Here is a 121,167-nt window from a genome sequence, read left to right on the forward strand (position 1 = left end):
CCACAAATACATAGCTCATATTGCTCCTTTATCCACAAGTTCATTTCTTATTTTTAGTGTGTAATTTGGTATTTCAATATCTAATTAAAGACTATTCTAATATGAGACCATCTTAAATGATAATAACAACTTCGACCTTCAAGTCAAATTGATAGAGAAAACTAAAGTAACAATCTATCGATCCATAGACCATAATGGTATTAGATGTCATCACGACAATGAAGTGAGTGACAATTGTTCATGGGCGTGCTACCAGCCATGCTCAACCCACTCGTCTACAAAAACGAGCAGTTTGAACAATATTTATAAAAAATTTAAATTTTGGATTGTGTACTCGTCCTCTAAGATATACAGGCAGGTAACGATACAAAAATAATATCTGATGGTAAATCCGACCATATGGTTATATTTTAAATATTCAATTTGATATTTTCAATTTAAAAAAATATGAGAAAATATAATACTTCAAGAGCATACTGCTTAGCCTCTAAATTAATAGTCTGGATACTTTAAAAGTCCAACAGTGTGGACAAATTTTTAAGGTTTTATTTTAAACTATTAAACACCAAAATTAAAGTCTAAAAAACACTAGACATTACTTAATAATCGTATTTCACATTTACTGTGAATTCCACCTGCTAAGAAAAAAAAGCGACAAAAAATATAGATCTAAAATGACAAACGGCATTCATCAAATTTGAGTCCATAAATAAATTTTTATAAACATTATCTAAATTTGCGCATGAAACACCTATATACAATGAACCTGCAACAGATAAGCGCGTCAAATTTGCGTGCTTACTTAGCTTGTACTACAATCCCTTCATCAACATTTATCCACCCACTTTGTTCGCACACACCTGCAATATCCCAATATGATGGTGAAGTATATTTAAAAAAAAATTATAATCCACCTCGTTGCTATAATCGACCCCCAAATTTTTAGGAGATAGAATTTGATCACAATCGTCATCATCAACTCAATTTTCATGGATAACACCATCAACAACAGATGGGTTTCAACGGCATCAAGTATATGGATTCAATCAACAACTGGTATGTCCTACGCCTTTAGCATTTACTCTACCGTTCTCAAATCCTCTCAATCCTACGATCAATCTACTCTTGATACTATCTCCGTCTTCAAAGACATCGGCGCCAACGCGGGCGTACTCTCCGGCTTACTCTACGCCGCCGTTTTAAACCGCCGAAGCCTGTGCTGTTACGGAGGTCCATGGGTTGTCCTAGCATTTGGGGCTGCCCAATGTTTTTTGGGGTATTTCTTTATGTGGCTTGCTGTTGTTGGGTATATTGCGCGGCCTCCTGTGGTGGTTATGTGTGGGTTTATGTTTGTTGCAGCACATGCCCAGACTTTCTTTAATACTGCTAATGTTGTCACCGGTGTTGAGAATTTTCGGGATTTTAAAGGAACGATTGTTGGTATTATGAAGGTATTTCTTTTATGGGGTTATTTGTTTTGATTATAAATGCGATTATGGTTGTCGATTTTGGTTAGATTGGAACAATAATTTAAAGATATTGATTCATAAATTTCTAGTGCTTTCATTGTTAATGTGTCTTGTTATCATTTGCAAATGAGTACATATAGTAATCAATTTGATTGATAAAGAATTGAAATTTTGAGGGTTGTAAATTTGTTGGTTGCTCCTTTCATTGTTTTAGTCCCTACTCTTTGATAAGTGCATATGCACCGCTTAATGAGTTATTATCTGTTTTTGCATTATCATTCAAAATTGACAAGATTGTTATGCTATAATCATAGAAGTATAAAATGACTAGTTGAGAAGTTGTGCTTTTGAGTGATTGATTATAGAGAATATGAAAAGTTAGCTGTGTTGGTGAAATGGCAACAATCAAGGACTAGAGGAAGTAGATTGTAAGAGGTTGTTTTTGAGTGACCCTTACTGGACTATGGACTATGGAGTTTCTCAATCTGTGGCTATCAACAACATTTTATTTCCGCAATGTCATAAAATGGCTTCTATGATCTGGGGTTTTTGCAGGTCAAATGTAGTGATAACAAAGAGGTTGTTTTTGAGTCACCCTTAATAGCAAACATCATATGTGACTTCACATAAGAAGTGTACATGATTAATGAGTCATTTCTCAATCTGTCATTATACCAAGGCATATTAGTGTATGGCCTCTCACTACTCTGTAGATTAGATATGAGTAATATGACTTCTGTTTATAAAAGCATGTTGGGAATCAAAGGACTCCTAGCTCTCCACGTCAGCTATCCATGTGCTCACATAAGCAATCCATGTACAATCCCAAGGAACACAAAAGTTAGTTAGACTCTTGTAACCAACTTCTACTTTGTATAACAGAAAGTTGTTAGCTGTATATCCTTAGTTCTTAGTCCTTTCTTGCTCATTACTTACTCTTGTATATATATCCTCATTGTTGTACTTGTATTCTTCACCAATTCTATCAATGAAAGATTGCATGATTAAAGATTGAATTGAGTCTTGATATTGAATCTTGCTGAGTTTCAACAAAGCATGTATATGTTGTTTGATTAGCCATGTATGTAATGTGTTTATATTGTCCCCTTTTTCTATCAGGGTTTTCTTGGACTAAGTGGAGCAGTCTTAATTCAAATTTATCAAGCATTTTTCCGGGAAAGTCCAAGCACCTTCATCCTAATGCTTGCATTTTTGCCAAGTGTAGTCTGTTTTTCACTTATGTTTTTGGTTAGAGTTTCCCCAGGAAGCAGAGTTGATGACAAAAAATACTTGAATAATTTCTCTGTAGTCGCCCTTGTTCTGGCTGCATACTTAATGATGATCATTATCTTGGAGAACATTTTCGTGTTCCCACAATGGGCACACCTAGGTACTCTTGCTGGCCTCTTGATATTGCTTCTTTGGCCTCTTAAGATTTCTGTAGAGGCTGTTGGTAAGGACAAAACTTTTGCACTACCCACAGAAAGGGATCCATTACTCTATGCTATAGATCCTAATGAGCACGAAAAAATCAGAGGGAATGATGAGTTACCTGGTAATTCCAGTGATGTTCCACCCGTCACACCAAACATGAATCTGTCAGAGGCAGTAAAGAGCTTGAATTTCTGGTTGTTGTTTATGGCTATGTCATGTGGCATGGGATCAGGGCTTGCCACAATAAATAATATGAGCCAAATAGGGCAATCACTTGGCTATGATACAGTGAAAACCAATACATTGGTTTCATTATGGTCCATATGGAATTTCCTGGGCCGTTTTGGGGGAGGATATGTATCTGACATCTTATTACTGCGAAACGGATGGCCTAGACCGTCACTGATGGCAATAACTCTAGCAATTATGGCGGTTGGACATGTCGTAATTGGTTCCGGGTTTATGGGCAATTTATACGTGGGGACTATCGTGGTCGGGATTTGTTATGGAGCACAGTGGAGCTTGATGCCTACCATCACTTCAGAGATATTTGGCATTCTGCATATGGGTACCATTTTCAATACCATTTCGATCGCTAGTCCTCTAGGAACTTATTTCCTCTCTGTTTGGGTAATTGGACATATTTATGACAAAGAAGCTGGGAAAGATCATTCTTGCTACGGTGTTCACTGCTTTGTGGTATCCTTCTTTACGTTGGCATTCGTTAGCCTTCTTGGGTTTCTCATTGCTCTTGCACTGTTTTTCCGAACAAGGGTGTTTTATAGATCTATTGTGCTAAAAAGTTTAAGTCATTCTCTGAGAAGCTAAAGCACAATTTCGTTGGATCGTGTTCTCTTTTCCCCGAAAGAAATGCTAAGGGCTGCTCTTGCAAGCATTTCTGTTTACAAGGGGAAGTTTATTGTGCTGACAAGTTCAGCCTACCATTGTTTTGTTAAGGAAGAAAAGCTTCCTGCTGTTTATAGCTGTATATTATGAAGATTGCCTTAATATCTGCAACAAATGAAAGATGCAAAAAACGAGAGGTCGTGTTCGAAATTTCAGACATTAATCCCACTTTGGCTTTTGTCCTTTTTTTTATTGGCCGATTCTGCTAATAAATTTCGTCAAAAATGTACACAACAGTTTCGTATTACCCATTTTCAGAATCAGGTTTGCTACACTTTGGTGTTCGCTCGATCACAAGCTAATGACATTCATCATCTGACTGCTCGTGGTTGTGCTTTTGTGAATTGCTTCGTGAGCATGTATGTATATTTTGTTGATGTTGTGTTTAGTTTCCTAGAAAGAATTCTTGTGCTATTTGGGCACTGTTTGATTTGTGTTGATACAAAGAAGACTGTTTTCTGGATGTTATGCGGAAAATCACATTTAATTGATTTTACTATTAAAAACAGCATTTCAAGTTAACAGTTGAAGTTTTGAGATGGAATAAATTGAGACTGCTGGATTTTATATAACAATTTTAAGCTAAGCCGACCAATTCCCTACAAAAACTCGGTTCGATTTGAATTGCCAATCAATTCCTTACTAAAGCTCGGTCCGAGTTGAATTGTTGTACGTGCTTATATATATGCATGTGCTATAAGTGTATCCAACAAGAGCGCATCCAGTTCTTGATATTAGAGGATAGAAAAGATGAAAGGGCATAACCATTGACGTCTGTGGTTGTGTGCAAGAGGCAGATGAAATCATGGAAGAGGCGGAAGGAAGACCTATCAATAAGGTTTATGTTCATTTATTAGTTTAGGGCTTGGGCTATAGGTTTTATTTTTCATATTTGTTGGGCCTATCCATTGTACTAGCTATTAGTTTTCACTAATTCTTTATTGAGCTCGTCTTACTGTGAAGCGATTTTAATTGGATCAGCCGATTAGCCCAAATTATTTTAAAAAATTATTTTCTGTACAAGTGTGAATTCAGATTTTATTGTTTTTTTTACTAATGGGCTGCTTATATGAGCTTATCTCACAGTAAGACAATCTCATACAAGACTTGCTGATTAATTTTTTATTTATTAGGCCTCTTACGATGGAAACATCGGTTCGACCCGTGATTAGGGTAGATAGCTTGGTGATTTTGAAGGGTGTTAGATCTTGAGTTATCTTTGTGAAAGACCTTCACACGGTGAGATTAAGACAAAAAGTCTATAAGCTAAAAGTTTTATTATTGGGTTGGGCTATTTAATCCCATGTATATGGGGTACATCTCATGTTGAGACGTCTTATAAAAATTTGTGGTTACGTTTTTTGTTTCTTCCGAAGTATCTCCTTATGCTTTATATGTATTTTTTTATCCAATATAACTTAAATTTACAAAAAGTAATATTTTAATTGATGGAAAATAGATAAATTAATCATTAGAAAATAATTTTCTCTAAAAATATTATAGAACATATTATTTCAGTATTTCCTAATAAAGAAAAAGTCGCAATTATTTTGAAATGGAGAGTATTTTTTTAGTTTATTGACATTAGTTACTTTTGTTTCTCTAGATCTGGCCCAGTTATGCAGTAACGTATGTATGCTCAAGCTAACACAGCCCATTGCATAGAAAATTGGTGAAACTCCCACTTAGCTATCACTTGATGAGTTGATTCTTGAATCATGAATCTCTGAAATCAAATGAATCATGTAGAAGTAAACCATATAAGTAGTATGTTAAAGATTCTATACTCTTTGCACAGTAACGAACAGGATTACAGCAGCATGCATTGAGCGTGAAATATATTCCATGGTTTTTAAAGTACGTCTTTTACCAAATCGAATATTACTGATTCACTGCCGACACTCGCGCCTATTTTTGGTGCAGCTACTGTATTATTTTTAATTTTTTTATTACAGATAAGTTAAGGAAAGAAGAGGTTTTCTTCAAATCAAACTCATAACTTTACATGAGAAAAACAATGCTTACTCCTACCCAAATATTGTCTAATTGAGTAATTGTACAAACAAAATGTAATAAAAGTGTGATAGTGTAGGTTATATATGTTATATCTTTATGTACTCGCTTAGTAAATGTTTGGAGGCTCTCAAATTTGGTACATTATGGGATTTCCTATGTGTTCGATTGTTTCTAATCTGGTGGTTGAGCCCTCAAAATATGTTTTATATTTTAATATGTCCTCTCAAACGAGAGTACTTTGGGCTAGAAATGTGATGCAATACTTGCTCTTCTCATACATAACTCTAAATATTTCACTTAAATAAAGGGTGGTTGATATTCAAACACGTGATGTATTGTCACGCTGGCTCTGATACCATATCAAGAAACCAACTTAACCAAAAAATTATTACAAATTCTTCATTAAAACCGTCTTATTGTGACACGGCTTAATATAGGCTAACCCAATTTCAATTTATTAAAAATTAAAAAATAAAAAATTTAGATGTAGTTTAAAAAAATTTTAATATAAATAATTTGAATTGCTTGTATGGGTCTCTCTCACGATAAGACGGTCTCACTTGCTAAAAAATTATTAAGACCTCAAAATATGTGTGTCATATACTCCTACATTTATAAACTCTTTCTTAATTATGTACTATTTTCTACGCACATATTAATAAATATGTTCTATGTGTGGAGGGTAGCAACAAGTATATAAGTTTAATTATTTTATTAACAGTCCCCCACTAACGTAGTGTAGGAAACAAAGAGTAAACCGCCCCAAATGATGTTGAAAGGTTGAAAATTAATTTTAGTAATAAATGGGATTTTAACAGTGAGCATGGCTGAGAACGTGTATGAATGAGCAATGCTCGTGGCTACCACCTGCACAACACACTTTCCCATCAACAATAAAGTATTCATATACATACCAGAATCAACATTATATTTTAGGAATGAAATGAATGAAGATTTTAACGAATCAAAACTCATGTACGGTATTCTAATACTCCCTTCCTTATTTTTTAATTTTCCACTTTGGGTTTTTCCACAAATGTTAAGGAAGATATAATTTTTAGGTTGTAGTGAGTATTATTTTAATTAAATAGTAGTGTGAAGTAATGATTGTATTGGAAGTATGAGGTTGGTATTATTTTAATTAAATAGTATTGTGAAGTAATGATTGTATTGAAAGTATGAGAGAGAAAATAATTATAAATAAAAGAAAAGGGATACATGAAAAGAAAAGGGGGGGTTTTAAGGGGTAAAAGTGGGATAAAAACTTTCTAAAAATAGAAAGTATTCTAAAGTGGAAGAACTTTTGAAACTACCCGTTATAGTAATGTGGAAGATCAAAAAAGAACGGAGGGAGTATCATTTATATTCGTACTTACGTTCTGTCTTTGAAATTTGCTATAATTTTTAGAAAAAAAAAATAATTTTAAAGGTTTTATTTTTATTTGAATTCTTACCTTTAAATTATTACTTTAAAGTTTCATATTTAATTAAATTTGCTTTTGAAAAATAAAATTGATTAATTAAAAAATATGAATATTCTACATGGTAGGCATGAACTTTTAACAAAAAGCCAATGGTAGCAATTCAAAAAAAAATCCACTAAATAGCATTGTACTTTTAGAATTTTACAACTTAAAGTATAATTTAACGTTTTTTGGACATTAACGTTACGACAGCTTAAATTCCAAAAGTAGAATGCTATTTTGTGGAATTTTAAGGAAAAAAGGTTACTGTATTTTAATGAAAAAGACAAGGGTAAAAATGAAATTTCACAACTTGACGTATAATCTAACACTTTTTGATTGTTAATGTTACGACAACTTAAATTACAAAAGTACAAGGCTATTTTGTGGATTTTTTTTTAAGAACTGTCTTTTACAAAAGTTCGTTTTTACCATGTAAAAACATAAAAAAATAATTGTTCTCCTTCACTAAACCCAACTCCAAATAGTGATATTTGAAACATGTCATTTTTAAGTCTAGAATCTCAATTTTCAAGTGAAGAACCGAATAGTTCGTTTAGGTTTCTAGTTGAATACAAAATTGGCTAGTCAAACCATAATGTAAAATAAATAATTCCAACCATTTATTTAATAGGAATCAACTTCCTAAATATCTATATTACAACAAGTTTTTTTTAAGACAAATTCTAATAAGTTTTCTCTTGTACAAATAGTTTTAGTTTAGTTTAATTCAGTTAAAAATAACTTATTTTTAATTGAAAATCATTACTATTTAAAATGTTGGGACATTATGAGTAAAGTAACAAATAGTTTGTGTGGGTGAAAAAGAGTGCATAGAAGAGCAAATATGATGACTAATTGAATAAAATATTTATAATCAGCCAAGTAATTGGAGACATTTTCTTCATTTTTGTGACAAAGTTAGATTTTCCCTACCTTCATTTTCTATTTATTTATAGTTCTACAAAGAACTCAATTATTTAATGCTTGTTGGGGTCTTAGCATAAATTAAACATTACATTTTATTTATTTTAAAATTTTCAAAATCCAACAAAGATTAAAAAAACCTTCAACAAATAAATATCATGATTATTTATTTCTATTTAAAATCAATTTCATCTTTTTACGAAATTCTTGTAATAATTTTTGTGTTCAAAATATATTAAAAAAGAAAAGTCATTTCTTAAACTTTCTTAACCCTTGGAAAACCCAACAAGAGAATTTTAGGGTTTTATTTGTTCCCTCTAACGGCCGGCCATATTCTCATAATCTCATTGTCATTGGCATCATGAGATGGTTCGTGACATGGGGTGTTTGTACATGACTTTTGACTTAGCTTTTTGGTTGATTATAAAGAAGCTGCTCCAGTTAATTTTTGATTTGTTAGTTCACTTTTTCTCTAATAAATTATCAACAGTCAATACTCGAATTTACTAAACATCTCCATAAACAGCTGATTTTCTCAGCTAGCTTAAAAGCCAACATTAACAGCTAACATTTTCAGCTGGTCAAACAAGCCAACTAAAAAAGCCAACCGCCAGCAGCCAACAGCCGATTGCCATACACCCCCTAATCTGTAGCAAGAACCTCTCATAGTTGGGACTATTAATGATTAAAAATTTTGGATTATCAAAGAGAAATTAGTAAAAGATTGAATTTTTTCCTATATACATTTATATATTTTATCACATTCTTTATAATATTAGAGTTTTTTTGGACTAAACAGTACTCTTTTATTTTCTTCATTTGTACATTTTAAATTTTTTTACTTTAGAAGAGAAATTTAAATTACATTTTAAAAGTATATATTGAAGATAGAATATATTTAGTGGAATTTTGTTAAATTCGTCTAGATGCAAAGTATATATATATATATATATATATATATATATATATATATATATATATATATATATATATATATATATATATATATATATATATATATATATATATATATATATATATACATATATATATATATATATATATACATATATATATATATATATATATATATATATATAAAGTTTTTACAATTTTTTATGATGTATACTTATAAATATGGAGGCTTAAACTATACTTTGAAATACATACAAAAAATAAAATGGACAAATAAAAACGAACAGTGGAATAGATGCAATGTTATATTAGGAGATTGAACAGTGGACAAATAAAAATAAAATGCATATCCCATCAAAACATAATGTTAAGTATTCCCTTTGATTAAAGAAGGGGTATATGAATTTTGAATTTGTGACCCCTTTATCATGCATACATGGGCTTGTGATATTATATTAGGAGATTGAACTTCAATTATTACAAGCTTAATTGATCGTTAAAGCACTTGTTTTTCGTTAAAGCACTTATTTAGAATTAATTGTTATGAGACGATCTCTTTAAGAGACTTTATAATTAGATTGGTCCAAAAAAAGAAAACTAGAGTAAGTTTTTCGGTAGACACTAAAAATATTGTAAGTAGGCATTAAGAATATTATAAATAGGCATTTAGAATATTGTAAGTACATAAGTATTTACTCGGTGGACATTAAGTATATTGTAAGTAGGCATTAAGGATATGATAAGTAGGCTAGTAGGCTATGTTTCGATAGGTATTAAAGTTATTGTAAGTAGACATTTTAAGTACTTTTTCGGTGGGCATTAAGTATATTGTAAATAGACATTAAAGATAATGTAAGTAGGCATTACAGATACAGTAAGTGTACATTAAAATTTAACGAACTGGATTTAAGAGATGTCTCTCAAAGAAACGTGACTATTAGCTAGTTAGTTTTTTTAGAAATTTATTTATAATTTTAGCCAAAGAGCATGCGAGTTGATTATAATCAATCGTCAAAATAATTGGAGTTTGTTGTTCTGTTTCGTATAGGGTGTGCGTCAAAGGTTGTTTTCCATTTTATTATTTAATCTAAAGTTGTTGGATTTAAATAAATAGTAAATTCACCTCAACTGGTTTAATTTCTGATTAACAAAATAGAAAGTCCATGACTACTATGGATTTACTAACAGAGAAAATAGTTAAAATTTGATAGTTTTATGTATTTGGTAGAGCAATGCATCTTGTCTATAGTCTATACCTATACTTTTCTATTAAACTAATTGTCCACTTAATAGTCGATAATAAATAATGAAAGACAATAGAAAAATAGCATAATTTTAGTAGGAATCAGTGATTATGGTAAGAAAAGTTAAATTGTCATGTTTGTTCTCCTTCACTCATATTATTTTCTTTTCAAAATTATTTTCAATGCATTATTATCATTTAAAAATGTGATGTTAGAAATAAAGAAAATTACAAAGAAAAAAGTTCGTTATGATCAAAGTTTCATTACTATGGGAATCATCAAATACTTTTCGTATAAATTTATACAAATTATTCTCATTACCACCGTTTAGTTCCAACAATCACCTGGACTGCCAACGTACTATCTGCTATGTACAAATAAAGAAGTGTTTTTAAGTGAAAGGTAAACTTATAGTATTAAATTAATAAAGTGATAGATATTTTTGTAAATTAAATTTTATAAGTATATGGTTTCATATATTTAGAATTAATAATCAATGGTCAATGTTATTAAATTATTTTTAATTAAATTAGATGAAAAATATAGATATTTAATTTTAATTTAGAGTCAAACAATTAAAAGTAACAAAGTAATAATTACTAATTGATTTGCATTTAACAAACTATTTTCCCTTAAGTAAAGAGAATCTTATCATTAATTAAAAAATGACTAACAATTTAATCTGATATTGACTAGATCGATAGTAATTAGTAACTCGTAGCTGAATTTTACTTGAAAAATTACCCGAATCCAATCTGTACCCAGTAAAACCGAAGCAGTTTTTAGCCGACGGCAACCCGAGATTGATTGACACTCGACTCGAACCTCAATCGACACCGAACCGATACTAATAACCCGATAACTTGAATAATTGATCTTCAACCGAATACTGACTAACCGACCCTGAGTGTGACCTGTCGTAGCACGTATCCGAAAAATAAACGACCCTAAATACAACCGAACCGAATATCACATGTCTGAAATCAACCTGATCACCGGAATGAACACCTCTGGTATTAATGATGATTTAAATCAACAAGAATTACGATATTATAAATTGAAAGAAGGCCTTCATCATGTCACACCTCACCACAAGCAAATGCAGCCCCCATTTAGGTAAGCGTTTGAGTATTAATTCTATAAGCTAAGCTAAAGATGATAAACTAAGCTAAAGATCATAACAATTAACAACTAATTAACATTAGGGCCTTGGTATTGTTGTATCCTCTTTTATGGATACGGTTTATCGTTTTCAATCGTTTTCTAAATTCTGATTATAATTTATATGAGCGAAATACACTAGATTTGATGATAATATATTCAGATATATAGAAATATAATTGATATTGATAATCTTTTTGTAACTCTTTTTCCCACCTAGATGCTTAGATGATTATCAAGCGACTTAACAAGCAATAACCCTTTTCTTCTTATCTTGTGCTAATATATAGTTCATGTATGTTGTGCAGTTGTGCTTGTTGAATTTCAGAGGTTTGCTATTAGTAGTTATGTTGAAACATTTATGTTAGATTTTAATCCTGACTATGTCAATAGTGTTTTTTTTCTCAAGAATGAACATTTTTGTCTAGATATGACATTGAATGAATCGGTAAAAAAAGTTGATGAATAAAAAAATAAAAGAAAAGTTAACTAAGCACCAAACCACAATAATTACTAAAAATAATACAATTACGCTTTGACAAATTATTATAAAATAAAGGTTTATTTTGAAATAATTGTTGGCTGAAGTTGTTGATAAATTTAATCAGCTAAAAATATTAGATAATAAGTTAATGTTTATGGAGGTGTTTGATAAAAAATAATTATCAACTGTTGACTGTTTATTAATGAAACAACGAATAAAAATCAAAAGCCAATAACTTTTCACCTGATTTAAAAATCATTTACAAAACATTATTTTTACTATTTAACCAAACAAAAAATTTAAAAAAAAAATAAATTTGCTAAACACACTTTCATTCTTTGCTACTTCATTAAAGCAAAATAAGCAATGACAAAGTAAATTATGCCAGCAAGCATATATCATAATTACAAGGTGGATTAACCTTTTTGATGATTTGAGATATCACCTAATCTGATGTGAGTGACGGTTTCTTTGAGAGATCATTTCTAATTGGATCAACTCGTTATATATTTTTTAAAATATTGTAAGTAGGCATTAAGAATGATGTAAGTAGACATTTAAGATATTGAAAGTAGACATTAAAGATACAATAAGTAAGCATTAAGAATAATATAAGTAGACATTACAAACACAGTAAATAGACATTAACCTTTAATGGACTGAGCCTAAACTTCATCTTTCAAAAAAACAGTCTCTCAAAAGGCTAACTATCTAGTTTTGGTGTGATCTCTCCTTTTTGTTTCTATAAATCTTTTAACTTACGTTGGTGACTTTGGGTCTTTAAAAAATTTATAATGACGGGTTCGATTGTAGTTGAATTTGTCATATTTTTCATGAAATATTTTCATATGTGAAAATAAAATGTTCGTCTCAATTTCTTTTTACTCACAAGCTACAATATTTGGATAAATTTTATTTGTTGTTCCTATAAAGAATCTTCTAATTTTTATCCTATGATTTTGGTATATTTAACCTTTATTTTAACATATGGACAAAATAAATTGTCTTTATTTTTTTATAAATTCTCAATAATTTATTCTTGTGGTTCCTACATATTTCTTACTTACAATTAAAATGAACATAGAATATTTAATCCATAAAGAATCATATACTCCATATTCATTTTATTTCTTTTTATGTAGTACCTACATGTTCAATTCTTACAATTAAAATCAAAATAAAATACTTTTACTATCTACTTTATTATTACTTCAATTACAAAATTTCATATTTATAATTTTCATAAAATATTTTATGTGAGAAGAACATCTAAAAATAGAGAGAATATAATATAAATATATATAATATATACCATAATTTACAAAATTTAACCCGTCTAGATCCCCATTATTCCTCAGTGACTAGGTGTCCGTTCCCAAAAGTCAGAAGACTCACAACCAACTCCAATAGACAAATGAAAATTAGGTACTCCCGTAGTCCCGTTACTTGAATAAACAAGCGCCAACTCAACCAAGCACATTCACTTAACCATAATTAGTCAACTTTGATCTTATGGGCAGCGGGCAGTCATAAAAAGCCAACGTCTTAATCATTCACCATCACCATAATATTTGTTCTATTTCTAAGGGTTAATATAATAAGAAATGACACATATATTAATAACTAAAATTGTACAAATATAATTAAAAGGAAGAAAAATAAAAATAAAATACATGTTAAAATTAAAAAAATGGTAAAACCATTATTTAAAATAAAAAAAACAAATAAAAATAAAAATATTGACTAGTCAAAATGATACTTCCTCCGTTGTAAATTAGTTGCAACATTAGAAAAATGACACTATTTATTCTATCACTTTTTATTTGTGATTAATTTTTAATTTATAGGTTAAGATATAGTTAATTGAAATTTTGTTTGATTTGTCTCATTGTAAAGATTATTAACAAATTTTAATAATTTTTTATTATAGTAATTAAAAATATTAAAAATTTAATGAGTATATTAAACTGTGTGAAAAAATAAATGTTATAAGTAAATTGAAATCGAAAAACTATAAAAAGAGAGAGTACACATCAATGTCTTATTCTCATCTTTAAATACTCCAAACTCAACCCCCTAAAATAATTATTAAATCAACTTCAAAAATTCGAAACAAAAACAAAATAATCGAAAAATAATCAAAAAATTTCTTTATTCTACTCTACTCTATTCCACACCCTTGGATTATTATTAGATGATGATTTTTCTCTCTCTCTCTTTCTTCAGAGCTACTACTATATGATCTTCTTCCTTCCATTTCCATGCCTTTCTCTCTCTTCTTCTTCCTTCATTGCGCATGGGAGGCGAACTTACCTCCTCTCTCGAACGTTCTGGAAATGCTTCTCCGTCGCCGGAACCTTCTTCTTCCGGCGACCGATGCTGCGATGGCGGACCTCCCATTCGCGTGCTTGTGTTTTTTCATAAAGCTTTTAGAGGCGAGCTTGATGTGCTTCGACGTCTCGCTTCAGACGCCGCCGCCGCCGATGAGACTGATGATAATCGACGAAAAGTTGCGGCGGTTGAGCTTCGAAGGAGGCTTGAGTTCTTCAGGAGTGTGTTTAGATACCATTGCGCTGCTGAAGATGAGGTAATTTTACTGAAGTGTCATCTTTTTTTTTTTGTATAAATTATGCTATTTTTGGAAAAGAGTTTGAGGTTGTTAATTTTATTTTGGCAATGCAATTTGTTTAGTTGTTGAAATTTATGAAGATTCGAGGGCAATTTGGGAATTAAATTTGAATCAATTGAGTTTTAAGGGAGAATAAGTGCTTATAAATTGAATTCAAAGTTTTTGGATGCTAGATGAGGAGTATAAAGTGTTGAATTTGATGATAGGATTACAATTTTGAATTTACCTCCTACTCTTCCTCTAGACTCAGCATAAGTTTGAATTTAGATGGATTCGCTATATTTTATCTTATTTTGTGACTGTAAAAGTTACGCTTGAGAAAGTAATTATCCATTTCCTTGATTCAAACGACAATGATCTCACACAAAGTATTTTGCATTTTTGTATAATTATTAGTTTTCCGTTTGTAAGGAACCACAAACGACAATAAGGCTCGGTCTTGCTCACTGAATTTGAGTTTTTACTCTTGATGCAGCCTTTAAGATTTGTTGGGCTTTGTTCAAGGATGTTAAAATGGAGAAATTATACTTTAAAGCGAAAGGAATTTTCTTAATGACATTATAAAATCGAAATCATTGGTGCTATGAAAATTGAATGTGTATAATCAAGATATTGCTCATATTGTAGGCTGTGAATAGCTAATACTTAAAAATAAGATTGTTTACCCTTAAACTCCCTCTATTCCTTAATTAAATTCTCACAACAAATGTTCACGGGAATTAAGAAAAACAGATGCTTTTAGATAGTGAATATATATTTTATTGAATAATTAATTTAATGAAGAAAAATGAGGACCATAAATATTTAAAAAAGTATTAAAATAAAGTTAGTGGAAAAAATATGGGTACCACTATAAAGTTAATGAAAAATATGTGAGAATAATAAAAATATTAAAATATTAAAATAAAGTTAGTGGAAGATATAAGGAGACTATAAGCATTATTAAAATATTGAAATGAGGATGAACGAGGTCATTTTTGTCTAAAAATTTGTAATATAAATAGAAAGATTCTTTATAAAATAACAAAACATCTAAAATGGCTAATGGAAACTTAACACAGGAAGTATATAATTGATAATATATTTCAATTTTTAAAAATAGATTTATGTTCATGAGTCATGGACCTTTAATTTGATTCAAATTTATAAGGTTTTTACTTGACATAGGGGCGAAGTAAAGATTTTGGAGTTTCTATTTATTTTTGTGATATTTTTAAAAATGGGGCCCTTCATTAATTGAAAGATAAAATATTTCACTTCAAGAAAAATAGATCAAAGATAATATATTATAACATTATATTCTAAAATTACTTAAAATATATATAAAAAATTCACAAACAAATCACTTAAAAAAATAATGCTTCTTTTCACATGTCTTGAAGCAAAATCATCTATAACAGATTCAACTTCAACTTCCTCCGAAATATCACTCTCGATTGCCATTAACGCACGATCCTTTTTTGTTTATTACGTTTTTTTATCTTGATTCGTACTTACGAAACATAATATAATAGCACAATCAAATAAAAAAGCATATATATAAAGAGACCAAGAGTGAAAGGATAGCAGTATGATATCACCGGATGTGCTGTGTTCGGATTGATTTCTGCAACTAAATAACTGATTCGTACTAAAAAAATCCTGTTTTTCCCAATTGATTTCTCCGTTTAAACAATTAACCAAATTAAGAGAGAAAGTATATATTCAGAAAATTGATTTGTACAACATAGAAATTAAACCTAAATTATATAAATAAAAAATATTCGAACAGTCAGGATTAATTAACCAATTGATTTCTGCTTCAGCATTTAACCAATTAACCCAATTGATTCATGCAGTCCAGATTAATAAACAAAAATAAAAAATATTCATAAAATTAAATCTTATAATCAATTATCAACAACAAATTAAAAACAAAATTAAAAAAATAAAATACCTTTAATTGAAAATCTAAAGTGATTTTCTCTTTGCTAATTCATCTTTGGGGTTTTAGAAATTGTAGATCTTAACAAATAATTCAAATGGTTTAGAAAATGATTTCATAAATAAATCAATTATCAAGTTGGAGACATAAAATAAGATTCTCCTTCATCTTAAATGAAAGTTGATTTACCAAAAAAAAATTACTTTGAAGTGGAAAGGTTAAAAGAGGTGAAGAAGAATGTGAAGCATGATTTATTAGTGTGGTCCCCTCCTTGATTTATTTTCCAAAAACAAAATTCTTTGTCTTTGGTAAGACTTGAACCCGGGCCTCATATCCAAATATATTTTATTTTATTAATAGCACTATTTAATATTTGAGGCCCCTTATTTTTGGAGGCTTTAGGCGGTCGGCTACCCGGAATGGGCTTAGAACCGGGCATGCTGAGTTTGACATTAATAGAAATCATTTACAATTGTACGTTGAATCAAAATTTTAACAATTGTGGTTTTATGCTATATGATTGATCCATCATTTCATCTTTATTAGCTTTGACATGCTGTAACTGTGAATTAAACTTAGGAACCTTTATGTGAACTTATGGCCCTTCTAAACCGTTTCAAACCTTATTGGTTCCGAGAATAGGCCATAAGAACAACACTTTCTTACATTGTTAACCCTTTTGGCTTACTAAACACATTAAATATCGTTGTTCTCTAGCTGCCCCCATTTTTTAGTATTAGTGTTTAGCATTGTTCCTTGTTTCTTTTCTGTTGCACCCTTTTCCCAAAGATGTGAGAACATTTTAGTAGAAATCTGCAACTTTTAAGAATGGGCATTGTAGGTTTTTGAGTAACTTAAAACTTGAAAATTCTGTGCTTGGATCTTTATGTACTCTACTACCTTGAGAGTTTTTGTTTATACTCTCTTGGAACTTTGTATTTCTCATTCTGTGAACACTATGCTGTTGAAAACATCTCTAGCCATTCCAAAATAAATGCTATACTTTCATGAAATCTTTGCGCTTTTGATTTCCTTCAAACACTTAACCTGAGTAACTTTTATTTATTTTCCAACAGGTTATATTTTTTGCGCTAGACGCACGTGTAAAAAACATTGCCTGTACATATTTTTTAGAGCACCAAATAATTGATTCTGTATTTGAATCAATCTTTTCCTGTATAAATGGCATATTAGAGGACCATGTGAATGCATGTCAAGAATTCCAAGAACTTAACTCTCACATTAGCACTCTCGAAGGGTCAATCAGTCAGCATATGGTGAAAGAAGAACAACAGGTACGAAATCTGGTGGCCTCTCCTTTTAGGAGGCATGCATTATGGCTTCATGATATCATCAATGTTCTTTCTTATTTATGTATCCAGAATAGTTTATTGTCAACTCCAAAAAATGTGTCAAAATAGATTTTGGCGCGCTTAGTGTTATATTGTTATGCACTTGTATAATTATTAGCATTGAGTTATTGACTACATTTCAGTGTGCAAGATATATGGGCTTGTATAGTTGTAAAACATCATTTATTTTTGTGCAAATTTCGTCTTCATTTTTTCTTTTGGAATATTGATGACTTTCTATTCATAAATTAACTTCCTTTACTTGAGTCCTTTTCTGGATTATGTAGTCATATTAGTAATTACTAAATTCAATGCTGGCCTTAAAGTTGAGCGGTTACCAATTTGTGAATCTTTACCCATGGAAAGAGAGGATAAGATCTTTTAGTCAACCATTTAGTATTAGACGCATGAGCCAGCGTACATTCATGGTGAAGATTTGCAGCCTTGCAAAATAGAGCAGACATATATATTGAACGAGTACCACTCAAGAGACGCTGCAACCCTTGTTTTTAATTATTTCGATATGTACCCGTGAATCACGGTTCTGAAGCCATAGTACTTTCAAGTTCATCTCTAATCACTAAACCAAGAACATGAAGCACATCCATCGTGTTAGCTTAGCTATACTAACTTTCTTACTATTTATGATAGCTCACTAGGTTCTGCAGATATTTAATGCTATCTTGAATATTTAATTCTGGATCATCGATTCTGATTTCTGATGCTTAAATTGCTAAAGGTGGTATTTTTTTCTTTCAAACTTGAAGAGAGGGGAGAATTTTTGGAAAATAAATGGTTGGCCGGAAGATTGTTTTTGGGATGGGGCAACTAATGGATGAAAAGAGAGTATAATTTCTTCCTTGTGTATGATTTCGCCTATAAAAATTCACAGGGAAAGTAGTTTGTACTTGGACATGTAGACAGTGGACCCCCCACACCTGAAGTTTAATTGTCCATCCAATCCTTAGAGAGCCTAAATATCTATATAGGACATGAAAATTTCTCGTACAATTGTATGATTACTTCCACTGTTCTTGCCTTATATCTCACCTCATTGATGGCAGGTGTTTCCTCTTCTAATGAGCCAGTTCTCTGTTGAAGAGCAAGGTTACCTCCTTTGGCAATTTGTGTGTAGTGTCCCAATGTTGCTTATGGAGGAACTTTGTCCATGGTTATCTTGTTTTCTTTCTCCAGAAGAGCAATTGGACTTCAAACTTATCATGAAAAAAATTGTGCCCCAAGATATATTGCTAGAAGAGGTATATCTCTCAGTGCATATTCATCCGTTTAAAAAACATCTTTTTGATTCTAATGATTGAAATTATTTTCTGAAGGTGGTGATTTCTTGGATTGATAAGACTGCTCAAACATGCTCAGGAGGTGGTGAAAATTGTGAACCCCCTTGTGATTGTCCTGATGGAGTGGAAAATTTAAAAGACATCTCCAGCCTTGGCTTGCTCAAGACCTCATTTGATAAACATTGTCATTTACAGTCTACTGTTGAGGATCAGCCTTTCGTTGGCCTTATGCTTTGGCATGCTGCGATCAGGTCTGACTTCAAAGAAATCTTAGACAAGCTCTATAAAATAGAATTGAAGGAATTGGGATCACTTCTTGTTCGAATCAACTTCCTCACTGACGTACTGATATTTTATAGGTAACTTCCTTCATATGAAGAGTTTTTTATGCTTGTGATCACTGTTTGTATTTCTTGTTACGCTTCTTATGCAAGTTTCTCCCCTTTGTTTAGTGATGCGTTGGAAAGAGTTTTTTATCCTTGGCTAGATAATGTCTCTGGACTTCCAACATTGCGTCAATACAAAGAGTTTCCTTGCAAAAATGAAATTGAAGGATTTCAGAAGATTATATTCGAAGCTGCTCTGAATAACGTTCCCAATCCAAGATTTTTGGAGATGCTGCGTTGTAAGGTGGAGGATCTAGTGTTTGTGACTAGTAAGCATTTGTCTTTTCAAGAAACAGAGGTATGTAGTTTGCTTATTTTTGTAGTTTGTATTTTAGAAGTGGGATGTAGATTGTTTCCTCTTTTGATTATTTTCAGAAATTTATGAATTTTGAAGCGACTCTTACAATTGCAAATGAGCGTTGATTAGTGATCTTTTCCAGATTACCTCAAACCTCAACAGCTTTATTTTCTTTAACTCTGTTAATTAATTTGAACTTGATGTTTATCTTCACCTTACTGCTGTCAGTTTTTACTCAGGTTTTCCCTCTCCTCTCCAAGAACTTTGACTGTGAAATCCAACAAAAATTGCTACTCAAGAGCCTTTTCATGTTGCCTCTTGGTTTGTTGAAGTGTGTGGCAACATGGTTTTCACTTCACTTGCCCAAGGAAAAGTTGAAGTGCATCTTACATTTTATTGAGAAATCTGACTTCCTTGCAAAACCTTTTACGTCTCTTCTACACAAATGGATCCGCATAGGATACTCTGGAAAATTTACAATACAAGATTTGCAGGAGATGTTCAATAGTAGAATATCTTACATGTTTCAGAGATTTAAGGACAGTAATGAACCTGACAGCAAATCTGTGAATGCCATGACTGAACATGTTTCTCCTGACACGTTTTCCAGTTTCCTAACCAAAGAGAAGCACGGGACATCATATTCTAGTGGAATAAGTATGCTCGTGTTTTCTTCTCGGGCTCCAAATCAGGTGCATACCTTTCTTGGATATCCCCTTGAAGCAGTTTCTTCTAATCAGCGAGAACCAAGGCCAATGGATCACATCTATTATTTCCACAAAGCTATAAGGAAAGACCTTGAGTCTCTTGTTCTTGAGACAACTAAGCTTCCCAGAAACTTGAAACTTTTCTTGGGGTTCAATCAACACTTCCAACTAGTGCGGTCTTTGTATGAACTCCATAGTGAGACTGAGGATCTGGTGGCATTTCCAGCTCTAGAGGCAAAGCAAAAGGTCCGAAACCTTACACAGTCTTATTCAATTGACCACAATCTGGAAAATGGATGCTTTAATAGAGTTTCTGGCATTCTAGATGAAATGTCTAAATTGTATGACACACTATTGAATTGTCCTGTTGATCAAGTAGATCCAGCATTACTAAAATATCGTCAGTTGTGTTTAAAGCTTCATGATAGCTGCAAATTGCTAGAGAAAATATTGAATGATCACATACTTCGGGAAGAAATTGAACTTTGGCCTTTATTTAGAGAGTATTTCTCCATTGAAGAACAAGAAAAGATAGTAGGATACATGCTTGGAAGAACAAGGGCGGAAATTTTGCAAAAAATGATAGTGTGGCTAATGGCCTCTTTAACATCAGATGAGCAGCAAGCTATGATGAACTACTGGCGCAAGGTTACAATATATACAAAGTTCAATGAGTGGCTAGCAGAATGGTGGGAAGGAATTGAGAGCTATGCATGTTCTGAGGTAGAAAAGGCAGATATTTCTTGTTCATCAGCAATGGGTTCTCTTGATGTTGTTTCAAAGTGTTCGTCTATGGGTGTTTCTCATGATCAAGGTAAAAACTTCAAGGTTGTACATGAGAAATTACCTCATGATGAGGCTAAGACTATCAATATGGTTATAACCATGGAAAGTCTTGATAAGCAGAACAAGAAGCATAAATCTTTTGAATATAATGTCTTTGGTGAGAAGGAGAAACATGGGAGTGAAGTAGATCTGAGTGATTCCACAAGTGAACTGGAGGCTTCCATACGAAAGGTGTCACAGGACCCCTCTTTGGATCTTCAAGCAAAAACACGAAAAATGCAAGACCTAATGACAAGGTTAGTTTCTTTTGTTTCTCTCTTTCCCTTTGTTCCTGCTTATTTCATCAGACAAGTGCATAGAGTTGTCTTCCCTCTATGGGTTACACCTGTTTCCCTGGTCTACTAGCTTTTTTTCTTTACACTAGGCTAAGTTGGCATAAAAGAAAATGAACTTTTGCCTCATATATCTTTGATACTCGGAGTAACCTCTTTAATTCTGTGTGATTTTACAAATTTGTTCTTTTGTTCGGAGAATTAACGCTTTACCATTGTTCTTTTGTTTGGAGAATTCATTTCCTATATTCTTTTGTGTTTTTATTGCCGTCTTGCTTCAGTAATGATCATTCTCTTGTATTCTAATGCATGCTTGTGCTGCACCATTCCTTAGCCATTGGACTGCACAACCACTGCCTGATTCAGATAGTGCGATTAGAAACGAGTCTGGAAAGCTTCCTGGTCAGTTTCCCTCATATAGGGACACGGAAGGCTCTGTATTTGGTTGCAAACACTACAAACAGAACTGCAAGCTTGTTGCAGCTTGTTGCAACCAGATTTTCACATGCAGACGCTGCCATGATGAGGTTTCTGATCATCAGATGGATAGGTAAATTATGAAAAAAGGTTGTCTTTTACTGGTTTATAAAGATGTCCATTCTCAATTGGATGAACATCGGTGCAGGAAGTTCACGACCAAAATGATGTGCATGAAGTGCTTGGAAATTCAACCAATTGGACGCACTTGCCTAACTCCTTCTTGCAACAAGTTTTCTATGGCGAGATACTATTGTACCATTTGTCGATTATTCGATGACAACAGGTTAATTTACCTTGGACCACTATTTCTTTAGTTATATAATTAGCTGTCTCTGAAGTCTGAAGTTTCTCTAAGACTAGTATACATTAGACAGGGAGATCTATCATTGTCCCTTTTGTAACTTATGCCGACTTGGAAAAGGATTGGGGATTGACTACTTCCATTGTATGAAATGCAATGCCTGCATGTCTCGGACTCTTTCGTCGACACACGTATGTAGAGAGAAATGCATTGAGGATAAGTGTCCTATATGCCATGAGGATATGTTTACCTCCAGCAATCCAATAAAGGCCCTTGCTTGTGGTCATTTGATGCACTCATCATGCTTTGAGGTATGTAAAAACCTCTCCTTCTCCCTTTTAGTTTCACACAGACCCTTGGATAATTCACACATTTGACACCAGCCTATGGTGTAATTTAGTGACAAGACAACTTTGGTGGAATTGTGATAAACATCCTACATTTTGTCAAATTTTCTATATCGTGAAAAAAAACTACCACATAGTACATAGGTGACATTGAAAATTAGAGACACTTGACTCATTTGTATTTCCTAAATGATCGAAAAAAGTAGTTGCACGAAAGTTAACCTCACCCTCATATATAAAAATCTTGTTATGGAATTAGTTGAACATGCTACAAGTACTTAACATGTTGACTTGGAACCTTTTATATAAAATACATACTGTATACCCTATAGTTAAGTTACAATTTTACTTAAAAATCTAGTTTTTCATTTACTCACTAAATTCCTTTGATATTTTCTCCACTATAACTCTCAAAGGGAATGAAAAATTTTGTTTTACATTTGAATCAAAGGGATGGAAAAGCATGCTTTACACTTGAATCATGATTGAATGACTGAAACCTAGAAATTCATTCAAACATTGAAGGAATCGCTTTTTATCATGTTTTTTCATAATATTTGTATACTATAGTATAAACTATAGAGATAGTCTTTTCCTTTTGCTTACATATGGGTAGACTTGATCCTAATATAGAAAATAAGGTATCCTGAAGTAGTTCACAAAATGCTGTGGAGATGTCATTCGAAGAAAGTATCATCTGATTGGTTTTTTTGAAGTTCCTCGAATAATCATTTACATTAGTCATATCATCTAAACAAAAGGCCTCATATTTTCTATGTGCACTCTTTTACAAGTACAAATGAGAAGTTATTCACTCTAAACTATTCCACATGGTGATCAGGACTACACTTGCACACGCTATATCTGTCCAGTCTGCAGCAAATCCCTTGGTGATATGCAGGTTAGTACTAATGACTATATTGCTCTATTTAATTAATTAAATGCTCCGGCTGTTTCAAGCCTCGCTCATTTTTTATATTTTGGGATTTTCATCTACATTGCTAAATAGTGGTTAGTTAAGCTGCTAATAGAACTCTAGAAATGTGCATGATGAGTAACCATTATCCTCCTAGGATTTGTACTCCTAGAAAAATGGTAATTTTTAGGAAAAAAACCTCTTCAACTTAAACAGGAAATTTGGACACTTCGCGGTCCAAGATCTTGAAAACTTGCAACTGAAACAAGCATCACATTCTTTTAATCTGTATCTGTCTTGTTCTGGTCCAGATTACACTCAATATATCATTTGTAATTAAAAGCTATTGCACACCTTGTGGAACTCATAGAATACTGGCGTATAAGACTTCATAGAATGATGGTCAAGACAACTGCATGCATTGTTTATACCAATAATACTAGCATACTGGCTTTGCGGTATGCCATGGCCCCTGTATATGTATTTATGATAAGGAACTCGAATTCATTGTTCGGATAGTGATGTCATCTTGTTATACCTATGGCTACTACATTCTAATCTTTGTTCTTTTGCATGTGATTTATTCATGATTTGAAAGTGAACTTTTTATAAACTCATCATGAATGGTCTACTGATAAGCTGTTTTCACTCATGAAGGCGTAAAACTCTCTCAAAAATGAATGTATTCTTGACTTCGTAAATCTGTACTAAGCAAGGATGGTTTCAATAATGAATGGAAGTTACATATATACGTTCCTAAAATTGGACAATATTCTGCAGGTGTTATTTGGAATGTTGGATGCACTATTGGCTGAGGAAAGAATACCAGAAGAGTACATTGGGCGGACTCAGGTTCGTACGATTGTTATGAAACATATAAGGTGTTGTTTGGTACCGTTTTGGTTTCCTTATTTTGTTTTTAAAAACAGAAACTAAACCAAAAGTCGTATGGTAAAACAGATTTTGAAAACTTTTGTTCAGTTTTCGCAAAAACACAGCAGAAAAATGAAAAATACAATTTTTTTAAATTTTGGTTTTAGAAAATTATTCCTTCAACTATTTGGACTTGTCCCAAACGTGATCTTTAAACGTCACATTTATGTGAAAGTCTTATTCCTTATGTTCCTCTGAATTTGCACCATAAGCAAAAAGCTCTCACATCTTTGAGTGAGGATTGAATCTTTGTCCAAAAAAAAAAGATTTTGTAAAAATTATTGTGAATGATACACATATTTGTTAATTTTCTAACAATAATACCAACTTATGATTTACTGTAGATCATACCAACTTAATTAGAGGGTTGTTTTCCTAGAATAAAACGAATTTTTGTTTGTTAACTAATTTACTATTATTTTGTCAAATAACCTCCGATAGTTTGGGTTTTATCATGTTAGAATACTCTAGGGAAAGACCATAGAAAATATTATTCATGATGAACAAAGTTAGTATTATTGTAGGAAAATTAACAAAAAATTGTATTATTCATGATATTTTTTCTTTAATACTATACACTAAACTTGCCTTTTGAACTAGATTTAACTCATACTTAATTCCTCTCAAAAAGAAAAAACTCATACTTAATTTATAGATTCGAACTCTATATTAATCCAACCTGATCTGTACCATGGGCCATTTTAGATTCATAAGGTCTAGATTTTATTTTTTGAGTCCCAATGGTTTAGGGTATGTTCTTGGTCCCTTAAAAAATAATTGGTGTAGGTCTACGGTATTGAAATCATACTCGACCGTTTGTTCATTTCCAATCGTAATTCAATCCTTTTACTTTGACCCAATTACCCAACTCGGCTCATGACTAATTTTCACCATCCTTGTACCTAAACCCAACCAATAGACTCGGGTGCCCCACCTAAGACCATCTAGAGTCTTAACCCATGACCCACGAGTATGTGACCCATTTAAAACCTTTTGCACCCATATTTGACTCTAATTTAGAGGCTTTGTTCTTATTTTTTAATACCCAATGAATTTGGATCAAGGGTCTCAACCTAATGAAAATTAATTCGTTATGGGTCTAATCTTTCCAAACTAAATGCGATACATAGACCTCAGACTACCGTAGACTTGTACTCTAATATTATACCAAATTGATATTTAATCTTACCCATGACCTATTCACTCTCATTTTGGACTCTAATATTGTAAAAATAGTAAAGGAAAAGACAAACTTTTGACCCTTGACCCATCATATATAGTAAAAATAATTCCAAATTTATAACATTCAAATCCTATGAATATAGGTTTGGGTTAGATATTCAAAATGAATAATTTTGTCTAAATTCTAAATCTATCTCAAAGCTATTTTTAATGGTACAAGATTGATATATTCCAAAAATATAGAGTATGTAAAGTAACTTGTTTTGAGAAAAATGGTAACCGAAAATAGAAATTGGTTTTTTGTTTTAAGAAAACAGAAAACAGAAAACAGAAAAACAGAAACAATATAAAAGGGCGCCTATTTAGGGATTTTTTTTTTTTTTTTTTTTTTTTTTTTTTTTTTAATGGAAATTGTAGTCATTTTTGCATTGTTGTTTCAGGGCATACTATGCAATGACTGTGAGAAGAAAGGAACAGCTCCCTTCCATTGGCTTTATCACAAGTGTCCATTCTGTGGGTCTTACAATACTCGACTTCTATGACTTTTCTAAGTACAAAGTGGAGAAAACTAATATTGTAAATAGGATGTTATTTGTGATTCACCCAATTTTGACAAATTTGATAAGCTATAATTAGAGTACATGCCTAGATTTGAGAAGCTGAATAGGCGATTGTTAGTGGTTTTGAATAATGATAGATCAGAGTAGCAAACTTTCATTGTAGTATTAAGTCACATAACTCGAACTCTCAAAAGCACTATTCTATAAGCTCATATTACTGTGAAAGATGTTTGGGAACATCACTTATTATATAAGGATGATCCTTTTGACCAAAACGAATCATGATTAATGAATGATTCCTTATGTATGATTGGAATTTGGAAATATTGTAAATCAGGGTTTTTAGAGTTTTTTTTTCAAATAGGGAGTATCTATCTTTCCTACTTGCATATTTGCAATGTTTACTATACTTATACGACATGGTGATTGACAAATTTTTATTGTACTTGCAACTTCAAATTGTCATTACACTCATACGCCTTTGTTTATATTATTGGCTTATTGCTGTGATAGCAAACATAATGAAATATTTTGTCATAGGTAAAAAAGAATTATCTATAAATTATGACCGTGAATTTAGGTCGTTTGTAAGCGACAACAAAGTTTTTTATTTAAGAGTTTTAGTCATTATAAATTAAAAAGTGCATGCATTATAATTATCTCACCGAATTTTGGTGAACATTATCTGTTGGAATTTAAAATAATATTTAACTACTTAAAATTATCTTTGACTTGATTAATTTCTAACAATGTTGAGAAAAAAAATGAAAATGTGAAGGTAATGAAAAAGTTTCTAAGTTGGGTTTGAGAAACCCTAATCTCAAATTTAAAGAACTAGTGATTAAGTGATTATGTTATATCTAGCTTTTAAAAATGATTATTCATAATTGACTTAGTAACTTTTTCAATTGCATTTAATGATTATGTAAAAAAGAAATGGACAAATATTATGAGTAAGGATCTCATATAAGAAAAATGAACTTTTTGAAATGCATGAATATAGTACTTCCATAACTAAAAAAAAGCTATAAAAGTGAAAAATTGAAAAAAATAGCTTATTATAAAAAAAAAAAATAAGTTCGGAAAATTTTAATTTTCAAAATAAGCGTCTTTATATTAAGCTGAGGTCAGGTATGTTCGCTGTTCCTAACAACGAACAAAAAAAGTCAAAATTCTTTATTTGTTGTTATTAACAGCGAGCAAAAAGAAAACAATGTTATAGCTTTAAAAGGGTCAAAACAAGTAAAACATATTAGTAACAGCGAACAAAAAATATAACTTTTCTTATCAGTTTTTTTATTCGCTGTCAGTAAACGTACTTGCCTTAGTCTCGAATACGAAGGCACTTATTTGAGGAATTAAAATTTTCCCAACATTTATTTGGAAATTTTTTTAATATTAAGCTTATTTCTTTCAATCTTTTTATAAAAGTTTCGCAAATTGAAACCTATCTCGTCTTAAGTGCCATTCTCTCTATTCTTAAAGCCATATTAGAAAAAGATTTTTGTGCTCAATAAAACTAATTTCAGAAAAAGAAAAGTACAAACAGTGGAATACGAAGGTCATGGATGGTAACATCCTCTTCTTTTACTTCAAAAATTAATACAAAACCAGAATCAGATTTTATTTCAGTTGGACAAAATACTACCTTTTCTGTTAAGATTCTGGGTTTGATTTTCATCTAACCTTCTCCTTACCTCAACCAATCCAGTGATCAAAAAATATTCTATTAGAAATCTGATTACTTTGAGCAATGCACACAACAAAAAGACCAAATTACTTGTAGAAGTCCACTGATTTTTTTATCAGTAACATCCTCATACCGTTCAACACTTCTCCAGTCTGGCACAAGTTCAACACTTCTATACAAAAACTTATGCCCACATTCACGTCTACAATGTTCTATTTTCCTGAAGGAAGCAAGATTCTCGTTTTTCGGTGGTGAGGATGAAGGAACGGGGCAAATCAATGGATTAATCTTTTTAAGATTTATACATCGTAGAGTTTAGCTAGTAAAAATATTCCAATCAGTCAACTAGTCCTATTGTGGTAACCCATTGTGACTATTGCACTCAGGTGTTTCCTCCAACTTCCCTGTAAACGGCTCTATATACTACGTAAAGATGGTTGATGTCAACCATCTGCAAACCAGTATGAAACTGTCTCAGGAACAATGGCCTTGATTAAAGAATTTTCCAGTATGACTTCAAAAGGCTCTGTTCCAAGAACCGATGCTGTATTAGATGTCTTCAGCGAGTAAAACTTCTCTCTAATCATCTTTCCAGCAAAAAAAATTAGGATAGTATTTCAATCGTCAAACATTCTTCGACTTTCTGAAAGATCACAGGCTTACTGATTACTGAACCAGACGATCAGAAATATGCAGCAATGCATTATTTACGTGTAGCAATTATGTTGTTCGTTTTCCATTCTGAAACTATGAAAATTAGGCCTGTCCTTTACATTGCAGCTTCATAAAAGAGAACCTGAGGTTGTAAATGCCCTTTTTCGCAGATAGAAATGACATCCTCCCAAGTGCCAATTATCTGACGATGAAAAGCAAAATCTGTTGTTAATGGGTGACTCAAATCGAGTCTTGTCATTATGTGAAGAAGATGAAGTATCAAGAGGTTGGGTCAAAGGTGTGTCGACTGAAATGCAAAGGGGGTCGTTTTCCAGCAAGTGGCGATGAGTCGTCGCTGGGACTTGTATGGAAAGCGACGAGTCGTCGCTGGGACTTGTATGGAAAGCAACGAGTCGTCGCTGGGTTCTGTTTTGGAAGATTGGAAGTCGGAGACTGGCGACTAGTTGCTTGTGACCGTTTTGCGAATTGTCAGTTTTTTGCACGTGTTTTTGACGGTTATTTTCGTTTAATTCACCAATAACTACTTTTCTTTGGGGTTCATATAAATACCCCATATTAGGGTTAGGGATAATTATTTTCAGAATTAGAGAGATCACAAGAGAGCCATGTAATTTGTGAGTGAGTTATCTTGTAAATTCTTTGCGATCACATTGATAGTGAATACACGTTAAATCTCTGGTTTTTATTCTTATTGTTTGATTTGAATTTCTTTATTTTTTCATTATTGTTTTATCGACCTTGCCTCCGCTGTCGCACAACAAAATCCATCCCACGTTAAGGGGTAAAAAGAAGCAATGAGCTGCAAGTATCAAAAGAATAGGATTTACCTCGACTGTATTGTCATCATACATTATCCATCTCTCACAGGCAAGACTATAAGCAAAGCAATGGTAATGTTGACCGTAATAACAAACCTACAAATCCATGGACAATCCAAGATAAGAAAATATTTCAAAAAGGTGATACATAACCAAGGGCTAGAGCTAAAAGAAGTAAAGAAGAAAATAACTCCAATGATCCAATCACAGATTATGACAAAGACAAACATTGTGGAAATACCCATAGGCAGAACCCAAAAATTAAACAAAGACAAAGTTCCACAAAAATGCAGGCACCCACTGATTTAAGGAAATGCCCATGATTTAAAAAAGAAATGCCCATGATTTAAAGAGCTAACTATAGTCCATCGTAATCTGAAATCAGAGCATTATAAATCTTTGACTCCAATGAGAATGAGCACAAAGATGTTATTCCTCTAATTTATATTACTGTCTTCTACTTGATTAAAATAAATAAAGAGTTGTGTTGCGTTGTTTCCCAGACACAATAAAGTTTGCTACCAACTGTGTCCATCAAAGTTCACATAGATCCGAGTACAGGTAACAATTCAAATTTACCATCTCAGGTACATAATAGAGAGGACATAAACCCTGGAATCTAGATCTATTAATTCTAATTCATAACCATTCAATAGTAATAGAGATTTTACTCACTAAGGCTAGACGCAATGAATGCTAGACAGGTGTTCTGATGATCTTTCCCAAAACGGCAGTGTTTTTTTCTTTTTCTTTTTCCGTTGCTTTTCTCTTTCATTTCACTCCGACAATTGAGTATCAAGAAGATTCTTTTCCTCTGTTTCTCTCCCCTTTTTATCTCTTGTGATTGTTTTGGTAAATTACCTACAACAGTAGGCTATCCAAGTTAACTCTTGGCAAATACCTTAAGATTATTCATGAGTAATCAATAGGTGGAATTATTGTAGGAAAATCATAAAAATGTTAGACTATACTAGGTTTTTCCTTCAATATTTTATTTATATGATATTAAAATTGTATGGTGATTTTCAATGGTTGTTGGAGGGCCTCTTTTCCACAAAATAATTTATATGTAAACAGGGTCATCGCCCTTTTTGCTCCGCTCCTAATTGAATTCATACTAGAATTTAGGTGATTTCCCATATGATAGACTCTTTCTCATTGCTTTAAGCAAAGATTTTTTTGTCTTAGTTAATTTTAGTAATATATTTAATTAGTTTAGACCTATAATTTTAATAATGTTAAACGGCAAATCATTCATATATTTTTGTTCTGCATTGTGCGAATATTAGAATTAGGCAAATTAATTAAAATAGCTTCCCTAAGATCTTCCCGTTAGCTACTCGTACACCGTACGCTTGCAGTAAAATAAAATTCACATGATATCGCAAGGCCAAATAAACAGATTCTAACATAAATCCACACTCAAAACCTAGAAGCAACTCCATTCCTTTTTTTTCTCTGACATCAGATTAGCATAATCATATTGCATAAACTGCTAAGATATATAAAATTCATCAAGACAAAAATACATACCACAGACACCAGTCGATGCACATTCTTGGGATCAACACCATGGTAAAGTACATTGATGTCTATCTCAGTAGCCAAAGCTGCCACTGTTGCTTTAATGTCATCTATGCTCTCGTATGTATTTTGCCAGCCAAGAACTACAAAACAAGAAAAAATAATCACTGACCTGTTTTCAAACAGCTAACACAATGTCAATATGCTAAAGTTAAGTCTTTGTTTTCTCGATCAACAGAAAATCGAAAGCATACCTGTTGTAAATATGTGAGGAGAATTTGAAAGGATGTGATGAATATGGTTAGATTCACCACATCCACCATTTTCAAGGTCACAAGCTAACCGATGATTCATTTCAACTAAATTTACCAGCTCATCAAATGATTTTTCTGCACACGTTACCTGAACAAAATATAAAATTTACTGAAGTGGTTTTGAAGGATAGCCTAATTATTTACATAATGAAAACAGAACCAAAAACTACAGGACAAAAAGATATTGATAGTAGACAATGATGCCAACACAAGACGTGCCTTCATTGTTCGCAGAGCACTGGCATTGATATTATGAAAAAATGAAGTGTACTTCATATTCCGGGACTCCAGACCACAATTATAGCAATTCATTCGTTCAAAGATGTCCATTCCGAAAAGAGTATGTGCTATACAAGAAGGGCTGTAACAATCCCAAGACCCCAAGCAAGTGTTTTCAACTGACAAGTTAGAAACACCTGAACTAGAGGTAAATGACTGATGCAGGCATTCAAATATTACTGCAAGAACTTCAGAAGCATCATTCCTTTGGCCCTGTAAATTGCAGTGTTTCGGATCAAGGTATACATGCGTCAATAGTTTATTGGTCAGCAAAATTAAAATGTCAAGTCCAAAAAGAGTTCAGTATCCATTTACCTCCTGGAAAAAATTACTTTCTGGATATAAATTGCTTAAAGCAATCCTTAAATTGGTAGGAGACACCGGTTCATATTTTGCATCTCCAGATTCCACACATAATGCTGTTAAGATCTCAAATAACTCACAAACAACACAAGGATCTCCTACATGAACATGCTCGGACGGTGATATCCTCAAAAACTCTTCCCGAAATTGCCGTAGATGCCACAAGGACTATCAAAATTCAATAGAAAAATCAAGCAAAAATTGCTGACTGCAGTATCAAGTGAAGAACAATGAGCACTGACCTGGATGATAACAGTTAAGAAACAATTGTATTCACCAATTGCATTCTGCAGTCCCGCACCAAATACATTTGATTCTTTAACATTTATGCTGATCACGCCACCAGCTTCAGCTTCCTGAGTATCTGCATTTTGCAAGCTTGATTGTGTCATCCTTGAATTTGGAACCAAAGGCATCCTCTCACGGAAAAGATAACATTAGTCTTGAACTGAGGTTTTTATCATGTTGAAGCTAAGAAGAAAAACAGTAAGAACAAAATATTTAAGATCATGTGAAATTATAAATTTCAGGAATAAAAAAAAGTTGAGCAACTTGCACCATATTTATTCAGACCAATTATTTTATTCTCTACTGATAAATATCTTACGCAGCCACAGCATACCATGGCATAATTTGGTGTTTCCACATCTTAAAATGTCCTTGCCATATACAAAAGACTGGTAATGCTGCCAATAAGCTACTTTTATTTTTAGTTCATTCCCTTTTCAATTAAAAAGGGGTATTGAGCTTATCATGATCTCTGATATTGATGTATATAACTTGATAATTGATGTCATTCACAGCTAAGATATATGTTTACCACCAAAAGCACCCTCAAGTAGAAACAGTAATACTATTTTTTCAAATGAAACGAACAAAAATTAGATGCTCAAATTTTCATTGCACAATCACGAAGAAGCAAAGAAAAAATATCACGAAGTAGAAACAGTAATACTTCACCAACACTTGATTCCTCTAAGACAAGTAAATAAAAAAAAAAAAAGATTTATTGCACTGCAACATGCTTAAAAGCGAAAACAGAATAAATTTCATCCATTTATGCTGGAGAGGTGCAATAGATTTATTGTTGTTGTCTCTGTTTGGGACTTTATTATTAATAAACTTTCCTAATTTTCAAAAAAACAGATAAAAAAATTTCATCCATTTGGCCCATTAAAAACAGGAAAGGGTTTCCAATCCCAAGAGCTATTTTCGAACGGATACAACAAAAAAGGATAATTGACTAGGTTGGGAAATCAATCATCCTACGACTTATAAACTAATGCATCTGATATTTTCAGCAACAAAAACAAAAATACTTTCTGAAACTGAAACATTTTGATTGGGTGATTTGTGCCTTTACTGAATAAGTTACAAAACCACCTTTGAGGTAAGCTCAATGCTTAAGCTCCAAATTCCAAAAGCACTTGTATTTAAGAACACACAATGTGCTAAATTAAATGAGATATATGCATATGTAGCATGGTTAATCAGGAATAACTATAAAATCCTGATTAAATACTTTCTTAAAGAGATGCCAAATTATGCACAAAAAGGGAACAAAATAATATCAACACGAACCTTTCAAATTAAATAAAGAGATCATGATAAGCTCACATGCATTGCATGGTTAATCAGTAACTTTCTGCGTTTAGACCTTATGCATTGCATGGTTCACATGCATAATGTACAAATGTTAAATACTTCCCCATATACACCAAGAATGAAGGGTATGATACATGCATAATGTTCAAATGTTTAAGCATATCAATAGGACTAACAGGGTTCACATGTAGCTATCTATCTTTTACATTTGTATAAATACCAGCTCTCATGTCATTTTAGAAGAATTCAATAAGATGTAAATCTAAAATTTAAAATGCTAATTAGTTTCATATGTAATTCCCTAATTTCCTGATGTAATCCCTAGCTGACAAAAAATCACTAAACTTGCAAGGAGAAACAAGTGATAATAAATATTTGAGTTTTTTTTTAAATTCTATCCTCTTCATGTTGCTTCAACATTCAAAGCCTTCTTCTGTTGCTAAATAATCCCCTCTTTCCCGTCTTGTAAACCTTTAAATTTCTCTTCTTTCCATGTTGCTTCAACCTTCACACCCCTTTCATGTCACTAAGCAATCCCCTCCCTTTCCTCTACTTCCATAGACCCTACTCTCTTCTCTGAATAGCAATCATCTTCCCCATCCCCTACCACTGCCCTCCTTTTCAAGATATCTTTCTCCATTACCCACTTCCTTGTTGACACTAGTTTTCCCTTTGCTAACTTTAGCTTCATTTAGAATATACTATCTAACTACCTTATACTAAAACACCCAATTTACGCTACATCCGATATATGACACAATAACAGTGCACCTTGGTGACAATGACGGTGAAAGTAGTCACCCTGATGAGTGGCGGTCTCAAGTAGCAATGAGCCAATGATGAAATGAGGTTGCATTAAAAAAAAATCATTGGCTTTTTTTAATTTTTTGGCAACTAAACATAGAAAAAAGAAGTATACTCAAGTCATTGCTTGAACAAAACAAAGACATCATAGCATAACACTTCCTCAATTCCCAACTCCTTACTTCCCTCTTATTACTTCCTCCACCAATAAGTTAAACAAACAACCCTTACTAGCTGCAAAACAACTGAACAATAAAAACATAGGAATCAGAGATGGATAACGACTAATAATATTTGATAACGACTAATAATAACAATCCTTCTTCTATTTGTAAGTTGTAGGTTTCTCTCTCTTTGAAGACCTTTCTCGAGCCGAGGGACTCTTTGACCGCACTCTCCTCTATGGGTATGAGCTGCCGTTTTTCTTCCCTCCCCAAACCCTGACCATAGTTTTCTATGAGCGGGATACACTGGGTATGATGATGGTGATAATGATTAATAATATTTGGCAAATAATGAAAATTAGAAGTGCATGGGTAGATGAAAAAACAGGAAAATGGGAAGGTGAGAAATATTTGATAAAACCAACTTCCATAGTTTCACAAAGGAGAAAAGCTCTCATAAAAAAGGGAGGTGGGATAAACTCACCTGGACAGCAGAGTTAGGGTTACCATCTGAAATCCTAAATGCTACAATTCCAAAGAAGAGTATTGTCCTCCATGAGCCAAAGGTATTTAATTCATAGTTATTAGTTCATCTAAAACTTTAGAAGACTTCCACAATGTTGTTGACAAATCCTCATCCCATCACTCCCTACGGACAGGTAATGCCCCCCTTTTCCCAGCATCACATGACACATAGTGTGTTAGTGACCTTTAAAAATAGGGAGAAAAAAAAAGCACCAGAATGCTCCACCGTCATAATTCAACCAAAACATAAATTCTGACAAGAAACTAGAAAGTATGCCCTCATAGAAGAAAATCCACCTTATATAAGTATGACAACATCCACAATCCACAGAATTGGAGAAGCTAATACTCATTCAATTGAAACAGCAGTACAGTCAAAGGAATCCTAAACATCATATGCACCATTAATAGAGCACTAGGTGAAAAAATACACAAAGTACAGGGGTTATCGTTTGCAATCAGACATGAAGTTAGCCTCTAGGCAGCAGCTGACTCAGCCTTCTTCCTCTTTTACATGACAAGATCAGCATCAGTCATCGGCCTTTCTTCCTCTCTCTACACTTGGCAATATACTAAGAATTCCTATGGTCCTTAGGATATCTAATTTCTTCTTTCCTAAGGTTACTGCAGATTCCCTATAAGTTGTCACAAGATAGTACAACCAGGTGCTGAATTTCATTCCATTCATGCAGGGGAATGACAGCTGTCTTAGCATAGTCCTTCACTTGTCCTGTTCTTCTGTAAGAGCTAATAAGCAGCCTAGTAGTGTATAGTAGCTGGGCTTGACATGCTATATATACCTCTCCTTGTAATATGAGGCTCATGAAGTTTTTGCAATTTATTTCTCCTTAAAAAATTATTCTGATTTCTTCTTTTGTTTCAATCGAGATTATTCAAGTGCCCTTTTGCTTTCTTTTTTTCATACAATGTAAAGATAATGTGTGTATATTAAGTTCTTCAATTAGTCATGCAGAATGAAAATACAAGGAGTAAGACATTTTAATCAAAAAAAAAAGCAAAATCGTACTACCGCTGTGATGAAAACAGCCATCTTGATTCCAGACTTGGTCATTTTCCTTTACTTTAGAAGATGAATTTACGAATTTTACATTTTCCTTCACATTAGAAACAGCTTGATACCTTCCCTCTGATAGTTTTGTGGAACCACCCTGCTTCCCTTTCCTTTTTGTACGTCGTTTTGACCGGAAAACTCTATTTGAAATTTCTCCATCAGATGATCCTACACAAGTGTCGGGCATCATCATTTTTAATATCCAAAAAACTTCTAAATGACTTGTCTCTTTTATTTCTTTCTCTAGTCCAAATAGACATGTCTCCAAGAAATCACTAGCAAAGAGATCTATCTCAAATAGAAAAATAAATCAAATTCACCTAGTTTAAGATAGTTGCTCGCAGTTCTATCGCCCCTGTCATTCGAGTTACCAACACTGTTATTGCCCTCCCTCAGGTTGCTATCCTGACCATCAACATCTTCCGCACAAACATTCTTTGATACCGAAAGCTCCAAGTTGACATGACAGTTAGAGCCATTAATTAATTTATTTAGTTCTTCCAGCCGGGAAACATGAGAGAAAAAAGAAAGCACCACACAAACATTGTTTTTGAAAATTACACAACAGGAAAAAATAAAGCAAAAAGAAAAATGTCATACTTGCTTACAGTTTACAGCTACGGAGATGCTAGGCTCGAAAGAAACAGCACTGAAGCACTTCTCAACATCTTGAAAACTTGCAATAGCATTTCTTCTATGCTGCTCATCAAGAAACTTCTGTTTTGCCTCATTCTCCAACCGTATCTGATGTTCTAAGCGTTCATCAAGCTGCCGCCCCACTGCCTCATACTCAATCTTTCTTTGATAGTCCTCAAGTTCTTTGAGGTTGTCACCAATTTCAGAAGCCACCAAGTCAGAATCCACACGATCAATATCAGTGGCAGCTGCAGGAAAACTGCAGCAGAAGATATACACATTACATAATAACCAAAACCAAGACAAAAGTAGCAGTTTGCGAGGCGATATATATATATATATATATATATATATATATATATATATATATATATATATATATATATATATATATATATGGATTACAGAGCGACTAATGGATCATTATGTGATCGTGGAGTGCTATTAAAGTGAAAGGGCAAGTTTTATTGTACGGCCATTAGACCAGCACTACTATACGTGTTATATATATATATATATATATATATATGAAGTTCAAGTGAGAACCATCCTTATATGAGAACCGTGAGAATCAATCTACCTAACAAAAAAGTGTTACTTTTTACTACATGGTGTTACTTTTAGGCAAATAAGTGTTACTTTAAGAAAAAATTTCTGAAAAAACTCACAAAAAGGTGTTACTTTTTATATAAAAAGGTGTTACTTTTCCAAAAAAAGCGTGTTACTTTGTATTTATATTTTTTCTGAAAGTAACACTTTTTTTGCTAAAAAGTACCAGATTTTTATAAAAACAAAAATAACATTTTTTTGTGCAAAAGTAACACTTTTTCTGTGAAAAAGTAACATATCAAAAATTTTGATTCTCACGGTTCTCATATAAGCTTGGTTCTTACTGGAACTTGACTATATATATATATATATATATATATATATATATATATATGAGGGATCTAATAAGAAGAGTGTTCAAAATAAGAAGAATAAGAAGCATTCTACACTCTTGATTTTAATAAGATAAAAATATCTAGGGTCACGATCGAGTCAAAAACATTAAATTGTGAAAGTCACTATGTATACAGAAAAGATACTATGCCATAAATTTGAATAATGTTCTTAATTTCTAACATAGTATCCTTTTCTATATATATAATGACTAAAAAAATCCTTTTTATCCTTATTATTATATTTAGTGCTACATCTATATATATATATGGATTAAAGAGTGACTACTGGATTATTATGTGATCGAGGCGTGCCATTAAAGTGAAGGGCAAGTTTTATTCTACGGACATTAGACCAACACTACTATATGGCTTAAAATGTTGGGCTTATAGAAATGATCATAGCAGAAAGATGGGAGTAGCGAAAATATGAATGCTTAGTCGGATGAGTAGGCATTTTTTGAAGAATAAAATTCGAAACAACGATATAAGAAAGGGTTAGAAGTAGCAAACATCGAGGAAAAGATTAAAGAGAATTATCTAAGATAGTTTTGGCATGTGAAAAGATAGGGAGATGTAAAAAGAGGGTGAGGAAGACCGAAGATGACTTGGAGAACAAAAGTGGAAAAAGATATGAAGTTTATAGACTAACAAATTGAGATAGCAGAAAATCAAAATGAATGAAGAAGAAGAATCCATGTGAACAACCATCGGAACTGATATATTGGTTCATGTAGCATGCCCTAGTCTTTCATTAAGGCTCTAGCATTGGTGTTGTTGTTATTAAATAACCAAAATCACTAAGGTTACTAATACGATTCTTATAAAAAGAACATTTCAAAGGAGTAAGACATAAAGTTCTTTGATAAAGGTTATAATCCATAGACATACAATTGTTCAGAAGGCTCAAGTGGCACTTTAAGGCTACCAATCTGCACACACAAGAAACAAAAACAATTAAATAGAAACCCCGAAACATTTTTACAGCATGATATATTAAGCATTATAAGCATCATACTTTTATGTAATTGTGTCTCTTAAGATCTTTACTTTTTTTCTTGTCTTTCATTTTATCCTTCATTTGTTTGAAGCTATCATTTCCACTTCCAGCGCCTTTCTTAGAATCAAGATCAAGCTCTGCCAAAAATGCTTCTCTTGCTGCATCAGATTTCTCGATAGCATCTTTTTCCACTAGATCTTCTATGTGTGCCTTTAGAAATTTTGACATAGTTATGAGATTAAAAATAGGGATAAAGCATATAAAACAGAGAAAAGTTCACAACGTACCCGCATGAATGACTTTACAAGCGGCAATATTATAAGATGATAATTAAGAGCAGCAGCGTGTTCAAGCTTGAGCTTCAGATGCTTCATATTGGCAAGATTTCGCAAAATTCTTGCATCAATTTTGCACAACTGCAAGACTAAAAAAGTAAGACAAATTCACAAAAACAAATTCCAGAATTTGACTTGACAATAATATATAATAACAAGCTTCAACCTCTGTAGACATCTGTTCCTTTTGTCCTCGAATAGCAAGCTTAATGTATGTGTCCACCTGATGTAAATAACCCTTCGATCTCCGATCCTCTTCACCAGCATCCAAGTCATTTGTATCCAAAGCATGGGTATCCTGATATCCAAAATGATTAGCATAGAGTTTTTCAGCTTCCTTCAAGACACTCGAGATGGCATCATGCTCCAACCTATTGCTGACAAACAATCTTTCGTTTGTACCTTCAACAAGCTCATCTCTGCGTTTCCTGAGCAGTGTTACATAGGGGTGATAAGAATGTTCAGTGATGTGCTCCTTTTTCTTGCTTTCTTCTATACAAAGCTCCTCCAATCCCTGCAAAGCTTCTTCATATTCCATATGCCCGTATTTCCTTTCACATAGGCTCTGAAGATGGCCGAATTCCTTCTCAAGCATCTGCAGTAATTCCCTTCCTTCCTGTGGTTTTACTTCTCTGAGCCTACACCAGGTCGCTACTTCTGCACTAAAACAGCAACCATATATCCATGACAAAAAAGAATCAAAACCAGATAGAGCATCCTTCACAAAGACGCCGGCAGGATATCCTGAACCCCCTCCAGTTCTCGTGTCTTCAGAATCCAATAATCTTTCATCTAATAATAGAGACGATGCATCTTCACTAAGCGAGATTACTTCTTCACAACCAGAAATTTCAGACTGATTATTTGCCTCATCCGGAGTCATCTTTTCAGGATCTCTACCTTCATCACAAGAATGAGACACCTCCTGCAGAAACTTGACTATCTTCTCAAGCTGGGAAGCTTCCAAAAAGCAAATGCATAGAGGAGTCTCATCCACACCAGAGCTCAGAATCGGTGATCCAGGAATAACATCTTGTAACTTCTCCATGGTAAAATTTATCACCTTCTGCAAAAGACTCATCGCAAGACATTTGTGCCTAAGCAGCATTTGAAACAAAGAGCTGACTTTCTCAAGTAGCTTCACCCGCTCAATATCATCCGATAAAGGCCAGTACACTTTGGTACCTTCATTTTTATCGCGTGTTCTAAATTGGATGTTATGATCTCCGTCATCCCCTTTACTCTCACAGAAACCAACCTTGCAACCATCAGACAAGCTCTTCTTCTCTGGGGACGACTCCCAGACTTCCTTGGAGCCAAAACTTTCAGTCCAACAATCATTATTTTGCTCATTATTATTTCTGCCATAAAATTCAGAGTCCTCAAGGTTTTTTTGATCTTCAAGCATTCTGACAGAAGCAATTATATCGAAGGGTTTCCACGGACAAGTAACAAGCATTTCCGCATACTCACTATCAACAGTCTGAGGCACAGCAGACTGCAATTTCGGCAATAGGTTCCCTAGATGCTCTTGAAGCACATGTTGCATATGAGTATCTGGCAGGGAAAATTTCTCCCCACAACGACAACACACCCAAAACTTCCATGAGTTAGTCATTTTCACAAACTGTAAAGCCTCTGAAAAAATCTCGCACGCTTGCCCCCCATCTTTACTAGAAAAGCCATTAAAATGCCCCTTAAGGTCACTAACCCTAACATTCAGCAAACTCCTCTTCATTTCATTACTCATTGAGTTTAAAAATGACCTCACCTGTAACATATTCATTACCAACAATTTAATTTCATAAGCAAAGAACAATACACGGCGTTCTCCCACATTATATCACAAAAATGGTGTACTCCTCCAAACCAAAATACTACAATAAATGAAGTCAAACACATTGTCACATACAACACTGCATTACCACAAAAAAAAAAAAAAAAAAAAAAAAGTCTTAACAAAAAACGATATAATATCATAGGCCCTTTACAACATCAAACACTACTGTACTCCTCTTTTAAATGTTGGAGTATGCGTTGTGTCTTCACAAGGTGGTGCAATTTGGGGTAAGCTTTGTCGCCATTGACTTAGAACGTGTATGGAGAATAGAAGTTGTCATTTTAATGCAAGTTATGGGAAGTTAGTATCGCACCAAAAGAAAAGCAAGAATCCTTTGATTTTTCAACCGAGCTACTGGGCTCGATCAAGCCACAAGCATGCAAGACTCCACAACCTGCTGCCACTCATCGCTAGGGATTCGCTCAAACGTCCTCCTTGAACCTACTTTGTTTTGTTTACGGATTTTGTAAATTATGCTTTAGGCTTTTGAATCATTTTATCCCCTATATATAAAGGGAGCATGTTAAGCCTTAGTTAAGCCCATTCTAATTTCTAACCCTAAGACCAAACTCATTAGCCACCAAATTTCTCTCTCTAAGCATAATCTTTCAAGAGTTCATAGTTTGAACTCCAAGTATTCTCTCTGTAATCAGTTAAAGCAACTCACCATCAATGAGAACTCAACCCACATTGAGTGAACCTCGTAAAATCTTTTGTCTTGTTTACTTGTTTGATTTCTCAATTGTTAGTTGCTAGTTTCTATTTTCATCAAGAAGCATCCTACCATTGTTCTTGGGTTGTTCTTGCATCCTAAGTTGTTCTTGTTGTAGACAACTAAGTTCATTTCATATAATAACTTTGCCCTATTCACTACACTAATTTTCATTGAATTCTTATGATGAAACTCCCAAAGAAAACAAGGAAATACGTCAAAAAAAAAAAAACTCAACACATTTACCTGATCTTTCCGCTCAGGAGAGCTGGAATTCCTCTTATTACTCCCATGTCTTCTTCTTTCACCAACCTTACCAAATACACTTCCGGAAACCAAACTCAACACATTTTTACATTCCTCAGAGCTCTTCCCCTGCTCAGACTTCTCCTGCAACAACCTAGCAGCAGCAACTCTAACCTCAATCTCTTTTCTCCTCTCCTCTGGTGTTTTAGTAGCCTTCTTAATCACATTCAGCCTACAAGAGTTCGAATTACTAGTATCAAAATACGTAGAATCCAAAGAATCCTTTAACATTCTCCTCAAAGGAATAAATCTAAACTTCTCCTCCTCTGGCGAACCTCCCAGATTCTTCATCCATGTCGAAATCAATGCTACATTCGACCTCTGAATAAGTCCTCGAATCTCTACTCGCACCTGTTTAATCCTCTCATCTGGGGTAGAATCTCCAGGCGATTTTTCGTCAGATTGCTGATTATTAATATTATCTTTCAAAGGATCAATCGGATTCTCAATGGCTAACAGTCTCTCACACTCCGAAACCACTTCGCTGTAACTCTTACCATCATTTGCATTTTCATACAACAAATTGGCATAAAAATTAGCAAACTCAATCGAATCAGGAGACAACTCAGTAGCCTTTCTCGCGGATTCAAAAGCATTTACAATATGACGTTGTTTTGTATTAGGATCATCAATAATATCAGCTACTCTCGCATAAATCATGCCATTAACTCGATGAAATAGAGCAGAATTCTCATATTTATGACTCATATCCTTCAGTAACCGAAGTGCTTTATTATGATTACCTCTTTTAATAGCATTTAGGGCTTTTTCACACTCCTGCTTGATCGTCTTCGACAACGAGTCAGGAAACTCAGTCATGGAAGAATCCAACGACTTCTTTACCGATTGTGGTTGCAAGCAAGTTAATGAGGGTTTCTTGGAATTGTTATTTCCCTTCTTAGAATGCCCCATTTTAATGGCGGTGAGAGGTAAAGAAGGCGATGAATGTGGGTTAGTTGTTTAGTGTATGCATGAGAAAAAAACGAGACAAGAAAGAAAAAGAAGTGAAAAGGAAGTAAAGATTTCGCCACTGAACTTCAATATGGTGGAGACTGATTATTGATAGAGAAAAAAAAAGGCAAGAACTGACGGGAACGAAGACATTTGATGTTTATATAGGTACCGCTTGCCAGTCCCACGGGTATTAGTATTTTCTTTATTACTTTTCTCGATTACTCATTTTAAGATTTTGATATCTATTTTAAAATAAAAAATAAAATCTCAAAAATTCTCATATTTTTCTCTATCAAACAATTATAACTATTAGATTTAAGTAATAGACCCTTAATTACATTTTAAATAATGGAGAAAATCCTAACTCATTTTGTAATTTCTGTCTCTTAGCCTGAAATTATTTTACGCAATTCAATAATATTATTTTAACTATTTATAAATTTAACTACGCACATTTAAAAATTATAAAAAGTTAATATTATGAAAATATGCGATTAGATGATTTAAACAAGATCTCACTTGACTATATTTTCCCCTACACATCAGCCGCAATATATAAAAGAAGCTTAAACGATGAATAGTGTCAATAAATATAATGTAACAAGTAATTTACGTAGGAAGTATTAGCTGTGTTTGGTTTTTTTTCTTTCATGTAATTTAATGTATTATTTTATTATTTTTATACAAATTATGTATAATTAAAAATATATTAAAAATTTATAATATTAAAGTATATAATTAGATGATTTAAACTAAATTAAACTTGAGTATGTATTTTTTACACATTAACCGTAATATAAAAGTATAAAATAAGTTTAATAATGAATATGTTAGTAATCATTATTGTATAATTACTATCTACTTTTCAGAAGGGATGAACTATGGGGTAGTTACTATTAAGTATTTCCTCGTATTTTGTACTATATATTTATTATTCTTAATCTATGATTAGTTTTTTATTTGTAGGTTAAAATACAATTAAGTGGAATTTTGTTTAATTCAAAGATTGTAAATATCAAATTATTATTTGGCATTGGCATAATCATGTGAAATCTTGTTTTATTTGTCTCAATACAAAAACAATACAAGAACTACTAATATCAATTTTTAAAAAAAATTTACTATGTGTAATTATAAATATTAACGGTAATAGTGCATTAAATAATATAGAAAAAGTATAATATAGTAAAATCTTAAAATGTATTATACTATAATATCCTTTATAAGGATTTGGCATGGTGTTTTCTCGTGTAGTTACGTCTCTTTATCTTTCTCGAGTTGGGGGATTCCTTTAGCCGCGCTCTCCTTTATGGGTATGAGTTGCCGACATCCTTCCCTTCCCAGACCTAATCCATAGTTTTTCTGTGAGCGAAATACATTGAATAGAATGATGATGATGATGATGATGATTTGGTATGGTAGTTCAAAAATACAATTTATATTTGCTAATTATTAACACAAAATTCCTACTTGAACTTGTTTGTTTGATAATAATAAATAATAAAAAATAGTAATTATTGAAATGAATTTTAGTGCTAATTTTTATAACAGTGCTACTAATTCTCAATTATCAACGTATAGACAAAGCTTAATTATTACTTTCTCTGATCATTTTCTAATGTTCTTTCCGTTTAGAATATTATATTTTGAAGAGCGAAATTTAATTAAGATTTTTAAGACATATATAGATGATAAAATATATCCATGTTAGATCTCGTTAGATTCGTCTTAATGTATACTTTTTATATATATTTTTTATAATTTTTTATGATGCGTATGTAGAGATATTAAGACTTAAAATTTATTTTAAAAACCGTGTAAAAAGTAAATAAAAAAAAATTTAAAAATGAAAGGAATATTACTAAGAATTTAACCCAATAAATCAACTTGTCCCATTAGCCACCTCTATTCACCAGTCACTAATCAACCTTTTGGACTACATTTGAGCATGATACATAAGATAATAATAGTGCTTCCCGTGTTTAAATTTGATCCAAATATGTTTGTTTATGGGTTAGGCCTGGTTGATGAGTATATCATATCCTTTCTTTGTTTGCTTTTTATTAATAATATAGACTTTATTCGGCTTTGAATCAATATGATAATATGTACTCCCTCCGTTCCTTTTTATTTTTCCACATTACTAAAATGGGTAGTTTCATAAGTTTTTCCACTTTAGAATACTTTCCATTTTTGGAAAGTTTTTTTCCCATTTATACCCCTCAAATACCCTCTTTTACCCTAAATAATTATTTTCTCTCTCATACTTTCAATACAATCATTACTTCACACTACTATTTAATTAAAATAATACCCACTACAACCTCATACTTCCAATACAATCATTACTTCCCACTATTATATAATTAAAATAATACCCACTACCACCAAAGATTCTATTTTTCTTAATTCCCGTGAAATACCCAAAGTGGAAAAACAAATAGGAACGGAGGGAGTAACATAAATTTTTAGCATCGTCAAATATAAATAGGGCAAAATATGCACAAAATAAGTTTTAATGTTAATTGTGATCCCATTTATATATATCCTATTAGTCTATAGTCACCCCTTGATGGCATCTATATTCTATCGTTGAGTTAGTCGTGAGGCTTGTGACTTGTGAAACAAACATACTAATAAATTTGCCGTTAATACTTGTATAATTAAGGCATTATCATATTCTATATATAGATTTTTTTTCAAATATAATAATTTTGTAGAAATTTATACTTCTAAACTCATCATAAAAAACAAAAATAAAAACAAAAAAAAATCATTATCAACAAAGCTTATTACATCAAATATTGACAAAATCTTTAAGGTAATCAAAGTATCAAACTTCCAATATTTTGTTTTATCAAATTGAAGAAATATTAAGGTTAAAGTGACAAATAACCAGCAAAGTGACAATAACAATACTAACGTCACTTTATAAGTAACAATGTAATCAATTAATCAACACTTACATTCTCTAATTAATAAAGTCTCCTTTGACTTCTAATCCTCATAATTTGGGATACTCAACTTGCTACACTCATACAATGGAGGATCTAATAGTTGTTTCACAAATTAAGAAGGTTTCTATATAATATTAAAGTAATTAATTAATTATAATTTTAAAGTGATTATTTAATGTAAAATAATTATTTCTTTTGTTGTTTTTTATTCTTTTTGTTTACTTTTTGCACAATTTTCAAAGCAAATTTTAAATCTCAATATCTCTAAATACACATAATAAAAAATTGTAAAAAATACATAATAAAAAAGTATACATTAAGACAAATTTAACGAGATTTCAAATGGATATATTTTATCTTTTAAATATGTGTCAAAAATATTAATCAAATTTCTCTCTTCTTAAAGTGGAATATTTCAAATGAAAAGAACATTAGAAAACAAAAAAAAAAATTTTTATAATCTTAAAATAATCACTTATAAATATTATAGCTAATGGGGTAAAATTGAACCTTACTATTTAAAATATAAAGACCAAAAAAGTGAATAGACCGTAAAGCGCAATAAAAGCAACATAAGTTGCATTATGTCACAAAGTTAGCAACAATATTATCTTTGAGAATCGTGTTTTGAGTTTATTATCTCAGTTAAAAAATAAATATTATTATTTTAAAAAAAATCTCAGGTTTAATTTTTATATAGTCTCTTCTCTTATCCGGAGCTAATTAAAAAAATTTAGAAATAATCACATGGTTATGTTCATGAACCATAATTATGTACTCATGTTTCTTGCAACTTTTTCATTCCCTACATTTTGGATGTGATGATTAGGACTATCAAGACAATTGGCAATTATCATCCTCAATCAAATTGAATATTACCTCCCTCCATCGAGTTGAAATAAAGTTGAGATAAAATATAAACTCCATTTTTAATTGAAATTAACTGTAACTTAAAGTGAAATTAATATACTCTTATGTTAAATGTAAATAACTAATTCTCTATTATATTTAATTTATCTTATTTTAAATTTTATTATATTTCGATATATTTGCTAATTTCTATTTTTAAGTATATATATGATCCACTATTTTTACTATCAATGTTTACACATTTATTTCTAAATATCTCACTATACTAAATATATTATATTCAATTCTTTAATTTTTGTGCCAAACTTAATTAATAAATGAAGCAAAATGGTTGAAAGGGAGGGTTATAATTGATTTTATGTTAGGTTATTATCCATTTCACAATTTCAACTTTATTTTGCCCTAAATTTATATAATATAATCTACATTTACTAGCCCCATCATACACTCGAAATTTCAACCACTGCAATAAAAAGATTAGTTGTTGAGTTTAGGTCTTCCCAAATTCAATAATGAGTCGGTAAGAAACTCCAAAAAAGGACACTAATTACAAATTGTGTCAATTTTCTTTTTCCAAGGTTATCAAGTAAAAAGTTTTTAAAATAATTATCTGTAACATACATTTTAAAGAAAATCTGTAACAAAAAATTAAAGAATATATAAATGTGCATTCTATTAATTGCAACAATTTAAATTTTACGTTTATTTTTTATCATACATATAAGTAAAAATTATAATAATGATATTATGAAAATATCGATTGAACCGAAACAAATAAAATTTTACCTATTATTTTTTTCTCATACATAAAGAACAATATATAAGATAGAGTAAATATTATTCGATGAACGGTGACTTAACTTGGTGACTCTTATGAAAGTGCAACAACTATTAAAAGATCGGTGATGATGTGAAACACGAGTTAGCCTAATAGTTGATGAGTTTTTCCTTTTATCTTTCTACTAGAGGTTTTAATTTTCAACACCTACAAGAAAAATAATTTTTTTCATCCTATTTATTAAGCTTAATTTTTCACCCTACTTATTAACGACAATTTTAAATAAATTGACAAATTATATGATGTAATAGCAAAGTTTTCGATTACACGAAGTTAGCTTACTTTGACTTTATCTTTTTGAACTCACTAAATACCTCAGAAGCACGGACAAGCCCCTGAACCTGCGTGTCGCGTGTCGGACATGTGAAAATTCGTGTCCGACACGCCAAATGAAATGTCCAATATTTTAATATTTTTTCGGACACGTGGACACGGCAAGGACACGACAAGGACACGAAAGGGACACGGCAAGGACACGTGTTTTCTTTTTTTTAAAAAAAAAAAAATCGAAAACAGAGGAACACTCGAATTCCCTCTCATCAATTCCCTCTCTTGCTTTCACTCCTCTCAGCTCTCTTTCACTCTAACCCTAAAAACTCTACACAACTCTTCCTCCACCTCCACTGTCGCTGCCACCACGCCACCGCCGTCTGCTCCTCCATCACAAACAAACACTCGAACTCGGTGCTGCACTGCTGCTGCCCTATGGGTTGTTCGAACCGAACACAGTCGAACGACGAACACTCGAACTCGAAGAATCCCTAAAAATCGAAATTTTTGATTTTGTTTAAGGTATTTTCACTTTTTATACTAAATCCTAATATTAATCTTGTTCTAATCTTTAATCTTAGTGTTAATCTTAAATTCTTAATCTTGTTGACTTGTTGTTTTAACATTTATTTTTAAATCTTGATTTTTGAATTTTGTTAGAATGTTGTTTCTTGATTTTTTTTTTTGTTTATTTTGTTTGAGTAATTGAAAATTTGTTAATGTTAAATTGTTAATGTGTTTGTAATTTGAATTTTGAAAAGTTGAAATGTTGTTCTTGATTTTTTTGTATATCCTCTTTGAATATTTATTAATTGTTATTTGTTAATGTTAAATTGTTAATGTGTTTGTAATTTGAATTTTGAAAAGTTGAAATGTTGTTCTTGATTTTTTTGTATATCCTCTTTGAATATTTGTTAATTGTTATTTGTTAATGTTAAACTGTTAATGTGTTTGTAATTTGAATTTTGAAAAGTTGAAATGTTGTTCTTGATTTTTTTGTATATCCTCTTTGAATATTTGTTAATTGTTATTTGTTAATGTTAAATTGTTAATGTGTTATTTGTTAATCTTGATTTTTAAATCTTTAATTGTGGTTGTTTGAATTTGAAGAGTTCAATCATGTCTAGTAGTGGGGCTAGTGGATCTAATTCATGCAATGTTAGTGGTGAAGCTACAAATGAAGAGGGTGATTTCAGTTCTTATCCTTTGTGGAAATATGCTGTTAAAGGGGACAAAATGAGTGGGGGGTGAGGGTAATTATACTTGGCAATGCAACTTTTGCAAACAAATAAAGAGTCGTTCATATACTAGAGTTAAAGCACATTTGATGGGTGTTGCAAAAGGTGGAATTAGTCCATGTCCTAATGTAACAAATGAGGATAGAATGCAAATGAGAAACTTAGAAAGACAAGTTGAGCAATATAAAGAATCTAGACAACCTAAAAGACCACCACTTCCTAGTCAATCTTTGTCTTCTGAAACATCTCTTTCACCAACTTCCTATGCCAAGAAAAGAAAATCTGACAACCCAATCACCAAAGCTTTTGATATACAAGCTCGAAACAACTTGGATGCTGAGATATCAAGGATGTTTTTTACTGGAGGATTGCCTTTCAATGATTTCAAAGGTGACATGATAAGAGCATGTGACACCGACAAAGCATCACTTCATCTAGTATATGAAAAATGGGATTTAATGATTTCAAAGGTGAAGGAGATTATGTATAAGTATATAACCATGAGCATGAGCAAAGGCATGAGTATTCTTCTTTCTTTAGTGTGGTCGAAACGATACTTCTTAGCCATTGGAAGAAAAGCAACACTCCACTTCATTGTTTGGCACATTCTTTGAATCCAAGGTATTATGTATTTTTGTATGTTTAAATGTTTAAAGCATTAGATTATGCATTAACTAAAATTTCTTCTTTTTTATGTATTTAATAGGTATTATAGTGACACGTGGCTTAAAGAGGTCCCCGGTAGAGTTGCTCCACATGTTGACAATGAAATTTTCACACAAAGATTCAATTGCTTTAGAAGATTGTTTCAAGACTTGGAAGATAGAAGAAAGGTTAATATGGAGTATGCTATTTTCTCGGCAAGAGATGGTGGCGTATTTACCAAACTGGAATGCTTGAATGATATGTACTTGATGGCTCCAAAGCATTGGTGGGCAACTTATGGCTCACAAGTTCCGATGCTTCAAGCATTAGCATTCAAGTTGTTAGGACAACCATCATCTTCCTCTTGTTGTGAGAGGAATTGGAGCACATATAAATTCATTCATTCATGTACTAGAAATAAACTTGCACCAAAATGTGCTCAAGATTTGGTGTACATTCATAACAATCTTCGTTTGCTTTCAAGGAGAAGTGAGGCTTATAACAAGGGAAGAACAAGGTTGTGGGATGTTGAAGGAGATGACTTTGGAAATCTAGAAGATTCTATTTGTCTTGGCATGGCGGATCTTTCTCTTGATGAGCCCGAGTTGAAAACTACTTTTGTAGCGGAGGATGATGATGGATGTCATATGGATGATGTGTGATGATCAAACTTAAATCTACCTATTTATTTGGTTTTCTTTGATTTGGTTTGTATGACTATTTTTAAATACTCATGTTGTTTATTTGGTACTTATTTGCATTTTATGTGAGTTTTATATTTTTAAAGTGTTTATTTACATATATCAAATGAAAGATTGTAAAATTATCTTTAATTTGATATATTTATTATATTACCATTTTCGTGTCCCTGTGTCCGCCATTTTTAAGTTGGCGTTTTCCCGTACCCGTGTCGTGTCCGTGTCCGTGTCCGTTTTAGCGCAACCTAGCTAAACACTCCAATAAAATTTGTATCCACAACTACTTTCATATATTTAAGTCAAAATAATACAAACTCAAACGATTAAAGAAAATAATAATTATAAAGAATTAAATAAATTTTCATGGGCCTGGTCGTCGTCGGTCGAACAATGGTGCGGTCTATGCCGGGAAATTGTATAGGTAAACAACTTCAACGAACTTTTCTTGGTCTGTTTATGTAAGTTTCTGGAAGATGTTTGACTTTTGACAAATACGAAACTTCCATGCAAAGAAATTCAAGGTTATGCTGAGGTATTTGGACAATTTTACAAGTACTCTTTGACTCCGATCCTACGGAACCTTCTTTTATTTGCACTTGTAATTATATACTTAATACTTCTATATTATATATAATTATTATACTTTCTTAAATTGATCTAGTCAATGTATTTTACCAATCTCCTTTTATTAAAAAAAATTATGTCAACAAATTAAGAATATAAAAATGTTTATTAAAATTTGAAATTCTAGGAAACACTCAAGAAAATATTATAGTCCACTCCTTTTATTTGGGGATGAGTGATTTAAATAGAGGGAGTTGGTATAATAGGGTATAAAACCATTGACCTTGTATGAGATGTCAAAAGGTTGCTAACATATAAAATTAAAGGTAATTAATTTTTTTTTATTAATATTCGACTTTTGCCTAATTAATTTGATCAAATAACTGAAATATTTTAGATAATGAAAATTTTTATTTGCATGATTGAATCTTAAAAGTTAGTTGATTTGTCAAAAATCAATATTGGAATAAATTCAAAATTTGATGTTCTTAAATGTTATTTAAGAAGCAAAATGCAATCTAGATGAGGCTCTATTATTTGGTAATTAACAATTAGCTTATTACTGGTAGTAATTTTTGGATTTTGCTTATTTCATTAATTTATAAATTTTAACTTATTAAAATTATTATTATAATAACCATTTTACTTAATTATATCATAGAATATATATAAAATGGTAAAAGAGGGACATGAAAATTTTGAAGTTCATATAATATGAATTAATAAAGCATTGTCGAAAACATAATGTCACCTAACAAAATTAAAGTATGTTGTGAAAGGAGAAACCATTTCACACCAATATTGATGCTTTTCCATTTATTACTCGTTTATCAGCGCTGGGATTAAAATATTAAAAGTACTAATATTATTTCTAAATGTGGAGCATATAATTTACATTTTTTCAAAAAATTTTAGACACAAAAAAGTAATTAAATAAAATAATATAAACTATTTATATAAGGCTTTTTTTAAGTTAAATTCATCAATAAAAAAGTAATACGACATTTACATAAAAATTAGCAAGCAATTTTATATAATTTAGATTCAAATGACAATCTAAATTAAAATAAAAGGTATGTAAAACAGTCACATATAAAATCTCTTATTTTAGAATAAATTAATAAGAAATAGATATGAAATTAAGATAAAATAATGACATATATTATATTCCCTTCTATTCAGCTTATGTGTTCCATTTCCTTTTATGGTCAAGTCACCTTAATTGTCCTATTTCTATTTTTGGTATGGGTTTTTGACTTTTATGCCCTTAATAACTTTATCCTATTTTCAATTATACCCTCCATTACCCATACTAATTTTTCTTCCTTATATTAAAAACTCATAATACCACTTTCTTTTCTACCCTTAGGGTCCCACTTTTGACTCTACTTAAAATCTGTAAAAAGTCAAATGGAACTCCTAAGATGAATAGGAGGGAGTATGTTTCTAGACTTAGTTCTAGTAGTAACTTTAGTGTTGGGTACAACATTTTCTTGATTGTGAGACAATAATTTAGTTTGGTAGGTAGGAGTATGAATATATTAATATTTGTTAGGGTGTTATTGTATTAATAATAGCATGATCCATTTGCCCAAATCATAAAAAGCCAGCAATATTATTTGTGAGTTTATGACTTTGATTTTGTGTTAGGAAAATTGAGATGCCCCCACTTTGTTGACCAATTTCAGCAACTCCATTTATTTATACTAGCTATTCCTTCAACCTAATTATATTCTACCAACCTTTTTACAAAAAATTAAATTTATTTTTTTAAGTTTGGAAAAAGGTTGAAAACTCTTATATAAGGAGTTGTTTAATAAACGATAATAAGCTCGTAGTTGATTGTTGATTTGATTAATTAATCTTATTAACAAAATTGACCACCAATTTTAACATAAATAATGTTTAAATATTAATATTAGATGATTTGACCATCTAACTTTATCTATTTAACATAAATAACTTTATCTATGATTTGACCAATTTTAACATAAAATATTTTTTCAAGCACCGAAAAAGAAAAAAAAAGGAGATTTAATCTCTCTATCCTACTTATTGATTGATATACCATTTAATTAATTAAACATTCCAAAGTTATCTAAGTGTGAATCACAAAAAATAGTTTTACAAAGTACTTCATACATTTTTTAGTTTATCTACTTTATTAAGTAAACTAACTTATTCATAAGTACAATATATGTTTTAGAAAAAATACAAACTTTGATTAAGCTATTACAAAAATATTTGCTAAAAATGAATCACAAAAGATTACACTTACATAAATCAGAAAAGATATATTATAGGAGTACTAATTAGGATATTGATGTCTATTATATTAAAATAAATAAATCCAGTTAAGTAAATAGATATAAATTCATCTTTAATTGCTAGAACAAAAAAAATTATGTTTTTTTGTTTTATTCTTAATATTATTTAATTGATTAAAAATAATTACAATAGCAACAGTTCTATTTTTTTTTACCAAATATATCAATTAATTTTTAGTTTTTCATGTTTCTGTTTTTCTTATGAATAAAATATATTTTTATTTTTTAAAATTATTCTAACTACCGACCATAAATCGATTTTGATGAACACATATTGAATTCATTTTGGTTAGAACTTTTTCATTCAAAAGTATGGTAGTATAAATTTAATCAAAACCCATCTTAATTTAATTTAATGAGAAAAAATTTAATTATTTTTGAATTACAAGATAGGCTAACGATAGAAAATAATTTGATGAGAATTGAACACACGATTTTCAATTAATAAAATAATAGGAGTAATACTTGCTTCAATCGAGACAACGCTTCTTTATTTAATCATGAAAGTATAAAAATAATGGGAAATTTCACATGGTAGCATCAAATTTTTATGAAATGCCAATGATAGCACTTTGTAAGATTTTTCCACATGATAGCATCAATTTATGCCTTATCTAACTGCTATATCATTTTTCGTTAAATTCTTGTCAATTTTCGATTAATTCACTGTTTTGACGTTTCTATCATTATTAAGTGTTGGTTCTTGTCTTTATAATTTGCCCTAAACCATGTTTATGCTCTCAGATGTTTAATTCATCATTTTGACGTTAAATTCACCATTTAATTTATTAACGTTTGCAAGTGCTTGGGGCAAATTATAAAGATAAGAACCAACACATAATAAAAGGTAGAAATATCAAAATGGTAAATCAAATAAAAACTGATAAAAATTTAACGAAAAATGCTACGGCAGTTGGATAAGGCATAAACTGAATGCTACAACATAGAATAATCTTATAAAAATACTACTACTGGTATTTCGTGAAAGTTCTATGCTACCGTATAAAATTTCCAAAATTCATTCACAATTTTTTATTTAAAAAAACAATAAAGGCTTAAAGCAAAGAAAAGTTGAAGTATATTATTTATTTATAAGTATCGAACACCCTAATTTGGACTTTAATAGAGTAATTGAAAACGCCTACCAATCTAACATTTATTATTAAAAACCAAAAAAAACTATATAAAAAAAAAATTCACCAACTTTTTGTTGTTTTTGAATAACCCCCATTTTCATTCCTCCCTTCCTTAATTTTCTCCCCACTTCTTCTCTATCCCAGCTTCAACTGATTATTTTCCATGGGTAACTGTAACGCTTGTATCAGACCCGAAGAAGGCCCTAAAAAAAACCCACAACCCAAAAAGAAAAAAACCCGACCCAACCCATTCGCAACTAACCAAGCTCAACCCGCCCCGGTTCGAGTCCTTAAAGACATAATCCCCGCCGTCGGACCCCGTATAAGCGATACATACGTAATCGGTCGTGAATTAGGGCGGGGTGAATTTGGTGTCACTTATTTATGTACAGACCGGGAAACAAAAGATCGGCTCGCTGTAAAATCAATTTCAAAAAGAAAACTAAGAACTGCAATAGATATAGAAGATGTAAGAAGAGAAGTAGCGATTATGTCTACACTTCCGGTTCATCCAAATATAGTCCGGCTTAAAGCGGTTTATGAAGATAATGAGGCGGTTCATTTGGTTATGGAGTTATGTGAAGGTGGCGAGTTGTTTGATAGGATTGTTGCTCGTGGACATTATTCGGAAAGAGCTGCGGCTACGGTTGCGAAAACGGTTGCTGAAGTTGTTAAGTTGTGTCATGATAATGGTGTTATGCATAGAGATTTGAAACCTGAGAATTTCTTGTTTGCTAATAAGAAGGAAAATTCTCCTCTTAAAGCTATTGATTTCGGTCTCTCTGTTTTCTTCCGTCCTGGTCAGTTTTCTTCTTTTTTTTTTTTTTTTTTTTTTTTGATATTTGTTTCTTTGTGATGAATATACTCCCTCTATTTTTACTTGATATTCGTATAGAATGTTGATTTAGATTAGGAAAAATTACATCTAAATGATGAATATATTATTATATTAAATAAAAATTAATATAATGAAAATTATATTTTTTAAATAATACGAGTAATAAATATTAAAATTAGGATGATTAAAATTAATTATACTCTATTAAAAAAAATATGATATAAGTAGATTAATTTTCTAAGAGAATAAATAAAACTACTTAAAATAAAAAATGTTAATATTAACTATATTTGAGTCAAGTCAAAAAATTAGGTGCGGGTAAAAAGGTTTTCATACTAGTCCTCTAAAAAGATTTGGGTGGGAGGGTGGGAAGTATTTTGGAATTTGGATTTTTGAACAACTTTGTGAGTGTTGTCACTCAATTATAAGTATAAAATTAACATAATTTGTAGTTTATTTATGTCGTAGATACTAATATTGATGGGTTTTAGCCGTCTTAATAGTTTTTGGATTTGTATTTAGATACAAGCTAGATAATACTTTAATTGATAATAACATACTAACATGTTTAAAATGAAATCAGGAATAATTACGAGTATAGTAAAATGGAGAAAGTATATACAATAGTGAGTAAATTTATAATAATTATTAAAGATTACAAGATATAATTATCTAGATAATTTATTGATTCACTATTCTATATGAATGTAATGTGATTTCGGAATTGGTTTCAAAATGATTTTAAGAATTTATTTAATCAACATAAAAGATGTTTTTGGAAATAGGTATTAATTGAAAATAAGCGGGTATTTTCATTTTGATATTTTTAAAATATTGTAAATCAATGTAAAAATGTGAAGACTTGTCCTAACTTTGAAGTTTTAATGTTCCTATAAGATATTCTGATGTTTCTCTAAAATAACACCGTTTAATTTAAATATGTGAGTTTTTTTGAATTAAATCGTACTACTTTAGAAGGACAGATGGAATAATGATCTATTGATTAAAATAATTATAAGATGTTTTAGTATTTGTTTTATTAATTTTTAATATTATTATTGAGTAAGCGATAATTAAGGAAGTTTTAACATTCTTGCAATCCTAATAAAATTAATTGTCCAATGAATTTGGTTTACTTATTTTTTTTCAACCAATTAAAAAACTTTCTAAAAAACAAATATTTCAAATGTAACTAACAAAAAAAATACCTAATACGAAATATGTAACCAATATTGTGAAATAGTGGGATTATTACTTATCAAGATTAGATTAGGTGACAATCTTTTATTTAGTCTCTTAAGGTGTATGATTGATAAGGCATCATTCAATACACTGTGATAATGAGGTTATATTATATAATAATAATAGTAATAATAATAATAATAATAATAATATTTGATTTGGTAAGCTTAAATATAATCTTGAATTGATATCTTAATTGGTAGCTACTAAAACCAATTCAGTCAGCCAAATATTAGTTTAATCCCAGCTAAATTTGTATTTGACTTGAATAATTTCTTTGACTTAGGAATAATTATAAATTAATGAAATGAAATTTCATCTAATTTTGGACTGGTTAATGAATGAAACAGGGGAAAGGTTCACAGAAATAGTAGGGAGCCCATACTACATGGCCCCAGAAGTGCTAAGGAGGAATTATGGGCCAGAAGTGGATGTGTGGAGTGCTGGAGTTATTTTGTACATTCTTCTTTGCGGGGTTCCCCCTTTTTGGGCAGGTATATTGCTTGCCACCTATTTAATCAAGTATTAACCACATGACCAACTTTTCCTGGGAACTTTTTGAATTAAAGATAGATGAATGCAATGGGATGCCAGAATTAGATGAGAATTGAAAAAAAATATAATGTTTGCTTTAAATAGATAAGTTATGGGAAATATGCTCTATTTTACTTTTTAGACTATTCTATCAAATTAATTTCATTTTTATTTTTTGTCATGACCTACATTTTTTCTTTAATTTTTAATTATATATTTCACTTACCTTTTATTTTATCCACTTATTTCTTTCAGTACTCTATAATATTTACTTTCATTTCATTTTTCTCGAACTTCTCAACAAAATAATTCATCTTTTTTGAGTTAAAAATTGGAATAATGAAAGGATAGTTCGAAATTGAATGATTCCCATCTACTAGGTGGTTAGCTAGATATTTGAACATAATTAAGAATTTATAGGTATGTTTTAATGATGATGTCCAATAGAGATGAGCATTATTACTCCATCTGTCCCATATGCTACAAATTTTGGTGTTTTGATTTGCTATATTTTTATTTTTGGCCATTTATAGTCTTTTTTAGCTTTAATTCATATATTTAATTTTTTTTTTATCCCATCTGCGCATTTCTCTAAAATTTTCATAAGTCAAACCTTTTTTTTTTACCCATTTTTCTCCCTTTCCTTGTTTGCTCAAGATTTATACTTTAAGCCTAATTCATGGAATGGGGGAGTATAAAATATATGGAGTAGATTATACATTATAGTGTAATTCTAATAACTATACTAATAAGTAATAATAAATCACAAATGCAACAATAAATACTTTGGAAATTTTGTCGGCATTGGACTGATTCTCTTATTACTAATTGGTTTTATCCTAAAACCTCATCATTGTATGTATAAATCAAAATCTTCTATTGTATGACTCTTGTTGTATATAAGCCTATAAACAAACTTATCGGTGCCAATATTATTTTTTGTGCACCATTCCTTGATGGCCTCTTTGCTAACCTATATTATTTACTTTTCACTCGACTAATTTACACTTCCTAATCCATACTCCTTATAGTCCTTAAGTCTAAGGTTGATGTACATTATTTAAATGTGAACTAAGTTTATGCAAGACCAACTCTCTCGTATAAGATAGAGTAAGTATATAACATATATTGAGACCTCTAACATTAGTTTGAACTTTTAGTTGAATTGGTTTGCTTGCAAAGACCCGAAGTATATTAGACATAATGCTAATATCTTTGGTTCCATAAGTGGAGTATTATTAAAAAGACGATGCATTTTCGTTATAAAATTATCTCCCCTCTTTGTTTGTATAACTAATTTGAATCATAGAGTTGGTTCCTTGACCATATGTGCAGTTATAATAGTTGTATTTGTGTTGGGTTGCAGAGACTGAGCAGGGTGTGGCATTGGCGATATTGCGTGGGGTTCTTGATTTCAAAAGGGAACCATGGCCTCAAATATCTGAGACTGCCAAGAGTTTAGTCAAACAGATGTTGGATCCAGACCCTAAGAAACGATTGACTGCTCAACAAGTTCTTGGTGAGTATTATGTTCTTGTATGATACTCCAACTGTTTGATGTCATTTTCCCGTTGGTTCCTCTGGGGTCGAATACAGAATATAGTGAAATAAGATCTCTACATGCGTACAAAACCAATTTGGTATTATTTTCATGTGATATATTTTACACAATTCGATAATAATAGGATTTTTATCAAATAACCCGGATCATGCCCTAGGCAAACTTGTACCTAGATTCACCCTCGGTCCTTTCTTTTCGTATGTCTTCGTGGGCATTTGATCTTAACTGAGACAAATCTTCATTTGTTATGTATTTGTAGAACACCCTTGGATACAAAACGCGAAGAAAGCTCCAAATGTCCCATTGGGAGATATTGTTAGGACAAGACTCAAGCAGTTTGCTGGGATGAATAGATTCAAAAAGAGAGCTCTAAGGGTAAAGCTATTCTTAGTCCATTAAAAGCATTTGAGTTTGACAGCATCATTTTGAATAAAACATTTGAAATGAATGAACTTGTCAAAATTATGTTGTGTAGGTCATAGCTGAACATTTATCAGTCGAAGAGGTTGAAATTATAAAAGATATGTTCATGTTGATGGATACTGACCGAGATGGAAGAATAACTTTTGAGGAATTGAGGGCTGGCCTCCGAAAGGTTGGTTCCCAACTTGCTGAACCTGAGATAAAGCTACTTATGGAAGTGGTGAGTTTCTTGCAAACATACTCTTTTGTGGACCAACTGTTTACATATGTTTTCTAGCCTTTACAAAGTTATTCATATTACATTATGAATTATGTTTACTGTACCATGCTCCCTAACTAAAAGTTTTACCGATACTTAGAGGTCCAATATGTGGATGTTTAGATGTTGATTTTTACATTGATTTTGGTTGGCTTTTGGTTGATCAAACAGCTAAAAAAAGAGTTTGCAAAATGACTTTTAAGCCAAAATAAGAAAGCTACTCCAGTTAGCTTTTTTTGTTGCTTTTGGTTTGTTGACCCACTTTTTATCTAAATAAATAGCCAACAACAAATATCTAAATTACCAAACATCTCCATAAACAGCTGGCTTTTTCAGCTAGCTCTAAAGCCAACAAAATCAACCAACATTTCCAGCTGGTTAAACAAGCAAACTAAAAAAAGCCAACAATCAACAACTAATTGCCAAACACCCCCTATATGTTATAAACTCTACCATGCCTCCTTGCACGAAAGCCTTTTGGGCTATAATTGTGAATGATGTAGTATAAGTCTCCATCATGGTTAATAATTCCATTTGAAAGGAAAGGTAAATGAGACTCGAACACATAAATCTCGGATACCATGTATAAAGCAAGAGATAACGAACACTTCCACGGAGCAAGAAATAACACCTTTGTACAAAACTCTGTTCAGGCTGATGTTGATGGGAACGGTTACTTGGACTATGGAGAGTTCGTAGCAGTAACAATTCACTTGCAGAAAATGGAAAACGATGAACACTTCCACCGAGCATTCATGTACTTCGACAAAGATGGAAGTGGCTACATTGAGCTGGATGAGCTTCGAGATGCCTTGGCTGACGAATCAGCTCAAACAGATTCCGATGTTGTTACTCAGATCATGCAAGAAGTTGATACCAACAAGGTTCGTTTTATGCTTAATGTGTATTTATATCGGAGGTTTTAAGTTTACTTACTCCCTGTGTCTCAAAGATATGTTCCACCTTTTTATTCATATGAGTATTATTTTTAATAGGATGGTCGGATAAGTTACGAAGAGTTTGTAGCAATGATGAAAACTGGGACTGATTGGAGGAAGGCTTCAAGACAGTACTCAAGAGAACGATTTAAGAGCTTAAGTCTTAACTTAATGAAAGATGGTTCATTACAACTTCATGATGGGATGACTGGCCAAGCTGTTGTGGTGTAAATTAAGCATATAGTTGGCTTTGGAGTTCTCTTATGGAATGTCTCAACATAAAGGGGTTTGTATTGTACTTATATTTTACTTTTTGACACAAATGTACTTAATTTTTTTATCTTTTCATCTTGTATATTTCTTTTCTCAATTGATAATCCATACTATTTTATGTATAGAGAGATTCAAGTAGTTTTTGCTTCGGCTTGTATCATATATCAATTGTGTATTAAAGTAGTGTATTTTCTGCGATTCAATATTGAGGAAAATTTAGGTTTTTTTGTACTTTTGATTGTTTTAACGTGTATTGAAGAAATACGTTCTAATTATTTCATTTTACAAAAAAGTCTGAATATCGATCAAACTTCAACTATAACTCTTTTATAGGACCCGAATTCAAAAAAGGGTCATGTGTCTGGTGGGTCATTCCATGGCGAGCCAAGTTCAAATTCAAATTTTGTCGGTATGTGTTAGCCATCTTCAAATAATGACCCGAGCATGACAAGAGCATTTGGGTCGTATTGGTTGTGCCATGTTCATACAACCACAACAATGTTTTTTTCTTTTTTTTTTTTTACTTATTTAGCTTTTCTCTAAAATTAGCTATTAGACAGCGAACTTGGTAAGACGTGTCAAGTAAACCACAATATTGTGTCAATGTACTACCATGCTCTAGAAAATCCTATATGATAACAGTTATTTGCAAATAACCATAAAAAGACAAAATACATACTATTCAAATCAATAAAATAAGAAAAAAAATAAAATAAACTCTCAAAACCCCTCTAATGATATTAGGACACATAAGCGTAATTTACTACTTTCTTAAATAACCGTTGTTACCTATACATTCTCAACACACTGGGGGTGTTTGGTTCTTAGCTTTTAGCTAAACTCTTTAGTTGACTTTTGACTTGTGACTTGTTGGTTGACCAAACAGACATAAAAAGTGTTTGGTAAATGGCTTTTAAAGCAGCTCCAACTAGCTTTTTTGGTTGACTTTTAGCTTGTTGGTTTACTTTTTCACTAATAAACAGCCAATAAGAAATACTCAAATTTATCAAACATCTCCACTAACAACTAGCTTTTTCAACTAACTTAAAAGACAACAAAAATAACCGATATTTTCAATTGGTCAAACAAGCTAATTAACTTAAAAAATTTGCCAAACCCCGGTCTGATGGTTGGCCTTACGGCTGGCTATGCCGTGTTGCATGCACTCGTGTCCAAGTCCAAGTTTAAGTTTTCAATGAATATGTAACCATTCAACGGCCGTATCTCCTTGGGGGATCCACTATGTCTTATTTTCTATCTTGTCTTGTGTCTGTGAAATCAAATCACCATTAACAAAACAAAACCTAACAAACCTCCACGTCTTCTCCACTCATCTCAGCGGTGACCCAAAATTAATTTCTCCCGGAAGAATCCCCAATTCGTCAATGCGTTTCTCATAAAAGCAATTAACACCGATTAAATCCAAACCCTAACCACAGAAAAATGGGGATAGATTACTACAACATTCTCAAAGTCAATAGAAATGCAACCGATGATGATCTCCGGAAAGCATACCGTCGATTAGCAATGATTTGGCATCCTGATAAAAACCCTAACGACAAAATTCAAGCGGAAGCAAAATTCAAACAACTTTCCGAAGCTTACGATGTCCTAAGCGATCCTCAGAAGCGTCAAATCTACGATGCTTATGGTGAAGAAGCTCTTAAATCCGGTCAATTTCCACCTCATTCATCTGCTTCTCATGGAGGCGCTTCAGCCTCTCACCAGCGTCCTCGAAATAACGGGAACCCTAATGTCAGCTCTAAATTTTCGTCTTTTAGGTTTAATCCGAGGGATGCAGAAGATATTTATGCGGAAATGTTTGGGGATGGTGGGTCGAGCTCTAATGGTAGAGCAAAGAGTACAGGAAGATGGTATAATAGAGATGGTTACTTTCGAACATCGAATGGTGCTGGTGAAAGAAATCGTGAACATCAGAAAAAGGGTCCTCCCGTTGAGAAAAACTTGTCTTGTAGTCTCGAGGATCTGTATAAAGGTGCTAAGAAGAAAATGAAGATTTCTAGAACTATTACTGAAGCTTCTGGGTATGTTTTGCTTCTCAACTTTTTGTTCTAGTCTTAATTAATTAGGAGAATATTCTTGCATCAATTCCCATTGCCCCTATGATTTAAATGATCTATTAAGGCTTTCCTAGGTCTAATTGGAATTAAATTTAGGGTTTTAGATTTGCTTGAATCAACGAATTGAGTTCAGGTTTGTTTTATGTATTGTGTTGCTGATTATGTTATATAATTACGTTTTTTTAGATTGTAATGAATTGAATTGAGAGTCTTCCAATTTCCTAATGGATGTTCATGTGGAGATGATTTAATTTTGGTGAAACAAAAGATCAGAGAATAGACATGGATAATTACAAGTATTGAAATCTTGATTCGTGTAGCTGATCTATCTGTGCTTTGTTAACTAAGATGAGTTATGTGTTGTGTTAGCATATCGTTGCCATAAAGTTATGTGGATGGTTTTGGAAATGTGGTGGAAGGAGGAATCAACTGAAGTTGAAATAGACAATAGAATAGATTATTGATTTTGGAGTTCAGAATTTGCTGTGTCGCACTACATGAGGTTGGATTTGGAGATTATGTCTATTTTGTTTATGGCGGATTTCCCCTATGATTTGAGATGTTTGACCATTTGATTATATTGGTGATAGATTATTTGAAATTGACCTAAGAAAGAGTACCATCTGTAATTATGTAGGTGGATCAGTGTGGAATGATTTGTTATAATAGATCTATGCACACTTTTGTTTTAGCTCAGTCACTGGTTTGAGTTCCGTTTTCCTTGATCATAATTTTGGTTTTTCATCAATGGAAACTTATGAAGTAGATATCTAAGTGGACTTTCAACTTTTTTTGGTGAGTGTGGTGGCATTATGGTCTACATATGTAGTTGAAAGATGGTGAAAAATTTTTCTTGTGATGATTTTGTTTTGGATTTTTAGGATTTGCCTTTTGTGAAACGAAATCAAAAACATGGTATAGGCTCCAGCTATAGCATTGTTTCTTGAATTTTGAGATATTAAGTTCGATCTTGGTGAATAAGTCCTTTAATTCATCTTGGTTTTGTGGTATTTGACACTATATGACATCATTTGAATTGAGTTATTTAGCTTTTTGCAAACACAATACGATTCTAAATGTGTTCCACAAAGGTTGTTTCGAGATTGACTCTGTCGACTTAATCCTCTTCTAAGAGTCCTAAGGAAAAATTGCAAAAAAAAAAAAAAACATATTATACTATATTTAAGCCTCCTCTCCTTTTAGAGCTCAAATTGATCCTTCAATTGGTACTAGAATTAGATCTCACTCCTGACTTAATAACTTTGTGATAATGAATGCTTACAATGAAGGAGTTGCTTAAGGGCGTTCAACCAACCATCCACCAATGTTCAATGGAGATGATATTTTCTATTGGCATTGCTTGATTAAGATGTTCAACATTGACCAAGACCTTGAACTGTAGTACATTATAAAACACGGTCCAAACTTTTTGATGAAGAAGACTCTATAAATTAAAAATGGCAATTGTCAAATACTTAACAATTAATTATAATTAAAGATGGTAAGAAAATAAATTTTTAAATTAGTTTATAATCATCAAGTAAAAATTCCTTTGTTGGAAATTATGCACAACTTGGAATCTTGGAACTATCTTTGAGTTGGTTGATTGATGTGAAATTTTTGGATGAAATACAAACATGACTTGAGACATGCTCAATATAACTAAAAATCACTTTTGCACTTATGATAATAAAAGACTATGAAAATGTCTTTGGATAATGATGAATATTCAACTTGCATTTTATCATCATCTATTAATAAGTGTGAAGGGGTCGTAAACATTATTCCCTTAATCACTTGAGTTGCACGGTTGCACCATAAGACCCAAATATGTGAGAGCTTTTTAAGTAGTATGGTGCAAACTCAAAGGGACATAGGGAGTATAACCTATTTCCCTCACCAAACAATATATAATTTCATCCATTTATGTATATACAAAGGAAATTGCAAGTTTTGAGCTTAATTGAGAGGCCTTATCGAAAGATAAATGTGTTTGTTCTTTCACTAAATAAACTGCGCATAGTCTATAACTTATGGTTGTTTATACCACCTGTCTTGTCTATTGGAGAAAGCAAAAAATCATGTAAATATAACATACTTCTATATTGGATCTTACTTGTTCTTACACAAGCTTAAACAAATTAACATTCTAACATAATATTGACATGATGATCATTAGAACCATTTTTAAAACCCTCAAGTCATCTAGCTTGATTTCTTCACTTAACTTATTGACTTAACTGGAAAAATTGTACCATTGCATATATGAAACTAAATCACAAATTCAAATTATCACATGCTTATACACTATTAACACGTTATTTTACATACATTCACATTCAATAAGTTCATATTAAGTGCACGTTTTTCACAAAATATAACTTAGAATGAATATATGCTGTTAATGTGTTTTTGCAAATTCATATTTTGGAGTTTCATTTTATAAATCCGAAATGAAAGAAAGTAGAGAAACTGTTGCTGTTTATTATACAAAGTTTTTCTTGTTGTCTGTTGCAGTAGGGTTCGTACTGTGGAGGAGATATTGACTATTGATTTAAAACCGGGTTGGAAGAAGGGCACAAAGATCACTTTCCCTGAGAAAGGTAACCAGGGGCCTGGTTTTATACCATCAGACCTTGTTTTTGTGGTGGATGAGAAACCACATCCAGTTTACAAAAGAGATGGTAATGATTTAATAGTTAATCATGAGGTGACTCTTCTGGAATCTCTCACTGGAAAGAACCTTGAACTGACAACCCTTGATGGGAGGATTCTTTTAATCCCTCTGAATGATATTGTAAAACCTGGTGAAGAGGTGGTTGTTCAGAATCAGGGGATGCCAATCTCTAAAGAACCCAATAAGCGAGGCAATCTGATAGTTAAGCTTGACGTAAAGTACCCAGCAAGGTTAACCGATGAACAAAAGGTTGATCTACGGAGAGTTTTAGGCGGAAGCTCATGACAATATTTCTGCGTCACCAAGCATTCCCACTGATCTTGTGTTCGTGTGTAAACAGAACAGATGCAATTTGTGAATACTAATCCGAAAGTGATTGAAGATTGTGAGTTCCACCATCAAAGGACCGGGGTGGAGTATGCACAATAATTTTTTAGTTCTTGTTTATTCTTTTCTTGATGCTCTTTTATTTAGGGCGCCCTCACTTTGCACATGCTTAGAACCGGCCCTGCCGATGAGATCAAATTACTATTATCACTAAAAAGGCAGAAACTCTGTATTTATGTGGGTAGCATTTCTCCTGGGAAAGGATGGCAAGAGATAATAGTCTAACCTGAATATAACATACTTTTGATTACGGATTTCGTGTATTGCTGCTCGCGATATTATTTTTACTTATTTTTCAGGACACATCAATACCCGAAAAGAAAATTCTATTCAAGGTTTTATGTTAACAGGACCCAAAACTTGTAAGGGTGCTTTACCAAAATTTGTGGTATACTTGTTCTACTCATGCTTCATCGTTGATTGTCATGCACTCATGCTGTATCATTTCAAACTTCATCTATGAAGTTGGAAATGCTTTGATAGTTATTGTATTGTTATTTAAGTTTGTGTCCTTTACCTGTCCTAAGTATAATATTCATCAACAATTATGCACAGGTTTATTGACTGAAGACTTTTCTTTTTACCTGTCCTTTCCTTTCTCTTTAAACTAAAGGAAAGTTGGTTGTTAAATAAGAAAGATCAACTATGTTTGCCTCAAATGTGTCCTTTACAACCGCCAGAAAAGACTTTCCAGTAGTTGCAGGGTTTTCTCTCTTTGAAGACCTTTTTGAATCAAGGGGCTCTTTGACCGCACTCACCTCTGTGGGTATGAGTTGTCTTCTTTCTTTCGCTTCTCAGACCCCGATCATAGTTTTCAATAATTGAATACATTAAATATGATGATAATGAACTATGTTTGTCTCAAAGGTGGGGTTATGGACCATCATCTCTAACTTAAATTAAATATCTTATCGTAGCTTTTTGCTTATTTGACATATAACAATAATATCGAAGTCTAAATCCAAAAAAATTGAAGTTGGCTACATGCACCAATTGATCAGTTTCGGACTTTTAGTGATCGTCCACATAGATTCTTCTTTTCCATTAATTTGATTTTTTACCATCTCAACCTATAAATGTAATATGCATTTCCACTTTCGCCCTTTTCTCCCTCTTTTGAAATCCTCCAAATTTCAACATTCATCTTCATTCGTGGTTCACTAACACTCTGTCTTAGCATATTCCGAAACCATCACAAAACATATGCTTATATTACCATGCTTGCATCTTTAGGAAATACAATAGTCAATAGATCATACCAATAGATTCATGTAAGTACTTCACTTATGCTTAAACTCATTAACCAAAAACAATATCTTTCCATATATATTAAACCAGAAAGTTGAGCTTCCTGATATTCAGATGCTAAAAATTACACAATTCCCTTGTCAGGCTCAGCAAGTTCCAGACACCCTACAGGATCTATGTCTATTTTCTTAGCATTGTCACTACTACCTTTATACTTGTACCATTTAGCACAACAAAGGAAATATACAAAATTAATGCTACATAACACAGCTATCAAGTAGTAGAAATTATCCAATCTACCTTTGTTAAGATCCTCGGCTAACCAATCGCCTGATGTTGCTTTCTTTGTCGTCTTATGAACTATAGAGATCAAAAAGCTGCTCACATAGCTCGACATTCCGATGCCTAAAAAGAAAATAGATCCAGCAATGCTCCTCATGTTCTCGGGAAACTGCTTGTAGTAAAACTCGACTTGACCTATCGCCATAAATGCCTCACCGAGTCCTGCTAAACCTAGAGGAAATACGAGCCAGAAACTCGACATAGAAGAGATTTCTCCTCTTCTTGCCAAAATCCCTAGTGTTGGTTTTGTAAGTGCTAGATCTCTCCTACGACTTTCTACTAACCCTGCAGCCAACATGGTCAGTATCGAGAATACTAACCCGATTCCCATCCTTTGGAGTAATGTGATCCCGCCTTCTTTTCCTCTAAGTTTCTCGAGGAACGGGACTAATATCCGATCATAGATTGGAATCCAAAGGGTTAGGCTAATCATCATGAAAACAATGTAGGATGCAGCTGGAATTTCAAATTTCGATTTCCCAAGGTGTCTATTAGATTGAAGTGCTTGGAAAATGACATATGTGTGCATTTGTACTACAGGAACATGATATATTATGCCTGATACCCATATTGGTAAAACTCTTAGTATGCACTTAACTTCTTCTACCTGCTGTATAGAGCAGAGTTTCCAGGGATTTACTGCTGATCCATCTGGTTTGATTTGGTCATCAGCAGCTATAATTGCAGCTTTATCCAGACATCTGAAAAGATTTCAGTACACATTCTATGGTTAGTTATGTATTTGATTCACCCAAATAGTAACTATTTATCAATTCAGGAAAAATTTCTTTTTCTTTGATGATTGAAGACTTAAAAGATGTGTTATATACTCTATGACGCCTCTTCAGAGCCATTTGTGTTAGAATTGTGACAATATCACATATCCTTATTATACCTGACGTTACATATTGTACTTGAAATGAAAGACAAATGAGAATCGAATTTATGTTGGCTCTTTGACATGATATCAAAGCCAACAACAAGAGGTCATGGGTTCGAATCTCAACCACTTCTCATTCAAAGTGGAATATTTAGCGTCAGGTATACGAGGAGGGCATGTGCTGCATCCACACTTCTAGCCCTAAAGACTTTCATGGAGGGGGTGTCTTAGAATATTTAGCATATCGTAGGGCCTTAACCATCAGCTTAAACTTTTAGTTAATTAAGTTGGTTCATTGATTCAAAAGTTAGAGGGCATGTACCTGAACTGATTAGTGTGAGGCAATTTTGAATTGGCAGAATTAGGAGGTAAATAAGTGAGCAAAGAACCCAACTGAGAATCTGGTTGCTTCAGTTTACATTTTCTAAGTGCAGCAACTATCACCTGAACCAAACTCAATAAGGGGCCACCTTGGGGCTTAACCCTCACATAAATCTTAGTACCCATGAAAAACAGTACACAAGAAAGCATCATAAGAGCAGCCGGAATCGCTAACCCGATGCTCCAACTCACATTGGATTGCACATAAACTATGAGTGTCAGAGACACAATTTGTGCAAAAGTGTAAGTGAAGAAGTACCAATTAAAGAAACTGTTGATCCCTCTTTTTCCTGATTCTGTATTTGGGTTAAACTGATCAGCCCCGAAGGCCAAGTTACACGGTCGTATACCCGCTGCACCGACTATCATTAGTCCTAACCCCAATAGCAGGAAACTCATCTGTCCTGTTGAAGGTCCATTGCAGCCTCTTTCTTCATCCCCACAAGGGAGAGGGTGAAGTTTCTTTATTACTGATGTTAGGTCTATCATTAGCAATCCCTGAATCATACAAAAAGAAAGATATTGTTTAGAGTCAGCGGAGAATCTGGGCCCGAGTCTTCCTCTAGGCCATGATGAATGTTAAGTTATGTAGCATATAACATAGAACAATTATTGTCGAACGGGTTGCATACGAGTATTCGGCCAACCCTATGGCTCATACTAGTATTGCAATGTTTATAGTATTCTTTAGACATCTTTTTATAAGTGTGAATTTTGCATTGCAATGTCAATATGCACAATTTTACAGGCATTTTAAATGTGTTAAAAGTACGGAACACCAAAAAAATTTCTATGGCACATTAATTAAAGCCTTCAAGAATTTTAAGCCTTGTTTGAAATCGTCTTTCTATAAGATGGAGCCATACAATCAACCTATATATATAATACAGTCAGTCTCTTGAGAGACCGTCTTCTTGAGACACACCTCTCAGGCCCAGACCATTAGAGTTTAATGCCTACTCTTATTCTATATTTTACATTATGGGCCGATCCAATCAGAGATGGTCTCTCATAAGAATTTGTGTATAAGATTGTAAGTGGTCAACTTAAGGTTTATTAAGTGATCACTTTCCAACTATAAAAATTAATCACGTTAAGGTTGTGATTGATCACTTTAAGATCGTAAGTCACCACTTTAAAATTGCAAGTGATCATTTTAAGATTATAAGCAATCACTTTATGATCATAAAAAATAATTAATTATATAATTGGTCAATTTAACATTATAAACGATCACTTTAATGTTATAAGTACTCACTTTAAAATTATAACCGTATATTGGACCAATCTAATAAAACCGTCTCATTTGAAAATTTGTGTTGAATAAAAAAATGAGCTTTGAATTCAAAATTGATATTTAAATAAGTACAAAATCACATCCATAATAATTTAGTACCAAATACAAATAATGTGATGGGCAGATTGGTAATTTTGGTGTGTGTTTTTTTATTTTTTTTTTTTCAATTATAGATCTAACGACCGGTGTATCACCAACAATAGTGTGCAAGCAATGCCAAATCCTTCCATCCAATATATTAGAGTCGGTATCAAAGATCATGTATAATTATTTTTTATTTGGCCCAATCTATTAAAGTATTTAACTAGAATTAAGAAAATTAACTTTAATGATTGTTCATATATATATATATATATATATAATTATTAATATTTATCTATTGACATAAGTTATTGCAAATTCGATTTTTCATAAATTTTGATATTTTTATTATCTAGATGATCATTTCAATCTATTTTTTTTCTGAATTTGTTAAAGCTTCAACTTTACTTTTTAAGTCACGGATTAATAATTAAATCTTTATTCAACAGATTAACCAAATTAAAACAAAACAAAAGAAAATCGGGCTAAATGGAAAAGCCTAGACCAAACTAAAATTCTCTATGTACCCTATTATTGCATAGGAGTATACTACCATGCATTTATTATTTATAAAGCAACAAAGTTCAAATTCATTTAATGAACATGGGCACATGTAGTAAAAAGACAAGCATATATTGTCACAACTCAAAAGCAACAAGAACCACAAGATATGATATACCAACCATAGATTGAAGATAGAGTATGGAATTGGAAGGTAAGGTTTAGAAAGTACCAAAAAGGAGGCAATAGAGGCAAATCCCAAGGTAGTATAACGGCCAAAGTAAGTGTCGGACATAAAAGCTCCTAAAAGAGTAGCAAAATTTGTTGTTCCATTAAACACTGTGATCAATGTTGTTGCTGTTATTGTCTTCATGTTAAACACCGTTGTTAAGTACACTAACAGATTTGATAATGTTCCAATTGCTCCTAGCTTCTCAAATGTTTCATTTCCTGTTATTTCATCAACATATTAACATCAGGCGTCATAGAGTATATAAGATGTTATGGGATTTCAGCCATTAACCATCAACTATCAGTTTAAGCTTAATTGTATAAGTATATAACATATTCTGATACCTCAACCATTAACTTAAATTTTTAGTTGAATTAGTTCCTTAACATGGTATCAGTGCCAGCGTCACAAAAGGTCACAAGTTTCAATCTCAACCTTCTCTTATTTAAAGTGGAATATTCAGCGCTAGATATAAGAAGCGTCTATATTGCATCCACACTTTTATCCTAAAGGGCTCTCGCGTAAAGAATGTATTAGAGTATATAACATGTCTTGTAACTTCAACCATCAGCTTAAGCTTTTGATTGAGTTGGTCGACAATTAAACAAACGAGGAAGTTAAGAAGAAGAAGATACTAAAAATAGAAGTTCTTACCTATGATAAAAGGCATGGCTTTGATGCCTCTATAGTTGATTTTTGGCTTCTCATCGTCTACAACTTTCTTGGTAGTATCTGCCATAGTTTCTATGAAGAATGATTGTAGTTAAGGGTAAGGGTTTCTATCAAGGATCTCGCAATTATGTTGCTATTGATACTATTGCTTCCACTATTTATAGTAGTTTGGATGAACTATTCAATGTTTCAAATATAGTGCCTTGTTTAATCATTGAAGAATTGCCTTGACAATATACGTTTACCCACCTTGACTTCCTTGCTTGCATCCAGGAATATATTATTATTTGAAAAAAGATAAATACTCTTTCAACTTAAAATATATTCTTATTTGATTAAAATAATAGACTCATAAATAAATTATAAAAGGAAATATAGTCTTTTAGAAGGTGCTTGTAGTATAATCTATACTATATACTCTTGTGTTTTTTTCGCTAGGCTACGGTGCAATAGTTATTCTTTATTGAGACCTCTAACGATAAAGCCGTTTTAAATGAAAATTTATAGTGCTAATTAGATTTTTTTTAGTTGTATAAATTTGTAGCTGTTGTTGATAATGATCTCAATTTTTTTCTAATTTTATATACAATTTATTTTATCTCTTTATTTCGCATGTACGCTTTTTTACCAAATAATTTTTGAAAAAATTGTCAAAAATAATCCAATATTTCACTCATTCGTCGTGAGTAAAACCACCTTTAGATTATTTTTTGATAATCCTACCTTTTGTATGTTTTTTCTCCTAGCATACACAATGTCTTATAACCATCATAACCCCAGCCCTTGAATCCCCACAACCCCACCCCTCCTCTCACCCACATAGTATGCGGGGAGCAAATAAACATTAAAGATAAAATTATTAGAAAATAATCAATAGTTGGAATTATTCACAGCGGTTAAGTAAACGGTTGAATTATTTTTGACAATTTTTCTATAATTTTTTATCTTATCTTTTTACTGATACTTAAGTAATTTTATTTTATTATATAGAAAAATCATTGGAACTCAAATTATTTCATAGAAATAGTACAAATATATTCCTTTGTCTCACACATTTCTACAATAACTTTTTTATATGAGAGCTTTTATTTCTCGTCAATTATAACGATTTTAACAAGACAGATGGAGTAAGCCTATAGAATAACGTTGGTAATTGATGCATTTGACGAAGAAATTGTTATAATTTATAATATATCTTAGGACTTCTGACCAACTTAATATATCCTTGACATAGTATCAAAAGTCAACATAACAAGAGGTCATAAATTCGAATCTCTCACCCATATCATTTAAGTGGAGTATATTGTGCCAGATATGGGAGAACTCGTGTTGCATCCACAATACTTCTGTCCCAATGGGCTACTCTAATGGGAGACCTAAAAATAAAGAATCCATATTCATAATTTGTATTTAAAATAAGCTATTTACCCATTTATAAAACTTGTCTCAACTCAAAAGCCTCACCATTATCTTATGTCATAATAATTTAAATAAATTTAAACAACTGCATGTTCATTAAGCCAAAAATTGAGAAAAAAATTAGGCACCTAGTGACATTTTGTCATCTCTCCGGCATTAAATTGGGTAGTATGTGCTCACATTCGTTCACACAAAAAATTTATGGGTGAAAATGATAGTAGGAGTGTAGAACTAAAGTGGTCACCCTGCCGACCGCTCAGCAGCAGCTGTTTATCTGCTGTATATCACCCCCCCAAACATACTCCCTCTATCTCATATAATATGAATCAAATATAAATTTAAAAAAAAAAAATAGATAATGGTAATAAATAGAAAGAAAGAATGAATTGTATGGACAAAAATAAAAGAGATTTAAAATGTATAGATGAGATTAAAAAGAAATGGTGGGCCTATTAGTCTAAAAATAAAAATGATAGAAATTAACTGGGACAAATTAAAATGGAAAATACTGCAAACTATTTGGGACAAAGGAGTAAATATCTATAAATAACTAGCTTTAATTAATGAAAAATCAAACTATTTTAATTAATAAAAAATAGAGTTAATCACTTTGTAATACTAAGACTTTGACATGATCATATGTCCCTTCTTCTTCGCACAACACGCCGGTATTGTCTTTCTTAGTATGCTCCATGCATGGCTCCTTAATTCTAAGGATTAATTAAATATGTTACTGCTAATTTTTAATTAATTAATTAATTATGTTTAACGAATGAAACATGCAACTCCTCCTGCATGGATAAGAATTTTGAAGAATAATACAAATATATAATAATTACTCCTAAATGGATATGAAGTATATTTTACTGCCAAGTCTAAACCTAATTAAATATTACTCCTAAAGTCTCCTATCAACCTATGTCGTACAACGGTAAATTATTCCAACTAGTATTAAATGCATAATATTTCCAATGATATATAGTATGATTTTTTAGTTTAGATACAGAAGTTTAAACTTAATTTAACATAGATGACTTTGTTTTTATGTTTATATTAATATAGTTAAAAATCTTATTTTTTTTTACAGATAGATTAATAAACATTAAAAATAAATTTTTTTTAACAATTATAAATAATCAAATTGCTTTTAACAATTATAACAATTATAATTTTTTTTTTAACAATGATTGATGGAAGGAACTAAAATATTTAAAGTATAAATTAAGTTATAAATGAAGGTTGCAAAAAGAGGCTAACTCAATCTTAATTTCTAATTATATGATAGGAGTACATGGTATAAGATGGTGTGTACTTATTTACCATTCTTATATTATCAGCTAAATCTTAAAAAGTTAGATCTTGAGTCTTAGTTGGTATGATGATTTTGACTCGTCCATGAATTTAGAATTCTATAGAATCTCTAAATTCCACCCTAATAATTTAAATAAGAATTTTTTAAAAAATCTAATGATTTTTGATTAGAATTGAGTCTAATAATCAAATTGGTCTGAATTTTAAATTTAATACCAAATCATATACATATTTTAAATTTAGTTACATTTTAATTTTGTAAAAATTTTGAAAAAAAAAGTAAGATCGCCTTAAAACTCTTATTAGATTCAATAGATATGATTCATAGTTTAAATTGTTTAGATCCATGAAACTAATTATTATGTGTCCAAATCTACTAAAACTAAATGATTTTGGATATGAATGAGTTTGATTAGGACCGACATAAAAGTAGAAGGGATTATGAAAATCTCTACAACTTAGACACCACATATGCTAGGGCCTAAGACCTTAGGAGCTAGATTCTACCTAGTTTGCATCCTCCTACAAACTAAATGGTGAAACAATTTAGTGGGCCCTCTTTATTGCTTTTTTATTACACAACACAAACATCACATATGATAGATATGCATTGCATTGAGGTTTTCATATGTGTGATCGAGTTCAGAACATGTGTTTTGGATCATTTTAAAATTTATATTTTGTATTTATATTAGATTTATATAATTAGTATTAATTTTAAAGTCAAATTAAATATTTAATTATAACATATAAATATTAGATCGTTAAATCTGTCTTAAATTTCTTCACAATTGAATATTTTTTTTATAATATAGTTTGGTATATATTTTTTGATTACAAAAGTTGAAAAGATATGGTCCCTCAATTTGTGTTAGCCTTTGAATGTGCAAACGCATTTAAGTTAACATTATCATCTTTATATTTGCCATTTAGTAGTATCAATGATGATCTATCTATCTCTTTAGGTCCCCACGTTATGTGTGGATATAGTAAAATTATTAGTGCACTTCTTTCCATATTCCTTGGTACTAAAATGGAACACTAAGAATTTAATAAGCCAGTCTAATAAAAGTAATATAAACTTCGTCTCATCGTGTTCATTGGTAGTAAATAGTGTTTATTGATAGTAAATAATGATCGTGTTTATTGGTAGTAAATAGTGATAATGATAATAGTTTTTTGTGTAAATTTTAATTAAATGTATAGTGTCAATCTCATGGTGATGAAATCAAACTTAGATCATAAAAATTCTTTTGTTTACAATTTTTCATTATCATATAATACTATATCTTCAAATATTAACGCGTTAAAATAAATTCTGTGAACATAATGTAACAATATACTCCCTCCTATTCATCTTAGGTGTCTCATTTACTTTTGAGACACTATTCATCTATCACTCTTACATTGCATTTTATTATTAATCTATAAGTTAAAACATAGTCATGTGGGATCTTGTTTGATTCATTTTGATGTAAAGATTATTAATATCAACTTTTTATAATTTTTAATTATACATAACTCGATATATTAAGGATTGAATAAGTGCATTGGATAGAATACATAAAGTAAATATGACACTTAAGATGAATAGGAAGGAATATTAAAGTAAAACAAACATGAGAATCAAATTTATCAAAAAATTTCCTAATAAAATTATACTAATTTTCCATTATAATCATTAATTATTGTGGCAACTTAATAGTGACAACCAAAATTAGATGTAAAAGTCATTGATCAAAAGGATTTGTAGTAAACTAGTGATCTAGTATTTCAATTAATAATTTATTTATCAAGCACTAAGAACCTTAAAGTTGAATATGTTTGATATTTCATATGCTACAATAATTTGATTGTTGATTTTAGTCCACCTTTGAAATGGATAAGAACAACTAGAATTCCATCCATATTAATTTTGGAGGACATTTGGCAATCTCTAATTTTCATAATCAAGTTATTTGAGTGACTATAGTAATTATGTCCCAAACTTTTAATTGTTATCTTGCCTCTTTCTGCCTATGTAATTTCACAAAAATTTGAACGAGATCGTCTCATTATAATATTTTAATTTTTTTAACATTTATCAATTTGACCTTAAATGTATTAATTTTGAAAATTGATACCTTTAAGGTCAAAATTAATACCTTTAAGATTAAAATTAAAAAAATACCCAGAAAATAAAAAAAATGCTCAGTTTATTGCACGCGAATTGGACTGGCCCAAATTAACAATTTCATTATGAGGCCGTATAATCCAAGACCAGCTGATGTTATTTTGCTTTTATATTTAACTTTTTTTTTAACGGTTCAATTCTAGTCCACCTTATTTTATATGTTGCAGGTAACTTCTCTTATGTTATCTTGGTGTTATCCTTTTTTCATTTTGTAGGGCTTTAACTATCTGGAAATTTTATTTACACATTTCTCATGTCTTCTCCCTCAAGAAAGTACAAATATAATCAGTCCGTTACCTCTTCTCTGACCCAGACTTTAAATGGAACATTAGGCACATTATCATGACATAACCAATTTTTATATTCATTATGCAAACTTTCAGAGTATATGGAATATGAACTTTTTTTATGGATATTGTTAATTGGTTATAACAAGAACTACTGGACCCAAAAATGCATCGACACAAAGTTAACTTGATTCAAAAAATAACTAGATTAAAAATAGTTCAATTCAACCCGAAGCTCAACCTATTAACAGTTTTACATGTCGATCCCGGAGCAATAGTCTAATTAAAAGGAACAAAGGAATACTGTACTCTAAAACAAATATAAAACTTAAATATAAATAGAAAGTTATGAATGTTAAATTTAGTACAATTTTGATATAATGGTGTTTCGTTATAGGCTGTTAGCTTTTTTTAGTTGGCTTATTTGACCAGTTGAAATATTGGTTGTTTTTATTGGTTTTTAAATTAGTTGAAAAAACTAGCTGTTTATGGAGATAATTGGTAAATTTAAGTAATGGTTGTTTGTTGTTTATTAGAGAAAAATAGACTAATAAGCCAAAAGTTAACCAAAAAAGATAGCTGGAGCGAACTTTTTCATTTTGGCTTAAAAATCAGCTTTTCAGCTACTTTAAAAGTCATTACCAATGACTTTTTTGACTATTTGATAACCAACAAATCAAAAACCAAAAGCCAATAAAAAAAATTACCCAGAAAACTAAGAAGCAAGCACCCCATACTTATTTCACATGTAAAAGAGCCTACTGTTTTTTCTATAGTCTATTACTGATGGGGTGAATAATGATATTAGACCAATTTAAGTTATGAATGTTAACATAATGGCATTTTTTTTCATTTAATATGATCACCCCCTAATCCCAATTCCCAAGTCCTGAATCTATACATAATTGAGAACTAAACTTTTTGTATATTCCTTTTCTTTTGAATGTTTACAAGCTATAAATATGATCATCAAACTAGAGCTATATCAGATTTCTTCTCTTGATCACTTCCTTCTGAAGAAACCCTAACAGTTTCTCTATACCTATACCACTTTGCACACACCACAAAATACAAAAAATTAACCAATTGCACAGCACCAATCAGATAATAAAAGTAGTCAAGTCTTCCCTTATTCAAATCATCTTTCAACCAACTTCCTTTCCTTGATCCTGTACTCATCTTCCCAACAATTGTCTGTAGGAAGCTGCTCAAATAACTTGACAATGCAAGCCCACAAAACAAGAACGCGCCCCCAATGCTTCGCATATTCTCAGGGAATTGCTTATAGTAAAACTCGACCAAACCGATCATAGCAAAAGCTTCCGATAACCCTGATACCGACAAAGGCAGAACCAACCACATCGCGGACAGTGAAGAGATGACTCCCCTTTTGGGATCAATCCCTAAATTAGGCTTACTTAATGCCTGAACTCTTCTTCTGTTTTCAACAAACCCAGATAGTATAAGTGAGATCACAATGAGAACCAAGCCTATACCTATTTTTTGTAGGACAGTAATCCCATTTTCTGTTCCTGTTATTTTCCTGAGTTTTGGGACTATGATTCTGTCATAGATAGGAATCCAAATTGTCATGGCTAACATTGGGAATATGGCATAGGATGCGGCTGGGACTTGGAAATGGTTTACTCCTAGGCTTCGGTTGGATTGTAAGGCTTGGAAAACAGTGTAGTTGTTTATGTTAACTATGGAAACATAGTATATGATGCCTGAAACCCAGATAGGTAATACTCTGATCACACATTTTACTTGTTCTACTTGTTGAATGGAGCATAGTTTCCATGGGTTTGTTGATGATCCATCTGGGTTGGTTTTGTCTTCACTGGTTATGATTGCTGCTTTGTCAAGACATCTGAAACAAGAAATAATCGGTTTAAAGATGTGTCATATGATTAACTAATTCCCATGCGAGTTACAAATTGAAAAAAGCGAGTATGGTCGGTTTTGGATTATTTTTTTGGTCATTTTAAGCAAATTGTAAATTTGAAAAGTTATATGTAACACTGGTTCGTTTAAAACATAGTTTTTATAGTTGACTAATATAAGGACTAATTCTAACGTCAGGGACTATGTTATAAGGACTAATTAAATACCACAAAATCAAGTAAATTTGACTGTTTCAAATATAAAAAATTAAAATTTGAGATCTACAGTTCAATTCATGATGTTGTAATATTTTTTTACTATTTATTTAACATAATTTTTTACCGTCCATACACTTCCTCAACACTTATCCACATCTTTACATCCTCCCAAACACTACAAACGTCTCATTGTTTAAAAACAAAAACTTAAACTTTCAATTGTTTTTATATAACTATTTTGCTGTAACATCCGTCATTTGACTATATTTTTTGTTGGGTATCAGTTATTTGATTATAATGTTTTAGTAGTGTAGCGACTATTTGCCTCCCAAATTAAAATTTCTAGCTTCGCGGCTAATCAAATACATGATTAAAGTAACAAGTCAAGATCTAATAGTACCTGAATTGATGAGTATGAGAAAGCATAGAGTTGATAGACCCATCAGGAACATAATCAAACAAGGAAACTGAAGGCTTTTCCGGAAACTCTAACCGCCTTTTCTTAACAGCAGTGACTAAAACCTGCAACACACTAGCTAAGGGACTACCTTGGGGCTTAACAATAACATAAATCTTAGTCCCTGAGAAGAACAAAACACTTGATAGAAACATGAAAAATGCAGGTATTGCAAGGCCTATTCCCCAACTCACATCAGTCTGTATGTATACAACTACAGTCACTGATATCATCACTGCGAATGTAAATGTGAAGTAATACCAATTGAAGAAGCTGTTGATCCCTCGTTTACCCGATTTGGTTTCTGGGTCAAATTGATCTGCTCCAAATGCTAAATTACATGGCCTAATACCCCCTGCTCCTATGATTAGAAATACTAATCCTCCCAGTAGAAATGTAAGTTGCCCTGTTGTGGGTCCTATGCAATTTTCTGCAGTGTTTCCTGCAGCTTCACAGTTTGGTGGGTGCAATCCTGGTATTACTGCTGTCAGTGTGAGGATTAACAATCCCTGCAATCAAAAAAATCAAAAAGAATTAAAAAAAAAAAAAAAAAACTAAGGGAAAGTGCCAACATGTGAAAAATGATGTTGTAGAAAAACTTTTTAAAGTATGTGTCAAAATGTGTCATGGGCTTAAAATAAGGAGGAGAAGAGCTAATCTGAATACAAGTCTACAACTACAAGCTCAAAGGAGATTCATCATTAAAACAAATTGTAATAATATGATTATACATTTTAAGGCCCGTTTGGTAGGGTAATAAACGGTGGTAATGGAAATGAAAAACAAGTGTAATTTTGGTTGAAAATCTCCTGGCTACTTTAATGGTTATGCTTCTTCAACTTCAATCATCTCATTTTCTTCATAAAATGCATTCCATTGCATTGTCATCGGGAGGGATGGTGTTAGGTGGTAATGGAAATTTGTAAACAAAAAAACTTTTTTGTGATCTAAGTTTCATCACCATGAAAATAATATAAAACTTTTAGTGAAATTTTACACTATAAAATATTTCCATTATCATTATTAATACCACTAATCAAACTGACTGTTAAATTTATAAAATGATATATTCTGTGCTAGTAATAAACACTTCAAGAATTAACTTCACATTTCTATCAGGAGAAAATTCGTAGTTAAATAAAATGGTAATTTTATATTTATGGAATTGTGGTTAAGAAAAATTCCATATAGCGAAGAGGGATAGTGGGAATTAAACTTATGTACGGTGAGAATTAAATTTTTATTATATAGGTCAAAAGAAAAATCTTTAACTACAAATTCAACTCATGATTTTTCTAAATAAAATGTTTATTAATCATATCGCTAAAAACTTGTTTGATAAATAGTTTTTAATCCAACTGAAAAGTTAGCTTAAGCTAAAATAGAAATCCTATTTTGAGTAACAACTTTTATCGGCTTCTTGTTCCAATTTTCCTCTAATACTTCTAAACAACAACAGTCAATAACAAGTTTTATAAGTATTTCCAATGATAATTTCCTTATGTAGCCAATAACAATACTATAAAAACGACCAATACTATCATCTAATGAAACAAGACAATAAACCAATTGATAGATAATTGCCAATCGCACCTTCAACTTTTCTTCAACTCTTTTGTAAGGATGAACGGCAGTAATATTTTATGACATGATTTTAAAATAGCGACGTTCTAGCTATAATGAAAATACCCCTTGCTAAAAAAACTAAACTCATTCATCTCTTAAAAATTGATCATCAAAGAAACATTTTGTTGATACATCAAAAATTTGAATAAGAATGAGAATTGGGACTTGTCGTGATTGAAACATTCACCGCTTCCTTTAAATAAGATCATAATAAGTTTGATTTTCGATCTTGTCTATCCTGGTTCTATTATGTACTTGAGAAAATTGAATAAGAGTAGAGTAAATGAATAGCTTACCACAAAAGAGGCAACACTAGCAAAGCCCAAGGTTTTGTAACGTCCAAAATAAGTGTCACATAGAAAAGCACCAAGAAGGGTTGCTAAATTGGCTGATCCATTAAAGATGTTAACAACATTTGTAGCTGTCATGCTTTTCATGTTGAACACTGTCGTTAGATAAACCAATAGATTCTGTTGTGTTCCTATTGTTCCTAGCTTTTCAAATGTCTCATTTCCTGCACATTTAATATCAATAATTAAGGTAACCTATATGCGTATTACATCTACTTTTTCTACTTCCTTTAAAAACAATTAATTTTCTTAATTTTATTTTTTATAGATGTTATTGTTAATTCATTACAATTAACATTAAATATAATCCAATAAATTAGAAAATAAAGTCGTCTGAAATAAGTATCCAACAACACATAATTACGTTTCTTTTAAATTTGTTTTCTTTTATTTTTGAAGACTTGTTTTTAATCATTATGTTTCTAAGAATTTTGACTAATTATTTATTTATTATATATATCATATAACTTTGAAAATCAATTAACCAAATAACAAAAAAACTATAGTATAGCGAACATACACTAATTTTTTTCGTAACAGCCCTATCCTAGTCCATCTTAATTTGTGTGTTTTGCAAGTTAATTTTCCTGCGATATCTTGGTGCTACTCATAACTCGTTTCGCAGGGCTCCTACTACTTGGGTTTTTTTTTGTGCACATCTCTCCTGCCCTTGCTCTCGAGGGAGGTACGCGTATAATCTGTCCCTATCTCTCTCACTCCAGACCTTGACTTTGTATGCACAGATGACCATGACTATGACCTACAGCTAATAAGAATTGCATATTGGTTTCATTTGAAGAGCTACGAGCATTAGTTGTATACAAACAACTTAAGGTTTTTTATCCTATGATTTTCGAAATTATGAGGGAAACGGTTTTGATTGTCTATCCACAATAACTAACATTTTCTTAAAGAAAAAGCTTATGAATATTAGTTCATTAATAAAAAATGACAAAATTAAAGTTGAAACAGATAAAGTATATATATATATATATATATATATATATATATATATATATATATATATATATATATATATATATATATATATATATAATAGAAGCAAATAATAAAGGATACCTATAATAAAAGGCATGGCCTTCACACCCCTATACTCTATCTTCTCTTTTTTAGTTTCCATTCCTGAATTCTTGTGAATCTCCATGTCCTTTACAAGATTAGAAAATGTTTATAATTGAGTTTTGGTATTTAGAGTATGAGATAACGTTTAGGAAATCATTGAGTAGTAGTAGTCGGTTTAAATAGGTGCTAAAACTTGTCTTTTTGCATCAGGTCGTCGTGGAGTGTATGTTATGATTTGAGTAGTAGTAGTCGCCAACTGGGACTTGTTTCATGTACTGGTCCACCATGGAAATCATTGATTACATTAGCATAACCAATAATATCTGCTTTTTATACAAACCTAATAATTCATTGGAAAAAACATGATACAATATGATTAGGCTATAGATGTACTTCTAATACTCTCTTTGTTTCTTTTCAAACGTCTCGTTTACTTTATGCACGTTTGTCAAGACACTAATTTAATATTTAATACCTCTAATTGTACATAATTAAAAATTATAAAAATAAATGTTAATACATTGTTGGTGTGTAAATTTTAAATTAACCGCAAGTGCACGGTGTATATGTAGCTATACGGATCGAACTCAGGAAAGTGAGTTAACAAATTCGTTCAGTTTATAACTACGAGATACGAACAAACAATATAATCGATTTGAAAATCTAACACTACTATGAACAAAAATCAAAATGATGCAAATGAAACTAATAAATAAAGCTAAGATAATACTATGATATCAGAAATCATTTAATTCTAAAATGGGAGTCAATTACTCTCATAATTGTATGAAATTGAGTCTTTGGCATAATTAAACGTGATCTAATTAATCTCATGATCAATATCGGTTTAAGACCTTACTAGTATTAATCCTCAAACTTCCGTTTTATTGGTTAAACTAATAGGAATTTAACTTAAATATACCTCAATCCTAAACTAATCCTAATCTCAAACTTCCGTTTTATTGAAAAGGTTAATAAACATGTTTAAACTAAGACTCATTAAGCATAGGTTTAATCATAGACCCAAATTTCACACAATTAATCGATCAAATATCATTCTATGCTTCGAATTAGGGTCAATCCCTTAATCCTAGAAGGAAAATCTACTCACTAAACATAATAACTAACATGAAATTAACAATAAGCAAAACCCTGATTAAGATGATGAACATGATGAAAATAATGAATAAAAGACAATTTAATGAATAATTAAAGGACAAGATAGAGAAACTTACAAATTGGAACATAAACAAACTATAGATTGCATAAATAATTGAAAGTTGCAATGCAAAAACAAAAAACTAAGCTTAATAAACTAAAAACTGAAAACTAGAGCTTTAGGGCTTCTAGGGCACTAAAAGCACAAAAAAAATAAAGTTAACTAATGCATATTTATATTCTAAGGTTACGTGGGGAACAATCTCCCCAAAAATAACTAATTTCTAATAATAAAATAAAGCTAAAATAAATAAAACCACTAAAATAGTGAAAGAAAACCGTTAGTGCGTGCATATCAACAATTGGAGACGAGTCGTGGCTTCAGACGATGACTCGTTGCTTTGCTTCTGACTGGCGAACTTTAAATAGCTGTCGTTTCTCGTTCGATTGTCGGAATTAGACACATAATGTACCGTTGGAAAGCTTTTGAAGTCTATTTTCCAATGCCGCAAACTTTGTATTAATGCGATCTTTTTATCAAAAGTTATAGCCAAAAAAGTGAGCATGTATCAAATTTCACCTCAAAACTTTTGTATTTTAAGCACTTTTCAACTCTTTTGCCCATCTTCATTATAAAACATCTTCGAATGAGCAATAATATCCTTAGTAAACTCCATCATCATTAAAACCATAAGAATTATGCTTAAAACGATCAAAATCGCTCAAAATTAGCATGAATAACCAAAATGGGTAAAGTAGTATAAATCTTCAAAATAAGCACGAAATTACTAACAACGACCATCATTAAGGAGTATAAAATGATATAAATAAGTGCAAATAATTGCACTTATCAATTGTATGTTGTGATGAATCTAACAAGATCCCATTTGACTATGTTTAAATTTATAGATTAAGAATACATTACAAATTAAGAATGGTTAATAAATAGTACTCAAAAAGCAAATAAGACGTTTGAAAAGAAGCAGAGGAATTATATAATTTATACTCTCTTTGTCTCGATCAATTATGAGTAAAGAGAACCATTGTGATTTTAAGAAAAAAGAGTCACTACAACAAATTTAACTTTTTGCAACATTGAATTTAGTGGCATTAGAAAAATATCATTGATTTATATTAGTGTAATAATTGATGGTTTTTATTTTAAATTTCACTATAATGTCCTTTATGAGAAATGTTTCTAGATCTTATATCGCGAAAAACCTTAATATGATTTTTTATTATGCTACTAAAGGGTCTAATAAATGTCACTAAATCCACTATAGTATACTATTAAAAATTTGAAGTAGTGACATTTAAATTAAATATCGCTAAATATATTCGACTAAAAGCAAATTATGTTGTAGTGAGTTAAAATGTATGAATGAGATTCGGATTAAAAGAAAGTGGTGGATCATTGTTCAAAAAATAATGCAAAATGAGTGGAACGAAACAAAATTACAATTAATACAAAATAAATACGACGAACAGATATAAATATTTGAATTAGAAGAATGAATACCATACATTTGATTTTCCATACTTTTATATAGAGCAGGGTCAAGAGAACTCACTATGCATGAGATCAATCTCGTAATAAAAAATTGACAATTTAACAAAAAAAAAATCGCATTTGGTCATATTCATGTTTCAAAATGTTTGATAATTTATAAAACTCGTGATCCGAGCATTTTGATTAATCGGTATTTTTTAGTATACAACTTGTATTATCTGATTTGTATGATTTAATTTGGATGTGAAGTGCGAGTGAAGTGATGGAATGGTTTACCATTCTATTTATTATTGTTTTTTTTTACTTATATACAGTAGAATAAGGGAAGAGAATAATCCAATAATAATTGAATTTCAAACCATTTTCAAAACGTGGTATGTTTAACTGAGACAAGATCGTACTTTCGAACGGGTTACCATGGATTACCAATAATAATCCAATAACGAGTAGTAATAAGATGAACAGACACGGCTTGGTTTTGGTTGGACAAAGTTAGAAGCCAGCACACCAAAAACATCCCATCCCATCATAATTTATTGTAAAACCCAAACACAAATTTTTACCGCCTTGAGAAAAGAATTAGACGAAAGACGGTAATTACAGAAAACCAATTTGGATTTATGAAGGGAAGATCAACTATCAAGGTAATTCATCTTTTGAGGAGACTGGTGGAAAAGTATAGGGAGCAAAAGAAGGATTTGCATCTGGTGTTCATTGACCTGGAGAAAGCGTACGATAACATACCACGAAGCATCGTTTGGGATAGCCTCAAGAATAGAGTTATTTCACGAAGGTACATTGAGTTAATACAAGACATGTATGACAGAGTATCGACTAACATACATACACCGGTGGATATGACAGAGTCCTTCCCAATTAAAGTGGGACTACATCAGGGATCAGCACTAAGTCCTTTCATTTTTACGGTCATGATGGAGGAAATCTCTAAATTCATCTGGGAGACTATACCATGGTGCATGCTTTTCGCCAATGATATGGTTTTGGTCGCAGAAATAAAGGAGGCTAATAGTAAATTGGAAGAGTAGAGGGAAGCTTTAGAGGGTAAGGGGTTGCGCATAAGCCTTACGAAGACAGAATACTTGCGATGCAATTTCAGTGGGACAAAATCGATAGGGGAGCCAGAGGTGACCATAGGGGGAGAAGTTGTTGCATGTACGTCCAAGTTCAAATATTTGGCATCGGTAATTTAGAGTAATGGGAAGATTGATGGAGACGTTACTAATCGTATACAAGTGGGTTGGCTTAAGTGGCGAACGGCAACCGGGGTGCTTTGTGACAAAAAGTTCCTGAGGAGATTAAAAGGTAAATTTTACCACGTTGCAATTAGGCCAACATTGTCGTATGGGACAGAATGTTGGCTCGTAAAGAAGGTTTTCGAACAGAAGATGGAAGTAACAGAAATGCGTATGCTGAGGTGGATGTGTGGTAATACTATGATGGATAGGATAAGAAAGCAGGAGTTCAGGGAGAAGTTAGGGGTTGCACCTCTTTCCGCAAAAATGCGGGAGAACAGGTTGAGATGGTGAAGGCATGCGCAGAGAAAGACACATGACGCCCCAGTAAGAAGAATCGAATGCATCATAGTGGAGGGCAAGAGAAGTCGAAGAAGACCTAGGAGAACGTGGGAGGAACAGATTAAAAGTGACATGCATGCACTTCACCTCCCCAAGGACCTGGCCAGAGATAGGGGCAGTTGGCGGCGCTTTATCCACGTCTTAGATTACTAAACCCGTCCCTTTTACCTATCGTTTGTTTTTTACCATTGCCTTTAATTATCGCTCTCTATCTCCTTCTTTACTTTTATCTTTATTTTTAGTTATTTGACATATACAACTTATTCTATTTGTAAGTTGTAGGTGTATATCTCTTTGAAGACCTTTCTCGAGCCGAGGGACTCTTTGACCGCACTTTCCTCTATGGGTATGAGTTGTCGTCTCTCTTCCCTCCCCAGACCCCGACCATAGTTTTCTATGAGCGGGAGACATTGGATAATGATGATGATGATGAAACATAAATTTTTGTATATATGAGGCGATCTCACCGTGAGACACACCTCATACATAATTAAATAGCCTTTATACAAATTATTAGTATATATTTTAAGGTAGTCTCACTGAGAAATAGTCTCTCACAAGAGTAGCTCAACCTAATTAAAAAAGTTGGAAAAATTAGCCGCGTTGATTATACAGTTTTAATACTTACTTACATGTTTGTTTATCCAATTCACTACTGGATTTTAGTATAATTATGTAAAATAATAAAGTTATTATAATGAAAATATAAGTATGTATTAAGCAAATAAAATAAAATTATACTTAATTATATTTTTCATTATACATGAAAAACAAGATCTTAAGACAATATTACTTGATGAATAGTAGATAAAATAAATTTATATAATATACTAATGAAAAAGCAATCTGTGACACGTGTACACACTACAACAAAAAAATGACTTTTTCTAATCTTATTAGGTTCTGTTTATAATAAAGATCTTTTGAATATTTGTTAGCCTATAATAAAAGATTTTTCTATGTACAATTAATATTATTGGTATTCAAATAATAATACCGTATATACTTAATTTTTTACCTTAAACTAATTAAGATACATATTAAATTTTAATTATTATTAGATAACACATTAATCATATCGATGAAAAAATTAATCTCATTGACGTATCGTTCATAAGTTATCAAAAAATATATTATCTTAATAAATTAAGACAATAAAATATTATCAAGACAATATTTGGTAATAAACTATTCATAGATAATCCATTCGGATTATTTTCTATTATTTTAATGAATATTTTAATTTAAATTATCAATTGAATGATCATTTGATGGATGATCATTTTTTAAACTTATTTTTAATATTATCATCATCAATTAATATTGTTTCAATATTAAATCGCACTTACTCTAAATATTGAGTTTTTATTAATATGTGATTATCCTATTGTTGACAAAATATAAAAAAACAAAACAAGCATATAAAATGGTAATATGTTTTAATAATCTAACTATAATTAATTTGAATCTTACTAAATTTTTTAATTGTTTTCAAATTAAATTAATTTATCGTTTATTACAATTTATAAATTTTATGATAATTTAAGTATATATAATATTAATAAGATTTTTTTGAAAAATATTTATAAATCGTGTCTGACACGAGAATCTATCCAGTTATAGAAATTAAAAAACAACAAATTAGTAGATGAATAAGCTTTTAAGCTTTTCCTTTTTTTCTTTATTATTGCTACTATATAGCTAATATAAAACCAATGTATTCTATTTGTAATAAAGATTTGATTTTCATCATTTATAAGATTTTTAGTTTTCCCTTTTATTTTGCCCATAAAAATTAATTATTATCCCTTTGAATAAAGAAAAATCTACAAAAGAAACTACTTTTTAATTATTTGTTATTGAAATTTATCAAAAACTATTTATTTATTTTTGATATACTATATTTTCTTATCAATGGGTCAAAGATTTAAAAATTATGTCATTATTCCAAAATAAGGAAAAAAATACTTGAATGCATAAATAGATAATTTACAACATAGATAAAATTGTGTAATGTTACAATTTAAAAATGTAAGTTTTAAATTTAAAAGCTATTTACTTTTACATAAAACTATTTATTGCGCAGTACCTAATTTAAATAAAAAAGATAATACCACCCACTAATTTTGGAACTAGTAGTAGACAAAGACTACGACCCACCTTTAAAATCAATAGAAAGTAAATTATCTAAATTGTTTTTTCCTCATAATATTAACTCAATGTTTAAGTCACAGTACTCGCTAATATCATTGCTCAATTTAATTAAACTGCTTATATACTCTTGAATCTTTAACTATTTTCCACCCATTTACCTAAAAACCTATCTTTAATGTTGATATGTTTAGTGTTAGCCCTGTTATATGAAAATACTATAAAATTAGAAAAACAAGATGAAATGTGGGCCGATTTGTTTAATGTATATAAGACTCTGTGATGTGTTAGGAACACTGTCTTAGAAGCAAAATTCGCCCCGACTATGGTGCAATCGGAATTGGCGTTGCCCCCCAAGATTTAACACAGCGATCTCTCTTAATGTGCACTCAAAAAGAGAGATTAGGAACTCACAATATGCTCAGAACAATTTTTAGGAAAACAGAAGATTATAGAAAGGAAGAAGAAGAAAGGGTTTTTCTGTGTGTTTGAAAAGCCACGAAAACCAGCAATTTAAAGAAAAAGAATTTGTAACTGCTGAAGAAAATCAAGCCACGAATTAAAGTCATGGAGGAAATCAAGCAGCAGTTACAAGACGAAGTCAAAAAAAGACGTTGTAGGCTTCGTAACTGATCGATCTCATAAAACTGGAACATCAGTTACAACTCGGCCCAAAAAGTGACCACACTGTGCACGTGTCACGATTCGAGCCGGCCGACCGGACGGCAGCGGCGCGCGGGGAAGCCCCTTTCTAGCCCACAACAAAGAGGAAAACATTTCAAATATCAAAGTATAAACACACACTTATAAATTAAGCAAAACTTACTTCTCCCACCAATGTGGGACAAAATCCCTTTCTTCCAATATATAAAACAAGTAAAGCATTCCCACCAATGTGGGACAAAGAGTTTTCCTTCACAAGAACTCCTTAGCATTATTTCCAACAAGCCCTTCTTTATCTAAACTCTAAAGTTCTCTAAAAACCTATCTACTTATGTACTGTGCTACTAAATGAAAACTACTTAGTACAAAAAGGCTAAAGACATATATATATATATATATATATATATATATATATATATATATATATATATATATATATATATATATATATATATATATATATATATATATATATATATATATAAAGACATATTACCACATAAGCATTCTTATGTATTGAGGCACATTTAAATTAAGATAGATTTTTAGACACATGATCTTAATTATTTTCTAGATTGTTCTTATCTCATATATAAATAAAGGCTTTGCCAAAGGAAATAACACATTCTTCTTTTCTCTTCTTCATCAAAACTTTACATGGTATCAGAGCTAATCTCTCATTTTTATCTCTCTCATTTTTATCTCTCTCATTCTCATTCTTCAGGCTAAACTTTACAGTTCTCTTTCTCTTTCTCTTTCACTCAACCGCAAAGGAGTTCTGCAAAGCATAAAACTTTTTGACATAAAATACATATTCCATCAATGAGAAAACAAAAAACTTTTTTCACCACTTCTTAAATACGATTATATGTAGAATTAGAAAAAAATAAAAAATTTAAAGCATATTAAAATATAACAAAATGAGTTTCTAATTATAGAGCATAAAATTTTATGACCAATAGTATATTTATATATATTTTTTTAATATATGTATAAATAAAAAAAATCCTATTTAAAAAATAAAAAAAAGTTATTTGGACATGTGTCAAGTTCTTATATATTGGGTGAACAAAGACGTTTTCTAAAAATTTCCCATTCAAGTAAATTTTTTTTTTTTTTTTTTTGAAATATTTGGGAGATTTTTTGTGGGTTTTGGAATACACTTTTGACCAAAAAAAAAAAAACTTTTCACTCAAAACAAAAAATTCCCGTCATTGAAATAGCTCTTATATTTCCCAAAATTCCAAATTTCTATGTTCATCTTCATCTAGCCATTTCATCTATTCTTTCTTGTAGCTCTTGAATTGTGGAGTATGATTTTTTAGAGTGGCCGACTAAGCTAGCAGGATATGGCCAAAGAACACTGTATGTGCTTGCAAGATTTAATTTCTAACGTGAATTCAGCTCAGAATATCACGTGAAATCATTTGGACATTGACATACCAAATGGAGACAAACGCCAAAACGCGTGGCTTTGACTTGTTTCGCTATGTAGTGACTAATCTACACTCTACAGTTAGGCATGGCCACGGTCCGGGTTGGTCCGGTTCCGTTCCGGTTCCATCCGGTTCCGGTTCCACCCGGTTCCGGTTCCATTTGGAACCTGTCGCGAACGGTTCCGATTCCGGTTCCGGTTCCGGGCGGTTCCAAACGGTTCCTTGGCGGTTCATGAGGCGGTTCCGGCGGTTCCAACTCACGGGACGGGCGGGTCGGACCATCGGTTCCATTTTAATTTTTTCTTTAAATTTTTGTATAATAAAAAAATACTATAATATCGCGGACGTACCTTTGATGATTACTTGATTATTAGCGAAATTCATTGCATGTCAAGTTGTCATCGTTATTGAAATATTTACTAAAAAGAATGGAAAAAAATAAATTAATAAGAAACGAATCAATGATAATGTCGATAAAGATGATCAATAAAAAAAGAGGGAGAAAATGGACTTGAACCTAGTACCCAAATGAATACTAAGCTGCCTACGTATCCCGAAGGAATCAAAGCCCACGTAGTTCTTTGTCATACCTTTTATTTATAGTTGTTGAGTGTTGATTCATCGTTGTCGCTTGTCGGATTGATCCTATTCGTCTTCGTCATCATCATGTGGTTGATTAGATGCTTCCGCTGACTCTCCTCCTGACGATGATGAAGTTGTATCCATCATCATCCATGGATCATCATCGTCGTCTTGATCATCATCGTTCCTTAGTCCTTGTGTTCGAATCTCAGCTTGATCCCAATCTTTCTTGCAAACACATATTTGAATACTATGTGGAGCAAGACGAGATCGCTTTTCATCCAAAACTCTTCTACCTGCACTAAAAGCAGACTCCGACGCAATAGTTGACGCGGGAATTGCAAGGACATCCTTTGCAATTCTCGATAAAATGGGAAATTTAACAGATTTTTCTTTCCACCACTCCAAAATATTATAGACACTTGGGTCTATTTCAAAGTGGTGTTTAAGATAACTATCTAGTTCTAAATATGTGGTCGAGGAAGAAGAAGATCCTACAAAACTATCATCTTGAGTCATTATGTTAGCTATTACTGAATTATAGAAAGTGGGACGAGCCGAAACGCTAGCACGCCTAGACATATCGCGTTTCGGGTTATATACACTAGCGTAAAAATCATACAGTTCAGCTAAATATTTTTTACATGTTCCTACATAATATTGTACATCAGAAGACGGGCGATCTAACGATTGATAATAAAATCCTATTACTTTAGTTAGGACCTCAGTTTTAAAACGTGGGTCCAAAATGGTTGCGATTCCATAAATATAAGGAAAATCGGTAAAATATGATTTCCATTTTTCCATCATATCTGCAAGAATCGGCCTTAATTGTGGGTTAGTATCTTCATGTGTATGTTTAAGTAGATGATAAAAAATAGTAATACATTCACTTATTACTAAGTGAACGTTCGGTTCATAAACATAAGAAAAAATCTTAGTCGCGTGGTCATACGCTTCTAATATGTTATGTACACCTATTGCTAATTCCCAAGTTGCATCAGCTATGAAACTATCTGTATACTCACTATATATTTGTGTTATTACTGGGCGATAAGCAATCGCCTTTCTTAATAAATCGTTGGTTGAGCCCCAACGTGTAGGAGTATCTAATGACCAATACACTTTTTTAAGTTGGTATTGGTCACATAATTGTTTATATCTTCTTTTTATCTTTCCGGTCCTAAGCCATTTCACTATATCCCTAATTGGTTCTAATAATTCACTTAATTGTTTTATGCCTACTTGACAAGATAAGTTAACTATATGCGCACAACAACGTATGTGTAATAAGCTACCCCCAAGGATTAAACTAAAGGCAGGTTCGTTAAACAAAAGTTCTATACATTTAATGTTTGCGGTTGCATTATCAGTTGAACAACAAAATATTTTATCTAATAAGTTCCATTCTCTACATATCTCTACTAATCTATATTTTATGTTTTCACCGGTATGTCTTTCTGGCATTGTCTCAAAAGCAATTATTCTTTTTTGAATAATCCAATTTCGATCTATCCAGTGTGCTGTTACACACATATAAGGTTCTAAATGTGGGGGAGCAGACCAAATGTCAGTTGTTATGCTAACCCTACCATTAAACGATTTAAACATTTCAACTAATTCATAGCGCATTGATTCGTATAATTTAATTGTGCGTCTTTTAAGAGTGCTCCTAGGGATTGCTCTATATTGTGGTTGCAATTGTTGTCTAGTGAGACGCTCGTATGCCCTACTTTCACCGTGGTTAAAAGGCAATTCATCACAAATTACATACCTAGAAAATTCATCAATCATGTCATTACGATTATATCTAAAAGGCATACCTGTGTTGGGAATGTCCCATTGTGTCTGTCGGCTTCCACTTGTGGTCCCGCTGCCGCTTGCTGCATGAGTTTCTTTTGTGATTCCATGCTTCTTTGCCAAATGTTTGTTAAAAGATCCCGTTCCACCACCTAACACGTATTCACAAAACACAGTAAATAAATGTTTATAAAATATGAATATATAATGTATGAATGTATTATGTATGTATAAAAAACTTAAAAAGTATTTACCTCTGGTGAAACTGTATGAAACTAAGGGCTTTACTCCTTGACTTTCACAAATTTGACAAGTGCATAAGAAAATATCTGGATTCTCGGTTGGTTCTTTTGTGAAATACGACCACACATGTGAAACAGCTCTACCACTAGGAGGTGGCATTGCCGGAAAAGGTTGTCTTACTGGTTCATCTTCATCTAAATAAATAATTTAAAATTATAAAACTAAAATTAAATAAATAAATAATTTAAAGTTTAATTAATTTGAAGAATAAAATTATAAAACTAACCGATAGTTTGAAAATTGACTCGTTTACCACGAGCTTGTCTTTGTTGTTGTTGTTCTCCTTGTTCTTCATGTGATCTTGTTGATGACTGTCGAGATATATTTATCCCAATTGGGGTCGTTGGTTCCTCTTCTTGTTCTTCTTCTTCATCAATTAGTATTTCTCTTTCCATTTCTTCTGCATAATTATGTAGCTCCGGGTCGTACCCTTCCGGATAATTATGTTCATAATTATAATTACTAATGGAGGGTGTTGTTGATACCGACGGAGTAGAAGTGGCCTTTCTTTTGGACGAACTGGAACCTCCCAATGATTTTGCCACTTTAGTAACTTTTTTGTGGCTTTTTTCAAAAATGAAGACATGATTGATAATATTGAAGTAATAATAGAAATATAGAATTAAGAAATAAATAAATAATTAATTATGTAACTAACTAAATTAAGATATAATTAAAAGACTAATTATTTAATTAAGAGAATAATTGCGTAATTAAAGAATTAAGTAGAGAGAGTAGGAGAAGAGATGAGTTGTGAATGAAAATGATTGAAAGTGATGAGTATATATAGAGTATATCCCAACGGCTATAAACGGTAACAAACGGCTAGTTTTTTGGCGAACCGGTTCCATGGAACCGGTGGGCCGGTTCAACCGGACCGGTCCCGGTTCCGGTTCCACGGAACCGTTGAGCCGGTTCAACCGGACCGGTTCCGGTTCCAGAACCGGTTCCATGGAACCGTTGGACCGGTTCTCCCGGACCGGTTCCGGTTCCAAACCGCGGGTTTTTTTTACCCGGTTCACGACGGTTTTTTCCGGCGGTTTCACGGTTTCGCGGTTCGGGGCGGTTCGGAACCTGTCGCAAACGGTTCCGGTTCCAAGCGGTTCGGGACCGGTTCGGTTCCGGGTAATCCGCCCCGTGGCCATGCCTATCTACAGTCTACACTACAGTATTCTCCGGTCTTCCTATTCTATGAATAAGTTTAATATGGACTTATTAATTTTAAATTGTCTTTTTACTAGCCTTTTCCTTCGTATAATCTTATTCTACTCCACTAACATACGGCATGTTTCTATTGATCAAGTCTACTTAAATATTTAAAGGAAATAAAAATTAAATTATATAAGTAAAGGTGAAGTGAAAAAGGGATAAAGGATAAAAGATATAATAATAGAAGAAAAAAAAAAATAAGAGACCTTATTTTGGGGGGAATAAGAGGAATATTTTTCCTCTATTCCACTAGGATAAATATTTACTCCAAAATGAAAAAACTAATACTTTTGATTCTTCTTCAACATTAATTTACAACCATTTCTTATTTTTGACAACAATAATATTTTCTTAGTTTTCTACTCGAACAACTTTGATTTATTAATTGACTTTTATTTTCCCTATAAATATTTAAACTCCATACAAACATGACCTAAAAGTAACTTATACATAAATATAACTCTCTCTGGTCCACTCAATTTGTATCGATTTTTATTTTGTTTTTCACTCATTTTGCATTATTTTTATATTTGAAAATGAACTCCATCATCTTTTTTAATCTCAATTATTCTTTTAAACTATCTGTTAATATTATCTGCACAACTTATTTTTCCATCATTTAAAAAAAAAAAAATTTCTCTGATTCAATCTCATTGGATGAGGGACTACTATTGGAGATCCTTAATTGATTTTGTCTTCCAAAAACATGATAGTAATGCCTTAAATTTTTTATGTGGTATAGTAATTAAGTGATATTACAATTATTGTGGATGTCAATTTATATTGTTTTAGATAGATAGAAACGGGTCCAAAGCTCCAACTTTTCTATCAAACTTGTATCAAAACCCAAACTAGTGGGAAGTGATTGAAGATCACAGCTTATTTTAGAAACGTTCAATACTAAATTCAATTAAATAAAATTGAATAAATATCAAAAGTGAAATATGAGGTCAAAAATAATTAACGTGCTGGTGCGAATCATATTGAATTGAATCTCTTAAAAAGTTCATAAGGTCATCCCTTAGGAAACTAAAACATATATTTCATTCTTTAAAAGTCCTTTGTGTTTAGAAATATATCTCTACAAAAGTCTAGTTATTTATTTATTTATTTTTAAATGGTCTACAAAGGGTTATATCTTATTAGTGTTTCTTCATATTTAAAATGTTTTTAAATTCTTTTTCTGTATTCTTATAAGGGCTATTTTCATTTATTTATATTTACTAAACTCACTTGAATTTAGGGTCATATGAGATAAGGTCAAATTAGAGTGCGTCTTAAGCCTTAACTTATTTTTTCATATGGAGAAAAATAAGTTTTAATAGATTGATGTAGATGCTATTCCCATGGATTTGTGTCTAAAAATGCTAATAAAAAATATTTTTAGCAGATAATAAGCTACTTATAGCTTATTTGAAAATTGATACTACATATAATGTGAAAAACATCAAACCTATATTGCCGTTTAAAAACCCTAGCCTCCCAGGCTCCCACTCTTCTCTCTCCCTATTTTTTCTCTCATAAAACCCAAGCCTATCGATTGTTAACTTTGGGGCTACTATCAATCTTATGGTTGATGGTAAACCTCTAATTTCATTATTTTTGCCGATCTCATTTTTAGTAATAAATAAATTATTCTATTTATTTATTGGATTTCATTTACATATATATTGGGTTTTAAAGTTCCTCATTGTGAGAGTTTGAATCTTGTTATCAATTCGATGGTAAAAAAATATATGGTGCTATTACGAGTGTCAGTTCTGCTAATATATTCAATAGTATTAAACTTATCTCTATTTCAAAGTCATACCAAATCTAAAGGAAAGACTTTAATATATGTTAGATCTATTTTATAATGATCATGACTTTTTCTACGTAGAAATTTATTTGATTAAAATTGTTTTATATTTAATCAATTGTTATTCTGTTGTAGATGACGTATGATATTTTATTAATAAATTATTAGGATTCTTTAAAAAATATTATAATGGGAATTATTTTTATATATCAGTCTCATCCATTACCACCTTTTCAATACTCTAATAATTTATTTTCTTTATAAAATTCATTCTCAATTATTTTTATTTGAGAAAGTGATATTATGTGGTCATGGAAAATTGTGAAGATAAAACATACTTCCTCCGTTACAAAATACTTGTAACATTTGTTTTTTTACGCAGTCCAATGCATTAATTCAATCTTTAATATCTATAATTATGTATGATAAAAAATTATAAAAATTTGATATCAGTAATATTTGCATCGAGACAAATTGAATAAGACCCCACTTGATTATGTTTCAACTTATAAATTACAAAATAATCACAAATTAAGAAAAATAAGTGAATAATATAAATATTTTCAATGTTGCAAATAAATTTTAACCGAACAAGTATTTACAAATTACAATCACATATTATTACAATGGGGATGAGTCTGCACATTCCATCAAAAGTTCAAAACTGACAAGGAAAACTCACTCATTACCAATATTTAAAAAATAAAAAAAAAACTAAATAGGGACTATAGAATTTAGTCAGCAATTATTAATCCTTTGAAATTAAAACGGATAATGTAGTGGTTTATATGGAGGACATTTCATCAAAGAGGAATTCTAAGGTAGAATTGTGATTACTTCTATTTGTTGGATCGTAGTCAATATCTTGACCTGTTTTGCTATACGGGATCGAATGTTGGCCCGTAAAGAAGATTTTCGAACATAAAATGAAAGTTACTGAAATGAGTATGCTGAGGTGGATGTGTGGGCACACTTTGATGGATAGAATTAGGAACCAAGAATTTAGGGACAAACTAGGGGTAGCCCCTATACTGAAAAAATGCGAGAGAATAGATTGAGGTGGTTTGGTCATGTGTAGAGGAACACTTTCGACGCCTCTGTGGGGGTAGAAAGCATTATAGTAGATGGTAAGAGTAGTCGAGGTAGACCAAAGAGAACTTGGAACGAGCAAATAAGAGTAGACTTGCAGGAATTAAACCTCTTTGCGGACTTGACTAGGGATAGGAGCAGTTGGAGACGTCATATCCACGTCTTAGATTACTGATGTCCGGCCTTTGACCTCTTAGTGTCCTCAACCCCTTGCCCTTACTGTTTCCTTTCTATTTAGTTCTTTGTTTTCTTTTGTAGTGGTCCTTCTATCTATAGCCTTTTAAGTTGTCTTGCTTGTATTTTTCATGTCTCTTTATCTTCTCGAGTCGGGGGACTCTTTTAGCTGCGCTCTCCTTTATGGGTTTGAGTTGCCGCCGTCCTTCCCTCCCCAAACCCTGGCCTTAGCTTTCTAAGAGCGGAATATACTGGATAGGATAATGATAATGACTCTTCTAATTTCTCTTCAAATTTTTCAAGGTGTTATAAAATAAAAAAATAAAAAAAAAGTGCGAAAGTTAGGAGGTAGGGTCAAAAATGGAGGAATATTGCAGTTTTAAGGTATACTATTAGTGAACATAACAATTTAGCAAATAATGAGAATAAATATAAAAGAAATAAATGGCAAACAATAAAACCAAATTTAATGCGGTTTACAAACTTGGCTACACATCTTCCTTGGCTAGTGTTTTCTATTCTTGCATTCCACGGATGAAGGAGCTAAGCTCAAACAATTATCAATGACAGAATTACATAATTAGATATAATGTGAGTTCGAGAATTGAAGACTAATGATAGTATGAAGCTCAAGCCTTGAGTTTGGCTTAAAATACAACACACACACTAAGACTAGTATTTATAGGCAAAACAAACATGAGGGGACAACAATTTCAAAATAGAGTGCATGGCTTTTAGTCTATATGCAGCTCGTTCGAGCACTAAGTCACTCCTTCAAGTAGCTTGAGGCAACACCTTTATCAAAGCTTTACCACAACAAAATTCTTAGGCACTCAATTCATGCTTGATTAACTTTCAATATTTTATTGGCAAAAGCGTTTGTGGCTCAGTGGATAAAGCATCTGCATGTTGAGTAGAAGGTTTGGGGTTCGATCCCTACTATACGCAAGTATCAGCTTAGGGCATCCTCTTTACTGAGGGAACATGTATGGTTTGTCCGCATCTTTCAGGAAAACAACCCTCTCCGGACCTTGCATTGTGCCGGATATTGGAAGTATCCTTTACCTTTATCGGCAAAATAGTCATACACAATGCCATCGACAAAAAAATATACATTTATATAGTCAAAGAATTGTTTAACAATAATGGTTTGTTTAAAACATAGTTTTATCCACAATCTTATCATAAGAACATCTCATGTTTAAAATTTTGAATAAAAAAGTCCAAAATAAAATTTAACTAAAACCACATTTCAGCTTAAAAAAATGAATTCAAACATATTGTTTCCAAACAATTCACCACACACAACTTGCAAAGTGATCAAATAGTGTGGTAAAAGTATTTATGTTGTTGAGTTGATGCACCTCTTATCTAATCTAAATCTAAAAGTAGTAAATATATACAAACCAGTGATGACTAAATTGAATATTACCTCAATCATAAATGGACTCCAACTATTAATTTCGTTCCTCAACCATATAAATCTGCTTGCATGCAATTACCATTAAATGCAAATCTGCAATGAATATCAATGTTGAAGTATATATGCATACAATATTGATACATGAAAATATGATAATGCTAGTACACTATGAATATGGGATGGCCAACTACTGAATCTGATTTTGTTTCAGTTGGATTAAATATCACTTTTAAACTAAAGATCCAGATTTAATTTTTCAATAAACGTTGTAAATTTGTAATAGTGTAAAATCTTAATCGAACCTGATTAAGTTTGGCGCGCGTAATATTATTAATAGACTAGCGTCTTCCATTTTCCACAAAAGTAGCATATAAAATATTAATTCATAGAAACCATTGCATTATTTAATTTATGGATGAATTATGTTTGATTGCAAGCATACATAATTCAGTTTACTTAGTATTCAATTTCTATCCAATATTGTTAGTAAAGATACAATTAAAGAACCTTGAAAAGCATTAAAAAAAAATAACAAAAAAAGAAATTAATGAAAAATCATACATCAAATTTGAAATTAAATGATACATAAAAGCAATTGTAAAGTGTACCCGCTAGCATTCTACAATGCAAAAGCTGAAGTTGCATTAAATTGTGATTACAAAGGGTAATGGCTTAGAAAGTTTCATTCTCATTATGTCTATTGCCTTTGGCATGAAAAGGTTACCAATACCAACAATAAATATATCAAACGCAATCCAATAGTCCAATTCGAAGAATACCAAGTGAAGCATTCCATGATAGGAGTACAAAACAACATTACCATCACTATTAATCACTTAAACAAGAATTGTTCACTCCAAAATAGTAGGTAATTTCTTTCTCCCATCAAATTTACCTTATAATTATTTGGTTGGAAAAACAAAAAAAGTGCGTACATTGATATTTTAGTGGGAGACTTAGGCGGATATAGAAAAAAAAAAAAAGTGATGTAATTTGCACTTTAATACTTCTACTCTCTTATTTTTTTTTCAAATTTAAGTGATATCAGTTGACTACCGTAACACACCTTTCCCTCTGCCACTGGTGAGACAAATGTTGGAATGAGAAGAAAATAGTAAGTAAATATATAAATATATTAAAGTATGAGTCATGACTAAAAATTAAAATAATTTAAATTAAAAAAAGAGTCAAATTTCATGAGACGGATTATACTATAGTTAGACTCGATCCTCAACTGATCAAACGGTACGTATGATTAATTGATTCTTCAACATAAGTATAGTTAAAACTATTAATTTGTAAGTGGATAACAAAGCTATGATTTCATTAACACATATTTTTAACTTGTAACTTCTTTACTAATATGAGTCATGGCTTCTTCCCTGCCAAAAGGATTTTAGCAAATAAAGATTGGTTTAGTTGACATTAAATTTTAATTATCATAAAAGCTTCTTTTTCCTAAGAAATCATTTTCTTCTTATAATTACTACGGGCTAAGAAGTCGATAGTGTTTACTTAGCATACGAGAAATTACAATGGACGTAAGACTTTATAATAACATGTGGGAATTTATTTTCTTTGTAATTTGAAATTCCTATGTTTTCGTCAATCAAACACAAACTAATTTGACCATTTTGTAGGAATTTACAATTTCAAGGGCAATAACGAATTAACGATATATACTAGTGCTAGGATACTCCTCTTCTTCAAATTTGGATCTTTTCTAAAAATTCAACACTATTGATAATTTAATTTTGTTTTAATTATAATAAGTACTATTTTTCTCAACCTATCCTATAATCTAAAAAAAGTCAACAATATTATAAAAGATACCCAATACTTTCATTCAGACAAGAAATCCATAAACAAAGTTAGATTGAGCTCTATTATAAAATATTCAAAACAAAATCACTTTCACAAAAAAAAAAAAAGTGTAGGATTTTAATAACCCCATAAATAGTTGAATCACACATAGAAAACCCCAAATTAATTAGAAGAATTCATCGATGGCCATCACAAATAATTGATGATACAAAATAAAAAATAAAAATTTATTGAGAATAGTAACTCTCTTGAGAGACCGTCTCTGAAATTATTAGAATCAATATAAAGCAAAAATAATAATAAAAAAAACGGCAGCCTCTAGCAGCAAACATTCCCCAAGGTAACCTTATATATTCCAAGGCGATGATTACAAAACTCATTGGAAACTGAGATAATGTAATAATTATCAAAAATTTTCTGATTTCTCATACATTAAAACTAAAAATATCAAATTCAAATGGGTATTCTCCCTCCATTTTATTTTTCTTCGTCTTCAACAACATGGATGAGTTCATGCAAGAATTCGAAGATTTAATGACCCAAACTCAACGGGATTCGTTTTTAAGAGACAGTATAAGTAAGTTTGATTCTATTTTCCTTCAAGAATTCAATAAATTATAATCAACACAAAAAATCTAATGTTTCTCAATGCTGTTTTTGGTAGTTCCATTAAATGATGAGCATACTCAGTTCTATTATGACAAGCAACTATAAGTCATCAACCATGACGGAGATGACGATATTACAACGAACATTGATTATGCTAACCCACTTCAAGTAAGACGACAGCAAAGTGACCTTACAAATATGGATATATACGAGACACTTGAAGGGGTCACTGCTGAAATATTAGAAGATCTTGAACAACTGTACGTATCACATGCAATAGTCACTGGGTTTAGCTTGAAAAGTGGACACAAAAATAAAGTAATAATAATATAATTACATAGAGGTATTTAGTTTGCTCATGTGAGGGAAAACACACCATGCACTTGTTGCTCCGAAGGAAGGTAATACCATTTCTAAGAAAACCAAGCTAATTCCAATTATAAGGAGTGACTGTAAAGCCAGAGTCAGACTAAAATTAGACAGAGAGAGCGGCTTATACTACATGAAGCAACATATTATTCTACACACACATGAATTGACAAGGATAGAATGACAACATCTCCTTAGATCGGAGAAGCATAACTCCATTCTAGACAATATAAAAACAATCAAAGCGTTTGAGGATGCAAACATCAAATCTACCACAACATATCGATATTAGTCAAAGGACGCTGGAGGTGACGAATTTGTGGGCCACACCCTACATGATAACATCAATTGTGTCAAACAGGTATGTGAATTGGCTTTAGAATTTGGCATTAGTATAAAATAAATAGGGACTGTGTGTTATGCAAGTTGGCTTTAGATCAGATTCAAGTTTAGATTATATTGATGTAAATTGGCTTTATGATGTAAGTTGGTATTAGGAATATGTAAAATGGATTTATGATTACATTAAGTGGGCATTACACTTAAATAATTTAGCATTATTTTTAATGTGCATTTTTTTCTCCGTGATAACATGATACAGATGAAAGCGATAGAGGGTGGAGATGCTCAAAGTGTAATCGATCAATTAATATGCGAGGGAGAGAAGGATCCCCAATTTTTTTATCGGGTGAGGTTAAATGAAAAAGGACAACTATTGACACTTTTTTGGTGTGATGGAATGATGAGAGAGGATTATAAAATATATGGTGATGTCGTCATTTTTGACACAACATACCGGACTAATCGATATAATTTGATATGTGGCCTTATCATCGGGATAAAAAATTATTGGAACACTGTCATGTTCGGACAGTTCGGTTGTGCTTTTATAGCGGATGAGAAGGCTGAATCATTCGAATGGATCTTGTTTAATTTCATAAAAGTAATGAACGACAAATCACCGACATCAATATTCACAGATCAGGATAATGCAATGACAAAGGCAATTGAAAATGTATGTTAGCACATTCATTTCTACATTTAAATGCCAGTATATTGTATACTAAATACCAACCTACTATATTTTAATGCCTAATTTAAAAAAAAACAAACCGATGGCTATACTTTTAATGTCAACTTACTATATTTTAATACCAGTATATTATATACTAAATACCAACTTACTCTATTTTAATGTCAATTTATAATATTACCTATACAAACTAATATGAGTTGAAATGAATAGGTATTTCCAAGTTCAAAGCATAGACTGTGTTTGTGGCACCTCCTTAAAAATGTTGTGGCACGATTTGGTACTTTAACTTCAAATGCCGACTTCAAGCATGCTTTCCACAAGTGCTTAATGGGTTGTAATAGTGAGGTTGAGTTCGAAGATTGCTTGAAAAACATGGTCAGCACTGGTTTGATCGATTGTACAACATAAGACACAAATGGTGTACTGGGTTGAGTTGGGACTTTTTCTCAGCTGGAATCTTATCTTCCGAATGTAGTGAATCGACAAACCACGCACTGGGATTTAATGCAACGAAAACAACCAGTCTAATGCAATTTTACAAGATATTTAACGAAACGGTGGAAAGATGAAGGAAACGGGAGATCGAAGCTGAGTTTTACTGTTCTTGCACAAGACAAACCTCTAACTTATGGCTAACTGGTTTGTTAAAGCATACGTTCGAAATATACACTGCAAGCTTGTAACACCCCAGAATTTCCGACCCCCTTAACGAAACCAAAACCGTAAAGGACAGGAGGAAATTCGGGTGTTACAAAGCTTGTTTAGAGATTTCAAAGAGGAGTTTGAAATAGCAAGCATGCTCGATATGTGAGGTCAATCAGATTAAGGGGACACAAAACTGTAGGTAATGCTTTTGATTATATACTAAATACCAATTTCTTACATTTTAATGTAAACTTATATCATACGTAAGGCCAATTTATGGTACACTAAAAGCCAACATAATGTGAAATTGTAGAGTTTGGGTAGATGAAGATTCATCTTGTGTTGAAACGGTTGCTTATCTTGATTTGCAAGGGGATATTAGTGTAAGTTGCAGTTGCAAGAACTTTGAGGCAAGTGATTGGATATGTTGTCATTGCTTAAGGGTACTACATAATCATTCTGTATCTAAGATTCTTGAAAGTATGTACTAACTCGCTGGACGAAACATGCTAAAAAGGAAGTGTGGGAGAGCATGTTTAGCAACACTACAAGAACATTTGATGAAGAGGACAGTGCACGGAAGCTAAAGGTGATAACCTTATGGTGAAGCTATCAAAAACCTTACAATGAAAGAAAACCCAGCGCAACAATGTCGGTCATAGACAAATGTTGTTATGGAACATTATGCTGTGCTTAACCCTAAAAAATCAGTGACAAAGGGGAGGAGAAAACAAATTAAAGGACACTTTGAAAAAAGAAAACATTAAACGTCTAAAAGGGAGTTTGGTTCAATAACACCAAATAAGCACATAATATAATGTATCGTAGTAGGATCGTGATTTTATGTGTATGTCTAATTTAGACTTTATTAAACACCAATTTGCACAAATATAATTTCAATTTATCATGTTATAATCCAGTTTTAAACAATATTTCAATATATTTAATTCCAATTTAAAATATTTAATCCCAGCTTATATATATTATAATGTATAATATTAATACCAACTTATTATGATATAATCCCAATTTAAACAATTTTAAAACCCAATTTATTTAATGCCAATTTTAATATATGTAATCCCAACTTATATATATATATATATATATATATATATATATATATATATATATATATATATATATATATATATATATATATATATATATATGTGTGTGTGTGTGTGTGTGTGTGTGTGTATATATATAGATATATATATAAATATATATATATATATATATATATATATATATATATATATATATATATATATATATATAGATATAGACCACAATCAAGGCTATATCAACATTTCCCTGATACTGCTCCATAAAGCACGCAAGATATAGACCACAATCAAGGCTATCATCGGATACAGTCTACCACAACTTAACATCTCTGGTCTTGTAATTTAAATTGCATCAACCTCTGGATGCTCTACACACTCAAAAAAATCTGAAAAAATATCGCGCTACAAGAAAAACAAAACAAAAGGTTACAATATTTACCAAATTTGTCAATGGGATTAAAAAATAAGAAACACATAAATAGTAATTCGTCCACTAGGTATGACATATCAATGTCGTTGTCACTTATATCAATGTCGTTGTCACTTGAATTGGTTGCTCACTGTCAGGTCGATGAACATTATTGAAATAGCAAACCTCTTGTTTTAACCCCTCCATCAGGGAACCTCGTAAACAGGTGAGGAGAATGTTTCGCCCTCACTGCGTCTGGATTAGGAAACCCTAGAGTTTTAACCCATGCATCATACCTGTTTTCATGGGTGCAGGCTTTTATTTTGATTTGATTTGTTGGATTTAGCGACAAACCAAATATATCAAATACATCATCAGCTTTTATGATGTATCCTCTATTGTTGGGTATATTCTGGATCCGGTTAACATGGTCAAAGTGAGCAACAAGGAATGGTTCAATGTCGGATGCATTTTACGGCACTTGACCTTCAGCAATCTGATAGTGCAAATTTTAATAACCGCAAGCGCACGGTTGACGTGTAGCTGCAGATCGAACACAAGGAGGCGAGTTAATCAACTTGGTTGTTTAATGACTACAAAACACAGATCAAACAATAGATATGGGTTGAGAACTAATACTATAATGCAAATAAAGTAGTGCAAAAACAGAAACGATATGGACATAACAATGATATGATAAGCTCTAGGGCGTCGGGCGTCACCTAATTCCAACATGGGAGTCAATCACTCTCATGATTGTATGAAATTGAGTCATCGACATAATTAAACGTGATCTAATTAATCTCAAGCTTCCGCTCTATTGATTAATATCGATTTAAGACCAAACTAGTGTTAATCCTCAAACTTCCGTTCTATTGGTTAAACTAGAAGGAATTTAACTTAAATATATTTCAATCTTAAATTAATCCTAATCTCAAACTTCCGTTTTATTGAAAAGGTTAATAAAGATGTTTAAATCGAGATTCATTAAGCATAGGTTCAATTATTGACTCGATCCACACACAATCCATCGATAAAATATTATCCCATGCTTTGAATTAGGGATTATGCCCTAACCCTAGATAAGAAATCTACTCACTATGCATAATGATGAAGAACATGTAGTAAATGATAGACAACATTAAATAACAAAACAATAAACAAGAAAACTTACAAATCTTGAGAAGAACGTAATTGCAAATTGCAAGGAATTAAAGAGTAACAATGGTGTTCCGCAACGAATCTTTAATAAAAACTAACTAAAAACTAGAGAGAACTTCTCAAATTAACTAAGAAAAACTATAACTAAAACTGAATGAATTGATTAGAGTAACCGCCACTTTAAATAGTGGTTCCAAAAATTAGGGAAAATCGCCAGACAGGGTGCACAGCCGAGTCGGCTGTGGTGAATGCTCAGCAGAAAGTCGAGTCAGCTTTTGATGAAATAAAAACACTGATTTTCCATAACCTACAGCTGAATCGGTGGTGACTTTGCCTTCCACAAAAGCCGAATCGTCTTTTGTCACTGCCTAACTTACTGCTTTCCAGAACATTAAGATGACTCGGCTGGGGCTTGATCCTTTTGTGAAGCCGAGTCGGCTTTATCCACTGCCTATGATCTTTGTTCCAAAGGCTAGCGATGAGTAGGCTTTAACCTTGGGTGCTCCTCAAAGCCGAATAGGCTTTGCTTTGATGCTTAGAAACTCGCACTTAGGGTCGTTTTGCGGTTTCTATTGTTCACACTTTAGCTCACGAGCATCGATCTCCATGCCCTGCAATTGTAAAACCACAATTCTTGCACAAATATATCCTAAAATTATCAAAATCGGCCCAATTACTCTCGAAGGGTCAAAATATTACAAATCGGAGTAAATGGACTAAAAACAGCCCTAAACCACCACTAAACTTCATCAAAGGAGCATAAAAATAAACGTGATAAGTGCAAATAATCACACTTATCACAATCCAAAAAATCCGATGGCACTCACATCACGAATTTGAGCTAGAGTAAGAGTAAATTCTTCTTTACCATTACTAAGGAAAAGATGTGGTTTGCAGTTTGTGTAAATAGCTCTGTCAACACTGCATACAAAATGGCAAACAATAAAAACTTGTATCGTACTAAATCTCAATTTACATTAAACTAATGCCAATTTATAAGTTATATATTGGCAATTTACACTGATTAATGCCAACTTTTATCAGGCTAAACATGCATTTACAATATATTTGTAACAATATATATCATCCAATTTATAATATAATAAATATTAACTTACATCAACTATTGCCAAATAATACATATTAAATGCCAACTTACACAGATTAAAACATCACTTAGAATAACATGATCTACTGCCAACTTACAATTACCTAATCCCAACTTATAATAACTTAATCCCAACTTACAATAACCTAATCCCAACTTATTATAACTTAATCCCAACTTACAATAACCTAATCCCAACTTACAATAACTTAATCCCAACTTACAATAACCTAATCCCAACTTACAATAATGCAACAAAAACCTAATTCCAATAATTTAACGTCATTTACACTGATAACCTAATCTCAACTTATAATAACCAATCCCAACTTATAATAACTTAATCCCAACTTACAATAATCTAGTGCCATTTACACTGACAACCTAATCCCAACTTACAATAAGCTAATCCCAATTTATTATAACCTAATCCCAATTTACACAGATTAAAACATCAATTAGAATAATATGATCGAAAAAAACTATAATTTAATCATACCTGGTTGTAGTAGAAAGAACTAGAAGAATGTCTTTGTTTGAAAAAAATGGCGAATGGCGAGGAAGATGTTTGATTGAAACTGAAAGGAAACGAGAGGAAGAAAAGGAAGGGAATATGGCGACTCAAGTGCTTGATTGAAACTAAAATGGGAGGTTTTGAATATGAAAGGTTTTTTTTTTTAAATGATGATTATAGTTTTGGGGGAGGAAAATGACGTGTATTTTAAGGGGACAAAATTAATAATGGGTTGCAGTTTCCAATTTACATCCTAACATGACATAATTACACCTAAACTACCTTAATTACTAAAATTCATTTTATTTCTTTTTTTTTTAAATTAGACCGGCCCATAAAGGCAATCTCTCAAATAGACTATTTTTTATAAGAATTTATGTATTGAGAATGGGTAATGGGTAATGCAAGAGAATAAAGAAAGAAACATAATCAATTAGAACAAAGTAGCGTTATCCTTAATCTAAACCCAAGATTTGTTTTTTTAAAACACATTTGCCATACCAGTTTGTTTTCACTTTTAGAATACTACTTCTATCTTTATTTTAGGAGTATAATATTTGTATTAGTTAGACAATATATTTCTTCATTACCCTATACTTTTTACATTTAATATTTTACGTAATCTAATGTTTTATTTTGTTTATTTATATATTAAATTGTAAACATCTAAAAATTATAAAATGTTAATATTATGAATATATGTAATTAGACGATTCAAATAAGATCTCACTACATATATATTAGCAACACTATATAAAAAAAATAGAAGATGAATAGTGCTCATAACCAAAATGTAGCAAACATTTCAGAATGAAGGAAATACATAATATCATTGTTATTCTTAACATATACTATTTATCTCCATTCCTTAATGAAATTTTCATAGAAAATATTAATGAGAATTAAGAAAAATAAAATATTAAATAATAAATATATTATTTTATTGAATAATAAATTTAATGAAGGAAACATAGAGACCATAAACATTATAAAAATATTAAAAAAAGTTAGTTAAAAATATTAAAACCATAATTAATAAAAAATAATTTTATAAAATTAGTGAAAAATAAGTGAAGATAAAACATTAAATTAAAATTAATAGAAGTTATGTAATAATTATAAGTATTTTTTTAATATTATAATGAAAATAAACAAAGTTGAAAGATGGAACAAAATATAAAACATATAAAAATGACATATAATAAGGGAGGAGAGAGTCCAATCTGCAAACTGGGCGTACGACATTTTAATCTTTTACAATCTTATTTGCTTTGCTGTTTCATCTACTCAAATCTCACTGTCTATCTTTTTTACACTCAAATTAAATTCTCAAATCTCAGATCTCAAATCTTAATTCTGTATTATTCTTTTTTTCTTCTAACACCTCTCGAAATTTTCTCTTTACTTTACATTGCAATTAACCATGGAAACCGAATCAGAAATGAACCCTAATTCCACAATTTGTTTGAACGAACAAGAATCGGTTCATACTTTGAAGTTGATGTCTGAGAAAAAGGGTCCTAAACCGTCCGAAAAACCACCGGAAATTGACGGAAAACTGCTGGAAATAGACGGAAAACTGCCGGGAAAAACTGCCCATTCTCAAGGGGAGAAGGATGGAGAATCATTGCCTGTGAAGAAGAAACGTGGTCGTCCGAAACTGGTGAGAAACGAGGTAAAAGAGGTAGAAGCTGGAGAAATGCTACCTGAAAATACTTCCCATCTTCAAGGGGAGAAGGATGGGAAATTGATGCCTGTGAAGAAGAAACGTGGTCGGCCGAAATTGGTGAGGAATGAGGCAAAAGAGGCAGAAACTGTTGAAACGGTGCCGGAAAAAGCTGTCCATCGTCAAGGGGAGAATGATGGGAGTTTGATGTCTGTGAAAAAGAAACGTGGAAGGCCGAAACTTGTGAGAAACGACGAGAAACCTGCAAAGAAGCGCGGTCGAAAGCCTAAGATAGCTAGCAATGGAGGACAGAATGTGACTAATATTGAAAAACAAAATGTAGGTTTTGATGACAGAGTTAAAACTGAAGACGGGTTGTTGAGTAATGTATCAGGGGATGTTGATATTGGTGAAAAAATGGAATGCCCGGAAGGTGTGTGTGAAAATGCTTCAGAGAATATTAGTAATGGTAGAGCAACTAGGGGAATGGGTAGTTCAGTTAGGCGTAAGAAGGTTTCGAATGAAGATGGAATTGAAAATCCTGGGAATAATTGTCATCAATGTAAAAGGAATGATAAAGGAAGAACTGTTCCCTGCAATACATGCAAAAGGAAAAGATTTTGCATACCTTGCATTACTAATTGGTATCCGAATAAGACAGAGGAGTATTTTGCTGAATCTTGTCCTGTTTGTCGTGGGAATTGTAACTGTAAAGCTTGTCTTAGGTTAGAAGGGTTGATTAGAGTAATGTTAGGGAATCAGAAGTTACATTTTAGAGAAGATGATGAGAAAAAACACTCTTTGTATTTGTTGCAAGCAGTTTTTCCTTACTTGAAGCAGTTTAATGAAGAGCAGATGACGGAGAAAGAGGAGGAAGCTCGAATTCGAGGAGTTCCGTCATGTGAGGTAAATGTTGAACCTATTGAATGTCCTCTTGATGAACGTATGTTTTGTAATTGCTGTAAAACTTCCATTGTTGATATGCATAGAACGTGTCCACAATGTTCTTATGATTTATGCCTTGCTTGTTGTCGAGAAGTTCGGGATGGTAATCTTAGAGGATGTAGTGAGGATGTTGTTATGGAATTTGTGGATAGAGGATCTAGTTACTTGCATGGAGGAGAACCAGAAGTTGTAGAAAATGATGACATTTATGAGGATTCTGAACTTTTGAATGACTCAGAATCTTTGAAGAATGTGAACATTCCTGATGGTTCAGAAACTTTAGAAAAAGACAAGGTTTTTGATGCTGTTGGCGTGGATGGTGGTTCAGAACCTTTGAAAAATGAGAATGTTTCAGGGCATTTGAACAATGACAAAAATGACAACGAACCCGGGTTATTAGAATGGAAATTAAAAGAAGATGGTAGCCTACCTTGCCCTCCTAAGAGACTAGGTGGTTGTGGCAGTGGGGTGTTAGAATTAAGACGTATGTTCCAGATAGATGTTTCAGAGTTGTTAAAGAAAGCTGATAAACTACTAGGAACCTGCAAAACTGATAGCCTGCATGTAATTGGCTCAAGAGGTTGTTCTTGCAGCAGTTCTATGGGTGACGAATCTTCGGGAAATGGTAATTCGAGGAAAGCAGCTTCCCGAGAAGATTCTGATGACAACTACTTGTTTTCCCCCGCTGCCATTGACATTCAAAATAAGGATTTGGAACATTTTCAGTCGCATTGGGCCAGGGCAGAGCCTATTATTGTCAGAGATGTGCTGGAGACCACGAGTGGTTTGAGTTGGGAACCGATGGTTATGTGGCGTGCTTTTCGACAATTGAAACATCCAAAACATGCTAGGCATTTGGATGTAAGGGCAATCAATTGTCTGAATTGGTGTGAGCTAGACATCAACATTCATAAATTCTTCAGCGGGTATACAGAGTGTCAAGTTGATCCCGTCTTTAAGTGGCCTTTGTTGTTGAAGTTAAAGGACTGGCCACCATCAACCGAATTTGATGTGCATTTACCGAGACATGGTGCAGAGTTTATTCAGGCTTTGCCATTTAAAGAGTACACACACCCCAAAAGTGGCATTCTTAATCTTGCTTCCAAGTTACCCAATGAGTCTCTGAAGCCTGATTTGGGACCAAAAACTTACATAGCTTATGGTATTGCACAAGAGCTGGGGCGAGGAGATTCAGTGACTAAACTACACTGTGATATGTCTGATGCAGTGAACATATTGACGCATACTGCAGAAGTAAAGGTCAGAGCTCAAACACAACGGAAGATCAGATCTCTGAAGCGGAAGCACATTGCACAAGATCTCAAAGAGATTTATGGCAAGAGTCCAAGTGCAAACGATAACAAACATGCTACTGATTTGGCATCTAGTCATTTCCAATCTTCTGCTTGCACATCGAATACTTGTGGACCAGAAAATGTAACGGATAATGGCAGAGAACGGCTTCAAGTTGGTCATTCTGAGGTGAAGCAAGAACATTCAACGCTACCAGAGGTGAAAGACAATTCAACGGCTTTTCCGAGGGAGATAGTATCAGGATCAGAATATGTAGAGCCTGCACATTGTGGTAAGAAAGAACATGATGCAGTCAAAGGAACCGTTGATGGGGTGAAGGCAGAGATTTCAGGGTCTGAAAATCAGGAGAAAACTCGTTCTGATACAAATTCAAAGGTTGGAGAGGAGCAATACGATGATAGTAGAGAAATATTTGGTGACGAAGAAGTGAGTGCTAAGTTGCTAACGGAAGATAAAATAAATGATGATGTAACTGTAGAGTTTAAGTCCGATGCTTGCAAAAAGAGAGGTAGAAAAAGGAAAAGGGGAGCTATAGAAGTAAGTTCAAAGAAGGTACAGAGAACAATGAAGGGGACTAATGCATCCAAACATTTGCTGACTGCAGAACCAATCAGCGATGGGGATTTAGACGAAACTGTGGAAGTTGTGGAGTCTCTTGAGGGTGCAGCTTTATGGGATATATTCAGGCGGCAAGACACCCCTAAGTTACAAGAGTACCTTAAACGGCATCATAAGGAATTCAGGCACATATTCGGGTCTCTTGTGCAGCAGGTTGTGCATCCCATTCATGATCAAACATTCTACTTGACTGAAGATCACAAAAGGAAGCTCAAAGAGGAATATGGGGTCGAGCCATGGACATTTTTGCAAAACCTTGGTGAAGCTGTGTTTATTCCTGCTGGTTGTCCACATCAAGTTCGGAACTTGAAGTCCTGCATCAAGGTTGCAATGGATTTTGTGTCACCAGAAAACGTTCCAGAGTGTGTGCGCTTGACTGAAGAGTTCCGAGTTCTCCCCCCTAATCACAGGGCAAAAGAGGATAAATTAGAGGTAAAGAAGATGACTCTTTATGCTGTGAAGAAAGCTCTTGAGGACTTGGAGTCCAAACACTTGTTATGATTCTGATGAAGATGAACCTCGATTTCGGAATAAAGTTTGTTTGTTTCTCTCTAGTAGCATTTTTATTTCTTTGGTTAGTGATTGAGCTAGAACCTTTCTTTATCTATATTAGGTGGATGAGGATCACTTTCACTTTGCTCCATGTTTGTAACTTTTTTCTTGGCTATACTTACCTGCCTTTGATTTCAGAAGTAGCTAGTGTGTATAACACCCTTATTCTGAGCCCAATTATGGTAGTTCCTTGTCTTCTGAGTCTCTTTTATGCCTTGTGTATGCTACTTGGGTGCATGTTACTCATATTTAAAGGGACAATGGACAGCTATTATACAGGGGTGACTGGTGAGGAATTACATAAAGGATGTATTGCATGTACTATTTAGCAAAGAATAATGTATAGTTTTTTTTGGTGAAAATGTTGAAATGATGATGACAATTAGAGGGTGCAGCTTGGAAGATGAGTAGACGAATGATATGGCATTTTGGTTTTTGTTGATTCAACCTTTCTTAGCAGTTAACAGTTAACACTCCCCCCCCCCCCCTCGAGCAGAGAGGATGTAGGACGCCCTCGGCACTCCCAGCTTGTGAAGAAAAGTATTATGGTGAGCACCGAGCAGTAGGTAGAGACTCGGTGAAGAGTATGTATAATTGTCTATGACGTTTGAGACCAAATCAGAAAGTTGTATAATTCTACGAGTGACGAGAATTGTAAGTACTTACTGCCATAGAGTACAATTACTTATTGATATAAATTATTAATTTTTGTTTTTACAATTATAATCAATGCGCCTTTTTATAAACATGATTATCAAGCCATACACAAAGCTTTTGACAATGGATCACATGTTCAAGCAAATGAGCAATGGCTTGTTACAAGCAGTAGCAGTTACATTCGTAGTGCGAGCCTCCTTTGGTAGAGCTGAATGAGGATGTGATCATGTGACTCTTAAATGTTAAGACAATGATAGAAGAGTTTCATAGTAGGCTAGTAGCTATAGATGAGTTTGAAATAGAAATTCTAATACTCCGGCATCTAAGACTAATGGTATGGTGGTAATTTTAAAGCACCAAAAAATAAAGCAAAAATTTAGATGTTGTGAGAGAGTAAGGACTAAGTAAGATAATTGTTGAATGAGACTCCAAAATTTGTTATCGGAGTTGTGTGAAGGACAAAACTATTGATTATAGTTCTATCAATTTCCCTTTTTTCTATAGGAAATGTAGTAAAATCGTAGTTCGATGCGGTTTTTTTATTATTTTGTCAAGAGGTATAATGAGACGATGATTTAAAAGTATGAATTACTATTGAAGTTTTTTGAAAGTCTAATAAGCAATATGAGCTCACCTTTTATTTAAAAATACTTATCTTTATTCACGAAAAATTTAATAAAAATACAAAATATTTTATTAATTTTTAAATAAAGCAACATAGTTGTTCCTCTACCCCAGCTCCAACTAACCACCTTTTTAGAAAAATTAAATCCAAAAACAGGGAGATAAAAGATTCAACCCTCAAAAGTACAAATCTTTTACACTATTGGCTTTATGGTTTCAAATTTTCAAAGGAGCATGAGTGTAGAATGGAACCTAAATTCAAATAGTAATTCCCATTCTTGCTCTGTTTCATAATACTAAATGTGACATGTTACGTGGAAAAATATTACTATTAGTAGCAAATATTATGAAACGGAGGAAGTATATATTTGGGTTGTTGAACTTTACTATTTTTTATTTTTTTATTCCCATATTATTTTATAAAAATTATCCCGCCATTTGAAAATGCAAATCAAAATTGAGACAATGACCCCTTATTTCTTCTCTTTTTCCTTCTTGTTCTTTCTATCTCTCTCTAGTCTCTACCCTGCAAAGCACAACTTCCCAAGTGTTTTTTCTCCATTTTACTGACCACTGCAAAAGACTACTCAACAAATGGACCCAATAAATTATTGTTAAAGGTTATTGGAGTTTAAGTATTCAAATTCATTAATTATGCTTATTTTTCTTTTTTTTTGGTTATTCAATTGTCATCATAACACTAGTTCCCACTACTAGTATACTCTTTCTTTTTCACAAATATCATTGTTGTCCAAAGTTCAAAGCTTTACTAGTTCTTTGAGTTTGTCTGTATTCTTTATCCTTAAGAGAGTATAAACTTGAAAACCCTATTTTTTTCTTATGATTTTCTCCCTTTTTGTGATGAGTTCAGAAGATTCAGAACTTTGAAGGCCAATAATCCCATCTTGAGCTAGAAATTTTAAATGGGTTTGTTAATTTGGATCTTTAAACTGGTTTTACTAGCTACCCTTTTCAGCATTTGCCCTCTTGCTCTCAACTCAGATGGTAAAAATCAATGCTATTCTCTTTTTGGCTTTCTAAATTTAGAATTTTGGGTATTTTAAAATCATATACTCATATCTATTTCATTTGATATGAATGGGTTTTGTTAATTTGTGTTTTCAGGTATAACATTGCTTGAAATAAAGAATGTGTTGAATGACACCAAAAATGCTCTTAGTAATTGGAGGGATACTGATGAAACACCATGTTTATGGACTGGGATTACTTGCAATTCCAAAGACCAAAGTGTCATTTCTATGTATGGCTATTTGTTGTTTTCTTTCTTACATTTCTTGCAATTATAAACACCATGTTAATTTTGTGGGAATGTGTTGTTTTTTTGGGGGTTTTCAGAAATTTGCCCTACATGCAACTTGGAGGGATAATATCTCCAAGCATTGGGAAGCTTACTAAGCTTCAAAGATTGTGAGTTCTTTAAATCTTATAATAGAAGTATTTCCTCCATTTATATACTTGTAACTCCCCATTTACACACATTTTCAAGAAGAGATTATACCCAGTAAATTTGTCCATTTACATTCTCTATTTTATTTCTCAATTGTGTGCCATGAAGGTAATGTTTTACTAATTTTTCTGTTATTTTTCAGAAATTATTGTTTGGTGGAAAGGTTAAAAGAACTAATCTTGGTTTAAACTGTATTTGTGATCCTGTTAATCAGAGCACTTCATCAGAATAGTCTGCATGGTTTTATTCCACATGAAATTTCAAATTGTTCTGAGCTTAAAGCCCTGTAAGTAAAACCCTTCTATAATTTTTCACTTTTCTCAAGAATCCTCCAATTTTGCATATTGTGGTAGCTGCTGAAAAAAGGCAAATATTTACCTGTCTTCAATTTTAGGTACTTGAGAGCCAATTATCTTCAGGGTGGCATACCTTCTGAGATTGGGAATCTCTCTTCTCTGACCATATTGTAAGACCTCAATCTTCCCTTTTTACATAGCCTAATGTGTCTATAATTTTGAGAATCATGAGTTAGCTTTTGGACTTTTCTTTTTACCCTTGTGATTGGGGTTTGACTCTCACCGCGAATTAAAAAAAAGTCTCATTAAATTTTGTTGCCAAACAATTGTTATTTTCTGCTGTTACACTAAAGCTTGGATTGTTATACCACAATGCTTTATATGTGATACAGGGATTTGTCAAGCAATTCATTGAAAGGTGCCATACCATCTTCCCTTGGGCGTCTGTCTAGGCTTCGTTATATGTAAGTTCTTCAATGGTTTCCGAAATTTGAATTTCTGTTTTCTTTTTGAAATTTATGATGCTTTTGTGATTCCAGGTTTCGTGAGATAGGAATGATAGCATACTTACCATGAATATTTTCTTTTTCCCCTTTGCTTTAGGAATCTGTCAACAAATTTCTTCTCTGGCGAGATACCGGATTTTGGTTCTCTGAGCGGGTTTGGGAGTAATTCGTATGTTATATTCATGCTCATTGCATATTTCCGTGTGCTATTTTACTGCTTTTGATGATCAATGTCAATATTTTTTGCTCTAAAATACTTATTTCCTGTTGATTATATATTTGGCAAAATAAAAAAATTACTCACCAAGGAAATCAATGCACAACCCACAGCCTCATCATGAACTAGAAAAATCAAACATTTTAGAAAGCGTCCCATTCCAACCCAAGAGAATACATATAGGCCTAAAGCTTAATCACACACTATAAATTCATTCAAAGGTGCCATACCATTTATAATGCTTGATCACACACTATCAAGTTAAAGCTTGCACCTTTAATGGTGAACACTCATCTAATACAAGAAAACACTCTAGAACTCTCAAATCCTATTTTTGTTATTTATTAGCCTTCTCCCTCTTGATTCTAAATCTGATTTAGGGATTATATATAGACCCCCAAACATTTAGAATAATCCTAGCGCAAAGGCCCAAGATTTGCCCACCAAGAAAGCATAAAACAGAAACCCGCGAAGTGGCCCCTGACAGGATTTGCCCACCGAGCACCTGCTTCATACCATTTACTGATTCCATCTACTATGTGCCTCATTCAAGGCATCTTCCAATCCATCTCGTTCAAGGCATGAACTAAAGCACTTGTTGTGCAATTTCTTGCCTTGATCAAGACACTCCTTGCCTTGTTTAACGCACTCTTCATGCACACCTATCTTCTTACTCTTTGTTGCTCCATCACCATGATAAATCAAAGATCCTCCTCCATTGCATCCTTGAAGCCCCAACTTTAATGCACTCAACCCCTTGCACCCAATCATTGCTTACAACATGGTGTGTATTGGCTTGAGTCATTGGATCATCACCTCCACACATGGGTAGCCTGGCTTTTGCACAAACAAAAACCGATGAGTGAGAAAATGATGCTAACAAAGATGAAATCCAAATCTTGAAAAATGAGAGAATATAAGAGAGAGGGATAAAGAGAGCTCAACGAAATGTGGGAGAGAGACAAAGAGGGAGGGAATGTGGAATAAGATGATCAAAATAGAAGGAGTAAGTAGCAAACTTGAAATTTTTTAATTTCACAAATTAAAAGAATGCCACCAGCAAACAGAGTTGATAAGAATTACAAATTATTATGTAATTCTTTACTCTAGTGGTTGAAATTCTCATAGCGTTGTGCATGTTGGAATGATAATCGACAAATAAACTGTATTGCTATTATCAATAAAGGTCAAGTAGTATCTAACATTCAACAACGAAGCTTAAGGAATCAAAATAGATATTTAAAAAATTGACTGACAAAAGAGCGTAAAACATTTTTTGGTGAATCTTTTTTTTAAATACGAGCATTGATATGAACCATATCTATGGTGATTCTCTATTCCTATCACTTGATTGTGTATTTAAATATGAAATGAATTTTCCTTTTCTGCCTATACTTCGTGAAGCTTCAATAGTCAATTAGGTGCCATGATATTTATGTATGACTGCCGTTGGCAAAGGAGTATTAGGGTAATTTGAATCCACTTAACAATAACGTTCTATACATTTGCATTATAAATTTGGAATTTTGAATTTTTGTGTATATTTAACCATTTTTATTTGCTAAATGCTTTTAAAATTCACCACAGATGAGTGATAAGTGGATGAGTGATTGTTTATTAACATTCATAGAAGATGAGATGTTGCAACTTTTGTGATCAAAGAAATTTTGCAATTCAAAAGTGAAGCCTGCTCGGGAAAATTATCAAGAAAAACATTAATTCATGAACTTTAGTTAGGTTATTATTGTCATCTGCCTGCTAAGGTATAATGAGTTCAAATGTACTGAGTTTTTTATATTGCAAAATTTTTGTTTATACAGCATTGACTTTTATGTTGACTTTGCTTTTGACTCTTTTTGATCCCATTTAATATTAAGTTTAGATTCGTCACCCATGACACTACTTAACATTTTGGAGATCATATATGAAGCTTGTGCTTTATGCTTTAGTACCTTAGTAATCTTTAAATCATTCTTGCTCTGTAACAGATTTATCGGTAACTTAGATCTTTGTGGACGGCAAGTGCACAAACCATGCCGGACCTCGCTTGGATTCCCTGCAGTCTTGCCTCATGCTGCAAGTGATGAAGCTGCTCGTAAGCAACATTTTTGCTTGTCAAAAACTTTCATATGGTTTTGTTTACCGAATTTCTGAGGCTAGTAAAATTCTTATCATCTAACAGCCCCAAGTAAGCGGCCATCTCATTCGATCAAGTGGTTGTTGATTGGCGCAATGTCCATGTTAGGAGTAGCTCTTATTGTAGTCTTAGCATTCCTTTGGGTTTGGTCGTTATCAAAGAAAGAAAGAGCTGCCAAGAAATACACCGAGGTTAAGAAGCAAGTAGAACCCGATGCAGGTAAGACCCATATATTCACTTGCATAAGATTTGGGTGTAGTTCTCTCATTTTCTACATATATTTTTTTGATCTCGAACCCTTTTTTTCTCCCGGTAACAGGAACCAAGCTTATAACTTTCCATGGTGATCTTCCATATCCCTCATTCGAGATCATTGAGAAGCTGGAGGCTCTGGATGAGGAAGATGTTGTGGGTTCAGGAGGATTTGGTACGGTTTATAGAATGGTCATGAACGACTGTGGCACATTTGCTGTCAAAAGGATAGATCGTAGTCGTGAAGGATCTGATCAAGTATTTGAGCGGGAATTGGAGGTCTTGGGCAGTATCAAGCACATTAACTTGGTTAACTTGAGAGGGTATTGTAGGCTACCAACTTCAAAGCTTCTTATTTATGATTATTTGGCCATGGGCAGCCTCGATGATTTGTTACATGGTAAATTTCATTTTCATTAAATCCCATTGGTTAGAGCACCGTAACATAATTCGCTTTTTGAATTCGTGATTCATTTGAAATGGCCAAAAATAACCAAAAACCGACCATATTTCACTTTTTTCGATTTGCGATTCGTGAGGAGATTAGTGAATCATATAATACGACTTAATAGATTGAGTTACCTCAGAATTCAAAACTACGTTATAACTCTTCATGAAGTTTATCCTTATAAATAGAGTAAATCTTGTAATATTATATAGTTGGTGCTGAATATTCGTGTTCTGATTCATCATATTTATTTTGAGCTGACAGAACAAACTAATAGCGGTGAGGTGCTAAGCTGGAGTTCTCGTCTGAAAATAGCTCTGGGCTCTGCTCGTGGATTAGCGTACCTTCATCATGATTGCTGCCCACGAGTTGTTCATCGTGACATAAAATCAAGCAACATACTTCTTGATGAAAACATGGAGCCACACGTATCTGATTTTGGCCTCGCCAAGCTTTTGAAAGATGAAGAAGCCCATGTTACAACAGTCGTTGCTGGTACTTTTGGGTACTTGGCACCTGGTACGTCTTCTTATTCTCGTTTTTGCAGTTATCTGTATTTGTTTTTGCAAACAATTAAATTTGACTTTTTACATATTTACGAGCAGAATATCTGCAAAGTGGAAGAGCGACACAGAAATCTGATGTATACAGTTTTGGTGTTCTTCTGTTAGAGCTTGTGACTGGCAAAAGACCGACAGATCCATGCTTTGTTCAGAAAGGTTTGAATGTTGTTGGTTGGGTAAGTTTCAAACACCCTGCCCTTATTATTTTACAATTTTTTGTTTAAGACAAAGAATTACTTTTCATAACGAAAAAAGACACCTAATTTACTTTGATAACTGCAGATGAACACATTACTAAGAGAAAACCGATTAGACGATATTTTGGATAGAAAATGCCCTGATGTAGATTCAGAGGAAGCGGAAGCAATACTCGATATTGCTTCTCGATGCACGGATGCAGACCCTGATCGTAGGCCATCGATGAATGAAGTTTTGCAGGTTCTAGAACAAGAGGTTATGTCGCCTTGCCCGAGTGATTTCTACGAGTCTCATTCAGATTATTGCTGAATGATAAAAGGCTAGAAATTGGAATTCTTGTAGGTTGTAATCCTACCAGCCTTTGTATATTCAATTAGTTAATTTTGTTGTGCATTTTGTTATGCACCAACACCCCTTTGAATTGCTGTGGTTAAAGCAATACTTTATGGGCAAAGCCTTCGTCTCGTTTGATTATCGAGTTGTCTTAATACCGTATCACATATTCTTTGCGACCGTTTCTTTTTAATAGCTAAAACTTTTCCTTTTTCAGGAGTTTTTTCTTTTTTTTTTATTTTTGTGATTTGTGATACAACTGATCAAACATTTTTTTTAAGTGGTGGCTTGAATTAAATTCCAATTTTCGCAGAGAACCATTGTGAGGAAAGGTATTGAAATCAGTTTAACTTTATTTGAATTTTTGAAATTCTTGAGTGAAAAAAAAATATTAATTAAATAAACTAACATTTAAACTTTTTCCAAAAGTAAGCATCTAAATTTCAAAACTGTGCTTTGGAGCTGTTCGCAGTTAGTAACTGCGAACAGGTCAAAAAAGACAAAATAGCTGTTCATAGTCTAACTGCGAACA

General features: G+C 32.1%; 9 protein-coding genes across 13 annotated transcripts; 6 read left to right on the forward strand and 3 right to left on the reverse strand.

Moving 5' to 3' along the window:
- Positions 1 to 753: 753 nt before the first annotated feature.
- On the forward strand, positions 754 to 4,328 carry LOC130797888 (protein NUCLEAR FUSION DEFECTIVE 4-like). The gene is made up of 2 exons (XM_057660673.1): positions 754 to 1,451; positions 2,589 to 4,328. The coding sequence occupies exons 1-2, from the start codon at positions 990 to 992 to the stop codon at positions 3,729 to 3,731; spliced, it is 1,605 nt and encodes a 534-aa protein (XP_057516656.1). The 5' UTR covers positions 754 to 989; the 3' UTR covers positions 3,732 to 4,328.
- A 9,778-nt stretch (positions 4,329 to 14,106) lies between these two features.
- On the forward strand, positions 14,107 to 26,811 carry LOC130797890 (zinc finger protein BRUTUS-like At1g74770). Of its 3 annotated transcripts, none has more exons than XM_057660675.1 (12): positions 14,107 to 14,606; positions 17,649 to 17,867; positions 18,989 to 19,183; positions 19,259 to 19,581; positions 19,675 to 19,906; positions 20,146 to 21,695; positions 22,066 to 22,281; positions 22,357 to 22,494; positions 22,586 to 22,823; positions 23,701 to 23,760; positions 24,556 to 24,627; positions 26,331 to 26,811. In XM_057660675.1, exons 1-12 carry the CDS (start codon positions 14,316 to 14,318, stop codon positions 26,430 to 26,432), a joined length of 3,636 nt encoding a protein of 1,211 aa, XP_057516658.1. In that variant the 5' UTR covers positions 14,107 to 14,315; the 3' UTR covers positions 26,433 to 26,811. The 3 variants fall into 3 exon arrangements, with proteins under 3 accessions (XP_057516658.1, XP_057516659.1, XP_057516660.1); XM_057660677.1 differs by having other exon boundaries at positions 14,467 to 14,606; positions 17,767 to 17,867; XM_057660676.1 differs by lacking the exons at positions 23,701 to 23,760; positions 24,556 to 24,627; positions 26,331 to 26,811 and having other exon boundaries at positions 14,125 to 14,606; positions 22,582 to 22,744.
- Positions 26,812 to 27,858: 1,047 nt separating this feature from the next.
- LOC130798735 (uncharacterized) lies at positions 27,859 to 40,027 on the reverse strand. The gene is made up of 15 exons (XM_057661834.1): positions 39,362 to 40,027; positions 39,148 to 39,276; positions 38,879 to 39,070; positions 38,752 to 38,792; positions 36,884 to 37,178; positions 36,604 to 36,718; positions 36,242 to 36,451; positions 35,171 to 35,211; positions 32,356 to 32,541; positions 32,066 to 32,281; positions 31,691 to 31,963; positions 31,412 to 31,559; positions 31,167 to 31,300; positions 29,643 to 29,729; positions 27,859 to 28,996 (listed from the first exon to the last, which is right to left on the reverse strand). The coding sequence occupies exons 1-15, from the start codon at positions 39,788 to 39,790 to the stop codon at positions 28,910 to 28,912; spliced, it is 2,583 nt and encodes an 860-aa protein (XP_057517817.1). The 5' UTR covers positions 39,791 to 40,027; the 3' UTR covers positions 27,859 to 28,909.
- A 14,546-nt stretch (positions 40,028 to 54,573) lies between these two features.
- On the forward strand, positions 54,574 to 60,849 carry LOC130797891 (calcium-dependent protein kinase 10-like). The gene is made up of 7 exons (XM_057660678.1): positions 54,574 to 55,350; positions 56,981 to 57,124; positions 58,531 to 58,683; positions 58,985 to 59,100; positions 59,201 to 59,368; positions 60,061 to 60,291; positions 60,403 to 60,849. Exons 1-7 carry the CDS (start codon positions 54,714 to 54,716, stop codon positions 60,574 to 60,576), a joined length of 1,623 nt encoding a protein of 540 aa, XP_057516661.1. The 5' UTR covers positions 54,574 to 54,713; the 3' UTR covers positions 60,577 to 60,849.
- Positions 60,850 to 61,836: 987 nt separating this feature from the next.
- LOC130797893 (uncharacterized) lies at positions 61,837 to 66,332 on the forward strand. 2 transcript variants are annotated; one of them, XM_057660680.1, is made up of 2 exons: positions 61,837 to 62,663; positions 65,217 to 66,332. In XM_057660680.1, exons 1-2 carry the CDS (start codon positions 62,062 to 62,064, stop codon positions 65,659 to 65,661), a joined length of 1,047 nt encoding a protein of 348 aa, XP_057516663.1. In that variant the 5' UTR covers positions 61,837 to 62,061; the 3' UTR covers positions 65,662 to 66,332. The 2 variants fall into 2 exon arrangements, with proteins under 2 accessions (XP_057516663.1, XP_057516664.1); XM_057660681.1 differs by having other exon boundaries at positions 65,220 to 66,013.
- A 126-nt stretch (positions 66,333 to 66,458) lies between these two features.
- On the reverse strand, positions 66,459 to 71,884 carry LOC130797892 (protein NRT1/ PTR FAMILY 2.11-like). The gene is made up of 4 exons (XM_057660679.1): positions 71,380 to 71,884; positions 70,726 to 70,943; positions 68,556 to 69,112; positions 66,459 to 68,054 (listed from the first exon to the last, which is right to left on the reverse strand). The coding sequence occupies exons 1-4, from the start codon at positions 71,462 to 71,464 to the stop codon at positions 67,136 to 67,138; spliced, it is 1,779 nt and encodes a 592-aa protein (XP_057516662.1). The 5' UTR covers positions 71,465 to 71,884; the 3' UTR covers positions 66,459 to 67,135.
- Positions 71,885 to 77,489: 5,605 nt separating this feature from the next.
- LOC130797894 (protein NRT1/ PTR FAMILY 2.11-like) lies at positions 77,490 to 82,391 on the reverse strand. Its single transcript, XM_057660682.1, has 4 exons — positions 82,203 to 82,391; positions 81,069 to 81,286; positions 79,090 to 79,655; positions 77,490 to 78,457 (listed from the first exon to the last, which is right to left on the reverse strand). Exons 1-4 carry the CDS (start codon positions 82,285 to 82,287, stop codon positions 77,557 to 77,559), a joined length of 1,770 nt encoding a protein of 589 aa, XP_057516665.1. The 5' UTR covers positions 82,288 to 82,391; the 3' UTR covers positions 77,490 to 77,556.
- A 26,661-nt stretch (positions 82,392 to 109,052) lies between these two features.
- Positions 109,053 to 113,318, forward strand: LOC130797605 (lysine-specific demethylase JMJ29-like). Its single transcript, XM_057660259.1, has one exon. It carries the CDS (start codon positions 109,265 to 109,267, stop codon positions 112,883 to 112,885), a length of 3,621 nt encoding a protein of 1,206 aa, XP_057516242.1. The 5' UTR covers positions 109,053 to 109,264; the 3' UTR covers positions 112,886 to 113,318.
- Positions 113,319 to 113,453: 135 nt separating this feature from the next.
- Positions 113,454 to 120,790, forward strand: LOC130797606 (LRR receptor-like serine/threonine-protein kinase FEI 2). 2 transcript variants are annotated; one of them, XM_057660261.1, is made up of 14 exons: positions 113,454 to 114,837; positions 115,089 to 115,222; positions 115,343 to 115,478; positions 115,574 to 115,645; positions 115,900 to 115,971; positions 116,080 to 116,151; positions 116,374 to 116,445; positions 116,585 to 116,656; positions 118,693 to 118,799; positions 118,887 to 119,060; positions 119,161 to 119,493; positions 119,806 to 120,060; positions 120,147 to 120,280; positions 120,387 to 120,790. In XM_057660261.1, the coding sequence occupies exons 2-14, from the start codon at positions 115,141 to 115,143 to the stop codon at positions 120,609 to 120,611; spliced, it is 1,806 nt and encodes a 601-aa protein (XP_057516244.1). In that variant the 5' UTR covers positions 113,454 to 114,837; positions 115,089 to 115,140; the 3' UTR covers positions 120,612 to 120,790. The 2 variants fall into 2 exon arrangements, with proteins under 2 accessions (XP_057516244.1, XP_057516243.1); XM_057660260.1 differs by having other exon boundaries at positions 113,454 to 115,222.
- The last annotated feature ends 377 nt before the right edge of the window (positions 120,791 to 121,167 follow it).

The sequence above is a fragment of the Amaranthus tricolor genome, chromosome 13, assembly GCF_026212465.1.
Source record: "Amaranthus tricolor cultivar Red isolate AtriRed21 chromosome 13, ASM2621246v1, whole genome shotgun sequence".
NCBI lineage: Eukaryota > Viridiplantae > Streptophyta > Magnoliopsida > Caryophyllales > Amaranthaceae > Amaranthus > Amaranthus tricolor.

Bases quoted from the DNA above. Each gene is read 5' to 3' on its own strand.
- LOC130797893 (XM_057660680.1), top strand. From the start codon at position 62,062: ATGGGGATAGATTACTACAACATTCTCAAAGTCAATAGAAATGCAACC. The intron at 62,664-65,216 runs GTATGTTTTGCT...TGTCTGTTGCAG, and splicing joins ACTATTACTGAAGCTTCTGG to TAGGGTTCGTACTGTGGAGG.
- LOC130797606 (XM_057660260.1), top strand. From the start codon at position 115,141: ATGGGTTTGTTAATTTGGATCTTTAAACTGGTTTTACTAGCTACCCTT. The intron at 116,152-116,373 runs GTAAGACCTCAA...TATGTGATACAG, and splicing joins CTCTCTTCTCTGACCATATT to GGATTTGTCAAGCAATTCAT. The intron at 118,800-118,886 runs GTAAGCAACATT...ATCATCTAACAG, and splicing joins TGCAAGTGATGAAGCTGCTC to CCCCAAGTAAGCGGCCATCT.
- LOC130797605 (XM_057660259.1), top strand. From the start codon at position 109,265: ATGGAAACCGAATCAGAAATGAACCCTAATTCCACAATTTGTTTGAAC.
- LOC130797894 (XM_057660682.1), bottom strand. From the start codon at position 82,287: ATGGAGATTCACAAGAATTCAGGAATGGAAACTAAAAAAGAGAAGATA. The intron at 81,287-82,202 runs GTATCCTTTATT...TTAAATGTGCAG, and splicing joins GGCCATGCCTTTTATTATAG to GAAATGAGACATTTGAAAAG. The intron at 79,656-81,068 runs GTAAGCTATTCA...TTTTGATTGCAG, and splicing joins CTAGTGTTGCCTCTTTTGTG to GGATTGTTAATCCTCACACT.
- LOC130797890 (XM_057660675.1), top strand. From the start codon at position 14,316: ATGGGAGGCGAACTTACCTCCTCTCTCGAACGTTCTGGAAATGCTTCT. The intron at 17,868-18,988 runs GTACGAAATCTG...CATTGATGGCAG, and splicing joins TGGTGAAAGAAGAACAACAG to GTGTTTCCTCTTCTAATGAG. The intron at 22,824-23,700 runs GTATGTAAAAAC...CATGGTGATCAG, and splicing joins TGCACTCATCATGCTTTGAG to GACTACACTTGCACACGCTA.
- LOC130797892 (XM_057660679.1), bottom strand. From the start codon at position 71,464: ATGGCAGATACTACCAAGAAAGTTGTAGACGATGAGAAGCCAAAAATC. The intron at 69,113-70,725 runs GTACTTTCTAAA...TGTATGATTCAG, and splicing joins CCTCTATTGCCTCCTTTTTG to GGATTGCTAATGATAGACCT. The intron at 68,055-68,555 runs GTACATGCCCTC...AAATCTTTTCAG, and splicing joins CCTCACACTAATCAGTTCAG to ATGTCTGGATAAAGCTGCAA.
- LOC130797891 (XM_057660678.1), top strand. From the start codon at position 54,714: ATGGGTAACTGTAACGCTTGTATCAGACCCGAAGAAGGCCCTAAAAAA. The intron at 59,101-59,200 runs GTAAAGCTATTC...TATGTTGTGTAG, and splicing joins TCAAAAAGAGAGCTCTAAGG to GTCATAGCTGAACATTTATC. The intron at 60,292-60,402 runs GTTCGTTTTATG...TATTTTTAATAG, and splicing joins AAGAAGTTGATACCAACAAG to GATGGTCGGATAAGTTACGA.
- LOC130798735 (XM_057661834.1), bottom strand. From the start codon at position 39,790: ATGCTTGAGAAGGAATTCGGCCATCTTCAGAGCCTATGTGAAAGGAAA. The intron at 38,793-38,878 runs GTATGATGCTTA...TTGTGTGTGCAG, and splicing joins AGAGACACAATTACATAAAA to ATTGGTAGCCTTAAAGTGCC. The intron at 36,452-36,603 runs GTGAATTTGATT...ACACTTGTGTAG, and splicing joins GAGCAACTATCTTAAACTAG to GATCATCTGATGGAGAAATT.
- LOC130797888 (XM_057660673.1), top strand. From the start codon at position 990: ATGGATAACACCATCAACAACAGATGGGTTTCAACGGCATCAAGTATA. The intron at 1,452-2,588 runs GTATTTCTTTTA...TTTTTCTATCAG, and splicing joins CGATTGTTGGTATTATGAAG to GGTTTTCTTGGACTAAGTGG.